General features: G+C 44.3%; 1 long non-coding RNA gene across 2 annotated transcripts; it reads left to right on the top strand.

The window, feature by feature from the left end:
• Positions 1-35,803: 35,803 nt before the first annotated feature.
• LOC124969538 (uncharacterized) lies at positions 35,804-137,498 on the top strand. 2 transcript variants are annotated; one of them, XR_007105979.1, is made up of 5 exons: positions 35,804-35,959; positions 40,001-40,059; positions 134,291-134,360; positions 136,625-136,782; positions 136,950-137,498. It is a non-coding gene; the product is annotated as an uncharacterized LOC124969538 (long non-coding RNA). The 2 variants fall into 2 exon arrangements; XR_007105978.1 differs by having other exon boundaries at positions 136,625-137,498.
• Positions 137,499-144,179: the final 6,681 nt, after the last annotated feature.

Below are 144,179 nucleotides of genomic sequence, written 5' to 3'. Positions count from 1 at the left end.
CTCCAGGCCTCCATTGCTTCCCCTATCAAATGGTAATATCAGTCCCAAAGGGGAGTTGCAGGTTTAACTATGGCTAATGTGGGAGAGGGTTGGCACCAGGTCAGGCCAACCCTGTAACTCAAGGGCAGGGTCAAAAGGAGGAACAACAGGGAAGAAGATGTGGGTGCCCAACGCATGTGCAAGGGATCTATTCTACACTGGGAGGGACTCTGAGCTAAAGAACTCTTGAGAAGATCCCCCTGTTCATAATAAAATGGTGTTTATTGAACTTTTCATTCCCTACAGTCAACCTTACAGCATTCTGAAGGATATGTGGTATGCAATGTCCCCATTTTACAGACAGAAAACTGAGTCACACAAGGTTTATGCAACACTTCCATGTTTGAACGTGAGGAGGTGACAGGGACTGTACCAGGTTTATATTAATGTCTGATCCTCCTTAAGAGAGCTGAACTGACTGACGTTCTCATTGTTTCCAATGAATTTATTTCCATGCTGCTTAAGGAGCCTAAGAAGGCATTCAATATGCTTTTTATTAAAATTAGTTTTAATTAGTTATACATGGCAATAGAATGCACTTTGATGTATCATAAATAAATGGAGCATAATTTCTCATTTTTCTGGTTGTACATGGTGTAGAATCACAACAATCATGTAGTCATATTAGCACATAGGGTAATAATGCCTGATTCATTCTACTATCCTTCCTACCCCACACCCTCTTCCCTTCCCTTCACTCCCCTCTGCCTATCTAAGGTGACTCTATTCTTCCCTAGCCCCCTCACCCTTATTGTGAGTTAGCATTCGCATATCAGAGAAAAGATTCAGCCTTTGGTTTTTCGGGATTGGTTTATTTCACTTAGCTTTATGTTCTCCAGATCCATCCATTTACCAGCAAATGCCATAATTTCCTTCTTCTTTAAGGCTGAGTAATATTCCATTGTGTATATATACCACATTTTCGTTACCCATTTGTCTGTTGAAGGGCACCTAGGTTGTTTCCATAGTTTAGCTATTGTGAATTGATCTGCTATAAACACTGATGTGGCTGTGTCACTGTAATATGCTGATTTTAAGTCCTTTGGGTATAAACTTCCCTAGTTGATTTCTGCTCCTCTCTGCAGTGGGTTTCCTGCCCACTGGGAGACTCTGTGGCTATGTCACCCTCACTTGGTCCATGCATAGAGCCCCCCCAGCAGACAAAAGGAGCCAACAATCTTGGTCACTGCTCCAGTGCCAAGCACACAGTCAACCCTCCGCAGAAGTCCCATGACTTACTTATCTAGTGTTTGCCAACACTCAGGAGGAGATACAAGCAAGAGGGGCACCTGCTCAGTCCCAGCACAGGAGAGCAAGAGACCATTGAGTTCATCCCCTGACAGAGACTGGAGACAGGGGTTCTCAGAGAAGTTCCCAGTTTCTCTTCTAGTTTTTTCCCCACCAATGTTATCTTCAAACATTTCAAATATAGAGAAAAATTCCAAGACTAGGACAAAGAACACCCAAATGGTCTCTATTTAGATTCATCAATTTTTAACATTGGGCACATATTTTCCCTGTTGTGTTTCTCTCTCTCTCTCCACTTGTATATGGAGCGCGCACGCGCGCGTGTGTGTGTGTGTGTGTGTGTGTGTGTGTGTGTGTGTTTGCAGACAGTTAAGAGAGTGGGTTGATTGGGAGGTAACACCTGCGATCAATAAAAGAGAAGAGCAACAGGACTGAGCAGGTTGCTTGCTGTGAGAGTCTGCCAGTTTGGGCCATCCCAAAGAGGCACTCCAGACCCAAAAAACGGTCCATTGGAAGAGCTCTGGGCTCCGCAAAAATGGTCAGGCCCTAGTGCCCTTGAACGCTCAAGTCATCCACGGGGCTGCCTGGAAAGCAGGAGGCTGTAGCTTGGAAGCTGAGGGAGACTTAGAGATTGACATCTGGGAGCCACCAGCTTACCCAACTCCTCACAGCTGAATGGCAAGTCTTTTTAGATGGGAGGGTCCCAAGTCAGACACCTCCACGGCTGCCACAGAGTTTCCATTTACCCTCTATAGTTCAAAGCTTCTGCTTTCTTGAGGTACGGCAGGAGAGGGCTACAGTCGTCCCCCTGCCCTGATGCCATATAAATGGGATAGAGACACAAAGGGAAAATCTACTGTTCCCTTCTATGTTCTGAGCATGGAAGGAGAGGCAAGGGGGCCATGGTGCTCCGCCATTCCAGCTTCAGAGAACATCCAGGTGATGTTCTCCCCCTTGCTCACTCTCACTGGACAAGTACAAATGCACCAGAATCTTGGCCACATCTGCACACAGCCCAAGTGTCCCTGACATGTGGCAGATGTGACAGGTGCCCATCATGCAACAAGGAGCTCACCTGGACTTGCCAACTCCCTGCTCACCTGGGAGCAACTCTACCTGAAGACCGCTTTCCAGGCCTGGGAGCATGCTCTGTGGTTGTCCACAGGAAGCTGGAAACCCTGGACAGTCCACAGCCCTGGGAGCAGCAGAGGGGCAGGTGGTGGGTGAATATCTAGATTCCATGTCAGCTTGAGCTGCACAGCTCACCATGTGCTCTGCAGTCTTCCAGAGGCCCCTGTTGCCCTCAGGGGTGACCTGCTCAAAAAAAGAATCCCCTGCATTGACTTCCCTCTGTGGCGGCTTCCTGGGATCTCCTGCCCACCCCTTAGCTTGAATTCTTGTCTCAGAGTCAGCCTTTGAAGGAACCTGATTTAAAACAACAGGAATGCATTTGCCTTTTTAATACCCTGCAAAAGTGGATTGTTGCCAAGCAGGTAAAGCTAGCAGACCGGAAGGTACCTTATCCTACTGAGGCCTCCTCACTCCTCTGTAAGTGTTCGAAGGAGGCACTTACCTTTGTCAGTTTTACTCTAATGACATCCTATAGGAACAATTATTAGCCACAATAGGAGATACAAATTTGGGGATTCTCAAACAACTGGGGGGTCATATTTCTCTCAAACATCACCTCTTCCACGATCGCCAATATTATTTTTCTCTACACCTTTCATTTTGTAAAAATCACTTAGTGAGCACCTACTGAGGGCAGGCTCTCCCCGGGGAACTGCAGACCTGTCAGTGAGCAAGATCTGGCTCTTGTCCTAGAGGAGATCCCCAGTCTAGTTCTACTTGCTTCTTGTTTTAAACAATGTCAACATTTATTTGCTTTTCTTCCTCTGGAAGATGGGGGTTGGGTGATTAGGATTTTAGATTGACACTGCTGGGAAGAAGATGCTGCCTGACTTGACTGGCACACAATTTTATGCCACCAGTTTGGCAAAACTTGCTTTGGCCCCGAGAATCCAGGAAATATAGACCGGCAGCTGCAGGGAAATCTGAAAGTTTGATCTTCATGCCAGGCCTGGGCCAGGAGACAAGGTCATGGGGCCATTGCCAGGTCCACCTGTTCCTGAGTGATGTAGATCTACAGGATTCAGCAGCCAGAGCCACCCTGCGTGGGGGAGAGTGGCTTGGTCTCATTTGGGAGCCCCTTCTGCATAGGCTCAGGGTCTGCAAGAGAGAAAGAGCCCCTGACCCTCAACTACCCACATTCCGCTCAATCACCTGCCATACATCTGCGTTATGTGGATGCAGCACTTGGTACACAGTTTCTCCAAGTCCATCTCTAAACGCCCCAGGAAATGGATCTGTGAGTATGTGCAGTCATAGAGAGCTTGGGCTCTGGAGCCGGGCAGCCCTGACTCAAATCCTTAACACCTACCCACGGAGCCACCCCAGACAAGTTACTTAACATCTCTGTCCTTGGCATCCTAAGCTCTAAAAGAGTAATGACGATCATCATCGCCATCATTGTACTGTTGCCACAGAAGGAGGATTAAGTGGATTAAACACCATGAAGGTAGAACCAGCAGAATTTTCTGGCAGGCTGGATGTAGAGAGGGAGAGGAACAGAGAACGAGAGGATCACGACGCTAGTGAGCCGAGATGCATCCACAGACGTCCCAGGCATTGTTACAAACCCTTCTGCCTGCTGTGTCTCTCTTAATCCTCACACTACCACTAGCTGGAAAGCACTCGGGTAACCTGAGTGGCAGGTACTGTCAGTGCCCTGCCCACATGCCTGCAGCCCACTCAAAGGCCACCTAGTCTCTGAATATGCAGACTAATGCCTGAGGACTTCTGGCACCAGGCCAGGTCCATGCACAGGGCAAGTCCCAGTGACCCTGATCAGTACAGGAGGGGAGTTTGCAGAAGACAACCCAGACTCGTCCTACTGATGGGCTAGTCGTCAGAATACATCCTGGAGTGTTGAGGTGTTTGACCCCACTCTCTCTCAGAGTCCCCAGTGGACTGACCCCAGTTGCCCATCAAAGTCTATTTTGGCCTTCTTTATAAGTGGAATCTAGAATGTCCTGCAGAGTCTCATGGGTCAAAGGCTTAGTCCTCAGTGCAGCAATATTCAGAGGTGGGGCTTTGGGGAAGTGATTGAATTTGAGGACCTCATCGATGGCTAAGATCCACTGGATGGACTACGAGGAGGTGGCAGAAACTATAGGAGCCAGGACTTAGTTGGAGGAAGTATGTCATTGGCAATGGGGGCATGCCAGAGAAGAATGTATCTTGTCCCCGGCTCCTTTCAATCCCCTTTCTCTCTCTCTCTGTGCTTCCTGACTGCTATGAGGTGAGCAGTTCTTCTCTGCCCTTATTGCTCTACATCACCTCCAGCCCACGGCAATAGGGCCAAACAACTCTGGACTGAAATCTCTGAAACCCTGAGCAAAATAAATCTTTCCTCCTTTCAGGTGTTTTTCTCAGGTATTTTGTCACAACAACAAAAAGTTAGCTAGTATAACCTCTTTCCCTATTTTACTCTCTCCCCTTACTCCCTCTTCCTGGGATTACCTCCCAAATAAAACAATTTTCCCCAGATCTTGGTCTCAGGGTTTGTATTTTGGGGAAAACCAAATTAAGACCTCCCCATTTTTCAGATGAGGATACTGAGGAACAGAGGCTTTAAGGAGACTCACTGAGGTCAATGAAGCCAATGATGTCTATGAGGCCTCGAGAATCATCAAGGTCGCATGGCTGTGATTGTAGCCCAAGCAGTGTGGCTCCAGAACCTGAGCTCTTAATGCAGAGGTCTCAAACTTAATGCATCCTAGCATCACCCAGAGGGCGTGTCTAAACCCAGATTGCTGGACCCCAGGCCCAGAGTTTCTGATTCAGCAGGGCTGGGTGGGGTCTTAGAATTTGCATTTTTACCACTTGCCAGTAATGATCTGCACCACATTTTTTGAGAACCACTGTCTAGTACTTAGTCAGAGCTCAGCAATTTGGATTCCTCTTATCAGAATGGCAGTTCCTGTCCTTGTGCAGGTTTTGTGTTCCAGGGGAGCTGGGCCCGGGCGTGCCTGCTATACTTTGCAGTATACTTACATGCCTGTAGTTTTCTGAACATCCACTGTGTTGGATATCATGCAAGGTACTGCAGGGGAACAAAAACTCTTCAGACCAAATGGCTCCTTAGAGAATGTGGGTCCAGACTATGGTGGAACATTAGGGTCAAGGCTCAAACCATGTTACCAGGCATCTGATTTTGAAAACAGTGCAGAGTTTGATGCTTGAATTAGTACTCAGAATGGAGGAGCCAATACCCAGAAACACTAACTCAATCATCGGCCGAAATGCAAAGCTAAGCCTCAGCAGGGTGGCCACAGGGCAGAGGTGAATTGTGGACAATGCCTTTGATGGTGTGATTCCTATTTTATCTGCAGTTAATACAACTCGTGGGGCTGCATCGAAATGAAACTCCCATCAGAAAGTCTGAGTCTACTGCAGTTTTGATTTCTGACATTGGAACTTGTTACTTTGCAGTCTTTATTGTGCTGGCAGAAAGAGATTAATGCATGAGATGAAAAGAAACCATATTAATGGAAGGGACAATATAAATTTGTATTCAGGGAGGCAAATCAGCTGCGCTCTGCAACTACAGGAACGAGAGGCAAAGAATGGCATGTTAAATTACCCCTGTCTTGGGCTGTCAATTTAAAACACCTTTTGTGCATTCTTTTCTTTGACCAAATACATGTGCATTTCACGCACTGTGTGAAGGCAATACATGCTAACCTGCAGCTTTAGCCCCTCCCCCACACATAAGGGTTCAATAGGAAAGGCTTGTAAGTTTAACTAGAGAAATGGCTTTTATTGGAAGCATTTTCCATGTATAAATATAATGTAATTGTGTGTGTGTGTGTGTGTGTGTGTGACTTAGTTGCAATTAAAAAAAAAATAAAGACTGCAGTGGTTTGAATCATAATGATTTGCAACCAAAAATCCATTAGCCCTGTCTATGGATGATGCTAAATATACCCAATGTCAGGATGTGGCGTACTGGAAGGACAGCCTTAAAATAGTTCCTTTGAAAATAGCCCCTCCGGATGGCTTTTCTCCACAGATCTATCTCCTTGACATATATTCCCGAGGAAATAACGTGAATGAGCAGGGTGCAGGGCAGATGGCATGGAAGGAGAACAGACCCGACTGTTCCACAGTGCAAAACCTCAGGGATCCCAGGTCAGGGGTCCCCACACCCCAATGGCAGCTTGCTCCCCAGTCCCTGCTTTCGGGACACCTGGATCGCATCCACCCTCAGCTCGATGGCAGGCAGTCTCACTTTCAGGTGTATACTTCTTGCCACCTGAAGCTGCTAATGTGCAGTGTTGGGGTGCACAGAGGGTCCAGGAGGAATGAACAGGCTTTGGACGCTGGTCTAAGTGTCCAAAGTGTCTGGAGGTGGTCTTGGACTCCGTCTCCTGCTCTACAGTTTTTCCTGCTCATGAGGCTGCCTGTGCAGCAGGCCCTGACTGTCAGGGAACTCACTCCCTCAGGAACAACCCGCGGCCAAGCAGTGGTATAAATACCCCAGCACCCTTGCACAGGCAGCACAGCTGAGGGGCATATTTTATGCATATTCCCAGAGTTGCTCAAAGGCTAAGTCCAGGCTCCCCGAGGAGCAGCTTGCTTTACTCCATATGGTCACTCCACGTGATTACTGTTGCCTTCCCTTCCTTTCCTCAGTTCATCACTCCACTCCCACTACCTAGGACCCCCCGCCCCAAATACACCACTCAGACCTCATTCCTACCCCCCAGGAGTGGCTTCTTGAGGAATCCAAAGTGAGACTAGTGTGTGACTAGTCTATTTTGTCTATTCAGAGTCCTTACTTATTTTTTCTAGAATGCAGCTGAAAATCATAGGGAGAGTGCCAGGTATTTGAATTTTTGATATGCTATAATTACATATTATGACCTTTTAGGAGGATCTGGGAACTAGAATGATGGGAAGGAAAGAGCTTTAGAGGATGCAGGTAGGAGTACTGGCACCTAAACAGCACTTCTGTTTTCCTTAAGTCATGGGGTAGCCTTGACGCTTATTCTGCATCTTGGAGCCTCTGGTAAGTCAAACCAGGCTACCAGGAAGTCTGTTATATTACTTCCTTTGCCAGAAATTGAGGAGCATGAATTAGACTTTGAGATTGTTGATCAAGATGGAAAATTAGGCTTCCTATTGGGCTAGACCCCTCCTTGGGTCTCACATTTCTTGTCTATATTCTGCCTCAGAAGCAAAGCCCATATGACAACAGGCACTGTGATAGAGACTCTAACACGACCCTATCCAAGTGGGTCCATGATCTAGCTGCATCAGCATCACCTGGGTATTTGTCAGAAATGCAGATTCTTAGCCTCATCTGCAGACCTGTTTACTCAGGGTTTACGTTTCAATACAGCATCTGGTCTTCCCCTGCACCTGGCATTTAGAAATGGTTGCCTCTGGGCAGGAGGATGCAAGTTCAAGGCCAACCTTGACAACTTAGCAAGACCCTGGCTAAAAACAAAAAATAAGGTTGGGGATGTAGCTCAGTGGTAGAGAGCCTCTGGGTTTGCTCCCTAGTACCAAAAACAAGGGGGAAAAATGTGTTGCCTCTGGAAAGAAGATGGAGCTGGGAGCTGAAGAGTCAAGGACTGGGCTATTGCTTTTTTAATTGGGTGGACATATGACTTCGATAAAAATACACTACCACTATAAAGAAAGAAAATAGATGTTTCAGAACATTATTTAGAGCTATAAAATGTAAAAAACAAAAGTAAAAAATTATAAAATCCTAATCAATGTGAAGGCAGAGTGAGAACAAAGGGTTAAAATACACTAACTAAACACTGAATCTTTCACAGAAAGAAACCAAAATATACGAGTGAAGAGACACATATAAGCTGTTATTTAGAAAAATATAGATAACTACCAGAATAAACAAAAACCAAAATCATTTTAAAGGCACTGACTCCAGGAAATGGGAAGGTTGTGGGCAGGAAAAAAAAAAAAAGCTTTTATTTTATATTTAAAATTTTGCTGATATGTACATTAATTTCTTTGTTATTTATAACATTAAGTTTTAAAAAAGAAAGAAGAGTTAAAGATAAACCAGGATGTAAAGGGAAAGAGGTATTTTTAGAATACAAAAATTTGGATATGTTTAAAAACAGAGAATAAAAGAAAAAGGATATGAAAATAGAAGGAAAAAAAAGTGGAAATTCAACTCTGGTCCTTCACTTGTGCTGTCTTGGCCTGACCCTCCAAAGAACCTTGACCATAAACTGTATTTTCAGATTTGGAAAATACCAGTAGGTGATTCTTCTTGGTGAAAATTTATTCTTTTCTTTTTAATCACAAAGCCTACCTTTCCTCTTTTAACCTCCTCAGAAGGAATCAGTGCTATCAGTTGGATGTGCTTCTTTTCTGTAATTATTAGCTAATGCCACAAAACAAAACCTCAGTGGCAAAAAATAGGCACTTCCTGCTGGCATGTCTGTTGTGGCCAGCTTGGTGGCTCTACTCATTTTGACTGGGTTCGCCCACATATCTGAAGGTTGCCTGACTCTCACCAATCTGAGTTAGCCTTGACCAGGACATCTGAAGAGCCTGGACTTCACTCTGTGAGTGTCACTGGACATGTTCTTGGAGGAACAGAGATACAAGAGCCAGCAAGCACCATTGCCTCAGTGTCTTTCAAGTCTCTGCTAGCATCACACAAAATTGAATCACACATCCTATTAATCCAAAGCAAATCACATGGTTAAGCCCAGAGTCGGAAGGAGAGATCAAAACAAAGATGCATAGTAGAGTGTAGAGACAGGAAGGGGCAAAGAACTGGGGCCTTCGCTGCAATCAATCACGACTGTGTCAGGGGTTGGCAAATTATAGACCACAGGCAGAATACAGCCTGCTATCTGATTTTATAAATTGAGTTTCCTTGGAACACAGCCATGTTCATTTATGTATTGTCTATGGGATGTATTCACACCACAATGTCAGAGCTGAGTAGTTATCACAGAAGTAATATGGCCTACAGAATCTGAAATAATTGCTCTCTGGACCTTTACCGAAAAACATGTGCAATTTCTCGTTCTAGGTCTTCTTCTAAGCATTTGTATGCATGCATATTTATACAGAAAGCCTGTCCAAATGTTGATTTTTAAAAAATAATTTTACATGAAGGAAATACACATTTACTTTTTCTGCTTTAAAATATATCTTAGAGATCTTTCTATAAAGAACTACCTCATTATTTTTTTTGTAACTTTTGCAGTTATCTATTGTATAAATAGATCATAGTATATTTAACCATGGGTATTTATGTGCCCACTCTGTTTTATCTTCTGCTACTAGAAACAATACTTCAATGACTACCCTTATAAATACATCATGGTACACATATAAAATGTATTTTTGTAGAATAAATAATTACATATAAATGGAATGGGTCAAAGTGTGTATCTGTTTTTTTTTTTTCCCCAACACTTCAATAAGAAACTTCCAAACAAACAGCAAAGATAAAATAAACTTAAGTGCCTACCAGTACATTGCTACTTAGATATTTCCATTTCCATTTTTGTACTTGTTTATCTCTTATCTGTTCATTCCTCTATCAATCCATTATTCACTCTAATTTTTTGATACATTCCTAATTTGAGAACTTAGTATATTTCCTCCTAAATATTTCCACTTGCATATAATTAACATCAGGTATTTTTTAAAGTTTTTATTTTTAAGTAAAATTTATATATAATAAAATGATCAGATATTAAAATGGACATTCAGAGAGGTTAGGCAAATTGTGTGCCTGCACCACACACAGCTCTATCAAAATATAGATCATTAACCTCACTCCAGAAAGCTCCCTCATGCCCTTTCCAGGCAATTTTTACCCATATCCCTAGAAGCAACTACTTTTCCAATTGTTTTCCATGCTTTTCTGTTCTGGAACTTGGTACAAATGGAATCAGGCAGTATATACTCTTTTTTTTTTTTTTCCCAGTGTTTGATATACTCTTTTTTTGTAAGGTTTTTTATTTCCCCACCAATATGGTTTGGCATTGTTAGTCTTTTTAATGTGCGCACATTTGAGAAATGCATGGTGCTGTCTTATTCAAGTTTTGAATTGTATTTCTCTGATGGTATTTGACATTGAGTGTTTTTGTGTGCTTATCGGAAAATCATATATTTTCTTTTGTAAGATATCTGTTTGAATATTTTGCCCATTTTTCTTTAGTTATTTGTCTTTTAATTGTTGTCAAAGTTCTTTATGTATGCTGAACACCAGGCCTCTAAGAGATATATGCTTTGCAAATATTTTCTCCCAGTCAATGGTTTGCCTATTTATTTCCTTAATCATCTTTTGATGAGTATGTTTTCAATTTTGATGAAGTCTAATTTGTCAATTTTTAAAGAGTAATTGCTTTCTGAGAACTACACAAACTTTTCCTACTCTCATTCACAAAGATAGTCTTCAATGTTTTCTTATAAATCATCCTTGGTTTTAGTTTTAAGTGTAGGTCTAGTAGCTAACTCAAATTAATTTGGGAGTATGAAGTGAGATAAAAATTAAATTCCTTTTTTTTTTTTTTTGCATCCTACTCCATTTGTTGAAAAGATGATCCTGTTTTTTGTTTTGTCTTGTTGGGGTTTTTTTCAGGGCTGAGGATGGAATCCAAGGTCTCACAAATGCTAAGAAGTACTCTACCACTAAGCTACACCCCCAGGCAAGATTTTTCTTTCTACAGAATTGAATTATTTTAGTACTGTCATTGAAAATTAAATGACCATTTAAGCTTTACCGTGTATCTGGGCTCACTTTTCTTTGCCATCCCACTTGCTGACCTTTATTCCAGCACCATTCTGTTCATGATTATTGTATCACTATAGTAAGTATCAGTGTAAGTTCTCTGACTTTATTATGCTTTTTCAGGATTTCTTTGGATATTCTAGGTTATATTTCCACATAAAATTTTAAAATCTAGCTATCAATTTCCTTTCTAAAAACATTCTTCTAGGATTAAGATTGGAATGGAGAAAAATCTATAGGTTAATTTGGGGGGATTAACATCCCAACAATATTGGATTTTCCAATTAATTAGCATGATATAATTTTTCATTTAGTTAGAGCTTCTTGAATTTATCTGAAAGTTTTAGAGTTTTCAGTATAACATTCTTATATATATTTTGTTAAAATTTGTCCTAAATATTTGTCTTATATAACTTTTGTTAAAATTTATTCTAAATATTTATAATAAACAACTAATTTTATTGTTTTTAAAAATATTTTCAATTATTTGGTGTTGGTACATAAAAATACAACTCATTCTAGAATATTAACCTTGCATCCTATGATTTTACTAAATTTACTCCTCAGTTCAATAGGTATTTTATAAATTCCAAACAACTCTCTACCTAAAAATCATGTCATTTGCAAATATAAAGCTTTACTTTTTTCTTCCTAATATTTATGCCTTTTATTTTTTTTCATGCCTTAAATCAATGGTTAGCATCTCTAGTACAAAACTGAATAGAAGGGGTGAAAGTAGGTATCTTTGCCTGATTCTCAGTCTTAGGAAGAAAATACTCAAAATGTTACTATTAAGCATGATGCTAGCTATTTGTTTTTAATAGATATAATTTATTGATATAGGAAATACCCTTCTATTCCTAGTTTGCTGAGAGTTGTTATTATGAATGGATGTTAACTATTGTCACATGCTCTACATTTTTCAGATGATCATATCAACTTTCTCCTTTATGATGATTGTTTGGTTTTTAAAACTGTTAAACTAATCTTGCATCCCTCAGAAAAATATTCGTTAGTATGATACATTATTATTTTAATACAGTCTTGGGTTCAATTTGCCAATATTTCATTAAAGGTATTTATTTTTATGAAGGATATTTTTCTATGATGTTTTGTATAATGTCTATGTCTTGTTTTGGTATTAGGGTTATATTAGCCTTGTAAAATTAGTTTACAAGTATTACCTCCTCCCTATTTTATGAAAGAGTTTGTATAAGATTGGTGTTATTTCTTACATGTTTGATAGAAATTGTTATTAAAACATCTAAGCTTGGGATTGTATGTGCCAGGAAGATTTTTATGATTAATTTGACTTAGTTATAGGACTACTCAGATTTTCTCATTCACCTTATGTCTATTTTGGTGACCTTCATTTGTCAAAGAATTTAAAGGAATTTATTTCATCTACTTTAGCAAATATGTTGTCATGTAATTGTTTATAATATTCTTTTGTTATGCTTGCCATGCCTGTAGGACCTATCACAATATCCTTTCTTTCATTCTTGTTATTGGTAAAGCGTTCTTTATCTCTTCTTTTTTCTCTAAATCTGTCTAATTGTTTGATATGCTCAAATAATAAACTTTGGTCCTATTCATTTATGCCATTCTTTGTAAGATTCTATTTCATTGATTTCTGGTCTTTTAAAATTTAAAACATACTACCCAACTGTAATGGTTAATTTGAATTATCAACTTGATTGGATTAAGAGATGCCAATGATTAAGAGGTTTCTGGGTGTGTCAATGAGGGCGTGTCTAGGAGTGACTAGAATGTGGGATAGGAACTGAAGTGGAGCCCCTCCCTAAGCATGGGAGCCATCACCTAATAGATGGAATAAAAGTTGCAAGAACAAGGAAGCAGATGCAGGTGCAAACTCAACTATTCTTGAATGGGTTCTTGATTGCTGTTTTGATCGTCTGAGAATATTGGACTCTCGCTTCTTCACTCTTCTAAAGTGGTCTCTGCCAGTGATTCTCCACATAGTTTCCAGAAGCCTTGGTCTCAGACTAGGGTAGCACTGTTGATCTTTCTTGTTCTGGGGCTTCTGCATCTTGGACTGTGCAGCTGCTGGTTCTTCCTGCTCTCCAACTACAGATGTTCATTGTGGACTATCCAGCTTCTGGTTGTGTAAGTCAATCTAATAAACCCCCTTTTTATAATCATACTTCCTGTTGCTCCTGTTCCTCTAGAGAATCCTGACTAATACACCACAGACATCATAAAAAACTACCAATATTCACTCCCAACATATATGAGTGCAAAATTCTGCCTTATTCTTCTAAATCCAGATAACATTAAATAATTGAAAGGGTTAAAACTGATTCCTCATTGCTTTAATTTTCATTTTCCTAATTATTGTCGAGATTAAACATTATATAATTATATTACATTAACTATAATTATATAATTATAATTATATTAAACTTTGCTGGCCATTTGTCTTTCCTTTTCTGTGAACTATCCATTCAGACCCCACTCCCCATTTTTTTTTCTTTTTGTATGTAGCTTAGAGACAGGGTCTTGTTATGTTGTCCAGGCTTATCTCAAACTTCTGGGCTCAGTGATCCTCCTGCCTCAATCTCCCAGGTAGTTGGGACTACAAGTGTGCATCATCGTACCTGGCTTTTCCCTATTTTAATCTATGTTCATTTTTTATTGGATTGGTAATTTTTATATATTCTCAATATCAATTCTTTGCTCTATGTTGCAATCTATTTCAGGTCCATAGCATATAATTTACTTTTCTTCATAACATCTTTTTTTTTATCATACTGTAGTTTTTTAATATGCACAATTTTTCAATACTTCGCATTTTGTGTTTTGCTTTACAATGCTAAATTTTCTCTCAAAGCTATAAATGTTCCATTTATAGCTCCTTATTTATCTAATAATTACTCCTTAATCCACCTGGAATAATTTGTTTGTGAACAAAAGAAAAATATCTAAGTTTATTTCTTCCAAATGGATACCAAATTATCTTAACCACATTTTCGTCTTCCTCACCAAGTTGAGCGTACTGTCTTTCTCTTATACAAAGTTCTCATTCAGGTGCATTTGCATCTGATTTCCCTTTTCTGTGCTCTTAATTCGTTCATTCCTGAGTCCATACCACACTTAATGACTAAACCTTTGGCTATGATTTGGATGTGATCTGTCCTCCCCAAAACTCATGTTGAAATTTGGTCCTCAAAGTAATAGTGTTGACAGGTCATGGAACCTTGAAGAAGTGTTTGGGAGCTGGGGATGTAGCTCAGTGGTAGAGTGCTTGACTTGCATGCATGAAGCCTTGGGTTCAATCCTTAGTACCACAAAAGAGAGAGAGAGAGAGAAAAAAAAGCGTTTTTGTCATGAGGACGCTGCCTGTCCTCCTGAAAAGGTTATTGCTGCTTTCCTGGGTTTGAATTAAGTACCATGGGGTGAGTGGGTCTTAGCTCTCTTGGGACTAGATGGGTTACCGTGAGGCCACCTCTCATGTTTTATCCCTTCCACACATTCCTGCTTGCCCTTCTGTTTCTCTGCCAATTTATGATGCAGTCCAAGACTCTCACCAGAAGCCACGAAGATGCTGGCATCATGCTCTTGAACTTTCCAGTTCCAGAAACATGAGTCAAAATAAGTGCCTTTCCTCCATGGATTATCCAATCTCAGATATTTTGTTATAGCAACAGAAAACAGACTTAGACAATTGAAAACTATACTTTGGTATTTGGATGCTTTGGTTTTTTTCTTTGTCAGATAGGTCTTCACTATCATTAATTTTTCATTCCTGATTTAACTTTAGAATCACTTTGTCAACTTCCAAGAAAAGTCTGTTGGGCTTTGCCAAAGGGCATTTGATCTCCTACTTACCCTCTGTTTGTCCCTGTTTCTTCTTGGGTGTTTTCTGTTTGTTTGTTTTGGGTGTTTTTTTCCCCTTGAATTTCACTATTTTCCTGCCCCTTTTTGTAAATTTTGGATTGCTCACCTTATTCTATCTCTTTACTGTCAAATTTCTCAAGTCATTTTGTCTTAGGTATTTTTCTTATAAATAGTGTCCATCTAGTTTTGATTTTTTTAAAGCCAATTAATCTGTAAACTAATAAATATCAGGTGAGTTTAAGTCATTCACCATTGTTTTGATTGCTGATGTGTTTGGACTTTTTCTCCATTATTTTCTTTCCTCCTTACTATACATTTTTCTGGTTGTTTCGGTTTCCTTATTCTTTTATTGACTTGTTTGTATTTTCTTTGTTCTATCTTTTCTCCTCTGTCTGGAAGAAAAAAGAAAAATGCTCTGTTTTTGTAGTTTGTATTCTTAAATCATGACAAGAACAGACACCTAAATTTGCTTTTGTCTACTAATTTTCAGAAAGAGTCACTATCTATAGCTTCACCTTGTGAAAACAAAACCTTGGCTCAGTTTCACTTTCTGACACTCATTCTCCTCCCTGACTTACTGACACCACCCAGGAATCCAGTCCCCCAGATAACTGTTAAATTTTGTTTTAACAACCAATTATTATATAGACCTGGTAATAAATTTTGCTCAGATATTTTATTCACTGTTGCTTTTTTAGATCCTACTTCTTTCTCTTTGATTTTTGTTTTGTTTTTGTTTGTTTGTTTTCTCATGCAAGGGTATTGCTTTCAGTACTTCTCGTAGAGCCTAGGAGACCAATAAACTGAACCTCTACCTTTCACAATGTCATCATTTCAGTCATTCGCTATGGAGAGCTTAGCAGTCTGTTTAGAACCCCACATACACACCACCACCTCAGCCCAGCCAACTAAAACTCAGTGAGTTTAACTGATGTTATTCTTGGTAGGTGTGTGTGTGTGTGTGTGTGTGTGTGTGTGTGTGTGTGTGTGTCTGTATGTGTGTGTGGTGCTGGGGATTGAACCCAGGGCCTTGTGCATGCAAGACAAACACTCTACCAACCGAGCTATATCCCCAGACCCTTGATGTTATTTTTCATGGTGTGTTTGCTAAAAAAGAACTCCTATTCTCAAATTAGTGTTGAACCCTTCAGAGAATCTGGTTCTATTGTCTTCCTTCACTTAGGAAAACACTTCTCATTTTAGTAGGAAGTAGATGATGAACATTGACAAAGAACGCAGATATCCTCCCACCCTTTCTACTTCTTACTTCTCTACCTGCACATCCCCAGGACTAAAAAGGAAGAGAAGGAGCCATTGTGCAGTCTAAATGGACTCCCATTTATACAGTCACAAAACTCTATGTGCTTACGTCTGAGTTTTCACATCAAGCAAATTAGGGGTAATTTTTTTTTGCTTTATGAAAAGTATTCTTTGTTGTACAAAAGGATTCCATTCAGGTTCCCTTTTAATATCCAAGTTCTCTAGTACATTTCAAATATGATTCCGTTCCTAACAATTCTGTTGACTATGTTTTTTTAAAGAAGCACATAGATTGTGTAAAACCGTACAACAAGTTTTCCCCAAAGTTCCTCTTTTAACAGTTTTTTGTGTGTTCAAAGTCCAGGAATGTAATTCTATAAATTCACACAAGACATTGGAGGAGTTTTTTTGTGGTTCCTATACATGGACTCTTTCACTGAGTTGTTCAGATGAAAGAAAGGAAAATCAGAAGCCACTCTGAGACCCTATAATCTACACTCCTTATCTATTTTTATGTCATTTTAACAGCTATTGTCATCGAAGTGTAGTAGAACCATATCTATAACAAGTCATTGAACTTGAACACCTGGAGCCATCTTACCTCCTAAAGGCGTTCAGGTGAGTAATACCAACAACCAGGGAATCAAGGTGTCAAAGACTGATGAGCCAACCAAGGTGGCAGATTCATTTGACTACTGTAGAACCCTTAGTACAGGACCCAGCACTTAGTTGGCACTCAGTATTTGTTAAATGAAGAATGTGCATCCTTTCTCCAGCCACTGTTATAAACTTATTCTTCCGTTTCGCTGCCCCCACCCCTAGCTCATCAGGGACTGTTCATGAATGCCTTCTCCTTGTGAAGGACCAAGTACATGGCAGGTTGGAAGGTTGACCTCCTGTTTGTGTTATTTGTGCCTAAAAAACGCAACACACAGGTCATAACTTCTCAGTGTTCCTAGTTAATTCCAATGCTGACCCAGCAGTGGGGTTGAGGTCACTTTTTACAGGGCTGTCATCAAGCTGGTGCAGCCTGTGCACTTGTGCTCAGGAGCGCCTTGTGCGTGGTTTAATGCTCTTTTTCTACTTTGAAATTCTTATTAATTTTTAAACAAGGAGTCCTGCATTTTCATTTTGCACCACGCCCTGTAAGTGTTGTGGAAAATTCTGTAGACAGACACACCAATCATGGGGAAGGAGGGAGATAAATGCTTAAGCCTTTTGTTATAAGTGATAAATGGGTGAAATGTTCAAATGTCATATAAAGAATATTTTTGTAGCCAGGTGTGGTGGGGCACACCTGTAATCCCAGTGGCTCGGGAGGCTGAGGCAGGAGGATTGGGAGTTCAAAGCCAGTCTCAGCAAAAGTAAGGCACCAACCAAGTCAGTGAGACACTGTCACTAAATAAAATACAAAATAGGACAGGGAATGTGGCTCAGTGGTCGAGTGTCCTGAGTTCAATCCCTGGTACCCCCTCCCCAAAATAAAAAAGAATATCTTTGTTGCTAAATATGATGCAGGTTGAGCACTCCTTATTCAAAATGATTGGGACCAGAAGTGTTTTGGATTTCAGATTTGGGAATATTTGCCTACACATAATGAGATATCTTGGAGATAGGACACAAGTTTAAAGGCAAAATTCATTTATGTTTCCCATATCCCTATACACAGAACCTGAAGATACGTTCATACAGTGTTTTTAGTCGTGCATCTACTAAACTTTGGTAATTATAACTCGTAATATGAAGTCAGGTGTGGGATTTTCCACTGTGACAGCATGTTGGTGTTCAGGAAGTTTCAAATTTTGAAGCATTTCAGATTTTAAATTTTTGGGTTAGGGATGCTCAGCCTGTATATTCCCAGTGGTAAGAGAGGAAAGTGAATACTTATCACGGATAGTGCAACATTCCAGAACTTTTTATCTTACCATGTTGAATGTGAAAGAATCTTTGGGGTCCTTTATCCCCACCTATTCAGATTTCAGACTAAACGTCCAGAAGTGGCTCAACATGCTCATGCCCATAAAACTGACTAGGGGTGAAGCCCAGGGCTTCTGGGTTGTAATGCTGCTCCCCTGCATCATGGTAGAAGAGTGGTAAGTCACAGAATACAGCATCTATATTTTTTTGGTCTTATCACGGGTATTTTTATTTAAAATACACTGCAAAAATTGCATTTTATTTTTGTGATGGCACAAAAATGAATAGTAAAGGATAAAAGTACCAAAGGAACCAAAGAAACTTGAAAGAAAAATAGAAGGCAGGCAATTTCCATTTAGTCCACATACTTTTCTTTGAAGAGGAAAAATCAATGAGGGACAAAGCATGTTGATTATTCTCCAAGGTTAGTATTGTCTTCAGTGACCACATAATTGCTGTACCATTTGGTAATTCTGTTCAATGTTATATCAGTTATATGTTACTGTGAGGAAAATAGCCAACAAGACCAACTTAGAGGATGAAACTTTATTTGGGGATCGTGGTTTCAGAGGTTCAATTCATGATCAGCTGACTCCATTGCTTTGGGTCCAAGTGAGAACATCATAATGGAAAAACATGTGGAGGATGTAAGCCACTGGGGGCATACCCTAGTGGATTGTATTTTTTTTTCTCTCTCCCTCCTCTCTATTCCTGGCTGCCATGAGGTGATCAAGTTTCCTCAAACATGCTCTTCTGCCATGATCCTCTGCCTTACCTTGGGTTCAGAGCAATGAAGTTGGTTGAACATAGACTGAACCTTTGATATAGTGAGTCCCCCCAAAACTTTTCCTCTTCTTAGTTCTTGTCAGGTATTTTGGTCACAGCAAGTAAAAGCTAAATAAGAAGGAAATTGGTACTGAGAAGTGGAGTTATTGCTGTGATTAACTTGGCCATGTGGTTCAGAAACCTTTGGAACTGGCTTTCAGGAAGCTTTTGGAAAAGATTAGAGATAGGGAAGCCTTATAATGTTGTAAGCAGAGTTTAATGGGCAATTTTGGTGGTACCTGAATACTGATAGGAATGTGGACAGTAAAGACTGTGTTCATGAGGTTTCAGAGAACAAGGACGCAATTGAAAGAGGACAAGAGGTCATACGTATTGCATTCTGGAAAAGAACTTGTCTACATTTTGCCCATGTCCTGACACTTTGTATGAAACTGAATTTAAAAGTGATAACTAATTAATCTGGTGCAGAAAATTTTAAGGCAGCACAGCATTCGGGAAGTAGCATAGATTTTGTTGACAGCTTTTAGTCAGGTTCACTGTGAGACCCAGCAGCAGAAAGCAGAGGTGAAATATTTTGAAACTTTCAGTTTGGCCAGAAAAGTGCATGTAAAATTGGCACCCAAAAAGTTGAAGAGATTTCCAAAAAGTTAAGAAAATTTCACAAAGACAATAGGAAAGATGCCTTGAGAAAATCTCAGGAATTTGTGAAGACCATGCCCATTGCAGGATCAAGGGTATAAAGAGAGTCACTGCTCTCTCAGGGATGCCTAGAAGTTTGCTTCCCCTGCATTCCTTTCATGGTGCTAAGTCACCCAGGCACTTAGAGGTAATTCCCTTTTGTGCCTTGTTTATTTCACTTAGGTTGAAACTTCCAGATTTATCCATGTTGTCACAAATGACAGAATTTCCTTATTGTAAAGGTCAAGTAATATTATATTGTGTATTTATACCAAAATATCATTATTTTTATCAAAACATCATTATTCACCTGTTGATGGACACTTAGGTTGATTACATAACTGAGCTATTGTGAATAATGCTGCAATAAACATGAGAGTGCAGATATCTCTTAGAGCTATTTATTTCAAATCCTTGGTTATATAACCAGAAGTGTTATTGCTGGATCATAGAGCAATCTTTTTTTAAGTTTTAGAGGGACATTCATACAATTTTCCATAATGACTGTACTAATTTACATTTCTACCAACAAGGGTTCCCTTTATACTACATTCTTCACAACACTAGTTTTCTGTTGTCATTTGGATAATAGCTATTCTGACCAGTGAAAGGTGGTATCTCATGGTTTTAATTTGCATTTCCTTAATGATTAGAGTTGTTGAGCATGATTTGCACATCTGTTGGCCTTCTGTACGTCTTCTTTGGAAATATCTAGTCAGGTCATTTGCCCATTTCTTAATTGAGTCATTTGTTTTCTTTTTATTGAATTGAGTTCCTTATATAATCTGGATATTAACCCCTTATCAGATATGTAGCTTACACATATTGTCTCCCAATCAGTAAAATGTCTCTTTACTCTGGTAATTGTTTCCTGTGCTGTGTAGGAGCTTTTAAGTTAAATGTAATCCCATTTGTCTATTTTTGGTTTAAGTGCTTGAGCTTTGGGGGCTCAAATTTTTAAAAAAATCATTTTTCAACCATTGTAATAATTTTTCCCATAATTTTTCTAATAGTAGTTTTAGAGTTTGGGGTCTTAAATTTACATTTAATCCATTGCAAGATATTTTTTGTATGTAGTATAGGATAGGGGTCCAATATCATTCTTATGCATGTGAATAGCCAGTTTTACCAATGTGAATATAGAAGAGACTGTCTTCTCCCTGTTGTGTGTCTTGGCACCTTTATTGTAAATAAATTGACTGCAAAACATGAATTAATATCTGTACTCTGTATTCTGTTGCATTTTTTTTTGTTTTATTCCTGTGAAAAGTGATACTGGAATTTTAATAATAATTGCTTTGAATCTGCAGATCACTTTGAGTAGTATGGATATTTTAACAATTCTAATTATTTCTATTCATGAACATGGAATATCTTTCCATCTTTTTGTGTCTTCATCAATTACATTCATCAAAGTTTTACAGTTTTCAATATACATATCGTTCATCCCCTGGATTAAATTTAATTCAAAGGGTTTTTTTTCTTTTGTAGCCATTGTAAATGGGATTGCTGTCTTAATTTCTCTTTTAGATAATTCAATGTTAGTATTTGGAAACATTACTTATTTTATTTTATTGATTTTTAATCCTGTTTCTTTTCTTTTTTTTTTTTTTTTTTGCGGTACTGGGGATCGAACTCAGGGCCTTGTGCTTGCGAGGCAAGCACTCTACTAGCTGAGCTATCTCCCCAGCCCTTTAATCCTGTTTCTTTACTTGAGTTATTTATTACCTCTATTTTTTAGTGGAGTGTTTATAAACTCATGTCATCAGTGAACCAACACAACTTCACCTTTTCCTTTCTGATTTGAATGCCTTTTATTTCTTTCTCTTGCCTAACTTCTTTGGCAAGAGAAAGTTACTATGTTGAATAAAAATGCTTGAAGTGGATACCCTCATCTTGTTCTGGATCTTAGAGGAAAACCTTTCATTTTTTCACCACTGAGTATAATGTTAGGTTTGGCCTTTCGTGTATTTAGGTACATTTCTTCTATAACTAATATCATAAAAAGATCTTGCATTTTATTAAATGCTTTCTCTATATCTAATGAGATGATCATATAGTTTTTGTCCTTCATTCTGTTAATATGGTTTATTATATTTATTGATTTATTCATCCCAAAGATAAATCTCACATGATCGAGTGAAGGATTCTTTTTATGGGCTGTTGAATTTTTGTCTATTAGTATTTTTGAGGATTTTTGCATTCATGTTCATCAGGGATATTTAATCATAATTATATTTTCTTGTAAAGTCTTTGTCTGGCTTTGTTATCAGGGTGATATTGGCTTCATAAAATAAGTCCACAAGTATTCCCTGCTCTTTGATTTTTAAAAAGCATTTGTGAAGACCCATTATTAATTTTACTTTAAATATTCAATAGAACTCACCTGTGAAGTCATCAGGTCCTGGGGTTTTCTTTGATGGAGATGTTTTACTATTGATTCCATTTTCTTACTTGTTAGTCTTTCTGATTTTCTATCACTCATGATTTGGTTTTAGTAGGTTTTATGTGTATGTTTTTCTAGGTTATTCAATACTTTGGCACATGATTATTCATAGTAATCTTTTATTATCCTTTGTGTTTCTGTGGTATCAGTTGTAATGTCTCCTCTTTCATTTCTGATATTATTTGTCTTCTATTTTCTTAGTCTAAGAATTTATTCCTTAACTTTAAAACAACAAAACTCTCAGTTATATTATTCTTTTCCATTGTTTTTATTGTCTCTCTTTCATTTATTTTTATTCCAATCTTTACTGTTTTTACCTTCTGCAATTTTGGGCATAGTTTGTTCTTTACTTGGTTCCTTGAAGTGTAACATCAGGTTTTTAATTTGAGATCTTTCTTCTCTTATGATGTGTTTATAGGCATAAACCTCCCTTTTAGAAGCAATTTTCTGCATCCCAGAACTTTTGGCATATTGTGTTTCTATGTTCATTTGTCTCAAGATATTTATTTGTTTTTATTTATTTAATTATTTATTTTATGAGGGATTGAACTCAGGGTTGCTTTACCACTGAGCCACATCCCCAGCCCTTGTTTATATTTCATTTAGAGACGGGGTCTTACTAACTTGCTTAGGCCTGGCTAAGTTGCTGAAGTTGGCTTTGAACTCACAATTCTCCTGCCTCAGCCTCCTGAGCCCCAGGGATTACAGGGGTGCACCAGAGCACCTGGCTTGATATCCCTTTGGGTTTCTTCTTTGATCCATTGGTTATTCAGGGGCATGTTGCTTAATTTCCACATATTTCTGAATTTGCATTATTTCTTTGATTGTTAATTTCTAGTTTCATACCATTGTGATCAGAAATGATACTTAACACAATTTCAACCCTCTTAAGTTTGTTCAGACTTGTTTTGTGAACTACTACATAATTTGTCCTGGAGGATGTTCCATGTGTGCTTGAGAAGAATGCTTAGTCTGCTATTTTTTTGAATGCACTGTTCTGCATATGTCTGTTAGGTCCATTTGGTCTGAAGTGTAGTTCAAGTTCAGTATTTCCTTGATTTTCTACCCAGATGGTCCGTTCACTGTTTAAAGTGGGATATTAAAGTCCCCAATGTCATTGTATTGAAATCTCTCTCTCCCTTCAGATTCTTTACTATTTGCTTTAGATATTTTATTATACATACTATTACTCTGATGTTGGATGTATATATATACTTATATTTGTTATATCCTTTTGATAATTTGATTGATTCCTTTTTCATTATATAATATTCTTTTTGTCTCTTTTTACAGTTTTCGATTTTTTTGGTGTGGTTTCCATTTACATGGAACATCCTGTTCCACCCCTTTGCTTTCAGTCTATGTGTATTTTTAAAAAGCAAGGTGAGTCTCTTGAAGACAGCATACAGTTGGATCTAGTTTATCCATTCAGCCATCCTAGGTCTTTTTATTGGAGAATTTAATCTATTTACATTCAAAGTAATTATTAATAATTAAGGACCTACTACTTCCATTTTATAACTTGTTTTCTGATTATTGTAAGATACTTCCTTTCTTGCTGTCTTTGTGGTTTGATGGACTTATATAGTTGTAAGCTTTGAATTCTTTCTATTCATATTTTGTCCACCTACTATAGATTTTCACTGTATGGTTTCCATGAGGCTTACAAAAGCTATCATAAAATAGGCTATTTCAAGTGATGACAATTTAATATTGATTTCACACAACTCTTTTTATCCCACCACATACATTTTATGCTTTTGATGTCAATATTTATATCACTTTGCAATTGATTTTAATAACTTATTTTAGCCATGGTTGTTTTAATAGTTTAATCTTTAAACCCCCTACTATAGATGAAATTGCTTTGTATGCCATAATTACAGTACTATTCTGAATATGACCCTGTATTGCCTATACCATTGAATTTTGTCCTTTCATATGTTTTATGTTATTAGTTAGCAGTTTTTCCTTTTAGCTTAAAATTTTATCTATAGCAATTTCTGTAAGTCAGGTCCACTGGCAATAAAATCCATGGCTTTTGTTTCTCTGGCAAAATTCTTATTTCTCCCTTTTCTCTGAAAGACAGCTTATTAGGTACAGTATTGTTCACTGACAGCCCCCCCTGCCCAACTCCACCCAGTACATTGAATATTTTATCCCTTTCTCTCCTGGTCTTCAGATTTCTGCTAAGAAATCTGCTGATAGCTGTATTAACACTCCTTTGTATGTAATATTTCTTATCACTTGCTGTTCTCAGAATTTTTTGTCTTTGATTTTTTTATAGTTTGATTATTATATGTCTTAGTGAACTCATTTTGGGTTGAATTTGATTAGGGACCACTGTGATTCCTATAACTGGATGTTGGCATCTTTCCCCAGATTTAGGAAGTTTTCAACCATTATTTCTTTAAATAAGCTTTCTAGATCTTTTTCTCTCTCATCTCCTTTTAATTCATAGTAAACAAGTTAGTTAGTTCTCTTAATGGTGTCCCATAATTCCTGTAGACTTTCTTCGTTAATTTTTATTATTTTTCTCCCCTCTCCATGATTGTATAATTTTCAAATGTTCTGTCTTCAAGCTCATTGATTATTTTTTTCTGCTTGGTCAAGTGTGCTGTCAAAGCTTTGTATTAGAAGTGTCGGTTTTGTCATTGCATTCTTCACCACTAGAATTTCTATTTGATTGTTCAATATTGTTTCTATTTCTTGGTCAAACTTCATCTTTTGTTTATGTATTGTTTTCCAAATTTCATTTAATTTTTTATCTTTATTTTCTTGTACTTCACTGAATTTCTTTAGTAAGATTATTGTGAATTCTTTTTCATTCATTTCATAGGTCTCCATTTCTTTAGGGTCTATTTTTGGAAGTTGGGGTTTTTTTTTGCTTATTTGTTTACTTGGTGGTATCATCATTCTTTGTCATCCTTTTGTCCTTGTATTGGTTTCTGTGCATTCAAGGAGACAGCAATCTCTTCTGGACTTTTTAGGTATTCTTTAGCAGGGATAGACTTTGACTGTTGAGTCTAGCTTGTGATTCTGAATAGACCAACTGGTAATGACCTGGGAAGGCAGAGTTCGCTGATGGGTTCTCCAGTTGGCGAGGCTGCTTTCTTTGCTCTGAGGTTGGATGGGGCATCTGGCTCGACTTCACGCTCCAGCAAATCACTGACTGACTTGACTGTGCAATCAGGCAGAGTGCCTAACTCAACACTCTGATCCCCTATGACTAGGTAGGGTTACAGAGTACATTCCCTGGCTGGGTTGTACCTGCAGTTGAGTAAGCTGAAGACTAAGCTTTCAGGTTAGGGGAAGTTGCTACTCCAGATGGAGGGGTACAGAGGCTATGCTCTACAGAAATGCACATTTGTGTAGTGCCTTGAGATAGACCCTGAGACTGGACAAAGCTACCATTTGTACTACTGAGTCAGACAGGTCTAGTACCTTTGCTTTGCAAGAATGCAATGCCATGGGTCTCTCTCTGCCTGGACAAGGCCTTCAGATGTGTGACTATTTTTGAATTTGAATTGTTTGTATTTTTGTTGTTGAATTGTAGAGATTGTTACATAATCTGGCTATATCTTTTATTATATATATAATTTGCAAATATATTCTTCTATTCTGTGAATTATCTTTTCATTCTCTTAATAATTTCCTAAGTTTTTAATTTTGATGAAGTACAGTTTATCTATTTTTTCTTTTGTTACCTGTACTTTTGGTTTTACACCCAAGAAATCATTGCCAAATCCAATGTCACATGATCATAAACCTTTTATTGAACAAAATAAATTTTTGAATTTCATCAATTTCTAGCAAAAAAAAAAAAAAAAAGAGAGAGAGAGAGAAAAAACTTTTTAAATATTCATGATGTTCAAACTCTACCATATAGGTCAGTTGAAGTTAACAGGATGGAAAAGACCTGCCATTTAATTTCTTTTTTCCAGTACTGAGGATTGAATCCAGGTAATGCTATGTAAGTGTTCTACTGCTGAGCTATATTCCTCACCCCCATTCGAATGTTAATTTTTTAAAGTAGGAATAACAATATTGACATTGGATAAAGTAGTCTTCAGAGCAAAGAAAATTACTAGCAACAAAAAGAACATTGTATAATGACATGAAGAATCAATCTACCAGGAAGATATAATAATATGAAGGGTATATACAACAAACCATAGAGTCTCCAAATACATGAAGAAAAACTGATAGAGCTGAAAGGAGAAATGGACAAGTCCATAATTGGTTGTCATGACCAGGGTGACAAACGCTTGTCAGGTCCAGCGAGAGGCGAAGGGGGATTGGAAAATAAAGATTCACAGACACAGATCTTGAAGATTAAGCTGGGATCAGGTGGACCTCTGATCTCTGATGGAGATGCAGGTCTAAAGAGTTATGCCAGCAATCTTTATTTATATAGGTCTCATTATGAGGTTAAAGACTATGCAACCATTATTCTTTGTATTCAGGAAAGTCACAGAAACTAGGACATCCTATGTAACTTTTCCATAGTTGCAATCCAGTTGCAAAGTGCAATGTTAGGAAATTTGTGTAGCTCTCAAGAAAGTCCATTGTTGAAAGTTACTATAAGGCAGGCAGGAACTGGAGAAGTGGAGCTGGTGAAACATTGTGGTTGTCTAGCATAAGATTTCCTTCCTTCCTGGGAGTTGTGTGCCTGAGATCAAGGTCGGAGCTGATAGGGCTTTTGCACACAGCCTCCTCATGCAGGGCATTGTCTCAGTAGCTAAGCATCCTGTGCCCTTGCACAGAAACATTCCCAGACACCGGGCATGCCACAGCCATGAGGTCATCAAAGACCCCCCCCCCATCTCAGTCACTGCTCTCCCATCCTCTGTCACTGCTCTCCACAATTGGTGACTTCAAAACTCTTCTCTCAGTCATCAGCAGAACTACTAGATAAAAAATAGGTAAGGATATAGAAGAACTCAACAAAACCATCAACCAACAGAATCTAACATATGTGAGATGCTCCATCCAACAACAGCAGAATATAAATTTTGTGAGGATCCCATGGAGACTTCACATATTTAGATTCTATTTCGTCTAATAAGACAAGCCTCAAGAAACTTAAAACAGTTTAATCATATAGAGTATATTCTTTGACTATAAATAGACAAACTAGAAATCAATAACAGAAAAGATAATACTTGAAATGTAAACACATTTATAGATAAATTATGGCTCAAAGAGGATGTCTCAGAAGAAAATTTAAATATAATAGAACTGAATGATAATGAAAACATGGGTCAAAACTTTTGAGGTCCAGTTAAAGATGTGCAAAGGGGAAATTTTACAGCACTAAGTGTTTACATAAGAAAGGAGAAAGATTGTCAAGGAAATAACGTAAGTTCCTACATCAAGAAGATTTGGGATATTTTTGTAAAACAAACCCAAAGCAACATAGGGAAGGAAAAATAAAGATAAGAGAAAAAAATTCATGACATTGAAAATAAGAGCACAATACAGGAAAACAAATGAAACAGAAATATGATTCTTCAATGAAACCAATAAAAATGGATAAGACCCTAGAAAGACTAACAAATATTAAGTGAGAAGATACAAATCACCAATATCAGAAATGAAACTGGGGATGTTACTCCAGATCCTGCCCTCACTAAAAGGAAAATAAGGGAATATTACAAAGAACTCCATGTTCAACTTATTGGAAATACAGAACTTAGAAAAGTAAAACAAATTATAAAATTATAAATAACTAAAACTCTACTAACATGAAACAGATCATCTGAATATTCTTATAATCATTAACTAAATTAAGTTTATCATTAAAAAACTTATTTTAAAAAATTCCAGGATTGGCAGTGGTGCATGCCTATAATCTCAGTGGCTGGGAGGCTAAGGCAGGAGGATCACAAGTTCAAAGCCAGCCTTAGCAAAAGTGAGGTGCTAAGCAACTCGGTGAGACCCTGTTTCTAAATAAAACACAAAATAGGGCTGGGGATGCGACTCAGTGACCAAGTGCCCCTAAGTTTAATCTCTGGCACCAAAAAGAACAACAACAACAACAACAACAACAAAAACCCAGGGTCAAAGGGTTTCATTAGAGAATTCTACCAAACATTTAAAGAATTTTATGGAAGAATATATTCCATAAAATATAGGAGGAGGGAACATTCCCAATTTACTTGAAAAGACTTCAGTAACAAAACCAGACATTAAAAAAGAAAACTAAAGCTCATGTCAACATCATTCATGGACTTAGATGCAAACATTCTCTACAAAATTGAATCCAAATATATATCTAAAAAGACAAATATACCATGACCAAGTGGAATTTATTCCAGGTGGGAAATTAGATTCAACATTTGAAAATCAACCAATATTATCGATTTGTCATATCATACGACCATATCAATTGATGTAGAAAAAGCACTGGACAAAGTTTAATCAGTTATTTACTTAACCAGTTATTATTTACCGTAAAAAATCTAACCAAGTTAGAAATAGAGGAAAATTATCTCAACTTGATAAAAAAACTATCTTCAAAAATCCCACAGCTGAAATAGTTCAAAGTAAAAGACTGAATGTTTTTCCCCAAAGGTCAGGAATAAGGCCAGGGTATCTGTCTCGCCACTTCTATTTAGTGTAGTACTAGAAGTCCTAGCCACTGAGATAAGACAAGAAAAAAAAATCACAACAACAATAGACAGCAAACAGATTGAAAAGGAAGAAATAAAACTGACCCTATTTTCAGATAACATGATTGTCTATACAGAATACTCCTAGAAGTGACAAGTAAATTCTGTTTGGTCCCACACTACAAGATCAATACATTGTAAATTTCAATTTCATTTCTATACATCAACAATGATCATGTAGAAACCAAAATTTAAAACACAATATCATTTATAACTGCTTCCAAAAAATGAAATCCTTAGCTATAAATCTGAAAAAATATGAGCCAGATCTTTGTGCTGAAAATTCTAAAATGCTGATAAGTCAATAAAGACCTAAATAACTGAAGAGATATACCATGTTCATAAAGACTTGACATAGAAAAGATATGTGCTTTTCCCCAGATTGATCTATAGATGATACAATTTCTAGCAAAATCCCAGAAGCCTTTTATTCTTTCCTTTCCTTTCCTTTTCTTCTCTTTTTTTTCTTTTTCTTTTTTTTTTTTTTTTTTTTTTTTTTTGATATAGAAAGGCCTTTTCTAAAATGTACGTGAGGTGACACAAGATCTAGAATACCTTTTAAAAAGAAGAAAACATTGGAAGGAATAATTCTACCTGATGTTAAGGCTTACCATATAGCTACAATAATGAAAATGGTGAGGTATTGGTGAAGGGATAGACACATAGATTGATGGAGCCCAATAGAGAATACAGAAATAGACCCATCGAAATATGCCAACAGAGTTAAAAAAAAATAATTCTGCAAAAGCAGTTCAATGGAGGAGAAACAATAGCCCTTTCAACAAATACTGGGACAACTAGATATTCACAGGCAAAAAATACACCTCAACCTAAACATATATTGTAGAAAGACCAACGCAAGATGGATCAGAGACTTAAATGTAAAATATAAAACTATAGAACTTATTTTTAAAATTGGAGAAAAGCTTCAGGATTTAGGGATAGTCAGAAGTTCTTAGACTGATATCAAACTGGATATATAAGATGAAAGATTGCTAAGTTTAAGCCCATCAAAACTCAAAACTTTTGCTCTGCAAAAGCCCATGTGAAGAGGGTGGGCAGACAAATTAGAGACGGGGATAAAATGTTTGCATATAGCAAATTTCACAAAGGACTTGTTCTAGAATATATGAAGACCTTTTCAAAATACAACAGTTAGAAAAAATAAAAAACAAACCAAAAAACAACAAAAAGTTCCAACCCTAATTAAAACATGGGCAAAAGACTTGAACAGACATTTTAGAAAAGTGTATACAGATGGCAGATCAGCACATATAAAAGATGTTCAACATCATTAGCCATCAGGGAAATGCAAATTTCCTTGAGATATTACAAAGCCTATCAGAATGACTAAAATAAAAAATTGTGACACTATTAAATGCTTCAAAGGATGAGGAGAATTAAAATGGTATAGGCATTCTGGAAGTGTATGGCAGTTTCTTATAAAATTAAACTTGTGCTTAGCATATAACCCAGCAATTGCCCTCATGGGCATTTATCCCAGAGAAATCTATGGTCCCATAAAAACCTGTATGCTAATGCTGGAAGCAGCTTTATTTGTAATAGCGGAAATCTAGAAGCAACCCTTGGAGGATTCCTTCACAATGTGGATGGTTAAACTATCTTTGTGGTACCTACATATTATGAGTACTTTCTAGTAATTTAAAAAAAAAAAATGAACTATTGATTACATACAATGACTTGGGTGAATTTCAAGGGAATTTTGCTGAGTTCAAAAAATAACCTCAAAAGACTACATTAATATATAATTCCATTTATTCAACATTCTTGAAAATGAAAAAATTAGAAGAAAGAGAAAAAAAGAGGAAAAGGAAAACAGATTAGGGGTGTTCAGGGGTTGCCACTTCTGCCAGGTAGGTGTAGTTATATATGGCACCAAAAGAATCCTGTGGTGAGTTGGGTTCTGTTGTATTGACAGTGGCGGTGGAGACATGAAATTTCACGCATGAAAATTATATAGAACTAATTACATATGCACACAAAGGGAGGTACAATATGCACACAAAGGGAGGTACAATAAAAGTGGGGAAATCTAAGTAAGATGGGTGGATTGTATTAATGCTAATATCCTGATTGTGATATTGTGCCAGTTTTGAGAATTGTTACCATTGAGGGAAACTGAGTAAAAGGTGCAAAGGATCTTTGTGTAGTATTTCTTTAAAAGAAATACAATTGTAACATCCGATTGTATTTCACATACAATTGTACAGTTATCTTAAATACTTCACTATTTTTAAACGTGTGAATGCTTTTTTAAAAATACAGTAGTCCTGGTAAGCATACAAAAGCGAGAGGCAGAAGGTTATTTCTTAAATTTTAGGAAACAACCTAGCTCCTAAGTGCCACCCCCATCCACTTGCTGTCAGCGACATGATGTGCGCTGCATAGTGTTGAATTTAGGAGTTCGAGACAGAGATTACTGGCCCTAGCGCTCAGGTGAACATGTAGGTGGGCGTTGGTGCGAGAGCGTGAGAGAGAGCAGAAGAAAGAGGGAGCAAGAGCTATACATCCCCTACTGTCAGGGAGGGTGGCCGGCTGAAGAAGGTGCTGTGCAGAAAGCCGGAGAAGGATTTGAGGAGGGTGCTGGCGCCTAGGGAACACCCTCCCGCTGCACCCTCCAGGAGACTGTGGGCGGCGAGTGAATAGCCCTGATGCAGTGACCGAACCCTTCCATTCACAAGGAAAGGTGAGTGCGGGACAGATCCAGAGGTGAGGCCTCCAGGCAGCGGCCCGCAGGCGTGTCGGGCAGTCCCGCTTGCAGAGCGCCGGGTCTTGGATGCTGCGGTGGAGACGCCAAGAAGGCTGCGAATGCAGTGAACCAGGCGTAGCGGCCGGGGAGGGTGGAGCCGCCTGGAAATCCTGGCGGCGCCAGCCCGGTAGCATCTGCAGGCCTGGGGCGCACACGAGGGGCACGTGGGTGTATAGGAGCCGGTGTTGCCGGGCCTCCTTCCTGCAGCGCCGTGGCAGCCGGTGCCGGTGCGGTGACTGCCTTGCTCAGGCGGCGCTCGCAGCTACAGCCCAGAACCCAGCAGGCAGGGCCAGGGACCGGGACCACACAGCGGCCCGGCGCCTGGAGGCGCTCTCAATGCGCGTTTCTTCCCCGATGCCAGGGCCTCCTTCGCTCTCGGGTGTGGAAAATCGGGAAGCGGACGGCTTTGTCCAGGGATGCTAGTGTGTAGGCTAGGAATGAAGGGGTTTCCCAGCTGGCCAAACCCCTGGCCTGGGAGAAAGTGTGGGCTGGACATTAACCAACAGGAGCTTCTTGGGGCTTCCAGGTTACTACACCGCAGCTTAGACCCAGAGACTGGCGCTAGGGACCTTCCGGAGCCGGCGGGTTCCAAGTGGGTGAACCCCTAGCTGGAGCATCGGTAGGGTTGCGGATCGCCGTCGTGTGCGCTCCCCAACACCTGCACAGGGACTTTTGCTTCCATAGACCCAGAAGCTCGCAGGGGAAAAAATAGGGGGCGGGGGAGAGGTGAGTATCTGAGGTGTGGCCGAGGGGGAGGGGGCGGAAAGTACTGGAATGTTGTGGCCCCACTGTAGCAGCCGCCTGGCAGGCTGCTGCTTGGTGCTGGGAGGAGGTGGTGCAAGGAGGAACTGGCAGGGGCAGCGAGGTACCCACCAGCCGCACTGCAGTTCCTACCGGTTTTAGCCTGGTCTAGAAAGGAAAGGGGTCCAAGAAAAGGATCGAGGGCCCAGACTCTTGCCGGTTCTAGCCAGTGTGGAAGAATTTTACCGTGGGGATTTGGAGGTTGGAGGACAACCTCCAGGTGTCATAATGCAAGGAGATGACCTCTGGTGCAGCGGCGCTTCCACTTGGATAGAATTCCGGAGAACGCGACCGGACAGGGGTAAATTGGGCATATCCCGGGTTGTCCTAAAGCTACTATTCACCCCTCCCCCACAGGTCCAAGGTCCTAGCAGAAAGTCATTTTTGTGCTCAGGACTACCAACTTCATTTTAGGTTAAAAACCAGGACAAATTCTCCATTTTGTTACCCTCCCTGTCCCCCAAGTCACCATGAGGCAGCTATTCACAACCCGAAGGCGTGGTCACTCCAAACCCACAGCGAGATGCTCCTGTCCTCAGTTTCTGCTCCTCAAACCCCGGACAATGCCACCGGAGGACGCTAAAGGCAAAGACTCAGCGGCGGCTCAGGCGTCAGCCTCTGCCGCGGAGGAGCGGAGAGACCAGGGGTCTCGAGACCCCCTCAATCACAAGCGACTCGGCCCTGAAGGGACACATGGTCAGTGTCACTCACTTCCTCTCGGGTGTCGTGCATTTTCTGAACAGAGCATGACCCTGTAGATAAATGAACTCGGAATCCAGAGAACCCGCCTGATCTTCTCCAGTCTTGCTGTCCCATGACATCTCTGCCCTTCACTGCATCCGCCGCTCTGCGTCCATCCGGACGCCCCGGCGCCTCTGCTAGCAGCTCCGCACTCCCGAAGCAGCCGGAGGAGGGCCTTTCCGAGTAACCTGCCACACGTCAGCAGCCACACTGAGGCTGTCCCCTTCCCACTGCTTCCCAAGGGCAGAGCTTGTAAAAGTCCGAGATCCGGCGCCACGCACCTCCCTCCACGTGGGACTTCAAGTGGGTGTGTATGTTAGATAGGGAGAGAGAGAGGAAGAAAAAGGAAGGGAGGGGGGGTGGAGAGAGAGAGAGAGAGAGAGAGAGAGAGAGAGAGAGAGAGAGAGAGAGAGAGAGAGAGAGATGCGTTCAACCCTGTAGAGTAATTCCCAGACGTGTAAGACAAAGCATTTCAAGAAAAAAATGATCCAGAGTTCAAGTTTAAAAAACACCTCTTTGAGATACTGAGACTGTGATAGCTGCCTGCCACGGCTTCTGGGGCGTCGCATCCCAGAGAATGGATTTTAAATTCGATTCCCATCAGATTTTTTCAGAAATTACCTCTTCTGGAGGTGCCACAGCAAGTGGCCCCGCCGACTCGCCAGCGCACCCGGAGTGCCTACATTCTCCCCCCATCTCGGTCCCCAGTTCATGCGGAAGTAGCTGTCAGCGAGGACAGGGGAGGAAGTTTATTTTTAATTGTGAAAATTCTTTGCATCCTGTGCTCTGGGATTCTCTTGTTATAACCAGCTTTCTATTTTAACGTGATGGTTGCATCAAAATGAACACCTGGAAATGCAAAACTTCCCTACCTTCCTAATTTTAAAAAGTTTTTTTTTAAATCAAGTACCCCCCACACACGGACTTCCTTAACCTTTGTGGTTTGAAGAAATGGGGCAAGGGGGAGGGGGAGGACTCCTTATTAATTTAATAGGGTCGTTTCTTTTTATTTTAGTTTTTCCCCTACTACTATCCCCAACTTAACAATGGATATTCTCAGCATCCTCAAAGGTTCCCTGTCTAGAGGGTAACCCCCTTTCCAAGTAAACCTGCTTGACACTTGTCCTATGCCCAGCGAAGCCCAGGTACGAATGGGTCCAAGTTTCCCCGCTTCAGTGTCTAAGAGTAATATTCCTGTTGGAAAGGTCTTCTGTGGACCAAGAACGAGTTGTTGCTTGACTAGTCGAAGTAGGGAGGGAAGGCAGAACACCCAAAGACCAAGTGCCTGTTGTCTTCTCCCTTGCTCTCCCCATCGGTGCCTAGGGCTCAGCAAAACGCAAGAGGGTCTGGGCTGGAAATCGCGTCCCCGCCCAAATCAGGAACAAAACTCCCTTGGACACAAGTTTGAGAGAAACCAGTGTAGAGACAGAGTCTCCTCCAATTTGGTTATAATAAATAATAAGTATTCCCATTTAACAATCCAAGCGGAGAGCAGACTCCGGATTCACAGTCCCCACGTGTTGCTGGGGTTGGCGCAGACGCGTCCGCCGGCTTACCGGCGGACGTGACACCGCATTTTCTCCGAATTCCTGCCATCAAGGATGGTGCAGCCGGGAGAGGGGGTCACGGGGAGATGGAATGCAAGGCTGCGGAATCCACTCGTGCAGGAGAACTAGAGCTTAGAACAGCGCGCAACTCCGGGGAGTGGGGTACTGTCGCACGACCCCATTCACCCACAGAAGAAAAGCGATGCTTGTTATGGATGATTAACAGCCGGGCTTCCCACGGCCATGTGGCGCGTCCCTGCCGCGCCACCAGCTTATGTGTTTTAATTTGACCTTTACTAGCAATATGCTCCCATAGGCTGCGAACTGGATTCGCACCCTGATGACCGCCCTGTCCCCTTGCATCCGGCCTGCATCCTGGAGGGGACAGAGACTCAGCTGCCACTACATTGCTGCATTCTTCCAAGGGAGCAGGCCCGAGTCCCTCAGAATCAAGACCTGGGAGGCCCCAGGCATCCTGGGGCGTGGTCGGGGTTGGGGGGGGGGGTCTCCCGCATCTTGGGACAGGGCGGTGTCTGCCAAGCATCGCAGTGAGTTTCTCTTAGGTGGAACATGCCAGTGTACAGGGGAGACGGTGGGGGAAGAGAGGAAGAAAAAAGAAGACTCTTAAGTGACACTGGCATCCATGGAGTGGCAGTGGTCTACACTGAGTGTCCGTGCCTGGAGGTGTGGGGGCGGGTACTGCAGCCGAGAAGGGAGGGTGCTGCGGCCAAGGGCAGGGCGGGAGGACAGTGAAGGCAGCCTGGCTTTACTGTGGGAGCCCTTCCTCCCTGGGTTCGGCGACCGGGATCGCCGGCACTGCGGCTAAAGGGGCTGGTAGGCTCGCCTGCACCGCGTGCTCCCCCGCCTTCTCTGTGTCCCCCGGCTTTTCCAAGAGGAAGATGGGGTGCCCATCGCGGGTGGGGTGAGCGGGGCTGCCCGGCAGGGCGGTCACGTGTCCCCCTCCCCCGCCACTGCGGCGGGAGTTCCAATCAGAGCGCGCCAGGGGGCTCCTCCCGGGCAGGAACCACCCGGCTCGCGGCGGAGGGTGGGCCGCCGTCACCTGACCGCCCGCCCCCGCCCCCCGCGAGTAAGGGGCGGTGGTAGCGTCTGCTCGGTTACAAATGGCCCCTCCCGCCCCGCTCGCCCGCTCGCTCGGGCTCGGCGCGGACCCGCCCGGGCGCGCTCTTCCTGCTGGCTCCCGGCTTCCCACCGCCCTGCTACCGCCGGCCGGTGCTCCCTGCCACCCCGGAGCATCCAGCGCATCCAGGGTAGAGGCTCGCCAGCCGAGGTCGGGTTGAAGTCTGGACCACCAAGCTGTGACTCGCTACTCGGCAGGTGAGTGCACAGCGCGGGCGTGGGATGCCGCGGGGACAGTGCAGGGAACATCAGGGTCCTCGAATGCGGACGCGGATTCGTGTGATGCCTAGGTCAAGCTTGCAGAGCGATTCCGAGGTCTCTCGCCCTTTTGGTCCTCCTACTGGCCTGGGGCTTGGGCGAAAGCTTTGATTTGGGGTGGGGGGTAGGGCTTCGGGAAATTTTTGTCTTGAGATACTTGACAAAGGTTGAAAAGACATCAGGTGGGAACGAACGTGTGGCTGCAGCTGTCAGGGGCTAGACAGGTGCATTTCAGTGTGCCTGTCAGTGTGTGTGTGTGGGGGGGGGGAACTGCCAGGGGAGGAGCAACTCGAGAAGGGGCAAAGCCTCTGCGGCGGGTCATTCTGTCCCCAAATGCCACTTACATGCCAGAGAGGGAAATTGAGCGACTCTGAGGTGGTCATTAGCCGTTGCGGCACAAACCGGTGGCCCTGAGTATTTCTGATCTACTCCTGTAGTAGCAGAAGTGCAGTTGGTTCAGTTTAAAAGAGTGTGTGAGATTTTAAGGCATCCAGAAAATATTATTTTATCTTTTAACTTTTTGGCAAAAATGAGTATTCAAAGTGCTGAATCATGCAAAAAGATGTGAAAAATAATTTACTTTGTGTTTTGGTAAAGTTTTTCCAAGCTAATATCAGCTTTTTTGACGAATTCTTTAAGGCATAGGTATTTAAGTTGTATTTTGGCTTTATGGCTATCCATTGCTTTCCTTTATTTATGGTGAGTTATATCTATCCATTATTTCTTACCACCCCGCCTCCCCCCTCCAAACAAACAAAAACATGAAGGGGAAAAAAAAAAAAAAAGATCTTTTTTGGTGTGCCTATGGTTGTAAGAGTGAAGGAAGCTGTCCTGGGGAACAGAAAACATCCTCCTTTGAGGAGTGCAAAATGATGGCCAATTTGATTTGTCATATGCCACTGAAGGGAATGTCAAGCTGATAACATGCAGACTGGAGAGAAAATGAAGCAGGAGTTGCCCATTTAGGAAGAAATAAGCTCTAATCCAATTGCACCCAGTAAAAGAACTGAAGGGTAGTGGGTCCACACCCGAGCCAGATTTTTCTTGATAGAGCTGGGAGGGTACAGTTTTTGATGCTAGTCTGTCAGACACCAAAGATGATTTAAAAAAAAAAAAAAAATCAGTCAGGGTTAGTAAAATGGGTGTGTCCAAAGACAGCTCTTGCCCATTTACTCTTTCTGTACCGACTGACTGCTTAGTGGCCTGCTGACTCATAAGGGAACCAGCATGGCTTAACATGGTGGGATTTTACTTGTAGACTTGAACTGTACTTGTAAAAAAAAAATTAATAATAAATAAATTAATATAAGTATCACCAGAGACATTCCCAGAAAAGCTAGTCTTCCCCTCACCTCTCTTCTCCAGGGAGGTATTTCCCAATCCCTTGACTTGTCACCTTCCTTTCGATACCTGTCATCCATGCTTGTGCACAGCACATTTGGTTTGACACAAAGGTTTAAAGCTGAATCCTAACATTAGAAACAGTGGCCCTCTTAACATCATGACTGTTTCAAAGGTATTTGTGAAGAATACTGGAAAACTGGAATATGAACGATTAATTGAGTTTTCTTTACAGCACAGATTCCCTTCCCCTTGCATTGCAAGACCAGGGCCCCACCCTGTTTCTGAGCATCTGCATGAAAGACCAGGAAAGGAATTCAACAATTGCAGTGGTGCAGGGAGGGGCAGTGTCTAGGTTTGGGTGTTACCTTTATTTAAATAATTACTAACATTTCGGAGGGTAGGCTTTAATCCATAGGTAGTTCTTGAAAGCACAGTGTAATTCCATTTCACCCGTCATCTTGTTAAAATGTACATTTAACTTTGAGAGGTTGATTTTGATGGGGAAAAAAAAAAAAGATGTAAAGCAAGAGCCGCTTCCCAATTTTTAAGATCCTGGGGCTTAAAGACCTGATCGGAAGAACAGATATCGAAGCGTATCATGAAGCCAAAAATAATAATTTTTGCTGTGTTATTCTTAATAAAATGTTTTTATAAAAGTAAGTTCTTTTAGAAAGAGGGGGCTCATTTTCAGGCAATGCATGGAATAAACCAGCTTGTGGGTAGACAAGCACCTGGCGTCTCAGTGAGAACAGAGATGCATAACTGGAGAAAGAAATAGATGAATGAATCTACCTTTCACTGCCTGGTCCTTCAAACAGAACCCAGTCATGTCACATCAGATTAGAAGAAGGCCATTTCTGCAACAAGGCAAGGAGATTTCAAATCTGTGAGAAAGAAAATGTTTCGAGCTACTCAGGAAAAAGAGAGATTATGAATTCACAATTCATTCTGATCATAGCGGTGCTTACCCGCATCGTCTACTGCAGACATCAGGGTTGACCAAGAAGAAAAGGGATATAAAGACTTTTTTTCCTTTTTCTTAAAAAAAAAAAAAAAAAGAAAAGAAAAGAAAAAAAAATTCAGAAAGATACCCACTTGGTTTATTTACCTTTTTTTTTTTAAAGGTAAATAAATCATTTAAAGAGAACATGATACTTTTCACCTGATGGCTAGAATGAATGAACGCATTTCCAAATCTGAATGTAGTGACCATTTGACAGCATCTCAGCAGTTATTGGAGTCTAATGTAATACTTCCCATGAAAATTGCATGTTCTGTTCTGAACTAATAATGTAATTTCAAAGCTGCTGAAACCATCTTCTGGGTGTGTTTTTTTTTTTCCCCCCCCTTAGGCTATTTTCTCACTCATTTAAATTCCCAAATGACACCTGCAAATCCTAGCACCTAGAAGGCTTTGAGAGTCACCAAGAACACACAATCAGATAAATTGCCTATGAATGCGGGTCATTCTAAAAATCAAAATAGATTTCATCAGAGGCTTCGTGAATCAAGTTGGAAAAAAAAAAATCAATTGAATCTGGTTCTTTGCTCAGATGCCAGCACCCTGGCAGCCCAGTTTCAAAGAGGGTCTTTTCCTAAGATATGTGGTGATTATCTTGGGGAAGTTGGCTCTGCCTACTTGCACAGTTAATTGCAGTGTGAGAAGGTTCCAGAACAGTACCTCCTTGAGTTCCGACAGTAAATATGCACATAGCATTGTATGAGGAGCATTCCAGAACACCCACCTCCTGGTGAAGTGAATGTGCTGGGTGAATAAATACCTGGGCTGCCGGAGCCCACCAACGGATTTCATTTTTTACCACAAGAGGACTTTCTAGGATGGGGAGAAACCGCTGATGTTTGACTGCTTTTAGGGTTGACCTACAAGAATCTACCCTTTTCTATGTGAGGATGTCATAGTATGTGTGTTTTATAAGGAATTTGAAAAAAACATGGTTTGCTAATCCGCTTAATTTAGGGGTTTGTAGCGTTGCTAACATCATTGATTTTAAGTATTTAAAAATGAATACTTTTTAAAAAATTAATAGATTTTAAAGTTTTGGGCGGTGTATGTTAGATTGAGGCAGTAGGGGATACGAAGCCTTTGGAAAAAACAATTTGAAAATTGCTGCTCCTTTAAATTTATATGACATTAAACACTCGCACATACATATCTCTGCAAAACTGAAGAATGTGCTTTGGTGAGCACATTTTGCCGCATACACATGCATCCTACACAAACTAGAATTGCTAGTTAGGATTATTCAATTCTTCATTTTGACAAGACTCAGAGTAGTGGGGAGGGATTTTATTTGTCTCTTTCCTAGTGGATGTTGGCCTCTCGATTCTGTTGTACTTGGGTGTCTTAACACTTAGGAGCATCCAGAAAAGGGAATGAATGAATGAATGAATACAGTTATTCTTGTAAGGAAGTGTATTCTTTTCCTCTGTCATCTTTCAGGTTGCTAGTTTAAAAACAGTCCAGCTCTCAGTTTTAGGACTCAAAATATTATGAGAAATAGCTTTTGTTCAGATGTAGCTTGGGAGGCATCTCAAATCACTGCAAATCATCTTTGCTATTCATGGAATTTGCAAACTACCCAGACTGCTAATCATCTAAATATTTTGGTCTTACAGGTATTCCTCTGATACAGTGGGTAATGACTCTGCTCTTCTGCCTGAAAGTGGTTCAAAATGTAAGTTCAGCAAGCTAAATAATTAAATATCGATAACTCTTGACGATCTATGCAGAACAGTTCTTCCCACTTATCCGTCCTTCGACCGAAGACTCTAGCTTCTTAAGAACCTGGAAGGGGGTGATATCTTCTCCTGGGGGGATGTGGAACCTAGATGAACATTTATTCACTGCACAGCATTGTGACTACATGTGTGCCACCACAGCCAATGATGGGTGTCCTTCTCTGCCTCTCTCCACCACATTATTTTTCAGGGTAAAAGAATATGAACCTTTGGTGTCTGGGTAATGCTGGAATTGGCATCTCCCCCAGATGTCACATCTTTCTGAGTGGCCCTGCCTGTTCTAATCTTCTCCTGGTTCAAGTTGATATTTTCCAATATGTAGGCACATCTAGGCTCAGGGGTAGTTATTTTGGGTCAGATGAAATCCTCACATATATTAACCAAGGTACCGTAGCCCAGCTGATGAAGGTCACATGTTGGGATCTGGCACACAAAAGGTATAAAGTGGAAAGTGTTAAAATTTGCAGGAGGTCCTTGCTGTGTCACAGGAACATGTTGGATAGTACAGGGCTTTACAGATTTTCTAGGGTTGGATCTGCCTTCTCCATTTTATGGATATTAAGTCCTTCCAAATCTGACGCTTTAAACAAGGAACTACTTGTTCTCTGAAAGGGACTAGTGCTGAGTTAGACCTCTCCCTTCCTTGCAAATCTCAATGTGTAATTTAAGATATTTTTGAAGAATTCTCAGGTATTTCATGCATTTCATTAGTGACCAGAAATCTAGAAATCTGAATTTTATTTAGGAAAACCTCTCTCCTTCCTTCTTTGTCCCTTGCTTTCCTGCCTTCCTGTCTTTACCCGCTTGCCCAAAACATGGATTTCTATGTAATTCAGTTCACTAAATATCACTTCCATTTTTGTTTCTCTGCAGAGCTTATTGCTAGAGCTGCTAATAGACTTTCAGCACAAATAGTATATTGATCACTTGAAATCTCCTTTGAGCTTGACTGAATATACATAATGGGGTGTCAATCGGGGAAAAATCTCATAATAAATGGCAGGCGACATATGCATGAGAAAAAATGTCTTGGGCAGCACACAGAATATCATGTTTACTGTAGCATGACAGACTGATTTCGCTGGTCTCCATCATATTCGTCGGGCGGATATTTAATAGCAAAGGCAAGGTTAGAATACCAAGATCCTGGAACCTTCCTTTCTTTGTTTATGTGGGAAGCATTCTTGTACACTCTTATAGAGTATAAACATCTTCTAGAACCACAGCCAGCAAGAGAGATCTTTTCTACCTGAGGAATTCAGAAATTGCAAACAAATCTGTTTAAGTTGGTGTATATTTAAAATCAGCTCCTGATTTATGCAGTCCATATTTTTTAAGTTTTTACCATGTGTGTATCAGCGCATACCCTCGCTGTATGCAAATATCATTTTCAATGTGTATATGGGAAAGCATGGTATATTTAGAGAAAAGCCTGCTTTACATAAATTATGTTTAAGAACGGCAGAGCAGAGGAGTAGCCATGCATTGGGAAAGCCAAGTCTTTAATTTTTTTCTTTGGAAGTTTCCCCTGAAATGATAAGTGAAGAAATTGCACTTTAAACTTTCATATGCAATTCTTTAAAATCAATTGTCCTGACAGAGCAGTGATTATGGATGGTGGGGCTTCTGGTCATTTTCTGGAGCTGACTTGAGTGCTGACTCCATTGCTGCTGGTTATGTGTGGAATTGGGCCATAGAGGGAACAAGGAGTAGCTATTGCATTATCTGGACCCCTGCTTTACCCCAGGATAGTGTGAGGTGTATTGTATTTTTCCCAGTCTACTGGGTAGCTTGCAACCCAAATTTCATCAGGAATTCTTTGTCTCCTTTAAGTGAATGAAGTCAATCGACTCTTTGCTAATCAAATTTAATTTGCTTTTTTTTATGGCAAAAAAGTTTAATTACACACACACATACACACACACCACTGGACAAATGTCTCTTCCAGCTCCTGCGCAGTATTCAAGATGTTTTAAAGTGCAGTTGGCCAGGGTTTTTACTTTTTTAGCCTCAGGTGACATGCAATAGCCAGAAGAATCTACTTATCACAACGAGTATACAAAACAGGACAAGTGAGTCTATGAAGATATAAAAGATGACATGGTGCCCTGATCATGCTGCTCTTTTTCCATAGCAAAAATTTCTTTGTGCCTGTATTCATCTGCTTCCCTAAAATGCTTCTGGTGTGTTTTTTAAGGTTTCTGATTAGCAGGAATGCAAAGTTTGCAAACAAAATGTATTATCTGAGAACTCATCAGTTACAGAGGTTTAACTCTATGTAGTTATAGGAAAGCTGCACATTTAGTAATGTATTGTATAAGTAAAATCTTACATCTGTATATTCCCTTACATATACACACACAGTTTTGTACCAGTCAGAAGCTATTTGTAGTATGTAGCTTTTTACAGAGGCAGTCAATTTAATAGCTTATGCTTGGGAAATTCCACTGTCGAGGTTTTTAAGTAAAAGCTAGGTTATACAGGGACTTTAAACTCCGCTATTTGAATCAGCTTCATTAATTTTAACCTACTGAGAAATGTATATCTGCAAGTGTTAAAACAGGGACTTATTGGATGTTACCAATAAAAGGAAAAAAATTAAATCACAGAAAAAAAGAAAACTGGAAAGAAAAAAAAAAAAATCCCAAAGAATTTGAGTTTGAAACCTACCTTCACAGGCCTTACTTGTAGTCTTAAATTTTGGATAGTGTTACTAGTTTATCTTAATAAAGTCTTATAAACCAAGTAGAGGTTAATGAAATATTTTCTTTGTGAAGTGCTGGATGTCAAACCCCAAGCCTTATGCATGCTGGGGATACCTCTGCCACTAACCTATACCCACCCTGCTTACGTAAATTATTTTCTGATTAAAAAGTATTAAACATTATCCTTGGTCACATAACACCCAGTTTGGTAATGTAAACACTTGGTTTTAATAGATTGCTTTATCGCCAGTTTTCAAGTTCTTACAAGCAAAATATTTAAAGACAAATAGAACAAACTTAAGTACCTATCTTTTCTAGAACTTAGTGATAGAATTTTTAAAAATATCAGTATACTCACCAGGTTCTTGGTAAAACTTTTAAGTCATTTAAAAAGGTATTCAAAGTGAATTTTGAAAAACAGTGTGATTTATAGCTGTTTCACAGACATAGATATTACAATTCCCAGGGTTTGAATTTTTTTTTTTTTTTTTTTTTTTTGGTGGGGGTGAAGGGATAGAGCTGGTAATGGAACCCAGGGCTTCGTACATGGCGGGCAAGAGCTACATCTGAGCCACATCCACAGTCCCTAGGGTTTGATTTTTATGTATGCCAAAGTGAGGTTAGGAAATAACTGGGCCCTTATAGTTTCATTTCCTCACAACAGCAGCACTTTCAGAAACCCGAGTCCGAGTTCTCTGCCTTTAGATGCAGCGTATTTAGAATTATGTTCATTTAATTGAAGAACAGTAGTGGTACTAGTTTTTCTTCCACAGTGATTTAAATAAGAATGAGGTTGATGCAGTGGATTAAAGATAATATGCTTTTTAAAAATGGGTGGTTTTTTTCACTTTAATAAAAAACACATTTGGGTAAAGAAAAATTGCAGTGTACGTACTAATTCAATTATCATCGAAGTAGCAGTTTGGGATAAATGACTTTTAATAAATTTAGCTTTACGTTTAATAAAAAGTTTTTCAGGTTTAATTGCTTACTAGGAGAAGATCAACAAGACAATTTGTTTAGGTTGTGTAACTGCTAAGCTTTATGTAAGTTAGTTTCACTAAGGGAAATAATGTAACAGAAAAAACCTTTAGCGCTTTTCCATGTGTCTTTTAGAATCTGTGTCGCCTGTATAAGGAGGAATAATTTGTGATCACAGTCAGTTGGTGACATTATTATTATGCTTATTGATGTATTAATATATGTATATCCTGTAAGTATATTATATAATTAAGGATATTTTCATACTTATACTAATCGATAGCTGTGTCTGTACCATTACAGATGAAACAAAACCATTTCTGTTTAACTAGAAACCTTATACTTAGACATGACCAAATATGCTATAACATTAAAGAAAACAGACTTGACTGTTTCTCCTGCTTAGTTTTTGTTTGAGATGCATGCTGGGGTCAGTTTATTTTCTTACTGATAGCAGATCTCTCGTGGTTATGTCAGAATTTGGTGGTGATTTTTTGTTGTCGTTTGGTTTGGATGTATGGGGGTAGTTAAGGAATGAAATTCTCATTTTTAGAAATAAAAAAATCCAGTGAAAAAAGGCCCACTTTCAGATTCAGTTACCTCCTCCATCTTGCTGTGCCTCAGCCTGCTTAGGTCACAGTGATGTGAAAGATGGACATGCAAAACCCAGTCTTTGAGGGACTTGGTTTGTCTCCTCCAAGCAGACTGCCCAGCCTGTGACTCCTTTCTCCAAGGACCTGAAAGTCCGGTGTCACAGCCAGTTCTGTTCTCCATCAACGTGGCCACACCCTCTGCGTGCTATTTGTTTTGTTGGTGTGTTCCTTTTATACCTCTGCTGACACCTGTGCTTGTCCAAAAGTCCTTCAAAAGTGTTTTTCTCTCTTGTTAAAAATGTTAGAGTTCACAATAAGACTTAAAATATGAAACCTGCTAGAGACCCCCATAATCAGGCTTTTCCATTTTTACATAATCCCTGGAAATAATGGTGGGGACCAGAATTTTCAGCTCACATGAGACTCTTGCTATACCACCAAGGCTGCAGCCTCCGTGAATTCTCTCAGATGCCCCTCAGCCCAGTATTTACAGAGTTGGGATATTACAGTACAGCAGACTCCCTTCCAGGCCACGATCAAAATCGACAGTAAAATAAAGAACAAAATAGCACAAGGTGAACATTTATAGAGATAACAGCTGCTGCTATTTTTTGTTGTTGTTGAGATGTTAGTAGATACAGGAAAATCAGCCAAATTACAGGGTTTTCTTCCTTTCTGGTAGTACCCCAGGGATACACTAACAGTGACCACAGTGACTAAACATTTTCTGTTTTTCTAGACCTAAACATGAAGCTGACTGGTTTCTGTATGGAGCCAGTGTCTCAAAGAGCATCCTCCCATGGAATGTTCTGTGGTGATGGTCACGTTCTCTATCTGCTCACACAGCGTCCCTAACCACAAGTGCTGAGCACTTGAAATGGGGCCATTGCAAATGAGAAACTGAATTTTTTATCTTATTTAATTTTGATTAAAACTTCAAGTGTCGCATGTGACTATTTCATATTGGTCAGCTTAGCCTTAGAGAATGGGGGACGTGAGTTGACTCTGTAAAGTTCTCTTTGTGGACTACGTGAGTGAAGGCCGTGCGTATTCTCAGAAGCTGGGACCGCTCTGTGTGCTCAGCATGATGAGCATTGTACCAGCAAGTCAGGCTTGCTCTTGTTGGTTTTGCTTCACATTTTAAAACCCTCCTAGTCAGGATGTGATGCAGGATAATGTTGCTGCTCCTGAGACTCTGTCCCCTATTGGACAGTCTAGTTGTTCCAGAATCTCTCTGGGTCTTGGCCGGTTTGTTTGGCTTTGAATGTGTGTCCGAGATGCTGACCCAAGAGTTCTGGCTTCCAGACAAGGGTTTAGAAGATTTTCCCTTCCAAAGGTCCTTCTGCTGCTCTGTCTTCCTTCTTTTTGTCACCACACATCAGAATTGCTCATGGTGAGCCTTATCATCTAACTTTCATTATGACCCCTGGGTCTAAAAGAATATCACCTTGTGCTTGTGCTTCAAAGAAGGCTTAGCCAGGACAAGACCAATGAAGAGCTTTCAATAATTAACTCACCTGCAGACACAGACCTCTTACTGAAGCTGCTGAATCTTTCCCTATCAACGTACAGTCTCCTGACTTTGAATTGACCGTGAAGCTTCCAGAGCTTTCAGGGACTCAAGCATCCTCAGGCGAGTGAACTTATTCCTGGTGGAACTTGGTTTCTTCTGCCCACCCCACATCCTAAGATTTTAAAAATAGATTGGAAGGGAGGGAAAGGGGAGGTGGGGAAGGATGCTGTGTAGCATAACCACACCCTTTTCCTGCCCATGCTGCCCAGCGTGCATAGGGGCCTTAGGTCTATGTGAGGAGATGCAGACACTGAGTGTAGAAGATGGAGCTGGCTAAGGCAGGCCACTGTCCTCAGGAAGTACACAGCCAATACCTCCCCATTTCCGGGGAACCAAGGCCTTCCAGACTAACCATGCCTCAAAGTCACCCCAGAGAGCCTTTAGAATAAATTAGTCATAAACTAATTCCTCACCCCCACCTCTCATTTGTAGAATTAGAACATTTCTCTTAGATCTCTCAACTCTGCCTTCACAGTGACAGCCATTTGCAGGCTTTCTAAGCACGCTTGCTGATGCCAGGGTCCCACTCCAGCCTGGAATCAAAATTTCCAGGAAGTGCCTGGGTCTCCCTGGGCATGGCTTCAGTGCGGGCACACCTGAACCAATGCCCTGCCTATGCCATGCTTCTCCCTGGAAGATGGGTTCAAGCCTTAGGTGTTCTTCCTCCCACAGTCCAAATTGGTCGCCAGGTCCTACTGCCTCCACCCCAGGGTCCCCTGTTTCCCTAGTCACTGTGCTGCTGCCTCTTTTAGGCCAATATGTGCCTGGGCTGTTTTAAAATGGTCTGAAGTGGGCTCTGCCTCTTCTGTCACTTCTCTTTCTGGTCATCCTTCCCCAGCTGCCAGAGTGTCCCACTGAAAGCTCAGAGGGCTGTCTGCAGAGGTCAGGGTGGTGCCTGTCTCTCATCATCTGCTCAGACCTGCAGCCCGGACCTGGATACCTGGCCCAGCTGTGCCTGCCTCCTTTCTGTACATCTGCCGATCTGTACCTCAAGTCTGGTTTGCTGGTCACCCCACAAAAGCTTCTCTGATGACTTTGCCCCCACCCCCATTGCCAAGGCCCCACACCCTCTCCCGCACCTCTCCCTTGGGCCTCTTTCCTCACTTCTCCCGGCTCACACAAAGGTACTGCCAGGGACTCATTCTCAGTCTCCAACTCCACCCTGCAGGCAGGAGTCAAGTTTGGTCCCCCTACCCCTTCAGCTCTTAGGGCAGGGCCTTTGCAGAGGCTCTCTGGGCATCACTGTCCCACCCAGGCAGCCTATGGCATTGTATTCCTTGACTGGATGCTCTTAGTAGTGACAGAGGCCTTTGGTTTCCTCCTGAGCTGGATATGCGTGGCCTTCACCTTGGGCCCCAGCCTGCTGCTGCTTCCTCCTCACTCCCCGCTGTCCAGTGTACACACGCACAGGTGCACACACGCATGCCCGAGCACAGTTCCCGTGGTGAAGCCTGCCCTTCCGGCTGTCATCTCCTCCTTCTGCCATTCAGGCCGCTCCCCCACACCTGGTGCTTGCATTCACGCAGCAACCTCACCTTGCTTTGGTGGTACTTTTGGAAAAATGTTTTCCTCTTCCCCCTTGTATGCAGAAATGAGGACTTGGAGACACAGCTGCTGAGTACTCATGCTGGAGAGGGAAGGGGGCCGGTACCCTCTTGCCATTGCCCTCTCCCCTTCTAGTCTCAGCATGGCTGCCCTGCCTTGACAAGTCATGACGAACAGTGCGGCTGGCCCAGTGCCTCCTTTCTGAGCCATCCTGGCTGTACCCAGGAGCCCTCTGTCTTGAGCTACTGCTGCTTTGAGGGGGCCTCAGGCTGCTGGGCCAGAACCTCAAAGCCATCCCCCTCCCTCCCCAGGAGATCCCCTAGGGAATGTGGAGAGGACCCAGCCCCTGCCCTGGACTAGGGCATGGAGATGAAGGTCACCGGCTCAGCTCCTGTTACCCCTGGAGGGAAGGGTAGAAGCTGGTTGGTAGAGGGGGTTGATCCGGGTGCCGAGGGCCTCATCCTGCCAGCCAGGTTGGAGCAGCTTGCAGAGCTCAGTGGAGGTGGTGGAGGAGGAGGAGGTGGCAGCAGCATTGGAAGCTGTTTATGCAGAGGGAGGGAGGGGGAGAGGGCAGCGCTTATGCAGGAACCGCAAGTATGTCAAGTATTTCAGTGTGGGGTGGAGATGGAGGTGGGGCGGGCAGGGACCTTAGTGCCCCTTCTTGGGCCTGCCTTGCCCTGTGCAGATCCATACATTCCTTCCTGGGCACTGCACTCATCAGGTGGGGCACCTACGGCTGCTTTCCTTTCTGCCTTGGTCTGGGAGCCTTCTCCAGGCTGGCAGGGCCTGGACAGGGATCCTGGGCAGTGTCATCTGAGAGCCCTGTTACAGTGCCTGTGGTCTGGGGCCCCAGGACTGGGGCTTGTCGTCAGCATGCTGACAGGTTTTGCCGTCTCCAGTGGGAAAGGAGCACTCATCCCAGAGGGTAGGCAACTATAGAGGCCGGATGCTGTGGCTGTGAAGGAGACAGGGACTGTACATTCCAGACTTGTCCCTCAGCCAAGAGGCCCTTTGGCAACTTTGAGGGGCAGGGCCAATCTCCCTCCTCAGCTCAGGTGTCCCCACTGCCGTGGCCTCTCCCAGAACCAGGAGCACAGGGACCTTTGTATACCACCTTCCCAGTCCCAGAGCCTGAGAGGAAGTGGACAGCACTGGGTGGCCCTCATGTGACCACCTCCTCACAAACACGGACAGCACCTTCTGGTAGAAGAATGGCTCTTCGCCGCTTTGCTCTTAGTCTCGGGTCTGACAATTAAGCCACTGAAAAAGAACAATTCACAACAGGCTCACACAGAGAAGGCCTTTCATGCACAAGAATGGCCGAACCGTCCACATTAGCACCATTTATATCTTATTTATAGAAGGTACTGTACTTGAGGATGGTCGAGAAGCAATGCTCTAAGAAGGGTGTTTGGTCACTGGATTTAAAGCACACTGAGGATTCATTGTCCCCAGGCAGCACTGTGGTTCGGGGTTTGCTGAGTGGGCGGTGGAGTGCACGCTGACATGGGCGGGTGGCAGGGTCGCTCTGGCTGGCAGAGCCTCTGTCATTGAGTCAGTGGGTTGGGGGAGGTGAGAAAGCTTCCTCATGGTTGCAGGCCAGTGACAGGCCCAGCCTAGCCCAAGAACCCTCTGCAGAAGGTCAGCATGGACAGTGGGAATCTAAGGTTTGCCTGGGTTCATTAATGATTTAAAGTTACCTACCATATTGGAATGGAGAGTCCCACATGGAAGGATGATGGTTATTTTTAACCCCAGTTGTTGGCGCAAATGCTCCATCAGCTCAGGAGGAGCAATTGCGTACTTTTCGTGCGGACACCTTGGCCTAATGGAGTTGTGGGCACAGACCCAGTGCAGTTTTTAGACAGTCCAACCGGTAGGAGGATGCAAAGCAACCAGGAAGCCACCCCTGTGCCCATCCTCTGCTCTACCAAGCCAGGTCACACCTCTGGTCTCCCAGGTCTGCAGTACCTGTTCTGTCCCAAGGGACCAGTGGGTGGGGCAGGGGTGATTAGGGTCTGAGTCTCTAGGCAGGTCAGGGTCACGCCCTATAGCTGGTCAGGCTTAGGGACATTGTTTGAAATGGAAATGTCCAGGAGTGTACTCTGTATCCTTTAGGCTGGTCCCAAATTGACCACCTCGTCCTCAAGCATCATGATCTAAGACAAAGGGAATTGCTGGCATCTCCCACCACCACCGTTCATTATTGCTGCTGCTCTTAACCATCACTCTGTAGCATTGCCTGAGCTTTGCCCTTAATGTGAATGTTTTTATTTTATCTTCAAAACCACCCATGCAGTAAGTACTATTATTGCCACTTTGCAAATGAAGAAACTGGTTCAGAGAGAGCAACCTGATGGCTCAAGGTCACATAGCTAGAAAGAGGGAGAGCCAGGTCTTTTACTATCCTGCCCTCAGAGGCCTAGGCTTCAAGATGCCTCAGTCCAGGCTTCTGGCCCCTCTCATCCCACCTCCCCAGGTGTTTCTGAGTCATGAGCTATGGAAGAAAAAAAAGAAGGAGCACATCAGAGGCCTGGTGTGCTCTGCGTTTCATTTCCTAGCTGCCTCCTCCCAGCAGAGCCTCCAGGCCTCCATATCTGTCCATGTGGTTCCTGGGGCCCACTGCCTTATCAGTGAGTCACTTCCTTAGCTTTTTTCCCTTAAGGTTTTATTCCCATTAAAAGAAAAAACTTCCTCCACAGTGGCATATGTCTGCCTCTGCAGATCATTTTTTAAAAAGTATTTTAGAGACTTTCGGAATTATTTTTGTTTGAATATCAGGCATATCTCTGTAAAATGGGAAGCCATGTGCTGTCACCTCTGGAGATGGGCCTCATGGAGTCTGCATCATGAATTTTTTCTTTTACCCCAGACAATAATCAAGCATTCCTCCCAGGACAACCCATACCTTTGCTGGAGAAGGACCCAGGGAATAGGGAGCAGGCTCACACTTACAGGGACACAACACCTGTCATCCCTGAATCCCTGACACCTTGTGCCCATGTTAGCAAGATCAGAAATAGGGAAGCTAGACACAGGTTTGGAAAGGGAGAGGAGGGTGAGATGAGTGGGTGAAACCTTCCGTACAGGGCTGAGCTCCCAAGCCTGCTCTTGAGCACTGTGGAGCATGCACTTGAATTTAGATGTCCTGGGTTTGAATCCGGACTCTGGCACTTGCTTGCTGCTTTGTGCCTTTGTGAAATTTACTTAACCTCACTGTGCATAGTGTTTGAATCTGCAAAATAATGATGCTGGGTAGTTGCGAGGACCCAATGAGCATGTGTATAAATGAACTTGGCACACAGTAGGTGCTCAGTATTGTCAGTGCCACATGACAGACTGGTTTCTGGAAAGGGCTATTCGGAACAAATGGCTGGGAATATTTTCCATCCAACAAATAATGGTAGTAATCCCTGTTTTATGTAGACAGAGATGGTTGACAGTTCTAGTGAGGTGCCCATCTAAAATCAGAAGAAGTCCCTGCCAGCCCCATTACAGGATTCAGGGAGATGATGTGACTGATTGTTTATTTAATTTATTGATGTCATGCTGAGCTCCACACAGGGTCTGAGCTGTCTTCCGTTTGCTTTTTCTCAATGTGCTGTTGCTTCCTGATGAATGAGATTAGGACAGGAATCAGCCCTGGTTCTGGCAGCTGGACTGGTCCTCTCAGAGCAATTCCATTCTTGTGTGCCTGCTCTTCCTGCGTTGCTTTTGCCTTTGATTGCATGCCTGGCAGGTGTGGGGGAGGCCTTTGTCCACCTGGTATTGTGTGCACCCCTGTCCTTTTGAATGGCACCTGATGACATGACTCTCATCCCTTTGAAGAAAGCTCCTCTGGTGTTCACACTGGCCTGGGCCTCTCTGTGGCCAGCTGGGTAGTGGAGTTTCCCTCCTATCCAGAGTCCATGAAGCAGAGACAGCTTCAGGGCTCAGTACATACAACAGGGGGAGTTGTTTAGGGACCCACCCAACCCTGCCTGTCCCAACTGTGCTCCCCTGTGGGACATTCTTAACCTCGTGTATTTAAGGGGATTGGAATTCTCTCCTGGATGCCAGGAACCAGGAGTCCCAGGCAGGCAGTTGTGTAAGCCCCAGCCCTGCTGTCTCCTCTGTATCTAGCATTTAGCACCCCATTACAGCCGTGCCTCAGGGATGGGGAGAGAGAAACCCAACAGGATTGAAACAGAAGAGGTCTGAGGACCCATCTGCTGGAGCACCTGTTGGGGCTTACTGGGCAGGTGCAGGGGGTTAAGGAAAGAACTGTCCCCAGGCCCCACCCACCTGCCATTTCTGCCTCTGAGGACCAGCCAGGAGGTCACCAGAAAAAGGACAAGTCCCTGGTGAGTGAAATGCTGGGTAAGGAACGGAGAAATAACAACAATTTCACGGAGGAACTTTGGTGCCAGGAGATTTCTGACATATCATCTCAGTTCATCTCTGTCATAACTTTGTGGGGTTAGTCGCACACTAACAGCTAGCTGATGAGGACACGGAGACTCAGAGAAGCTGATCACTGTCCTCTCCTCTGCTGTGTGGCTCTGTTAGCCAAGCCCATGCTGACAAACCACCTGGGAAGCAGCAAGTGCCCAAGCCCTGTGTCCCTTAATATGACACTCCTTCCCCCCAGGTCACAGGCACGACAGGGTCCCACAGCCAGGACAGTTCAGAGATTATGATTGTCTGATATGCTTGGTTGACAGTTTTTACCCAAAGAATCTGGGAACTGTCGAGAAGGGGGTTTCTCAGATAAGGGCTCACTGGATCTGAGCCCTAGGCTGGGTGTTGTTCACAACAATGGTGCAGGTGGGAGGGACAACAGCCCCACTGGGATGGCCCCTGACAGTGTCAGCCTCAGTATCTGGGGGCTTTGAGATTCCAATTGTACAGCTGAGGCCAAGGGCATGGAATGGAGTTTGCATGGGGACATCCATGATAGGCAGGCAGGATAGAAATATGGTGGTGGAAAGTGAGATGCAGTCCAAGGATAAAGGCCACAGAACTCAGAAAACGACTTAGAATTGGCTCAGTGTCAGGATTCTAGCTGTACCACTCAGTGGCCCAGTAGCCTGAGCTGGTTCCCTAACCTCTCTGAGCTTCAGCTTCTCATCCATCGAGTGATGCTCAGACCATCCACTTCCCAGAGTTGACCGTGAGGCTGCCATAATATGTGCTGCACCCACACAGGAGAGCACACCATGGGTGGCAGTGGCTCTGGTGAATGTTCTCACACAGGCAGCAGCACCTGGTACAGCTGTGGCTGGAGCTGAGCTAGCCAACCCTCTAGCCACAGTGTCTGGGAAACTTACAGGTAGCAGAGATGCCCAGGATCTGCTCTTACAGCTGACAGGTGCTGCGGGGGTGCATGGTCAGTCACAGTGAGCTTCAGTGTTCCCCAGCCCCGGCTCACCCCTCCCGCCTCCTTCCCCTCTGCTGTCTGCCAGCTTGCCTCCCTGTTCCCAGCAGACTGGCAAATGCATTGATGCTCCTCCCGCCCCAGCAGAGCCCTGCAGTCTGAGCCAAGTTCCCTCCCCTCATACCTCCAGGGGCAGACCAGAGAGAAAACCCCAGGACCAGGAAAGTATCCCCACTTTTGTCGCAGGCATGCAACTGCACAAGCCCTTGCATTCTCCTCAAGTTTTCCATTTCAACCTCTGTCTCCAAGCCAAGTCAAGCCCTTGACCTTGTAGTGCTAACACTAATCAGGAGAGATTCTGAGTCCTGTCTCTGGAAAAAGAAAGGTGGATATGGGGTACACCTGCAGTCCCAGCTACTCTAGAAGCTGAGGCGAAGGATCACTTGAACCCAAGAGTTCAAGGCCATTTGGGGCAGCACAGTGAGAATCCCCCCCATGTCAATAAATGAAAAATAGAAAATGAAAAGAGAGACGGTTCCACCGTCTAATCCTCCCCCAGACCCACATGCTGTAGGAGCCGTGGGTGGGAAGGTGGTTCCTAAGCCTGTTCCTCCTCTTGAGACCAGTCATAGCCTGTGTCTTAATTCTTGCTCCTGAGCAGGCCCAGTTCTAGATGCTAGTGTGTCACACAGATTTGGGTTCTGTTCTCTCCACACAGATGACCTGCCAGGGGAGGAACAGTGCGCAGGTCACCTTAACCAGTTCTTGGGGGAAAGAGTCTCTGAGCAACAATCCTCAAGCAGACAGTGCCAGCCCAAGCAAGGGACAGTGGTGGCTTTTAGGGTAGATTAGGGTTGAAGGATGGGAGAGTGTGGCAAGGGGCCCCACAGAGGTCCATCTTTGCTTTCTGGAGGGAGCCATAGAATAAACTCATTTGAACTTCAAATGCTCAAAAGAGAACACCCTGAAATCAGCAGAGCTAATCCTGGATGGGGACAGTAGCTCACTGGGTCACCTCCCTCTTGTCATTTTGTCTTTTCTGCAAAATGGTCCCGTCACCTACCCTCACTTGCTACAGAGCCACAGACGTCAACCACATCCGATCTGTTGTGTATGTGTTCTTTCTTTATTTTTTCAAACACCAATACTTCAAGGGCTTAAACCACACTGACTATAACCCCGTAGTGTTGGTTTTATAATAATTTTGTTGTGTGACTCCTCGTGAGACCCTCACAGAGCACTCCTGGTCCAACTGGTCTGCCTCCATGGCAACGGGGATCACACCCAGCCAGTAAGCGTCTACACCAGGACCAGAGAAATAAGCATCCAAGGACATCGAGGGTGGCAGTAGGGAGCACAGGGCATTGGACGGGCAGAGAGGTCCCAAGTGTCCCACTCTACCCCAGGACGCACCCAGATGACAGTCACAGCACCCCCTTCCCCACCATAGTCAACTGCCCTGTCTCATCATCCCTAATTCCCTAGCCAAGTTGATCAGAAAGTGGACCCAGGGACTCTCCCCTGCCAGGTGATTCTGCCTAGTCTATTTGTTCTAGGGTTACAGACCAATGCTCCAATAATTTTGTATCTTGACCTGCTTTACAAAAAGAAAGAGGGGAGCCCTAGCTTAGGGACTGTTAAGCCCAGGAAGGAACACACAGAGCCTGTCCTGTGTTCAGGTGGACACAGCAGAGGTTTTGGTCTGAATAAAGGCAGGCACAGGAGAGACGGAAAGCTCAAAATGTGTACACAGCTGCAAATCCGATGAGCAGTGAAACATCCCCAACATCCTAAGAGGTTCTTTTTTCTTTCTTTCTTTTGTAAAACCATAATCACTACAATAAACATTTTCTCACAGGGGATGAAAAAATTCTGAATTTGAGAACTGTTGCCCATCACGTGTCTAATGGCTCTAAGAACGGTAAGATCTTCATCTCCCCAAAGAAATGGGAAGTTCCTCTCCATTCTACCTAACTTTCAGAAATATCAAGGAGGAAATTATATCGGTCCTGCCAATGAATATTAATTTAATATGAATTCTGTTTTTTCCTGTCAAGCAGTTTGCTAACATACATGAGATGTAGTAAGGGTCTTTTTTTATATTTTCCTCCTACCAAAATGAATTTCTCCATATTTTAAATGGCATCACCAGACAGATGGGCAGTGTTTTTTTATATACTGGAAATAGGCGGTGACCCCATAGCCTCACCTAATAAAATTTATACCCTCTTCAAAATTCTATTTAAATTCTTCTGTTGATACTTTGGTGGAAAATGGGAAATGCCCCTGTCATTTCCAGTTAAGAAGCTTGATAGAGACTTGGCAAATCCATAGTAGTTACTTCCTAAATAATGAATTTATTGAACCCTTCCCTTGTAGACGCCACGATACGGATGCCAACATTTCATGAGAGAAATTTGATGAATATGTTGCCAATGCCGGTCGCACTCGAAGGAAATACTTTGTTTAGATATTGAATGCAGGAATAAAATTCCACAGCCTCTCAAGCTCAATGTTAGATTGTCAGTTGCCCCAAAAAGAGGGATTTTTAGAAAGGGAAATTTGTTTTAAAAATCAGCACACTAATCAACAAGGACAGATTTAGAATTCCAGTCCCAACTGGGAGGCAGGAAAGAGAATTCTCAAATGTACTATTAAGAGGTGGCTGTATATGTAGAGAATACAAATTGATTTTAATGTTAGAATAAGCACAGCATAATCGGAAATGCCAGCTAAAAATACACACATTGTCTCTGCATACCTATGGGTGAACCCTGTCATTGCTAGTAGCTGTATGCATACCCCACCAACACATTCACCACAGATCCCCGCCGGCTGCCAGGTCGGTCGCCATGTTCATTTGTTTCTGAGTGTTGAGAAATAAAGGAATCTGAAGGTGATTTGTCCCATTCTGGGCCCGATAAATAAAAAATTTGCATTTGTGTGACAGTAGTTTTGCAGTCCTAGGAAAGCAAATAAGAAAGTGAAAAGCATTTAAATGAAGCATTGCCTCCAGTAAAGCTCTTAAAAATAGACAAATCTAAATGATATTGATTGATTTAAATTGATTTTTCTGAATGTTTTATTCCATAGGGTTCGGGGTGACTTCAAGCTTTGGGGGAGCTTGTAAGCTGACGGTGCTGGTGGCTTTGTTTTTGTAGGAGCTCCTGCAAATTTGAATGTGTTTCCTGAACATTCTAGGTTTTCAAGAGACCCACATGAGAAAACAGCACCCATACGTGGGGACAATGAAGCAATCTGCTTTATTTGCATATAGGGACTGTAAACGGATGCTCTAGCTATAAAATACCAACAATCTCAGCACGCTTCCTTTCTTCATTTCACAAAATTAATTTTAAGCACAGTGTCTTCTAGGGGCTCAATCTATGTGTGTTCTCTGAAGCTCAGGTATTCTCTTCTTGCCTAATTTTCTTAAACTGGCTGATGCTTGCCTGGGAATGAATGAGGAAAATGGTGTGGTCCTGGGTATTTATTTCAGACACTGCCCACGAGGGCTCACTGGCCTGCAGGCTAGATGCCAGCCACCAGCCCATCATTTCTCAGTGAAAAGAACCTTTCAGCTCGGTTACCTCCTGGAGAGAGCTGATTTTCCAGCAGTCAGGCTGATCTGGGTAAATAATTAGAGAGCTGGAGAGCGGAGACATCACCCTGGTGCTGTCTGTGATTCTGCTAATGTAGCCAGACCCTGTGATTCCATCGCTGCTACAGTCTCACCGCTGCCTTTCTCTAAAGCTGTGGAGGGAGGGAGGGAAGGAGGGAGGGAGAAACAGCAACAAAGCCAGTTGCTTGTATTTGTCTTGAAAGAATTAATGACATTTTTCATTCTTTCGGTAAATGCAAGAAAACAGCTGCAGCTCTTTAGCTACATAGAAGGTGAATCTTGATCTGCTTTGCTCTCCCCACCACCTCACCTTCCAGCACTTACGTGCCCCAGTGCAATTACCTAGGCATATTGATTTATTTTTAAAACTGTTTTACCCCTAGTTTACTGGAATTTGCAGGGCTCTGATCTGTGCAGGCAGATCACATTTCTCATAAAGCAGACCCTGAAGTGGTTAATAGCTTGTTGTTGAACTTTTGCAGCTGCTCATTAAAAGCCAATTTTTTAAAAAGCCCATTAGCTATTGTAAAGTATATGTGTGTCTCTCTACAAATATCCTTTATTCTGAAACTTCATCACATTTTATCCCGTCCTCCTGTGTGGTATTTATTCATGGGTAGAGAAAAGCAAATGCATGAAGAATTGGGCACATGAAATTCTAAGGTTCTAGTAAAATTCTCAATTTTTCTCTTGTGTTTTCAATAGCAATGGTTATTGATTCTTACTGATTGGGAATCATGGCAAGAAAGTCAATCTGATTTATTGAAAAATAATAATTGTACTAATATCGTTTTATTAATTCTGAGAAAGATACATTGTTAGGAATGAATAATAAAAAATAGAAAGGTAATTTAAACAATAAACATTCACAACAGGCATGTTGGATGGGGACATATTAACTACGAAGGCTCCTTAAGGATCAATTCCTAGATCTATAACTAGAAGACAAATTGAAGAAACAAAGGCAGTTAGCTCAGGGTGGGGGGGTCTGTCCTTGATAAGGGTAGAAGACCCCCAGTGGCAAGAAAGTTGGAAGTCAGCTGTTCACCCACCAGGGTGGAGCTCAGATTCATTCATCACAGATTCCAGAATTAGTGTGCTCTTCATGGATAGAGTTGAATATATACTTTTCCAGCAAATCCCAGAGTTTTCCATAAAACTCTGTGACATGGCAGGCCTTGCTGGGTGTTTTTGGTTTATGACAAATCTAGACAGTCTGGGTCCATCCAGAGAGTTAAATGACTGATTAGCAGGAAAAATACAGTGTAGCTGCTTGGCTGAAGTATGTTCAGACCAAATCTCCTGGCTCAAGACTCCCTGCCCTCCCCCGCCCCCTTCAGTGAAAGTTTGTCTCACACTGAAAGCAGTGGGTTGATATTAACCATGGCACCTTGGATGAACCAAACCTAGTCACTTCTGCCTACTCTTGCTTTCCTCCTCTTTTCCTTCTTTCCTTACCCCTCCCTCCTTCCCATTCTCCCTCCCTCCCTCCTTCCTTCCCTCCTTCCCAAACACAAGGGGCTTGTGAAGGCTGTTCTGTGGCAACACAGTAGAAAGGTCTTTGGGGACTGGTTCCCCGGAGACTGGATTTGTCAGGAAAGACGGGGTGTGGGTGAGGTAGGAGACGGCCAGGTGCTTCCTGGCCTCTCACAGGGTTTAGGATTGTTTTCTGGAGAATCCTGGGGCATGCCTATCCCACTGTCATGGGACAGGGTCAGGATTAAACTGTCATAGGTATCATCAAAGAAATCTCTAAAGGAAACAACGTGCAGGACCCCTTTCTCTTCATGCCATCGTAGGTTACCGCTTTCAAAGCAAAGCCCGACTCGGCCCTGCCCGGGGTAGGAAGTCTTTGTCTGCCTGCGCGCCCGAGCGCTCCCGGCTTCGGATTGATTTTGGCCCCCGCTGCCGCAAGTTGGGGGCTGGCGAGGAGCGAGCTGTGGCTAGGGGCGGTGCGGACTGGCATCCCGGTACCAGGGAGCACACGGCTGCTTCGGGATTTTTTTTTTGAACTTGGAATTTCCACATGGCAAAAAAAGAAAGAGGTTTCTCCTCGATCTAACGGAGCCATTAACATCTATTAATAACGCGGACAGGGTAAGTAGCGGAGTGCAGTAGCACTCCCCGGGGTGCCTTGGCTGGCCTGTGGCAGCCGCAGCTCAGCCCAGTGCGCACCAGGCCGGGGGACTGAGCCTGCTGCCCGCTGCCTGCTCCTCCCCTTCCCCAAGGTGAGGGGTCGCGCGCGCACGGGAGCTCCTGCGCCCTCCCCTGACTTCTTTGCAGGACATTTTCTCCTGCGGGCAAATGACTTGTCGTTTCTTCCCGGGCATTGCCGGCTGCCTTCCTGAAACTGTCCTTTCGGATTTTGTGATACGGCCCAGGCAGAGGCTGGGTGAGGAGGTGGTGCCCATGCATATTCATTTTGTCTAGTAGCCGGCTGCCCTTCTTGCCATTACAGGCTGATTTATTGATTTATATATAAAGTGTGTTTTATTTTAGTAATTAGGCAATCCTGAATTCATGGGAGCCGTCTGCACTTCCCAGGCACGTTCACTGCTAGGGATGAAAGACAAAGGTTGTTTGTACCACCCCCACCCCTTCCTTTTCAAGCCTAGTGACCACTTACTTTTGTTTTATGGAGAGCTCATTAGGAATGGCATATCTTTCTTCCAGAGAAATCACGAAACTAAAAAAAGCATATATATATATATATGTATTTTAATAAACCAACATTTGACAGCAGCTAATGGGATGTGGGGTAAAGATTGGACAGTGGTGTTTCAGTTTAGGGGTGATTCTAGGATGGATGTGTCTGTGGAACAGTCACTAATTTATTTCCATCAAACTACATGAACATAAATGTTGCTTTCTTTTCATTATAAAGAATACAACGTGTGGTGACCGGGAAACATCACTTCAATTTTCTTTTCTTTACTCTTATTTTATTCTTCAATTTGATTTTCATTTTCCTATGCCCCCACCCCTCTACTCATCCACCCATCATTTCAAGAAAAATTATTTCACAGTCTCATAGTTTCAAGAAATCTATCATGCCTATAAACTTGACCTGGATTGTGTTACTAATCTGGTAGGATATTCTGTGGTGCAAGAAATCACAGCCTGTGGGTCAGTACGTGTTTATGAACCCCTCAGCCAAATTATCTGAATTGTTTTTTTTTAAAAAAGACATTTTTAGGCCAGGGAATAGTTAGCAGAAATATCTTAACAGATCCTGATAAACCTATTTTTGGTCTTGATACTTTAAAAGCTTGCTCAGCCCTACCAATTCTAATTGGTATAAAATGTGCTTCTAACAAAAGATGTTTTTGTCAACAAATTAAATCATTATGAATTTCCTTTATGGAAATAACTGATCTAACAAAAGTAGAAATTTCACTACATAAAGTACTACTTTGATTTTAAACTCTCCAGAAAGTATATATTTCATATGTTAACAGGAAGGGCCTTGTAAGAATGAAATAAACACAATAGCATCTGCTGGGCTTATGTTTTCTGTAAACTTATTGTATATCCTATTTGATACATTTCCATCACTTTTTAAAAACAATCCACTGAATTTTTAATATACTCTCAATTTATATTGCATATGAAATAGATGAACATAATATACATATGTGCACGTGTGATTTGCTCTGTGGGTAGAAATGACGGCCATTAGGGTGGGAATAATGAAGCGTCTGCTTCTATGAGAAGGAGAGAGAGAGAGAGAGAGAGAGAGAGAGAGAGAGAAAACACCCCAGATCGATAACTTATAAGTAACCAGCGTGAAAAAAGACCAAAAAGCTTTTCTTTTGCTTCGGTTCTGCAAGCAAGCTTTTCCCGGTGGTCCCACACTCACCGTTTCATGATTGAGTAAAAACAAGAAGGCAGAACATTTACTAGGCAACGTGTGTTCTTTTTTTTTTTTTTTTTAATGTGGTGTATTTACTACAAACATTTCTGAAATGCCTTTATTGTCAGCTGAAAAGTCATCGCAGAATTGATCCGATGCATATAGTGAGAGGATAGATTTTTTTCAAAAACAAAAAGAGTCAGTACCAGGGCAGCGTGATTGTCAAGCTTGTGGGGAGAAGCCGGGCGCATAGCTGTGGAGTGTTTTGTGTCTTTGTGCCTGTGTGACGGAAGGCACGTTACCTTTGTCTGGCAACCGCACTGATGTATCACATGTGGGAAAACCGAGTGGTGACTTCTCGCAGGGGCAATACCTTGAATGTGGTAAACAGTGCTACGTAGATCTTTGGGAGGTCTCGAGGATAGCAGGAACTCCACACAGTCTCTAAGGAACAGGGGATCAGAGTGAGACCTGGTTCACACCCCCCTATGCAGAGATTCTGTGCTTGAAATGAGGATGTACAGTGAGCAGATAGAACCCTCCCACCCCCACCCATGGCACTGTCTCTGTGTGGCCTTTTGTTTATTGTAGGTGGTGTCCCTGAGGCGGATTATGGTGTGTATGAGTTTTTCCTGATGGTCTGACTTCTATTGTGTTCCTACAAAATACATACACACAAACACACATTCATTAAACAGCAACCCCCAAGAGTATGTTTTCCTGCCGTCCTCTTGAAATTCACTTAAGAGGAATTTTTAAAATCACCACTCGAAACCCTTACCCTTCAGATCACTAGTTGTGATTTTTTTTTTCCATCTAGAAAGTGACCTTTTCTCTTTCAATCATTAAAAAGGGACTTTTGGGTTTGTTAGTTTGATTGATAGTTTAGGCTTGAATAAAGTGGAATATTCCTCAGTATCAGAAATATTTGAGGCAAACATTCTATTCCTATTTGATGTTAAACTATTCACAAAAATTCCTCATTTTTATGAATAATTAAAAGGGAACTGTTTAATATAAATGCCTATACATCGTATTGTAGGCTGTCATGGTTGAGTCAAGAAGCAGGGGGAAAGTCATTTCCACTTTCAGATCCTATTGATCTTCTCTCGTTTATCAGGGGTGATGTAGAGAATGGAAATACTACCAGGGAGTATTGGAAATTGCTTGTGTAGGTCTCTACTGGAACCTGTTCATTGTATTTTTTTTAATGTGATGGAATTAAAACTATGATGGAATTCTTCCAGTGGCTACTGGTGTTGTCCTCCCATGCCCTAGGGACTGGGGTACTCGCTGAAGAGAGTGTATCTTATGTTCGTTCTCCTTTGAAAGCAGGTGGAGTGGAAAGACCTGGCCACGCTGGTAGAACTGGCCTCCATTGGTAATCAGTGTTTGACTTTTCACCACATTTTAAAGTTGCCTCTTGGTTTACTTTAACATGATTATTTGGGGGTTGGAATGATTTTTCCCTCAAAAAAAAAAAAAAAAAAGGAAAAAGAAAAACAATCCACAGCTTGGATGTACTTCAATAGGACTTGCTTTTGGTTTAGTTTTGCAGGACTCAGCTCCAGGGAGACAGTGAAATACTTTAGGGGTTTCTTCTTTATAGAATTTACATATTTTAAGCACTTTATTTCAGGTCGGTGGCCTATTTTACTACTCAAGATGATTGACCAATGTTAATATACCCGACATATCTTAGAAAGAATAAATTAAGAATGGCTCTGAAAAACCCCAAAGGCTCTCAGTAACTAGTTTCTAATAGATTCAAAGACAAAAGCTTTTATTTATTTATTTTTTTCAAAAATTTCATCCCAAATACAGTACTCTGCTGGCTTATAATCAATAATGACTCATGTGGGATCTGATTTGCAATGAAGCCTCCGTCTCTCCTCAATAGGATTTCTCCATAAATTTCCCCATGTGGCTCAGGAGCAGAACAGGTGCTGTCTCTTTGTACTTCAAGGATAATAGCATAAAATCAGAATTGTATGATCACATCAAGGTATCGTTTAATTACTAGTTTGCGGTGTTTGAATTTAAGAGTGGTAGTCTCTTGAAATGTCTAAAAATGCGTGAGGAACACTGGACACTAGATACAGTTACGCAGCCCAAAGATAAACTTGTGACATATTCTTACACTTATTTTAAAGCATAACCTTCACACCATTGCAAAACTATCACAGGCACCTAAGTAAAATGTGGCTGAGTAGGAATAGGAATGTGTGCAAATCTGGTCTAAGGGCTAAATTAAGCTTAGGGATTGACCAGTCTGCGTTTCCCTTAAATCCTAAGACTGTCACAGTGCAGATGGAGGCTTATCTCTCTATGGAACAGATACACCCATCACAGCCCATGGTCACCTCTTACGCAGACCTCTCTCTTTACTCTGAAGAGTTCCCTTCTTCTAGGCAAGCGAGAGGCAGGAGGAAGGAACACTTCTGAGGCCCATTCTCCACCATGTCATGTCATCTGTAAAGCAGTCTGTCCCCCTCAGCAGGGTCATGCACAGGGGGGTTGCTGTGTGTCAGTAGAGTGTGAGTAATGCATTAGCTAGAGAAGTCATCTCTGACATGCTGGTGGGTCACAGGGGCGTGGTGGGACTCCTGCCGTGACTCTGCCACCAGCCACCTGGAAAGTCTGATTCCTCGCCTTGGTTCAGCGACCACGTCCATGGATCTCTCTGGAAGACCCCATGGTGATTAGAGGCTTCAGACATTGCCCTCATTCTCAATGGCAGTCCAACAGGACTGGAATCAGGCAGAGCTGCATGAAATTGCCAATGTTTGGTCATTCCTGACCTACAAAAACAGCAATTCTTGCTTCTTCCTATTTCAAATCTTGGTCCACGTCTTCACACGGCAACCAGATCATGTCATCCCCATACCTGAAAATGTTCCACTGGCTTCTCAGTGCACGCAGAATAAAACCCAGGCTCTAAACCGTGGCCTCCTCCACAGTCCTCCAGGACCCAGCCCCTGCCTGCACCACTTCCTGTCTCCCTGCTTTCCTGTACCTCCCTCTTTGCATCCCAAGCTGACTTCCCAGCTGTTCCTAGAACTTGCCATCCATTTTGTGCCTCAGGATCTTTGCACACGCCCCTTGCATTCCATGGCTGACTTCTTTCAAACCTCAGTACGAATTTCGCCTTCTCCGAAAGGCCATTCCTGGTCCTTATATCTGAAGGAAGCCTTCCAACAAATCCCACTAACCCATTCCATTTTTTTCCAAGTATATTGTCCCTAACTAAAATCTCCCTTTTTACTTGCTTACCAAAATCTTGTCATTTCCTTCATGATAATGGAGGAAGTAGCAAGCACCTTGCCTGTCTTGTTCTCTGTCATGTTCTGCTACACCTGGAACCCCACAGGTGCTTAGCCGGTATTGATGGAGTGAACATATTGGACAGCTTGCATCCCACTGCAGGTCCTCTTAGCTGCAGCCACGGCAGAGCCTAGCAATGAGCAGCTTCCTGCAGGTGTAACTAGGAGTGCCCTGCCTCCTCCTGCTCCATGCCAGCCACTGAGGACCCCTCAGTGGAGAATGGTGGGGGCTGGCAGAGATCTGCTTTTTCCCCCTCAACCTCCACTGACAGTTCTGAAGCCCAGTTGTCCTTAAAGATTCAGCTCCAGTCACTCACAGCAACAGTCAGTGACTGGATGCATCTTCTACTTCCTCGGTCTCCCCTAATCCATTGTCCCTACTCCTTATAAACTGTCTTCCCAGGACTCCCTGTCTTAGGCAGGGCTCTTGAGGAAACCCAGCTGAATGAGCAAGAGGTCAAGAAGATACAATAGTTCACATATTTTTTTTTCTAAAAGACTCTCATTCCTCGTTCAATAAGTTGCTGCACTACCTGTCAATCTGGTAATAGCTAATAGCTCATAAGGACCCCCCAGTTTTAAGTCAAAACATTTACCTCTCACAGCAACCCTGTAGGTATCATCCCATTATGATCTGGATCTGAAATGTTTCCTCCAAGACTCATGTGTTAAAGGTTGGTCCACAATGCAGCAGTGTTCAGAGATGGGGCTCTTGGGACTGGATTAGATCTTAGGGGCTGTGACCCCATTGGTGGATCAATAATTTGATGGCATTATTGGGAGGTAGTGGAACTATAGGAAGTGGGGCCTACCTGGAGGAAGTATGTCCCTGTGGACTTGCCCTCTTAAGTATATATCTTGTCCTTGCCCCTTTCTCCCTTCTTTCTTTCTGCTTCCTACCTGCCGTGAGCTGAGCAGTTTTTCTCCACTATGCCTGTCCACCATGATATTCCACCTTATCTCAAACCTAAAGCAAGGAAGCTAGCCAACCTTGGACTGAACCTTTGAAATGAAAAGCTGGCTAACCCCATTGGATAGACAAGGAAACTGGAACACAGTGACATTGAGTAACTGATTCCAGGTCACCCCGTAGTTAGCAGCAGAGCTCAGTGCAGGTGGCCCACGTCCAGGACTGGTTCTCTCAATCTCCCCATAGGACCACACTGTCCTATCTCTTGACTTGGCCTTTACCAGTAGCCAAGTCTTTCCTTCTCAGTTCCCCTGACCCTACTTTTCCTCTTTGCCTGATTCCTTAAGTCTCCCAAAGTGTCAGGGGAACCCAGAGAGACCATGCTGTAGTGCTGATAGCTCACTTTACCCTACTGATCACAGGTGTGAACCTCTGAAGGGACCGGGCAGGAGCCCACTCTGCTGCCCCAGCATTCAGACCAGTTGTGTGGACTCTGTCACCCTAAGGATTCTACTTCTGCATTCTGTGTGGCAGTAGGCCTTGGGTGGATGGAGTTTCTGTGCCGCCCCGTCCAGTCCTGGCAGCTGGAGCGAGTATCGCTGCCCCTTCCTCTTCTGTCCCCAGAGTGCCCCTCCAAGGGTTGTGCTAGGGATTGAAAAGGACCATGTTTTAAAGAGCTGATGACACCTGGCTCCTGGGGCACCTGGTAGAGAGGGGCCGTGATGGTTCTTTTCACAGTCATCGTGCTGTGTCACAGGACTTGTGATGGCTGGACCCAGGAAGAGGTCCGTCCCCTCAGTTGTATCTTTGAGAACACTATTTTGCTTTTTCCCTGCCTCTGAGTCAGAGAAGATGGAAGTGCAAGAAGGAAGGAGACCAGCCATCGTCTTTCCTTTCCTCCCCTTCGCAAATCCCTACTGCTCTGCGGAAGCCTACCCTGGGTTTGCTTTCATTGTTGACATCTCAAACTCTAGGCATGAGCCTCTCTTTTTGCAGCCCAAGGCATTTCTGCAGGACAGTTGGACTCACAGGGGAAGCACAGACCCTGTGCCAGGCCCTGACCTGCACGGGGAGGCGGCCCCTGTGCGCACGCTGCCCTGCAGCCGGTGGGTCGTCCGTGCCCTGGGATACAGAGCCTCGGGAAGCACATCCAGAGGTAGTCTGGGACCAGACTCGGGTTCTCCATGTCATCTGATTTCTCCCAGGGAGCCCTTCCAACTGTGGGCATTGCCGTCCCCCATCTGCGCAGGGGTGAAAATCAGCGCAAATTGGTGACAAACGCACTTAAAGGTTTCTTTCCCAGTCTGTGCGCACGCAGGTGGATGTGCTGTCCGCCCACTTGCTCATCAGAGTGATGCGGTATTGGAATTTTTAGTTGAGGTTTAGTGGGAGTTTGTAGTTGCCGAGAGTGTTGCCCTGCCAGGGACATAGTAGGTACCGGAGGGTGTGTATTAGCTTCTAGAGGTACGGAGATAGCTTGGGGCCAGTGGTTGGGGCAGGTTGGCACACCTCAGGCTTCCCACTTCAGCATTCATTTAGGGGGACTGCCAGTTTCCTCTGGTGCATCGGATGCTGAACTTGACAGTTAATGCTTTAGGCCCTGCTGCATCAGAAAAACAAACAGCATTTGAGATACAACTGTAAATTCTATGCCGATCATGGTATTTACAAAGACCAGGAATAACAAATCAGGCAAGTTGACTAATATGAAAAATAAGGGATCTTTCCTTGTTAGTCCTTTCCTTTGGAAAAAAAAAATAGAAACTTTGAATAAGCAATAGATAAATTGTCTTGATATCTGTTATTACTTTGGCTTTCTGATGTAAAACAAAGTCATACTTTGAGAAACTCATCTTCCAACTTTTGCCCTCGATTCGAATGGAAGATACTGGAGTCTTTTTTGAACCTAAGTGAGGAGCACAGTCTGTCTTCTAGGACTTCTACCATCATGCTCAGAAAAGAATATTCCAAAAGAGTGTATCATTTTTCTACTCGGGCCCCTTTAAATCCTGTAGATTCAAATAGTCTCTTCCCTTGTAGAGGAATTTGTTGACTATTTTCTGAGTGTTTTTTTTTTTTTCTTTCTTTAATGTTATCTTTAAATCTTGCTCATGACCATGATTCTCATTAGCACATCAAGTCAGGTTTTTTAAAAGCAAGTCTTTTTCTCTTCCTCTTCCTTCTGCCAGGGCGTGTTCATCAATTGTACAGTGCTGTGTGTGTTTCTGCTCACAGCTAGTGGGCAAAGCCATCAACATCTTCTGAGCAAAAATCTGCATGTAGTCTAAGGTTTATGTAGATCAGTTCAATCCCTGATCTTTTCTGGGCTTTATAGTTCCAATTTATTCCATCCTCCCTCTTATTTGAGGAAATGTCTCTGCTTTCAAGCCCTACAGGAGAACTAGGTCAAGTGTTTTAGATCTTTTGCTTTGTTTTTTGTTTAACCAGATTTTTATGTTTCTAAAAACCTAAAAAACGAAAAGGAGAAGCAGGAATGTGAAAGGTGAAACCATTAACTGGTCATCAGATTAGAAGTGCAAAATTACCAATAACTTAACACGCCAGTGTAAATATGGGGAAGTACAACCGCCATACATAATTTATTCAAATGCTTTCTCCATTATTCCCTGTTCACTTTCAACAGGAGGTGAATTGGTCCTGTGCACCATGGAGAGGCACTTTGCATATGAAATACTTGACTTTCTCACCCTCCTTCCATCAGATTCTTTGTTCCTGCACAGGACCATTCTAAAATGTATCAATTCCTCTTGGTTATCATTTTAAAATCTTATTGATATTAATGTAATGTGAATGAGATGTCTACAGATTTGGGTTGTGTTGGGAAGAAACAAAGCAGGGTAGCTTAGGTCACCCTATACAGACACCATGAGCACGTCTGTTGGCTTAGTTTCTGAAAAAACTAAGTGGTTTAAATCTGACCTGAGATGAAAGTTCATGGTCAGCCAAGGAACAGGTCACTTGGAGAGGAATGGATAAGTGGGAAGACAGAGGAGTTGAGTATCAGGGGTGACTCCCAACCCTGGTACACCCTCCCCGCCACAGGGACCCACTGGTTCCTATGAGATCTCCTGGGGGGAGAGTCATGTAAATTCAGATCCCCTGGCCACCCCTCCCCAAATCTGAGGTTTTCTTTTAGTAGACCTGCAGGTAGGCTTAGGATTCTGCATTTAAAGCACTCTAGTGACTGTGACTAGCAGCCTGGTTTCTTAGCTTCAGTTTTCACATCCCTAAAAAGAGGGTAATAACATCTATTTCACAGAGTTGTTGGCAGGAACTGAAAGAATGTGTGGGAAAGGGCCGTGGGAACCGTGAAGCGAGACAGTCTAGGACTTGCTGAATTAGTGGGTTTGATTCTCAGCCTCCTCCTAAAGGAGTTTCTGCTCCCTGCCCAGATTGAGGTAGACCCCGCGTTGGGTCCAGGATGCTGAAAAACATTTTGTTTCCAGAAGCATCCCATTCTCAATCTTCCTCTTTCTTCATTAAAATGCCAAGAAAGGCCTTCCAGCCCCTACCTCATTTCTTGCTTCCTTCTTTCCTTTCTCTCTCCCTCCCTTCCTCCTTCCCTTTCTCAAATATATATTGAGTACCATTGTACTAGGGACAGAGATGGTTCTCCATATCACTTTGAGACCCAGGTGGAAAAGCATTGTGATTTGATCCAAGGAAAGAACAATGTTGGTCAAGATTTCTACTACTTTTCAAATAACCCTTAAGAGAGTATTGGCCATATATGTCTAAAATTAGTCCTGAGGACTTCCTAAGATAGCTGGCAGCTCAGAGCCTGTCAAACCCACAAGGACAGGCTTTCCCAGGTGTCATTGTACAGCACCTGCCTGTTGCTGGCTCCCATATGACCCAAGAGAGACTCCTGCCATGGACTACCCACAACTGTGTTCCTAGTTGGCGACACCATCATGCTGTGTCACCCAGAGTCCCAGGACACTTTAAGATTACCATCGCTCCCTTGAAAACATATCCCAAATTATTTTAACTTATTAGATCATGAGAACTACAAACTAAAGAGGCAAGTTAATGAAATTGCTTCTCAACCACTGTGGCAGGGGAGTCCATTCTCAAAATACTATTTGATACCAATAATATGGTGGTATACGCTCAACTATGGAAGAAAACATATGCCATACTGCTTACGTGAATTCTCTCCTAGGGATTGTTGGAAGAAGTAATTGAGGGAGTCTGGAGGTTAGGTAGCCTAAGGTTATCCAGCTGGTGAACTGGCATTTTAACCCAAATGCCTAACCCCTGAGCTACTCTGCCTCCCCCAGCATGGAGAGTGACTCTTAAGCAGCTTCAGCCTTTAGAGTCCTTGAATGAGGGATTTAGTCACTAAAATAACAGAAGGAGCTTGCTGAAATAGTCTGACTCAGCCTGTCTCAGTCATTTCCGTGAAGTGTTCAACCCCTAGACATTTGTCATACAGGGAGCCAGCTGCTCCCAGTGCATCGGGTTGGTCCCAGGTATGTATGAGCCATCTTAGAGGATTGAGGAAACAGCCTCTCCAGAGCTTTCCAGTACCTTTAAAAGAAAGACCCAGATCCTTTGCACCGTCCTCAGAGCCTTGCCTGCCCACCAGTCATTCACAAGCCACAGCGACCTCCTTTCATTCCCCCCCAGCACGAGGTTCTTGCCTTGAAATCCAGCCCCCTTCTCTATTCCTGCTCTTCACATCTCAACTCAAAAGGCAATTCTTCAAGAGAGCCTTCTTTGTGTTACGATTTAAATAGTCCAGTGGGAGATAAAGTCCCATGGGGCCGAGAGCCGTCTGCTGGCTCTTGTACCTCCAAAACCCTGACAGTGCCTGGCCCACAGTAACATGTGCTGTGCGCTTAATATAGGAAGGGAGGGAGGGAGCAATCGGGAGCCCTAAATAGGACTTGGATTTTGGGACTTGTCAATCATCCCAAAATAAGGGGCTGGGGAGGTCCAGCCACGCATTTCTCTCTATATTTCCTACCAATGCTTTAGCATTCTAATGCTGGACTCAGGGCCTTCTCCCTGGGTCCGCTCCTTGCCTCCTCATGTCAGCTAACAGCACAGCCACCACCAGGCTGTCCAAGCCACAGGGCTTGGCATCACCCTTGACTTCTTCCTCTCCCCCACTGCCCAGGGCCCACCGATTCTGCTTCTATCCCTTCTCCAGCTTCTCCCTCCCAGGCTGTCCCCATAGCCCCACCCAGGTCCAGTGCTGGTCACCTCATTCCTGGCCTCAGCTTCCTACCTGCTGTCCTCGCCTGTACCCTTTGAATCCTAATTCAGTTTGCACAGGACAAGGAGTAGGAACTTGGCCTTGAGAATTATGACTTGTAGGTGACTTGTAGGATGGGACTGTTCCTGGTCCCATTTCTTTCAGGAAAACTGCAAATGCTTTCATTATTCATCTTATACGAATAATGGTGGGGGTGGGGAAGCTGGGTAGTTTGAAGTAGAAGTTTTAATACTGTCATTTTATATTTGGAAATAGGAGAGAAGCATGGGGGGAGCCGAATCAGAGCTTGGCTGGTGGCCTCATGTGGCGTATTCCAAAGGACACCACTCCAACTCCCCTGGTATGATTGAAAGAGGGCATTTCAGAGTCTCTCAAAGGGAAGAGTGAAGGTTTTTGTTATAAAGGAGGCAAGGATTACTGGGCGTGGTGACGCACCCCTGTAATCCCAGTGGCTGAATAGGCTGAGACAGGAGGTTCGAGACAGTTCAAAGCCAGCCGCAGCAACAGTGAGGCGCTAAGCAAGTCAGTGAGACCCCGTCTCTAAATAAAATACAAAATAGGGCTGAGGATGTGGCTCAGTGGTCATGTGCCCCTGAATTCAATCCCCAGTACCCCCCCCCCGCAAAAAAAAGGAGGCAAGGATTAAAAGGGACTAAGTAATATGGCATTCATGACCTTGAGTTGCCCCCAGGGTTTGTCCTTTCTATGGGAAGGAAAAGGAACATTGCACAGCCCCAAACCTGCAGCCCAGCACACCTCCACTGCACCCTGGGATCAAACTGCTCCTTCTGGACATGCATCCCTGATAAGGCTGAGTCTCCAGCAGGCAAGGTGTCCCCAGTGCTCCCAGCATGGTGACCTGGTTCTGCAGCATGGCGCTCCTCGCTTGGTCCAGTTCTGTCCCCCACCCCATCTGCCTTGGCTGCTGAACCTCCCTCTGCTCACTGGGATTTGCCAGGAGTGGGAGGGAGGCACCCAAGTGTGAAATCTGCTGGCCTGCTGCAGTCCACGCCTGTGGCCAAGGTCCTCAGATCCCCATCAGCACTGTGGATTCTTCCCCTCCACCATCACTAAACCGGTAATTTTGTATCATTGGATATTACGGGTCTCACTTTACAGCTAATTTCTGTTTTACATCCCTACCTTCCTCACCAGAGTCAGATCTTCTTAAGACCAGGAATTGATACATTCTGCTGTGTTTCTTTAGCATCCAGCAGAGTGAGTGGTACCCTAAAGATTGGATGGATGGACGGATGGATGGATGGAAGGAAGGGTGGATGGAAGGAAGTGTGGATGGATAGAGGAAAGCATTCCTGACTTTTATAAGATGAATAATGAAAGCATTTGCAGTTTTCCTGAAAGACAGAGACCAGGAATAGTCCCATCCTCCAAAACTTCTTATGAATGTGAATATCACCATTGCAGTCCCGATTGTTCATTGTGAAAGGATCAAAAACCTTTGACTAAAACTCGGGTTTTGTTAGCAGCACGGTTACTCTTTGTGGGAAATCAGCTTACCCTCTTTGGGTTGGGGCCCCTTTCCTGCCCTGTCCTCAGAATTCCAAGGTACCCTTCTTGCCTGGTTGTTCTGCTTGCCCAGCCTCTTCTTGAGGTCACTGCCCTTTTCCTGGAGGTATGTGAAGTTCATACCCTGAGCCCATGGTGGCTCCTGGGTCTGGCTGGGCCTCGGTTTGCCCTGACATCCTAGCAAGGGCAGAACCAGAACCGCCTTGTCAGTGCCCTCCGAGGACAGCAGACTAGCACGGGATAGCTGCAGGCTGCAGGGTGAGCCTTTGTATGGGTTTTGGAGACTGTGGGGTCCCGGAGCTCCCTGCTTCCCTGACACTGGCTTCAACCACTCTGCCTTAATAATTAAATAGTCCCTCCTCCTCCAGTGTCTTATGGTGAAGTTGCTGGGATAAGAGAGAATTCACTTTTCGGCTTTCTTTAATGTGATCCCTTCAGGAACATTAGACATTTTGATATAAAGACCGAAAATCAAAGATGACATTCTATTTCAGATCTTTCTTAAAAGAAGAAGGTTATAAGTATAAAATCCCACGCAGTAAAAGTACTCAGAGCTATCGGGATTTAATATTCTTTTTATTGGGAGATAAATTCCAATTTCCCATCGTTTAAATTCAGGCACCTAAGGCCCTCCTCCACATTCCAGACAACTCACTGTTTTACAAGATAATATTAAAGATGATAATAATAAGCAATAAGGCGATCCCTGATTGAGTCCGTGCTATGTAAAAATAATTGTTTAGAAACCAGGTCTTTCTCACTGAGAAATTACTTCTGTGAAATTCTAAAATAATTCTTCTCTGTCTTTCCCCCTGTTCATCATTTCCCAATCAGATGGCTGAAACGATTCCTTTTGGCTTTGAGTCAGTGATTTTTTATATTCTTAAAACCCAGTCTCCAGCTTTCCTGTCTTGGGGTTGGAGCTGAAGGCTGCATTTTCTCTGGTGATAAGCTGCCAGCAGGTTTTCTGTCCCGCTGCCACCCCCACGCCCTTTTGGGAGTACAGTACCTTTGCTTGTGCCTCATTTCCATAATATCACCGCGTCTCCCAAGTGCTATGTAGCACACATTTATTTTTTACTATGTGTTTTTCCTATGAACCTAAAAGTAAGATATGTTCATTTTAGACAATTTGGAAAATACAGAAAAGCATAAGGGAAAAATAAGTACCACCCACAGTGGTACCCCCAGGGATGGCAAGCGCTAGCACCTGCATCGAATTCCTCTCGTCTCGGTCTGTGCAGATAGGAGCTGTAAGGTGAAGTTCCACTCCACAGCCATTTCATATCCTGTCTTCCTCCCACTTTCCATTTTCTGTTAAGCATGTTCTCATGGTATGAAATGTTCTCTGAAGACAGCATTTTTCAATACATGAGCCATATCCTACCTTGTGGAAGTACCTGAATTTATTTCATTGTTCACCTCCTGCAGGATGTTTTGGCTGTTTCTGTTTTTCTCTAGAATGAATAGTGGCTGTTCATTGTTCATAAACCTTCATGCATGTCTCTGACCAGGTGCTTCTCCTCCTGTCCCTTTTTAAAATTGAGGCCTATTGTGCACACAGTAAAACACAGACCTTTCACGTCGATTTTTACATTTAAATGCACCATTTGTCATGTCACATTTAGGACTCCTTTTATGCTTCCCTAGAAATTAATTTTGTGCTTGGTTGTCTGTTTGCCAGTATTCAAACACAAGCCAACGATTACCGGGGACTGCTCATAGATGGTCTCATTTCATGTGTGCGGGCACCCTGTGATAGGGATGCTGCTGTTCCAGTTTTGTAATTGAGAAAATTGAGGGTCCAAGCCCCTGAGTGGGTTTCCCAAGGCCAGCAAGCCAGTAGGGTGTTAGCATGGGATCCCAGTGTCGCCTGCATCCAGAGCTTGAGCTCTGTGTGATGTTTTCTCTGAGACAACCAGAAGTGAAAGCTGTCGCCATCCTTTGACCAGGAAGCCAGTGGGTTTCATTTCATTAGTTTTTTCCCTTGGAAACTAAGGTTGGGGATCAGTAGTTGACTGTACCCACTCTCCTGGCTGTGGCTAACACTTGAAATCAGCAGAGAACTGACTCTGCTGCTTTCTGGGTTAGGTGGTGTTTGGCTCATATATTTTTGCTCAGGGTTGCAAAGCAATGTCGCTGTCATCCAGTTGCAAGCTTTAGGCACCCCTCCCACAGATTCAGGCTTTCCCCAGTTCTGTTACCAAGAAGAGGAGTGCTTCTGAGCCCAGAACCTGATGACAACCAGTTCACAAGTTGTCTCAGGCACGGTTGCCAAGGCACAGAGAGAGGCGGCCTTAGTTAGGTGCACAGTTTAGATTGGGGACATGAGAGAAACTTCCAGTCCATTTTATCCAGCCTGCCCCTTGTTTTGTACATGAGCCCAGAGTTGACTGCCTGGGAAGATGGCCTTTGAAAGGCAGCTCTGGGACTTGAACCCAGGACATCTTCCTCCCAGCACAGGTACATCCTTTGGTGGACAGCCTGGGCGCATCAGAGGTCGCTGCTGCTGCTTTGAGGACACGGCTAGATGAAAGGCAGTCAAGTTACACGGTGTCCCAAGTGCATTCCCACTGTTTGTTGAGAAATTTAACAAGGTGGAAAAAATTGTCTCTCCCAGAATGCCTCAGTGTCTATGGTTAGAATTTGGGGTAGGATGAAATAGAGTTGGGGGGCCCTCACCCCAAGGAGCAGGCTAGATTAACAATAGCTAGTTGGGGAAGTGAAGTCAGTTGATTCCAGGGAGCTGGTTTGCTTGGTTGGGCCACAGCTGCCTTGCAGTGGGGCTGTCTACACCGAGAGGCTCAGATGAGCAGGGGGGTTGGGTCCTGGTTGTGAGTCTATGCAAGCCACCCTCCTTGCAGCTCAGCCCACTCCCCCTGTGTACCTGGGAGGATGTCACTGTCTTAGGGAAGGAGGCCTGAAGGTTAGGAGGCTGGTCACTGGATCCTGGGCCTCTATCAGCTAGCCAGTGCGGATAATAATAAAACCACCTCAGGGGGTTGTGAGAATTAAATGAGCCCCTAGGTACACAGTGGGTACAATGGTGCCAGACTCCATGGGTGACAACTGTTGGCTTTTATTTTCCTCTTCTTGATTCTGACCCTTAATTCTTCCACATTCCACTCTTTCCTTCTTTCTGCAACACCTTCCACGCTATTAGACTTCTATGTCCATGTTCTTGACAAAAGACTTAAACCATGCCACTCTGTAAAATTCATATTGCTTCTTGTAGAGCTAAGCCTCCTCCCTCTGGTGTGTGTGTTTTCCCCTAACACTGTGCACGTTGTTAGAAAACTTGAAAGCTGAGTTTGAAACGCTGGAGCCCGTCCCTCTACTGGGCCCCTAGAAAGCAGGAGCTGCGGGGACCCCAGTGTGTGGCCACGATGCTGGCCCAGAGTAGGTGCTAGCAATAGTCAGTGATTTTCCTTAAAAAGGACCCATAGAGAGACCAGGTCACTGGGGCCAGTGGATGTCCTCAGGTAATCTTTAGAGACACACTGGCAGCAACTTGTTCTCTCCCCGAGTGGCCGCCCTGCCTTCTCTCCCTGGATGGCATTATTTCCCAGGTCCTTTCCTTCCAAGGAGTGATTTTCCTCTGCTGCAGATGAAAAAAATACTGTGTTTTTACCTTGTTCTTCTTCCATGCCCTCTGTTCCTTTGTTGGAAGAACAAGGAGAGAGCCAGATGCCATGACACCTGTCTGTAATCCCAGTGACTCAAGAGGCAGAGGCTGGAGGATGGCAAGTTCAAGGCCATCCTGGACAACTTAGCAAGATCCTGTCCTATAAAATTAAAAAATAAGAAGATGGTGGTGGTCTGGGGATGTAGCTCAGTGGTAGCATGCTCCTGGGTTTAAAACTCAGCATGAGAGAGAGACAGAGAGAGAGAGAGAGAGAGAGAAGAGAAGATTCCAGGAGCAAACACTCCACTAAGAACGTCTGTCTTCTCTTTCCTGCAGTGGGGGTTGCAGATGCTGAAAAACAGCTCCAGGGTGTGTGTTTGTTTGCTTGTTTTCTTTTTCCTTTTGGTTTGTGGCATCTCTGTGAAGTGAATACAATGTCAGCATTTCCAGCTTGTTGTACTGATTGCTAGGATAAAGGATCTGGGTGCTAAGAGGTCAGTGTGGAAGGTGCCCACCTAAGCGCCATCAGTCTCCTGCCAGCTTATCTCCTCTCTCCATTCAGGTGCAAGCAATCCATCTGGGAAATTCTGATATTGTACCTTGGGCTAAATATAGCTCCAGAGTTCAGCTATGGTAGGTTCTGAGATGCAAATGAAATTTTCTGACAAAAATCAAATAAATACATCCTGCTACAGTGCCTTTTATAAAACTGTACTATGAAAATAATTTTCTAACTTTTTCTCATTATGTAATTAAAACTTAGAAATTTTTGGCTCTACAGGAAAGTGTAAGAAAGTGTTATGTAAGGGGCTGGGTGTGTAGCTCAGTGGTAGAGCACTTGCCTAGTATGTGTGAGACCCTCAGGTTTGATCCCTAGCCATTGGGGGGGGGAAAAAAAAAGCACAATATTACATAAAGGGGATCATATCCTACATGCTATATTATTTTTTTACTGTGGACCTGTTCTCTTTAAAAACAAATCCTATATCTCTACTTCTCCCACTATGGCCACCACCAGTATAATAGCTGCTGGTCTCTTTCCATACCCTTCTCCATGGATGTAAATTCACATATCTATGTAACATAGGTAAAATATGATCTGGTCCTTGCTTTGTACAAATGAAGTCAGATATGGCTCTCTGCATTTTTACTTTTGTCACTTAATAAATTGGGTGGATTCCCCCAAGTCTACACAGCCAGGCTGAACCTGTCCTCTTCAGTGACCACAGAGTCTGTAACGTGGATGTGCAACACCGGTCAGCATGCTTCGTGGACTGCATTTCTTGCATTTTCCACCTTACTGCCGGAGCAGACTGCTGTTGTGGGCACACGTGTGGGTACAGGTATGCCCACTCACTACTTTCAGTAATTTATGCTGGCTGGGATCCTCTCTGCTGGAAGGAAGAAAGACCTAACTCAAACCTGCCTAAAAAGTCAGGGCTTAATTAATAATCACAATAAAAGAGGTACACAAGTCCCAAGTAACATGTAAATAAAATGCATCCAGCAACTTAAGGACTCTATCATGACTTGGAATTGCAAAGGTGGCTTTTCATTGGAAATCTATTGGTGGAACTGACCATAATCCCAGATTAAAAGAGAAAAGGCATTCAGTCATCTCAGTAAATGCATAAAAAGCTTTGGGAAAAAAATTTATATTTATTCCCAATTTTTAAAAAATTGTTGACTAACCTGAATAGAGGGTCTGCTAGAGGACATTTACCAGAAAGCTACAGTAAACATCCTGAATGGTAAAGTGTCACACTCAGGAAACTAAGCAAAGACGCCCAGTTCCACCACTTCTCTTTAACTTGTGTTCTGGTGACCCTAGCCATGACAGTACAACAGCAGAAAGAAATACCATTGAAAAGGGAAGAGATTTCACTTTTTGAAACCTATATGGTAGTCTACTTAGAAAATCCAAGATGATTTATGGAATTAGAAGTATTCGGAGAACGTGTGCCAGGTTCAGTGGGGCACGCCTATAATCCCAGCACCTCCAGAGGCTGAGGCAAGAAGATTGCAAGTTCAAGATCAGCCTCAGTCTCAGCCACTTAGTAAGACCTTGAAATAAAAGGGCTGGGGATGTAGCTCAGCGGTGGAACGCTCCTGGTTCAATCCCCAGCACTGCAAAAAAAAAAAAAAAAAAAAAAAAAACTAAGTGAATTCAGAAATTTTGGTCGATACCAGTTCAATGATATTCCTAGCACTTCTAAGAAGAAAATGAAATTTGAAACATTTCATTAACTATAAAAACTAAACTCAGAAATAAATCTATAACCAAAACGTGAGATGCACATGGAGATGATGTTAAAATCTCATTGAAAGACAAAGCATATCTAAATAGAAGCAAATGAACACTGCAGAAAACGACAGGTTTCCCCAAATTAATAGATTAATTTGATGCCATTTCAGGAAAAGCTTGGATAAAGTTTTCCACAGAATTTAATAAGCTGACCTAGAAATTCATGAGGAAGACTGAAGGGCCAACTAAACCCAAGAAAAAGAATAGAGAAGCCAGCCTTACACAGTGAGGTTGTCTTTCATGAAGATACGCTTCTTAAAGGAAGGTAGTGTTTGCAGAGATTGATGTGTTATATTTGGGTTCCATCCCTTCAGCGTGGGGCACGTCTGAGTTATTTTTCAGGGGCGGCATTATCAATCAGTGGGAGAGGGGAGCCAGCTCAGAACACTGTGCTAGGATGACTGGTTTTTTCATACAGAGAAATATAAACTTAGAGAGCTTTCTCACATCTCACACAAAAATAAATTCCAGATGGATCTGAGACCTAAATGTAAAACAAAGTTTTAAAATGTTTAGAAGAAAAACAGGCAAATATCTTTATGACCTCAGGGAGGGAAGAATTTCTTCAACATGACCAAAAATATCATCAGGCATAAAGGGAAAGATTGATACATTTCATGATATTAAAGTTCAAACTTTTAATGGCCATAGGAACAGGTTTTTTTGGCGGGGGGGTTTTGTTTGTTTTGGGGTGGTACTGGGGATTGAACTCAGGGGCACTCAACCACTGAGCCACATCCCCAGCCCTGTTTTTTTCATATTTTATTTAGAGACAGGGCCTCACTGAGTTGCTTAGTACCTCGCTTTTACTGAGGCTGGCTTTGAACTCACAACTTTCCTGCCTCAGCCTCCTGAGAGGCTGGGATTACAGGCGCGCACCACCATGCCCGGCCATAAGAACCATTTGTAAAAGGTGAGGAAACAGGCTGGGAACGTGGCTCAATGATAGAGCACTTGCCTAGCATGTGTGAGGCACTGGGTTCAATCCTCAGCAATAAATAAAATAAAGGTCCATTGACAACTTAAAAAGAATTAAAAAAAAAAAAAAGATGGGGAACAAGCCCCTCATTGGGAGAAGCTGTCTATCTGTAGCTTGTGACCAACAACTAATTCAGATTCCCCAAGAACTCCCAGGATTCAATGAAAAAACCACTAAGAAGCCAGCAGAGAGGTGGCCAAAGTATAGGTAGGAGTGGAAAACTGAGTAATCCTCAAACAGATGAAGAGCATCTCAATTAGTAAGTGGGAAAATGTATCTCCAAAGCCACCATTCAGCCACCGACAAGTAGCTAAAACATCAAAATCTGATAAAACAAAACCCTGGGGAGGAGACAGGAAGTGAAACCCCCCACCCCTGGTGAGCGGCACTGTCAGTTCAGCAGTGTGGCCCCGTCTGGTTGAGTAGACAGCAGTCACTCCACGTGGATTTCTACTGCAGAGGAACTCCTCCGTGGGTGCAAGGAGGTGCTCCGAGATGTCAATCACCAGAATAGAAAGAAATACAAAAACAACCCAAAGGTCCATCTACAGGCGAAGGAAACATACTAGATGTAATGTCTAGTCATTGAAATTCTGAGTAGCAATTAAAATGGCAGGGATCAACGTGGCTGAACCTCAGAAGCGCAAGGGTGACTAGACTTGGTGAATTATGTGTGTACGATCATTTATTTTTTAAAAGTGTATGAGTCAAACTATACAAAATAGGCATATGTAGGTTAAAAACAGTCAATATTGGCTAATTCATGTAGTTCAACTTAATGCACATATAATGTAAACATTAGAAGCTGAGGGGAAGGGTACTTCCCAACTTCAGAGTAGTGGTTGTGTTTAGAAAGGGAGAGTGAGGTGCAGATGTAGGAGAACCTACCAGGGGAGCTTCTAAGGTGACTGTCAATTTGATCTAACATGTGGAACTGAAGTACAACATGAACATTTGTGGGCATCTGCATATTTTATTCTCTGTACGTTTCTCTGTATTTAAAAGGAATCTATATTACATAGAAAACAAAAGGAATTCATTGTCAAGAATGATCAATGGCAGGGTGTGCGCTGATGTGACTCCAAGAGGCCCTTGTTTTTCATATTGGTGCTTCATTCTCACACTGAAGGTAAGAAGGATGCAGTCATTTCTGGCCTGCTCACCAAAAGCAACAACAGTCAAAGGAAGAGAGAGGCTTCTGGTATGAACAGACTCTTCCAGAAGCCCCTAGAAAACTTCTGCTTCAGTCTCATAGGTCTGGAGTAGGTGACTTGTCCAATCCCGAGCCAAGCCATTGGCCCAGGAGAATGCCAAGAACTGATTGGGCCTCACTCTTAGACCTTAAAAGGAGCAACAGGAGGTGGGATGGATTGTGTAGGGGCAGGTGAACTCATGAAGAAGCCTAGCATTGTGTTAAAAAAAGAAGGGGAAGTAGATGCAGAGTAAGAAACCACCCCAGCAGTGTCTTCCAAAGAAAAGATGGCTGGGACTGAGACTGAAATGTAATGTGTACTTTAAGTTGAAATTTGTGTTGTTGATTGCTTCCTTAAAAATTTGAATTAGGGGCTGGGGTTGTGGCTCAGTGGTACAGTGCTTGCCTAATGTGTGTGAGACACTGGGTTTGGTTCTCAGCACCACATATAAATAAATGAAATAAAAGTCCATTGACAACTAAAGAAAAATATTTTTTTTAAAAAATGAATTAATTTTCATTTCCACTAATGGTGTTAAGATATACCTTGCCTGACCCACCAGCAGTGGGATTTCTCACCTATCAGATTGGTAAAGATTCAAAAGAGATTGCTAAGTGATAGCACATTGATCCTGTGATGTGCCTTCTCTGTAATCCCTAGGGCCAGGCATCTTTCCTTGTGTTTACTAGCCATTTGAATGTGCTCTTCTATGAACTGTCCATTCCTATTTCTTGCCAGAATAAGAGTTCTTGCCATCAGGCTGTTTAACTATGTAAGATTTGGATATGTTTTCAAGACTTCTCTGAGTTGGAAGGTGCAAAGAAATGATCATCCATCATCAGTGGGTTGATAATAAGAATCACTCAGCAAGCAGGACACCCAGAATTATTGTCCCTGCTAACCACTTATTTGTGGTGTCATATTAGGGAACTGAGAGAAGGGAGGCAGCTTGCCTATGTATAAAATCAAAGAGCTGCACAGCTGTTTGTAAGGGGTTTTCCAGTTGTGCTACTTTGTACCGCTGCTTTGCACAGGATTGCAGAAGCTTTGGGTGCCTTTGGATCACCAGAAGTTCAAGTTTCGCCTCCTCCTCGTAGTGACCCCTCTCACTAAACAGGGCTATCTCTTGACCAGAGTCGGTGGTTCTGGGCACATCGAAAATCTGGGTTCATCCTGTGTTGGGTCTTTGTCTCATCTTGAATGCCTCAGTCAGGAGGCAGAGCCCCTGTCTATGTCCCTGCTCCTGGTACGTGTGGGAGATTCTGGTTCTGGAAGTAGACTGCGTCTTTATTCTCTTCCAAGCAGCCCTGTAACAGTAAAGCCTGACATCAAGGACAGTGTTTGAGGTCCAGCCTGCAAGGCAACACACACTCATTAGGTTAGCTCCAGATTTTGGAAGAAATCTGTTGGTGTGTGAGGATTCTTAAGAATCTACTTGACACCCTCCTCATTAACATCTGGACAGACAAGATGCAAACTATGAAAGTCAACTGGCTGGCAGGTGGAGTGGGGGTGGTGAGAGGAGCTGGGAAGCCAGCGACGATGCTCCTGAGCATTCAGAGCCCACTTCCCCCTTCCCTCTGTGGCCCTGTGCCCACAGCATGGTAAATGATGGGGTAACACCTGCCAAAAATGACTCCTACTTCTTGCCTCCCCACATAGATGCTGACCACCTTATAGTGTAGTAACTTCCTGAAGCTAAGCTCTTTCTTAGCTTGGAGAACATCTTCTTCAGAGTTCTTCCTTGCTTCCTACAGACTAGAGCAGGTAGAGCATTCCAGTGATGCTCAAATTGTGAACCTCACCTGTCCTGCAGGCAACACAGGAACTTGTCTTCCTAGTCTCCAAGGCATGCCGTGCGGAATGGCAGATGGCCGTCCATTCCAGCAACAGGCTGCAGCGTTTCTGTGCCTGGCCCTCCTCTGAGGAACTTGCTGACTTTTCCTTGGTGACTGTGAAGGACAGAGGGAACCAGAGAAGTCATCTTTGTGGCATTTCAACATGGATGGTGTTCTTTCTTTCTTTCCTGGATTTTAACATAATAAGACTTGTCGCATTGTTTAAGCAAAGTAAGTCATTATTTGCATATAGTTGTTTCCATTGAAATACCATCCAGTCAGCACCCATGGTGGGGTTTAGTTACAAGACCTATAAAAAGTGGGACCCCTTTAACCTGGTTCTCTCAGAACCTTAAAATCATATTGTCAATATAACAGAAGTCCATGGAGGGAACACCATATCCAACTGGGTGCCCTCGGCACTGGACTGATTCTGATCAATCAAAAGGTGACTCTGCCATGCCATTATTAATGATTTAGAATTGAGACTCTTCTATAGAAGAAAAAATGATATTTTAATCTATCTTAGCAGATAAATTATTTTTGGATATTTCCTATTTTCACATTATTATCTATGTTTTCACATTTGAGTTATCTTTTTTCCCCCCCAAGTCCAGTCAGGTTTTCAAAAAGTAAGGAAGGAGAAGTCTGTGTCCTACTTAAAGTCAACTTCTGTTAACTCGTTGCCTGCAGGGATGGAATGAAATGCCTTCGCCTCTAAGGCAGCCAGCCTGCTCCAGGCCCAAGCATTTTGAATTTGTCAGTGTGTGTACCCCACTAGCTGCTCCTGTGCTGGGCATGTGCATCCACCCCAAGCCACACAGGCTGACCAGCTCCCCCTGCCCAGCACATCCTGCCCCAGGGTGACTCCTGCCAAAGCCTTTCTGCTCATGCGGGCCAACGGCTCTTTGTACCTCCCTGTATCTTGTTCAGCCCTCATAAGAACACCCTGAATTGACACACTCTGCTCATCTTCTTTCTTCCACGCTGTCTGTGAGCTCTTTGGAAGTCAGGAGTCTTTACTTTGGTGTTTTTAGCATCAAGTTAAAATATATACAGACAGACTCTTGAAGGCCACAGGTATCTATAAAACAGATCACTAGAACAACCTATACTTCAGTAATGTGATTAGAATATCCAGTGATCGTTCACGCATTCATATTCCTTCTTCCTCCTAACACTTGGGTGTTAGATCAGGTTCTAGGAATCTCAGTCACTCTTGAAGCCTTCAGCTGGCAAAGGTGAATTGGGGACTGACAAATATTTTATGAGGCTTGGTCTTGGGTTCACAGTAGTTTGGGTTTGGATTTTTTTAACTTTTGATCTCTATCATCTCTCAGATGTGACCTTTTCCCCCTGTCACTCAGAACTTATTTGGCAGAATTTCTAATTGACTGTTTCCAATCTGGATGCAGCTTTATGCCAAGGTATTTCGACTTTCCTTGATGTCCTAATTGACATCAAATTTATATGAAAGCATTCAGAAACCTATGAGATTACTACTCTGACAACTGTCGATTTACATTTATAGATTTCTGAACAGAAAAAGAGTCACTAAAACTTCCCTATTTAACCATCTTCTAGTAAAACCAACTGAAAAAAAAAATTGGAAGTGCTTCATTCTTGAAGGTTGTTTGACTCTATGCATCAGGGTTGAGGTCCCCAGTCCCATCTGCTCTGAGATCCTCACTGTGGGAAGGGACTCATGGCCCAGGGTAAAATGAGTTCCTGCTGGTAACCTGTGAGGTGCAGGTACTCAAGTCCTTGCCACATGTCCAGTTGGAGGTTTCTGAGGTGCTGGCTGATGGAACCTTTATGCCAGTTAGTGGGATGAGTGAAAGGTGTTTCTAAAGCCCTTGCTTTGGAAGCCTTCCAGGTGGCAAATCAACATCAGCCATATTGTATCAGACACTTCACTCTCTTCACTGTTGAAATTCAAAATAACCCATGGTGGTACAGGAAACATACAGCTCATCAGACAAGAATGTTTCTATTCTCATGTATTTGATAATGTGTTAGTGTGGTAGCACATGCATCTACTTTATAAATAAATATGCAGGTTTCTGTGGTATGGTCAGTTTTTCTTTTACCGTTAGGGTTGTGTGCTCAAAAAAGTTTGGGGACTGCTGCATTAGCCAGTTGCCATTAATCTAGAGATGCAAGGATCACTTTTCAGTTGAATGGATACAAATGCTAAGAGGCTTCAAACGGGCCCTCAATTATGTAAGTCAAATATGGTAATTTTCCTCACGGCCTCATGTAATATGTTGGTGTTGACTTAATAGCACTTGGGTTACTTCCTGCTGAATCCAAGGGTGTGAGACATCATATTTGACACGTATCGTTAACCTGTATGTGTGCACAGTAGTGAAGAATCTTCTAGAGGGGGTGCAGTATAGCGAGTGCTATTTTATATAAAAGAAAAGCAGGATAGGTAGGTGATAGAGAGGACCATAATTCATATTTTGCTGCCTGTTTCAATCATTTTCTTTACATGCATACATTTGGGGTTTACTAAATTAGAATGTGTTGATGAGATTTTATAACCTCAGTTTTCACCAATATGTAACTTTCTTTGTCAAAAGGGTGAGAACAAGGTAATGGAGATAGGTTAATGATTCCAAAGGTCATTTTTGGTGGTTTAGTTTCTCGAATCTGAGGATCAGACCCTGGAAAGTTGGTCCTTGTTTTTTTTATACTTTCTTTGTAAATCCCTGAACCCAGGTGTCTTTCAATGAGAACCAACTCCACATGCACCATGGTTCAGGTAGACCGGGGAGCATCTTCTCACACTTTAGAAAACCATATCAAGATAATAAGCCTGTGGAAGATGTATAGACTTGATCTGAACCTGGAAATCCTCTCAGCCAGGTGGGAACCTCAGCCTCCCCTGGCTGAGCCATAACCAGCTGCTCCAAGCAGTGACCTACTTCTTCTAGTTTCAAGTTCTCCATCAAAAGAATTCTGACTGCTTCAGAGAAAATCCTGCTCCTCCACACCCACCCCAGACATAGGCATTAGGTAATATCGACACGTGGAATGCATTTCCACGGGTAGCCTTAGATTCCGGCAAAACCAACGACAAAAAATCCTCCGCCCGGGGAGGAGAAAAGCATAAAGCCACTTAGTAATTGCCACCACTATTAACAGGACAAGATTAATGGGCACTCCCTGAGGACCATGGCATAGACAAAGCAAACTGCCAGCTACAAGCAGCTCCCTGGCAGTCACCGAGAGTCACCCCCTCTCTCCCTCTCCAGCAGGCTCATCAGAATGCAAGGGATATGATTATATGGAGAGACCTGACAAAGCCAGTTTTAAAAGCAAATCATATTCTTCAATTTTTAACACTTTATTAACTCCGATTAGATTCAAGTTACTGTGTGATCCAGCCACGTGCCTCAAAGATGTGGATATGGATAATCCCCTTCCGATTATTAGTCTCACTGCTGATGATCTCTTATCAACAGAACCCGCTCCATCCCCTCGGGTGAGGGCAGAGGAACTGAAAGAACCTCGCTAGATTCTTACAACCCAGTCAGGGTCCAAGAACGTCATCAGCCCCCATGTTTCTTATACACCTTTCAATTAATAGTACAGGTGTGTTTGTGGAAAGCCATGGATTCCACATGTCAAGCGTAAAGTGCAAGGTGGAGGTGACAGGAGGGTTTGAGACAGTCTCTGAGTGGTCCCAGGGTTCCACCTTCTTAACTGACGAAACCTGGGATAGAGGTTTCAGAGGTGAGCCAACCAGCACGTAAGCAGCGTTAGGCCCTGTGTGACTTTCTTCATTATCTTTGGAATGCAGTTTAGCAGGGAGGTTCTGGCTTCCAGATAATTTGAGTTTTATCAGTCCTCTCTAGTGGCCGGGCCCTCTGTTGCTAATCATTTCGGAGCAACCCAAGAGGTCTTTGGTGAATGGTCATTTCAGCCCTTTGTAAATACTTCTGAATTGGGACATTTCTCTATGAACAGCCCAGATAAACAAAGGGCCCAGTGTTTTGGGTTTAGCTGGTATTTTGACCAAGTTCCTTGAGCCAGCTTTCTTCATACCAATCCACTCTTACAATTTGGAACATGGTTGTTGGTAGACATCTGACGGCTACCTTCTAGCACACACTTTTATAATCCATGGCCACACCCTAGTCTTGTGGTCCAAAAGCTATTTTTGTGTTTAGACTAGGAGATTTTCATTGTCACTGTAGGTACCTTTTACTGAGGTATGCAGAAGTGAGCTGTTGCCTGCGGTCAGTGTTGGGAGATGGGGTTGCTCCTGATTAGTAATGTCTTCCACAGGCACAGATTGGGAGTGACCTGCTGTCAGTCTGTCATCCCAGAGCCAACCTTCTAATATAAGGTCCTCCCTCGCCCAAAGCAGCCACTGGGGGTTTCGCAACACCTTGGTTGAGGGGTCCTATTAGTGAGCACTAACCTGAGGTTACTAAGAGGCAGCCCCTGAACTCAGAACAATCAATGTCTGCTCTCCCAAGTGAAAGGTGACTTTTCTACCCTGGAGTCTGTTCATCCCGTGTTTTCAAGGTCTTTTCAGTAGCACAGAGATTGTGTGGTTCTGGGAAGTATTTTCCCCATGCAAGCATCTGAGCTGATTGCTGTTCTGTAGGCAGAACTGTCAAGTTTGATCAGGGCTTCTCCCACAAATCTCTTCCCATCAGAGATAACAACTTTTAAAACAGATTAAATCCCCCAGCAGCAAACTACCGGAGCCTCTCTAGGTTCATCGCATATATAGGACATGATGACGTCAGAGTATTGACGGGGGCTCAGAGATACTAATGGAGATCTTCTGGTAATAGTTTTTATAAGAGGATTTGATTTGGGGATAGAATTTTGCTTACAATTTTGGCTCACTTGTGCCTTTGCATAACATCCTTAAAAACTAGAGTAAATAAGTAGATATATTTTTATTCTTCTTCTTTGCCATGGATATATTTATACATCATTATATAAAGGCCCTTTTGGCTCACATCAGAAAGACTTTTCCTACTTTGAAAGGAACTTTATCGACAAATTCATTAGATAGTTTTCAGTCTTCACAATTTAAAGATAGCTTAATACTTGGGTTGAAATACTGAATCCAATTTTAAAAATTCAACTTTAGTTCCACTCAGAAATCAGCATGTTGTTAAACTACTGAGATTTACACGTGGAAGATACAAGGACTGATATGGAAGGGTGTCTGTCCCATGGTGTGCTCTGTGAACTGTGCTAAGTGGAGAGTACTGGAGTGTAGAGAAAGGAGTGTTTGGCGGGGTTGCTGGAACCCTCTGGGCATCTTTGCGTTTATTTCTGTGACAGCCACATTGCTGCCTGTCAGGAGCAGTCGGCCACCGCAAGATGCTGCAGAATGGGCCATCCTGAGCCGAGGACAGCAGTTTGTCCATTGTTCCTGGGTGCCTGTCAAAGGGCACAGCCTTCTGGACTCTGGAGTGAGTGGTTGACTTGTGGGATCGATGGTATGCAAGGAGCCCCACTGTTCAGTCCGTGCAGCACGATGCCAGGGGCTCCACTGACTTGGACACTGTTGAGCTACAGCCCTGGCATGACTATCCTCTGTCCCCAAGCTGAGTGCAGGCCCTGCACCTGGTGGGACCTCAATACATTTTTTGTTTAATTGAAATGAGTCCTTCATCCCTGGTCCTTATCACAGTCCCAGGGGATGAGACCATCACAAAGGGCTTTCCATTGAGCTGTTGGTGGCTCTGAATCAGTCTTTGGGACATCCCCAGACATCTCCAGTATTGATGGGGCTGCTCAGCCACCCTCCCAGTCAGCACATCTGCCCCGTCACTGGCACAAAGGACAGAGCCAAGGAGGCCCTGGTCAGAGTCTGGTATAATGTTCCCCAACAAGCCCTCACTGTCCACACTGCTGCTGGCGCAGCAAGCCCCGCGCACCTGCAGCCCTGGAGGTGCAATGAGTCTTGAGCTTTAGGTCCTTTTTCTTATGTTTTTATTAATAAGTCTCTGTAGCCTGTGGGCATAAAATCGGCTTTCCAACTGTAAGCAATCCCATAGCCTCGTCTGGCTGATCCCTACACTCACTTTACAGAGAAGCCCATAGAAGCATGATCCAATATGAAATTCCATTTTTTTAAAGAACCAAGACCACGTCTTTTCTGAGTTTCAAAGACACTAAGTTAATACACACTGGACCCTGTTGATAACATCTTTAAAATCATGAATTGGTCTTTTCATTGCCTCTGAGAATAAGAGGAGGAGGGGAAGCTTCACGTGGGGGGGGGTGCCAGGTCACATCAAGGATCAGAGAGGTGCAGGGTCTTGAGTCTCAGCCCAGGTCTACGAGGAGGCCTCGTGGGGTGAAGAGAGGAAGGACAGGAGCTGGAGAGGGGTTGTGCAGGAAGATAGCCTGGCTCCCATGCCCGGAGACTTCTTGCTGAGCTTTACTGCTGGGAATCCCTGGGGATCCCTAATCCCACCCCCCCATCCCCCACCCAGAGCAAAGGAAGTGGTGACCGTGGAGTGCCCAGAGAGGGAGAAACTGAAGACCTTTGCTTATCTAGATGAGTTTAGTCCACGATTGAGTGCTTTCAGGCCAAGACTCTTGCCTTTGCAGTCAGAGCGGGGACAGTGGGGGCTCCCCTTTTAGAGTGGCTCACCCTTCATCACCTGCCCCGTGGTCCTGCATCCGCACACCCAGACCAGTATCCACCTGCCAGGAGAAGACTTGCCGTGCCCGAGTGCTCTGCAGACAGACATGGACTGCACTGAGTATCCGCTGGCAGCCCTGCCAACCTGGGGAAAGCCATAATCACATTTCCTCAGAGACCATCTACCCCTCCCCACGTGAATAACCCCCCAGCAACAAGGCTCTCTGCCACACCAGGGGATGTTTAGATGTTTTGCAGGCCCATCCTGCTTGGGTTCCATACCAGCTCTCTGCCCTGACCCCTGCCTGCCCCAGGGTCCCTGCTAGTCCCCAGCTCAGCCCCCTGCAGAGCCAGGACCACAGTCTCCCTGGCCCTGATGCTGCTATCGGTGTGCAGCCTGGGCCCTCTACTCAGACCCTGTGCCCCACCACGGAGAAGACCAACCCACCACAACTGGACCAGGCCAGCAATGCTGCTGTTAAAAAGAAGCATCTGGTAACAGAAATGGAAAGGAGACACCTGATACAGGACCCAACCCTCCAGAGACCACCCTTTGTACACTTCAGCCCAGCTCCTGCTCTTGCGAGGGGTGAAGGATGTCTGTCTGCCTTCCTGTCCCGTCTGGAGAGATGTCCAGCTCTGGCACCGCCAGCCTTGAAAGACCCACCCTTCAGTGCTCATACTGCAGAGCCAGCTATGGCTATGTGAAGGCCTACTTCCCTCAGGAAATACCCTGCTGGCCTCGTCCTCTTGCCCTGACCAGGACAGTGTCTCCAGTGCACATCATATTGCTGTCTAAAGAACCCAGAGCCCAGGTATCCTGCAAGGAGCTTCAGCCACACAGGGCTTGGTTTCCCCTCTTTCCCAGGACCCTCAGGGTGTCCATTGTCACCCCTGCAGGGAGCTTCCTGAACAAGGAAACACATCCATCCACCCAGATCTGCACGCCTGACCAGGTGGTGTATAATATAGCCCTGGCCAGCTCTGTGTCCATAAAGTAAGCAGAAATGCAACTTCACTTACAGCTCGGAGATCTACATCAATTTTTTTCTTAAAGGCACCTTCTGAACTTCCTGTGTCTGCCCACCACCCTCTCCTATTATTTTAGTCACATCAATAAAAATATTCCTAATTCCAACAGCCTTTTCTTTAGGAGTAGTGACCTTATTCTAGAACAAGGCTCCTCTGGGTCCCCACCACACTGGAGGGGAGCAGTCTCCCAGCTTCATTGATGAGAAGTGAGCTCAGAGAAGCCAGGCTTCTCACTACACGTGAACAAGAGGCAATGTCGGGATGGAACCCAAGGCACTGATTCCATACACTAACACTTCCACAGCTGGACTGATGTTTTTCAAAATAAGGAAATTGCTGCCCCACAGATCCTTCCAGTGACATCCAACCTTGGAACCATTTAGAACCGGAAAAGAACCATTTGACACCTCTATGCAGGGATCATGGCACTAGGAGACAGTCCTTGCAAGGCTCTGGACACCCAAGGGCACCTAGCAGGTGCTCACCATGGTAGCCACCTCCCCCCATGCCCATATTTTAATACCAGGACTTGGACTTAAAAAATGTTTTAATTTAACTTAAAGCAGATAAGAAGCCCTTTCCTAGATAAAATGGGCCAAAGGTGGGTCTGTGAACACCAGGATTCCTCTTCCCACCGAAGCTTTTCTGCCCCAACTCTCCACCTCAGGATTTGGCCCTTGCGCCCCCACCCCGACCCCCACCTGCACTAGAGCCCAGGGACCTAGTGGTTTGTTGTTTGCCTGCCTTGAACGAGCTCACATCCGCTCCATGGCGAGAAATTCATTATATTGTTTCTCTAAATTAAACATATGGTGTCTGCTTCTTATTAAATAATATAACAAAGAGGGCCTCTAGTGAGAGGGCCCACAAAAAACTGTGACTGAGCCCATTAAAAGAAATTCTGATTTCATGCCTGTTATGGTTTAGATAAGAGGTGTCCCCCAAAAGCTCATGTGCAAGAACGTTCAGAGGTGACACGATCAGGTTATTAGAGGTACAACCTAATCAGTGGATTCATCCATTAACTGGATGGTAACTGCAGGCAGGTAGGGTGGGCTGGAGGAGGTGGGTCACTGGGGGTGCCTTTGGGATTTACATTTTGTCCCTGAGGAGCACAGCTGGCTCTCTGCTTCCTGGTCACCAGGTCCTGAGCTGCCTTCTGCCATGATGTTCTGCCTCACCTTGCACCCAGAGCTATGGAGTCAGCTACCTGTGGACTGAGACCATGAGCCAAATAAACTTTTCCTCCTCTAATTGTTCTTGTAGATCTTTTGGTCACAGTGATGACACAGCTAACTAGAATATGTCCCTGTTGACATACGATTACAAGGGGAGGGTCTCCCCCTTACCTCATTATGCAAGGTCTGGAGGGCAGACTGGAACCTCTAGGAGAGGCTGACACAGTCTCCACTGATGGATGTCTCAGGGTGTTGACCCAGAGAGGCACATGCCTTCTCCCTACATGCCTGATGAAGCCCGGGACCTTCCTAGGAGCTTTGTGGCCATGGCCTATAGCATTTAGTCTCCTCCCGCAAGGCTTCTCCGCTGCCAGGAAGCAGAGCCCAGGTCCCTGCCAGCTACAGATGCCTCCTTTCAGGCTCCACCTTGCCTGCTCAAGCCATAGAGGTGCCTGCTGCTCTCCCCTATCTGGCTTTTTCCCTTTGGATTTTGAAAACTTGACCATCAAAACCTCATCTCTCTCTAGTTGCCAAAAGGCCTCAAGCTTTCTGCTTTGCAGTTTGCCCCCAGAGAGAGGGGGCAAGATAAGGCGGCCGAGTCAACGTTCCAGTCCAGCCGCCCTGCCGCGTGGAGTTGCTTTATCTGCCCTATGAGGTTAGAATCCTCCAGGGGACGGGGGCTTATCACCACACCTTATTGGGGGTCTCACAAGCATCACTGACTGACAGTCCCCTCATCTGCATCCACCTCACGCACAGGAAGCTCCAGGTTGTGTCCCTGTAGGAACACAGTTGCCCTCCAAGGCCTCACATCCTTAGGAGAAAGGCAGCAGACAGGGAGCAACATTAGAGGAGACGGTGGCAAGGGTCCAGGGGGAGCCATGTGACTCTCACATGAGTGAAGGGGATGCTCACTGCCGAGGACTAAGCCTGAGGTGCTGCTAGAAAGCCAGAAGGGCAAGTGGAGCTTTGGTAGATTGAGACTGTTGACAGGGAACCGAAGAGAATGTTCTGGTGTTTCTTGCTGTAATGTCCAGCCCTCTGCTGTCGGGTCTGCCAGCCGTAGGAGGTGGTGAACATGGGAATTGAGCACCACGTCGAGGAAGATCTGGGCACCACGCAGGATCTAAGAGCATCACAAGGAAAGTCAAGCTAGATTATCAGACACAGAAAGTCAGTGCAGGAATGAAGAGAGATCTAAAGAGAGAGATGACACCCAAACCAGAAAAATAACCCTGCATTCTTTTTTTTTATTTTTTATTTTTTTTTCAGTAGTGTTGCTTTGAAAAATCTGGATCTAACACACAGGAGATGAATGGATCCTTCTTTACATAGCACATAGAGCAGCCATAGCAGATTGATTGAACTTGGCATCTGAGATCCAATCAACACCCAGCAAGAGTCCTGTAATTGATTATTAATGTCTGCCAAGGGCATGGGAAGGAGGAGGGTGGGCTCAAGTGCCATGCACCTGCCATCTTCCTTCTTCAGTCTTCTCCAAATCTTCCCTTCCATACCCCACCCCCACAAGATTTTTATTAAAGTAAAAAAGGGAAAGCCTAGTTGGTCCTGCTGTGATCGCAGTAAACCAGCCTGGCCATTCACTCATTCCAAAAGTTATTGCTTGTGACTATGCAGAGGCACTTGGCAGAGTATGTTGGAGAATACTGAAAAGATTCACTGGCTGCTTCAAATATCTTCCCATCAAATTCATCAGATAGAATGTGAAATATAACTAGTTGCAATCCAAGGCAATCTAAGATAAAATAAGCAGGAGATTGAGTCTCTGGAATGTTGTGGCTGTTCAGTACCTCATGAGCACTTTTAAAATCTTTGTGCTGTTTTGTTTTGTTTTGTAAAATTTTGAAAGCGGCTAGACTTTTCCCCTCCAAAGGCAAAAAAAAAAGGTAATGTTCCTGGTAAAGAAACAGGTAGAGAAAATTCCCGAGTCAATTAACAATTAAGTTAAATATGTAAACTGACTCATATATTGCTGATGGGAATGCAAAGTGGTACAACCACTATGGAAAGCTGTATGGAGATTCCTCAGAAAACTTAGAATAGAACCACTATTTGACCCAGCTGTCCCACTCCTCAGTTTATACCCAAAGGACTTAAAAATTGTCATTCTACAGTGATGCAATCACATCAATGTTTAGAGCAGCTCAATTCACAATAGATAAACTATGGAACTAATGTAGGTGCCCTTCAACAGATGAATGGATAAAGAAAATGTGGTATATATACACAATGGAATATTACTCAGCCTTAAAGAAGAAGGACATTATGGCATTTACTGGTAAATGGATGGAGTTGGAGAATATCATGCAAAGTGAAATAAGCCAATCCCCCCCAAAAACAAAGGCCAAATGTTTTCTCTGATATGCAGATGCTAATTCATGATAATGGGGGGGTGCTATGGAAGAATATTCTAGATTAGGTAGAAGGGAGTGAAGGGAGGGGAAAGGGTTTGGGGGAAGGAAGGGTAGGAGAGTGAAACAGACATTATTATCTCATGTACATGTATGACTGCATGACTTATGTGATTCTACAATATATACAATCAGAAAAATGAGAGATTACACTCCATTTATATGATTTATCAAAATGTATACATGCCTTCTACTGTCATGTACAACTAATAAGAATGAAAAATTTAAAAAATAAATATGTAAACTTGACAGAGATTTCAAATAGGCCTATAGAATGCTTTTTTTAAAAAAAAATTCAGTGATGCCTTAATTCTCATTTTTAACACTCTTTTTTTCTTTCTGAAACTACTGGGTTGTTTTGGGACATCAGTATCCTATGAACTGTAACCTTGGATAGAATCTCGGCATTCTTTCAGCTAATCATTTCGTTTCTTCTGACCAGCAGTATTTACCTGACTGCAGCAAGCTGAGATGGACTATACCACAGTTGTGGAATTGAGGAGCTGGGCTGAGCAGGCCACTGAAAAAGTATGTGTTCGTGGAAGAGAGCCGAGTTGCTCTGTGAAGTGAAATGGTGGTCTTTTATCACTTTCCCTCCCTCCACTCTCTGGAAAAGAGGACAAGCAGACTGAGTCAGTCAGAGCTCACCCGGTGCCAGGAATAGCATATTTGGAATATTTCTTGCATTCTCCCCTTTGTCAGTGAGACCTATAGTGGGAAGCAAAACGTTTGGTGGTTTTCTTTTGTGTTGCCCACCTAACCGTGTGACCAGGAATGCTCGCCAGAGGGTTGTGTCTGCAGAGGTCTCCGTGGAGCGTAGAGGGGACCAGCAGGCCTCAAGGCCCAGGGCTGGCCTCAGGAGCCTTGCAGGCAGGATCTTCATGGAGCTGTGGCTTCAGTGGAGGACGTGGGGCCGTCTTGGGAGGCAGCGAGGGGCAGGGGATGTCTGGCAGAAGTGAAAACCAGACGCGAGCATGCCTGATTTCTAGAGCCTCTTTCTTGCTGGGAATCTGGTGATATTAATAGCATCCTCATATTAATCTAAAAATAAGGTCTCTAAAGTGTTTGGTGCTCCCTGAAGACAGACTCTTGTTTCCTTAAGCCTCCCTGGACCAGCATGGCTGCTCCCTTCCTCCCTGGAAAAGAGCATGGTCCAGTATGGTCCTCCCATGGGATGTGGGCCTCTGGGTCATGATGCCGACAGGCCTCTCAGCTCTCTTTGACTTTTACAGTTGTCCCCTGTGCCCCCTTTCGTGTTTGACCCCTTATGCATCCTTGATTCAAGCTCATTCTTGGACTGTTTTTAAGCCTCTTGGCCTTTGCTGGCACTGTGCAGTTTGTAATGGCGGACTTGGGCCTCACTCAGTACTGCGGTGACAGGGCTGTGTGGTGACACAGAAGAAGCCAGCTGCCCCGAAGCCCCTGGGCCTCAGCAGGGGGAACCACAATCTGCACCCAGGTGCCTGTGTTTCCTCTGTGTATTTCCTGCCCTGGTTCCACCCCTCCCCTCCACAGTCCATCACATCCACCATGAATCCCAGCCCCCTGCCCTCGGTCTCTGACTGGAAGACTCACCTTTTGGCTGCCTTTCTTCAGCCCCATCCTGTCAATTTCTGCCTCCGTAAAAGTCTGTCCGCTCTGACATTTCCCTTCCCCCATCACTCACCCCAGTCCTCCTCTCTTTACCACCAACACCACCATCAACCTCTTACTCTAGGGCCAGTCCCCTTCCCCGCTAAAAATCATTTGATGACTGGTTCCTTCAAAGAGGGGCTTAGGGAAGTGTGCCAGCCCCTCTTACTGCGGCCCCCAGCTCCCTTCCCAGCCTGTGGTGACCACCCATCCAGCAGCTGGTGGTCCTTGGATATGCTGTTTGCCTGCCTCTCCTGAGTGCCCCCTGTCCATCCCCTTAATACTCTCCTCCCCGCCTCCCAGGGTTCACCCTGGTTCCTCGGTGCAGAAGTGCTCCCCTGTCTGCGTTACTCCCCTGCCCACGCTAACTCGGTTACCTTGTTCTGCATTTCCCATGCATGCTCCGTCCCAAGATCCTTAGCTTCGTGAAGGAAGCAGCCATCCCTTGTTCTCCAAACGTTGGTGGAGTGGAGTTGGATCTGTTGTAGGGGGTTGGATTTCCACTTCTGTCCGGGGAAAGTGGAAGGCTTCGGTCTTCTTAGATCTTCTTAGGGTGACTTCCTGGAGAATTTTTAAATGGGAAACATTATATTATTCATTATTTAAAAGGAATAAAAACTAGTTGTCTTTAGTCACCTTTTGCTCTAATATTCTCCCCTTCTTCCTTCAGCATTTTGGAAGAGAGCTCCATTTTATCCACCCCAAGTGGCCCAGCATCAGGCACCGTCCCAGCACACCATACCTGACGCCCAGGGCTTGAGGTGGGCCAGCATCAGCAGCCCCTGAGCTCAGCCCAGCCTCTCCTCACTTCTGTCTGTTCCTTGCTTGCTTCTTCCTGCCAGCAAGCCCACCCCTGTGGGTTGTGGATCCAGTTCTCAGGGGTTGTGTCCTGAAAGGCTAGGGATGGAGCCCAGGGCCTCACACCTGCCGGTGTTCTTGCAGTAGCTGCACCCCCAGCCTGGGGCCACCTTCTGAGGAGCTCCTCCTTCACCTCCGGGTAGGGAGGTGGGAGCTGTGAAGTCAGAGGAAGGCTCTTTTTCCCCAGGGAAGTGCTTTAAGGCAGGCAGGTGTGTTGTTTTTATTGTTTTTAAGTGAGACAAATGTGCTTTTCCAAAGACTCTGTGTGTGTGCTTACACCCCTGAGTCTGCTTGAACATCTAACACCTACCAGCTCCCTGACAAGAACATTTGTGGCAGATAAAAGGCATTAAAAAGTCCTGAGAGTGAAGCGGGATGAGTCACAGGGAGAGTGAGCCTGCCAGAGCCTTTGAGAGCAGCGGGTTCCTCTTCACTCAGTTCTCTCTTCACTGAGGCCTCTGCCGGGCGGTGGCTCACAGGTGGGTGAGAGCTTCCCCACTCCTCGGCTCCCAGCCACCTGCACACCTTCCAGGACGTGCACCTCCCTCCCAGCCCAGGCCCACTGCATGGCTCTGCTGGGCTCACCTGGCTCCCTGAGGGGTTTATTTGCCAGCCATGGCTGTGGGAACCAGCTGTGGGCTGCCTTTGCCCCAAATGACAGTTCTGAGCTGTGAGTCGCTGTGTGTCACCCTGCAGTATTCATCACAGTAGGGTGAAACAGCAGGGCACCGAGGCCCCGTGAGGCCAGAGAGATTAGATAAGTGCCAGTAAAACGGCTGAGATCTGCAGCTGGGGATCGCAGGGACCTATGGCTCAAAGTGCCAAATGCAGCAAAGCTCAAGAACTCGGTGGTAAAAGCCAGATATTTTTGCCGGGCCTGATGCTTTTTGAGGTCTTTCTGTGTTGCTCAGAGCTGATCTAAGAAATGCTAGGTTCACCAATGAGGTTGGAAGGAGACGGGGAGATTCATCAGTGAGAGGGGAGAATGCTGAGCCTTCGGTGGGAGATGCGTTTGGGATGGGAAGTAAGGAAGATGGGGAAGTGAGGGTTGGAGCCATCTAGGACCCTGCTCTTGCCCCAGGGGACCTAGGATTGCTACTGACCAAGCCCATTGTCTCTGCAGTGTCTGCCTCTCTTTGTGACCCATTGCCAGTTCTTCCAGGGGGCTTAAGGGAAAGGAGATTCTGAGTCACAGGCTTATCTTTCCCCAGAGTCTATGGAGAACCCAGGGGTTAGAGCAACATGGACATAAAGTCCATCAGAATAGAAACTTAACAGACCTTCCATTAAGCATGCCCTGTTCATCACTGAAACAGCAGCCCTTGCGTGCAGGTCATAGAGTAGGCAATGCCTCAGTCTCACACTGCCGTGGGGTGTGTCCGGCCCTATGTTCTAGAGCACACCTGGGCACGTCAGGTGTAACCAAGCTCCATGTGCTATTTTGTAGTCTGAGATCAAACTCTTCTGGAAAACCAGTGAGTGGCTTTGGGCAGGTTTTGAAATTCAGTCGCAGGTCAGATGGCTGAGCTTCCTGGGGTTATGGAAATACCGGGGTTCCAGGTTGGGCCCTGCACCATGAAGGTGAGCAGGTCCCTCACCCTCCAGAGTCACAATGATGACTGTTGTAAAGAAAGGTGTCAACAAAAATGCATTTTCATTTCTGTTTATGCAGAGGCAGGAGAAGGCAAATTTTAATCAAACCTGGACAAAAGTTAGGTTGAATCACGAGTTGGAATCTTGCCTGTCTTCTTTTGTTTCTAGATAGGTCTGTTTTTCCTAATTACTGGACTCAATAACAGAACACAGTGTTTATTTAGTGCACGGAGTTCAAATTATTTGTGGCTCTGCTGGAAGTTCAGAAGTGGAACGTGCTTTCTTAGAAAGCCTGAGAGAAGGTAAGAAAAAATAGGGAAGAAAAGAAAGAAAAACAAAGAAACTAGCCACAGATCTGCCTATCTAACCACCAGTGAGCGTGCCCTGAAGCATAAGAACAGCACATCCCCGCAGCCAGCTGGCAGCCGAGGGGACACAAGCTCCTCTACCTGGCTGTTCATTTGACAGGCGCCTCAGGAACAGCATTCATCATTTTGGTCTTAAAAAGGGGCGTCGTTTGTAGGAACAGTTTAACTTCTTAACCACTTTTTCAGGTATGTTTTTTTTTTCTTTTCTAAACCACCATATTGCAATTTACGAAGGAAGTTAATTGCTTTATTCTTTTACATTGACCTTGAGAGTATTTCATATCTGAGAAAAGTGACTTTTTGGTTTTCTAATTTAGAAGCACAAAGGGAGTTGAGAGAGATGGTATAGGAGCCTGATTCACACACTGGGGAAAAGGGCTCCGGTTTAAATTATAGGCTCTTGGAACTGGGAGCAAAGATAACATTATTAGACTTATGCATTAAATATGATTAATGGCACAGCAGGGATAACATCAATGTCCCCGCGTGTGTGCAAGTGTGGCTTGCGTTTGAAACCTGTGCAGGTTGAAGGATGAAGGTCTGCACCGTGGACTCACTGATTCTAACTTCCCCGGCAGCACCAAGCACTGGAAACCCTTAGCCTATGGATTCGTAGGATGCCAACCACAAAGAAGACACTAATAGAAATGCCAACCCTGGGGGGTTGGGTCACTGTGAGACAAATTAATGGAAAGAAGAGAATACCAAAAATCAGTAGCCTGGGGGTGGGGAGCTTAAACTCACCTCAGTCAGTTGCCATTCCACAATGTGTACATTTATCACATCGCCATTTTGTACACCATATAGATGTTTTACTTGTGGATTAAAAATAAATAAGGAAAAATTTATTCTTAAAGGAGAGCCAGTTTGATTTTACATGTGAAGTGAGTGGGCCATTCTCTATTAGAGCCCACTCTTCCCCCAGGGTTGGTAATTTCCGAAGCCAGCACATGTTTCTAGAATACATTTTGAGGATGCTTTGGGGGCAGCCTCTTCTCTCAGTGGGAAGAAGGAGAGTGCTTACTCAGCTGACAAAGCTGTATTTAAAACGTCGTCATTTTGGAAGGATGGTGGAGGGGCAGGAGTAAAATGTAGCTGTCACTTTCTCCTCCTCTGGGAAACATGTGATGTCTTAGTTTCCACAAAGAATAAAAGGTCAGGGTGGGATTTTTCCTAGGGGTTTAGCAAGGTGGGAGATGCCACCCTATAAATTACTTTAGGATTTATGCTACAATCTAAGAGGCAAATCAAACTTGAAAATAACTTATCTTCTTTTCCACATCAATATCAGAGTAATGAGTGTGAGTGTGTGTATGTGTGTGTGTGTGTTTGTACTCTTGAAAAAAAATTAGAATTGTTAACCCTACTGGAAAATTTTTATGCTTCCATTAACAAATAGTTTTTCTTCTTCTTTTTTTTTTAAGAGTACCTTCATTTACTGCTTACTTTTAGATTCTCTCCTACATTTTAACTCACCTTCTAGCCATTAAAGTAGAAATATAGCTACTATTCATCTGACTGTTAGAGATCAAATTTACAAGTTAACCTTTACTCTTTTTTATTATTACTATTGTTATTGCTATCATTGCCAGCATCCATTGTTCATTCATGGTGGTGTGAAGAACAAAACTGATGAAAATTAATTTTTCTCCCCATATCCAAACCTGTCCTGTTTGCCAGTTTCATCAGCAAAAACACGTTTGGGGTAGGTCCCGTATTTTTTTTTTTAATCCTTTCAAAGTGTTTGTTCCTGCCCAGTGACTCCTGAGCTGGTTCTCAGGCTCTTGTCTGCCAAAATATGCTGATGGTATTCCTGACAATTGATCACATATCATAAACTGCCAGAGAGCTCAGTCCAGGCTGGAGCCAGGTCCTCACCGTCCCCATCACAGTGAAAGGGAGCCATCTGTCCCCACAGGCAGCTCTGCACTGACCCAGGGCCTGGCTGTTGTGCTAGGTGAGAACAGGGGCCTGTGATAGGGGAAATGTGTGTGGGAGGCAGGGAGAGAATTGGAGAGGGCAACCAGGGCACCTGGGAGCAGTGGGGACAAAGTCCCTGATGCAGAGCAGATGAGCAGTTACAAGAAGCAAAGTAGCCACACTGGCGGCTGATAGGATGCTGACATACAGGAATGTTTTTGAAGGCCCATGTTCCAAATCTAATGTGGGGACAAGTTCAAAGTGGAGATAACAGACCCGTCCTACCTGAGGATGACAGTCACTGGGGTCTGGGGGCAGAGGGAGGAGAGAGTGCAGTTCTGCCATCTCTAGGAAGCTAAGTGGGAGAAGGTGAGTGGGATGTAACACCTGGATTGGGGGCAACAGCCCAGAGAGGACTGGCCATCTGTAGAGCCAAATCTGCTTTTCGATCTGACCTGTGAACTCCTTAATGCCCTGTGTCCACGCTGTCACCGTGGATACTTGCATGTTCTCTTTGGCCCCTTTTGCAGTGGTGCCACCCACTGCCTCTTTCCTCTGGGGTACAGGTGGGGAGGAAGCAGTTAAAATTCTGTATTGTAAGTGATGGGGACCCTGGGCTGCAGGAACCCTAGGGAGATAAGCCTCTGACCTTCCAGATGAGGTGGAAACAGAGCTCAGAGCAGCCGAACACTGAAGGGGGTGGGTGGAGGAGGCTGTAGAATCTCAGAATCTAGGAGAATTTGAAGGCGGGTAGCAGCCCATCTCTCCCAGGAGGCATGGTCTGGTTTAAAAAAAAATTAATTGCAACTTTTTTTTTAGCCTAGACTGGGCTTATTGTACCTTCCTAGACCAAGAAGCAGCCTGTCAGAGTTAAGAGGACTCAGGAAACCAGTTTCATTCCAGTGACTCTTGGTCTGTAGCTAAGGTCAGCCTCTACTCCCTGAGACCAAGAGGCGTTCACCGAAGTCATGCTCCCCTGAGCTCCTGTGCACACCCTGTGACCCCTCAGGCAGACCATGGTGTCTCTATGCAACTGTATCTTTTAACTCTGAGGTGGGACCTGTGCAGTCTCACATGTTATAGGATGAAATGAAAGCCCTGGAGAGTGGAAAGCCGTCTCCACCGTTGAGGGAGCTCCAGGCCGCCGTGTGCTCTTGGTACCTCGCTCAGAGAGTAGCTCCAGCAGACAGTCACCATTATTATCACGACTGTTGCACATCGGCAGTGACTCATGGACTCCAAATGCCTGCACACCTGGCCCTCACTCACACCCACCTGATGATGTAGGTCATTCAATAAGCTCGCTGCTATCGAGATGGAGGAGCGAGTGCGTTCTCCCGGCTGCCCCATACAATGAAAAAAGAGAGGCTGGGGTGGAAGGAGATGGAGTAAAAGGGTGCATATAAGAAAAGATGGAAGGAGGGGACAAAACATTCCTTTTCCTCTCCCCATCCTATCTTTTCCAGCTGGAGCCCTGTAAATTAGACTGTCAAAAGGTAGATTAACAAGAGAAAAGCATTGGGTGCATCCAGTGCTACCTAGGGGAAGCTTATGTGACATCCTAGACTGAGCAACAGAAAAGGGTTGGCGCTTCTGGACTAGGAAGGAAAAATATGGTAAATCGGGGTGGTTGGGACCTCCATGGATCAGAGTTGAGAGTCTTCCTCCTCTTGGCTGGGGAAAAGAGACACCTTTTACAAATAGAAACTTCTCTTATAAATTTTCCTTTACAAAAGGAAAACTTGTGTTTTGCTTTTAGAGCTTTTTCTGCATCTTCTGGTTCTCATGGCCTTCTGCTTAAAATAATCCATGTCAAAGAGGTATATTTGGGGGTGGCATGCTCTGGCACTTTTCAGATGGTAGGAGGGAAAATGTTGGAGCCATGGTCCATTTTCTTCCAGTTAGCTTTTGCTCTTTGCCCTCCCCAGTAGAGAATCAGGAAGACTTAGTTGCTTTTTTTTTTTTTAATTCATTGAAAATTTATTGAGCACTTGCCATATCCCTGGTACACACTCCTATAGAGGAGCTTACAACTAAAAAAGGAAGGTAAGCTAATTTGTTAACTACTCTAATGCACAGTGGAAATAGTAAAGTCCCTACACAGGAGCATAGGGAGGAGACTAAAAGTCCTGAGGAAGCATTAGTGACTGCTCGCTGGGACTCCTGCTGCAGAATCCTGCATGAAAGTCGCTGCTCCCTGGTGGGGATGGCCTATTGCTCCTTATGGTTTGCATATAGTGTCCTTGGAAATGGAGGGGAACTGGCAGAAATAAAGTAGAAAGTGTAGGTTAGGACTGTATTATGAACAGCCCTAAATATCAGCCTAGGAAACATGGGCATCTTTTTTTTCTGGTGAACATGGAGCGTCTGTGTCCATATTTTGGAATACCATGCTGTAGTTAGCATATGTACCAGCAAGAATCAATTTCTGAGACCTGTTGTTCAACGAAAAATGCGAGTTGCAGAAAAATATGCCCAGTGTGATTTCACCAGTGGGAAAAGACTACGATTCTCTGTGTTTGTGTGTTCTCTGGGTCTGGAAGGACCCACACCAGACTCCTCACAGTAGTTACCTTTAGGGCAAAAACAAAGAACTAGGGTTTGGGGTGGGGAGTCTTGAAGGGGGTTGTTGGCATTTTGGGTAATCTTTTAGTTTTATTTTAACAAGGAAAATGTTATCTTGACATTAAAATGTAATTTTAAAATTCAAAAGACATTGGAGTCATTGGCTTACTTCCTAGCTCTGAAATTTTCAATTAGCGCTTGCACATTCTGAGAATTGGGAAGATAGTCTCTGAAACCAAACAAAAATCCATGGAATTAAAAAATAGAAAAGCCCCTGTTCACTCCCCTGAGACCTGCACAGAGGAGAAAACTTGGGGCCACTTTCCCCATAGGCCTGAACGGCCTTATAAGTTTGGCCTATCACTGGTCACATGGTGAAGGATGCTCTTGCCCCACGGTGACCTTGCAGAATCCTTCCTGGCCCTGCCTCTCACCCTGTGGCGGTGGCTGGCTCCGGGCAGCAGTGGTGAGTATGTTTTTCTCTATCCTGGCACCAGGATCATTTTCTTGGAGAGTCTCTGTGGACGTTGGCAAATAGTTTTGGCCTTCTTCCAAGAGACTGGGTTTATACCAGTCTAAATGAGGCAGGCATTTAATCAGTCACCCAGGGAACAGGCTGGAGGCCCTCTGGTGTCTTCTTTATAATTAATTTTTAACATTTGTTTTCAGTATAAAATTTGGGCCTTTATCTTCTTTGAAATAAAAACATAGCATGCATATTAGACTGTATTGGCACTAACCCTCACACACCATTCTTTTATTCCCGTCCAACTATTAACTCCTATTAAGCAAGACAGAGGGATAATCAGATCCCCCTGTACTCCCCCGACTCACTGGCTTGTGCGTGTCCCATCCTCCCTAATTGCCTTCGGTGGCCGAGTTCTTTCCTGTCATTACTGTGCATCAGGGGCTGCTTGTGGGGACACAGCTACCTCCCAAACTGCCCCCTTTGCCATGTATCCCCTTTTTTGCCCGGACCTCTTCCCCACCCCACCACTGGGAGGCCCTGGCCAACTAAAACTCTTGTTAATAAGGAGGGAGGCGTGGGTATTTCTGGATTTTAACCCTCAGATTTGAACTTGAACTGTTCTATTTTGTTCATTCATGTTGTTGACCTGCTCTTGGCTGCTGAGAGCCTAGGACTGGGGCAAGGAGACCAGAAACATCACAGTTCTTAAGCCTGGAAGTACACAAGTGACACCCGGGGTGTGGACCTCAAGTCCAGGTTGGGAGACCTCTCCCCAGACCTGCTGAGTTAGCTCTCCAGGATGAAGGGAGAGCCCACCGGCCTTTCTTTCTTCCTAAGCTGTGTAATGATTTGCAAACCAACAAGTGAAGTGATTATATTTCACTTCTTTCACAGAAGTTTCAGCTCAAACCTATCTTTAACCTTCAGTATCCTGGGCTTGCCCTCATTTCTGCCACATCCCCTTTGTGCAAGTTAGAACGAGGAACCCTTGTTCCTGGGCAGTCACAGGCCTCACTGAGATCATAGCTTGGCCTGTGGAGCTCAGGATGGATTCCAGCACCTTTTACCTCCCTGGCCAGGTGTCTCTGTGGAGATGCCAACCCACACTGTTACACGTGGCAACCCTGCTCTCTTTGTTCTCTTGTAAACCCAACAACTACCCCTTGGTATTGCTCGAGTTTGGATGGAATGTCCTTTGAAGGCACATGTGTTGAAGGCTTGGTCCCCAGCTTATACAACTGTTGGTAGGAGGTGGAATTTTTAAGAGCTGTGGCATAGCGAGAGATCAGTCATCGACAGTGTGCCCTCAAAGGGGATGGGGGACCCCAGCTCCTCCCTCTTGCTCTCTTTGCTTCCTGGGTGTCATCACGTGAGCAGTTTTGGCCCTGCACACTCTCTTACCATGATGTGCTGCCACAGTCACACAGCAGCGGGGCCGACTGAACACGGAACTCAGAACCAAATTAAACCCCTCTCTCCCAAGCTAATTATCTCAGGTATTCGTTACAGTAATGAACAGCTGACTTAACACACTACTCTATATGTGTAAGCATAGGTCAGACTTTTTATGGCATAGATATTATCTATAATCCTGACAGCAACCCTCGAGATTTTATATGGAGGAATCTGAGGCTCTGAAAATGTGATTTCCCTAAGATAACACAATCAGAAAGAAGCTGAGCCAGATTGGGACCTAAGCCAGGCTCTGACGGGGCAAGAAATTGGATTGATAGGAAATTATTTACAGTTAGTGCCTTGCTTCCTCAACAAGGCCCTGGGTAATTCCTTGTCCTTCTTCCCTCTGAGAAAATCATTAACTCAAGAGGCTGGGAAAGGTCCCGCAGGCCAGCACGTAGCTGCCTCTCTTTGCTGCAGTGTGAGCAGAAGCCTCAGGCTCCCAAATGATGAATGAGTGTTTATAAGACACCAGGAGACCTCGAGGGGAGGCACATGATGCATTACAATGTAGATGATCGCTTTTTCTTTTATTAGCAAAAAAGTGTCACTTTTCCTAGCCAGACACCATGATTAGAAGTTGAGTTTCTCTTTGCATTCTGTGTAGGAGTGTGAGCACAGGGCTGAAATGTAGCAGAGATCCCTTACCCAGGTTGTCCTGCCCTCTCTATCCATGGCCCAGTGATCTGTCCTCTGGAGTAAGCAGCTGTCCTGAGCAGAGCCAACTTGGCAACCTGGGAGGGGCCAGTGCTAGTTGCCCCTTCTCCGAGGCCCCTGTACCAGTTAGCCATGGCCACATTGGGGACCACCCTAGAACTTGGTGGCCTCAACAACTGGGCCTGACTGTGCCAGGCCCCAGTGCTTCAGGTGTGGTAGCTGGGTGACTCTATCACCCACCCCACAGGGGTTGGCTGGGTAGCTCTGCTCCTCACATCTGTCATCCTCTGTGAACTGATAACTAGAGAGCTCTTTCTCTGCTCATGGTGACACCAAAGAAGGAAGAGGGCGAGTGAACACCTATCAGTCCTCTTGAGACTGGGCTTGGACTGGCACACCCTGACCCTGACCCTAAGTTATGTGAGCAGCATGAAGTCAAGGGGCAGAGGATGTTCCTCCTCCCCCCCCCCCCCGTTAGTGGGAGGAGCTGCACAATCACATGACAGACGTCTGGGATGTGATAAGACCTGGGGCTCTCAGTACCCCTGGCCCCTCATCTCCAGAGGTGCATTTGGGGGCACGTTCCTCCTCTGCCCTCTTCTTCTGCAGACAAGGGGAGAGATCTGAGCCCCCTCCATACACTCTCCTCCTGTTCATCCACACAATACAGACTTCCCCCAGCCAAACTGCCCACGCTTTTAGGAAAAGTCGGTCCCACATCAAATGTTTTTCATTCAATTCTCAAAAACTCTTATAAGGAACTTTTTTTTTCCCCTAGAAATACTTCCCTACACACTTTGAGATGGCAAATCACTCCCTTTTTTCACATCTGATATATTCTGAATATCCAGATTGTCTTTCCCATACCAATGGTAGCTCCTTGTTGGCCTCACCTCGGCTTGAGTGGTGTTGGCCCTTCTCAGAGGATGGAAGTTCCCAGCCGCCTTGGTTGCCTCCTTCAGTTAGCTCTGGGAAGATCCTTTGACTCTACCCTCTGATGTGTCCTTAACCCCCTGGCCAGCAGAGGGCACAGGAGAGACACCATCTCCATGATGGTACCCTCCACGGTACCCTCCCAGGCTGAATGATAGTGGAGGGGTCAGCTAATCTGTTGGTGTCTGAAACTGGCTGTGGGCATTAAAATGACTGGGACCTAGACACAGATCAGATTCCTGGGTCTGGGCCATGGGGTGGAGCTGTAGAGCAAGCCCATCCCATAACTCTCAAGTCACTTCACTTGCTGTTTGTCTCCAGACTGGGAATGATACTCAGACTATTCTAGAAGCAGATTCTTGCTAATCTTCATATTATTCATCACCCAGATCAGTCAGACACGGTCCTGAAGAGTGCTACGCAAATGTATTCTTACTAAAGCAGGAACTTCATTTTCCTGCAGAATCTGGATCCTTTTTGTGTGGACAGTAGGTAGTAAGAGAAACCTCACTTTCTTTGACCCTAGAACTTCTCTTTGATTCAAGAGGCCCAGTTTTAAAAATCACTTCAGCTGGCATGGTGGCACCTACCCATAATCCCAGCAACTCATAAGGCTAAGACAGGAGGGTCCCAAATTCAAGGCCAGCAACTTAGTGAGATCCTGTGTCACAAAAAATAAAAAGGGCTGGGGATGTAGCTCAGCATTACAGTACCCTGGGTTCAATCCCCAGTACAAAAAAAAGTTAAGAAAAAATAAAAATTAGGTTCAGCACAGAGAAATGAGTCACTCATTGGCTCAAAATTGGCAATATCACCCAGTGACATCCTACCCAAGACTGACTGTGGGGTGTACCCTCACCCCACCATTTGTGTCCATTTCAGGATTCTTGAAAGGACACTGTTACCAGGAATTACAGATCCAGCTCCCAGACTCAGCCATTACTCACTCTGATCTTCTTTCTCCATCATTTTCCCAGTAGGGCCCACATTGTCTTCATCTGAAAAAACAAAGTTATCTGGAATCTTGCCACTCAAAGTAAAGTCCAAGGGGTTTGTCAGAGACACAAGAATCTGGGGCACCACCCAGAGGTGCTGAACCGGAATCTGTAGGGGATCTCTGTGCACACGTTTTGAGAAGCGCTGTTCTATAAGGTGCCTTCTAAGAGCCTCTAATTCTGTGCCTTTGAAATCACTCTTATCTTCCTGTACTCTTCCTTTTATTCTCCCAATTCCCTAGGAGTACCTATTTTTTTTGGTACTGGGGATTGAACCCAAGGGCACCTAACCACTGAGTCACATGCCCAGCCCCCCCCCCCCTTTTTTTTGTACTTTGAGACAGGATCTTGCTAAGTTGCTGAGACTGGCTTTAAACTTGTAATCCTCCTACCTCAGACTCCTGAGCCACTGGGATTGAACACCTGTCCTGAAAGCTGTCAAGTCCCTGGCCCCTCCAAAGTCATTATTCTACTGTCTTCTAGTATATTCTACTGTCTTCTAGTATAGCAGTCATGTGCTCCTTCATGTCAAGGCTGAGGGGCCAGGAAATCTGGAGAAACTCCTAAGCAATGAAGAATCAAGAAGAGACCTTCTAAGAATTAAGCAAGAAGAAATTCCAAGCAAGCCTCCTGCAAGTCTGGGTCATTGGACATGTCAGAGATCACAAAACAGATCGGATATTACGGGACAGGGAGGAGTGGAAATCAAGTCGGAGCACCAACAGCAAGGAAAATAAGAAGCATTGCAGGAAACTTATTTTCCATTACAGCTTGTCAAAAAAATAGGCTGATATATGCCCGGGAAAAAGAGATTATAAATTTTCCTGTTCCTTTGCTGTTTTGAGGAGGAATTTGACACGGAGCTGGAGCTGTGTTGATTGGCAATTTATTTGTGAATTGTTTTCTGAAATTGGGGCTTCTTTTCTCAGCTCTGTGCGGTTCACTACAAATAACTGTAGGTTTGGTGGAAACTTCCTTTTCCCCGGAGCCAAGCTCCCCATCCCGCCCCTGCTGTACCTACTTCAAAGGCTAGGACCATTCAAATAACAGGCCCTTTAAGCTAGTGGGAGATGTGCTTTTCCTTTGGTCTCAGAGCCCTCTGATTTTTTTTTTTCCTGCATCTTTAGGGTAGCATGTCAGCTACTATTTATTCTTATCTATTATCCTGTCAGGAAAGGACAGTTCATACATTAAAAACCAAAGAGTTATCCTCCACTTTTGGTCTCAAGGCCTACTTCCAGAGCCCAGGGGCCTACAGAACTGAGACACTGAATTAGGAACACTTCCCAGTCTTCTCCAGGCCAAACTGACCTAGTCCTGGTAGCAAATTAGCTAATCACCTGCTCTGTCCATAAATCATTTTAATAAGCTGTATGTTGGACAAGAACTGGGTGGACCAGGTTCTTCACAGTGCGATTAAATGTGAGTGTGCGCAGCCACCTCCATATAGAATAGGAGCCGAAGGTTCACCGAAGGTCCCGTGCTTGGCAAGTGGAGTGGCCATGGTCCAATTCTAGGCCTTCTAACTCCAAACATACCCCCACTTCCCTGTTTCCACTAGAAAATGGTCCTCCCTCACTCACCTGGTTCCTTGTGTTACTTTTTTTTTCTTCCCAACTATAAATTATTCCTCCATGTGTTTACATTAAGAAGTCTTCTCTCAGGCACCGCCCCCCCCCCCCCCCCACTCCTGCAGGGTCAGGAGCCTCTTTCTCTGTGAAACTGGTGCTCCTCTCCTAGCCTTGAATTAAGTCTATGGTGGTCATTAAACTTTCCTCACCAGACTCTGAGAACCTCAAGTTCCAGACCAGTCCTGACTCTCCACTGGCATCCTTCCAGGTGACTGGCAAGAATGTCCGTATTTTTTCCTCCCTAAGATGAGGGATGTGAAAATGCTTTGTGTTCAAATAATCCAAATGGAAGGCCTGGTTGTGTGTGTGTGTGTGTGTGTGTGTGTGTGTGTGTGTGTGCATGTACACCTGGGTGTTTCTTTACACACATGCCACATTCTATTGTGATCATCATACTTTAAGACACTCGGGGTTTCACAAAGGAGTTGGGGCTCAGGCTATTTCAGGGACTCAGGAAGACAAAATGAGGGGGCCTCAACAAGGGCACCCCTGTGTGGTACAGAAAGCCTCTGTCAAAACTCAGAGCCATTGTATGTTTTTGGCCCCTTTGTCTAGTATGAGATAACTGTATTTATGTGGGTTTGTCTCTGCGTCCTCTATTCTGTACCATTGGTCTACCTATTTTGGTGCCAATACCATGCTGTTTTTGTTACTGTTCCTCTGTAGTATAGTTTAAGGTCTGGTATTGTGATACCTTCTGCTTCACTTTTCCTGCTAAGGTTTGCTTTAGCTATTCTGGATCTCTTACTCTTCCAAATGAATTTCATGATTGCTTTCTCTATTTCTATGAGGTACATCATTAGAATTTTAATTGGAAGTGCATTGAATTTGTATGGCACTTTTGGTAGTATGGCTATCTTGACAATATTAATTCTGCCTATCCAAGAACTTGGGAGATCTTTCCATCTTCTAAGTTTTTCTTTAATTTCTTTCTTTCGTGTTCTGTAGTTCTCATTGTAGAGGTCTTTCACCTCTTTTGTTAGATTGATTCCCAAGTATTTTAGGGGTTTTTTTGAGGCTATTATGAACGGGGTAGTTTTCCTAATTTCTTTTTCAGAGGATTCATCACTTATGATTAAAAATGCATTAGTTGATTTTTATATCCTGCTACTTTACTGAATTCATTTATGAGTTCTATAAGTGTTCTGGTGGAATTTTTTGGCTCCTCTAAATATAGAATCACTTTGTGTACAATGAGAGAAACAAAAGTTGTAACCCATTTGGGTACAATGAATCAAAATCAAAATAAAAAAAACAACTTGGAGCCCTCTATCACCCTCATTAAGGTTGCATAAGATGTCCCTGGTGTTTCTCTCCATCATTGCCCTGTCTTTAGCCGTTATTCATGCAAAACTGCTCTGAACAGGGGTCAGCAGAGCATGGCATGTTCACAAAGGTGAGCTGATGTCCATTTTTCTGCGTGACTTCCTTGTGACAGACAACAGAAGCAAACCGCAGAGACCACGTGAGATGCAGAGATCATCCCTGGTTGGCATTCGGGGCAGTGCATGTGGCATTACAGCTAAGAAGGTGGGTGTTGGGGCTGCCTGCCATCCAGGGGGAGCCTGACTTGCCACTGGGTAGTCACGTGACTCTGGGTGAATGGAGACCGTAGACTCCATTGTCTCCTCATTCTGTGATGTGAAAGCAATGATATCTTCCTCGAAGTGCTGATGAGAGGGTTAAAGGAGCTAAGTGAGGCCAGGTGTTGGGGACTTTGCTGGCACTTTGTTAGTGCTGGATGTGCCTGGGTGGCTGCCTGTCTGCTTCTTACTAGTGGAGGCTTTGAGGCAGGCCCCTCCCGCTCTTCAGCACCTTTATACTGTCCCCCTACCCCTCCATGCAACCCATCAGATGGAAAGTGGGTATTCTAGTAATGTTTGTTGAACAAGCAGGTATTACTCCTGGCTTGGTGGGTAGCATAGAATGTTATGAGGTGATGAAGAAATGGAGGTCCAGTCACCTCCCCTTATCTTGGGTTCCAGGAGCAAGGATTCGATCCACTGTGAATTGAACCTATCTGGAGGAAAATGGCATCCATACTGACCATGTGCATACCGCTATTTTTTCTTATCACTGTTTCCTAAACAATACCATGTAACAACTGTTGACAAGACCAGTGTCCAGTGCCCAGCCTGTGGAGATGTGTCTGGGGCCACTAGCAGGTGCTGGGGTCCCTCCCTAGGTCTTGTTCTGTCCTCACCAGTGAAGACTCCACAGAGGGATAGGGCATGATTTTCTGGGTATGATAGCTCAGGTTAATTGGAAATAAGAATGAAGTTTTCTAGTATGTCATGGAGCCTGCCCTTCAGGTGACTTACCTCACTCTGAATTCTGTCTCAGTTTTATTGCCAAGAAATCGAAACTGGCACTTCAAGGACCTGCTTTGTGCAGGAATTATGCTCTGCACCAGCTGCAGGGAGCTCAGTCCAAAATCTCTGCCTCTTAGCTTGAGTCTTACAGGCTGGAGGAGGTGGAGATGGGTATTAAGTGACTTTTAGGCAAAAACCTGCAGGAAAGGTTAATGAGGCTATTGGGTTAATGAGGCTGACGGAATGGCAGGGAGATGGCTTGGAAGGCCCAAGAGGTTGGGGTAGAGAAGAATGATGATCAGCTCTTCTTTTTTTCAGTCTTTTCTTGCTATAAGGAAGAGTGGATTAGGCAGGGTGAGGGGAAGGAAAGGTGGCAGTTGGGAAGTGACTGAGAACTTGGAGGTGAGATGTATGACAGGGTGGCTTGACCTCTGAGCAGAGATGGTGTTACCATCTCACACAAAGGGTCAGAGTCAGGATGAGGAAACACTTTAGTATCTTTTTAGAAAAATATCTGTACACCATAACCTATATTCAAGTAGAATTTGCAATATATCCAATCAGTTGTAATGAGGCCAGATTTATATAGAAAACAGGAACTAGAAATCGGGCAGTTGAAGGACAGTGGAGGTTGGGGTGACTTCCTGTGCACCTTCACTGGTGCACAGGACATTGCGACACTCACAAAGGACTTTGGCATCTTGTATCCATTTATGCTGCTGTTGTAAGATGGAAAGGTTTAAAGCACCTTCTGTTTGCATCACGTTCTTCTCGCTGCAGAGAAAGAGAGACAGACAGACAGACAGATAGACAGACAGACAGACAAACAGACAGACACACAAGATTAGGAGTCACACCTCCAGGGAGCTTCTAGTCTGATTCGGGCCTTCAGGTTGGTGCTGCTAAAGAGTTAAACATGTGTCTTTCCTGCTTGTTCGAGGCAACCAAAAAAAAAAAAAAAAAAAGTAGGACATGATTAATTGTTTAATGATAAATGGGACAGAAAATAAGGGACTGTAGGAAATGAGACGAAGGGAGAGCCCTCTAGGGTTTTCCCACACAGATCTGGACTGCAGATCTGTGATGTGTGCCAGGGTGAGGGGCTGTGCCACCTGGGGCAGTTTCCAGCCGGTGGCCGAATGTTCTACCAGTGCCTTCAAGATGAGCTTCAGGGGGCAGAATGACTAAGTGCGAGAGACCAGTCAGAGAACCCACCTGGGAGGCTGTTGCGGGAATTGAGGCTGTGAGTCGGGGAGTGGGCAGAGGGCACAGGAGGGCAGGCGTGCCCCACCAGCCAGGTCAGCTCAGCCCTGTTCATGAGGCCTCTGCGCCTGCACTGGGTTGCAGTAGGAAGCATGAGGCCTCCCCTGGCTGGACGGCCCTGTTGTTCCATGACAAGGGCTGGGGTGTGAGGAGGTGGCAGGTGGAAGCCTGGGTGGGGTCAAAGTGGCGTTGTCCCTGAAGGACTGGGAGGGAGCAACATGACTTACTTGGGACATTCTGAATGTGCTGTTGGGACATCAGATGCAACAGGAAGAGGATAAAGGGGGAAATCATAGCCACTGGGACCTTCAAGAATGCCAGGTCTGGAAGGAGACAGGTGGCATACTGGAGTTGGGTAATTCGAGGAGAGTTTAATAAAGGGATTGTGTATAGAGGCATGGGATGCCAGAGAGATGGACCAGACTGGGAACCGTGGCAGCCAAGCTGCAGGGACCAGAGGAGGGAGCTGTCACTAGAATCTGAGACAGAGGGGCCTGTGTGAAGAGGGTCCTGCAGAGAGCGCCCCAGGAATCTGTCTCTTGACCTCACACTCCTCTCAACTAGTAGGAAAGGGAGCCACTGATGAAGTCCCCACCACGTGTCAGCCTCCAGGAGCCAGAGCTGGGTGGCCAAGGAGGAGGGAGGATCTGCAGAGGCAGAAGAAGACATTGCAGCCAAGCCTAAGGGTGAGAGACAAGCACCATGCAACCCGGATGGCACAGGGGCAGGTTGAGAGAAACGGTGAAAGCAAAGGCAGTGGCTCTGGTCAGCCTCAGGCAGGTGACTAGTAGAGGTTCAGAGCCCAACCATGATACCGATGTTCAGGGGTCAGGAGGTGGGTTATGGAGGATGGAAGAAGGGGCATGTGACTAACGAGCACTCAAGATAGAGTTCCGGAAGAATAGAGTTGCTTTATATTAGGTAGAGGGGAGTGAAGGGAGAGGAAGGGGTGTGGGGGAAGGAATGAGAGTGGAGCGAAACAGACATTATTACCTCATGTACATGTATGACTGCATGACCCATGTGATCCTGCAATATGTATAATCAAGAATGAGAGATTACACTGCATTTATGTATGATCTACCAAATGTGTAAATCCATGTACAACTAATTAGAACAAATTTTTAAAAACAATAGAAACAAATGATGTTGGTGAAATTTTCCATTCCCATTTATTCTTCTCATCCTTAAATAAAGTACTAACTATAAAAAAATTAAAAAGTTAGGAAAGATTCAGATTGAGTTTAGTAACCAAGCACAGGACATAGTCTGTCCTCCCTCCAGAAAAATAGAGGTAGATAGGTTAAAAGATTCGACTAACCCATGCAACCCGAGTAACAGTGGTGAAGAATACAATTCTGCTCTCAGCCATTGATGAACTTTCATATCCTATGATTTGCTTTTGTGAAATTAATAGGAACCAGAATTTCTAAACTCTACTTCCCCTTATGTACTTTTCCCTAAAAATGTAACCCAACTGGTGTTTGAGAACAGTTTCTTTAATCTAGAAGTCTCAATAAAAGAAAACAGAAACAAACAAGACACCTCCTAGGCAGCAGCCCCTGTGTCACTCAGGAGCCTGCAGGTTCACACCTTTGCCCTGAACAGGGTTCCTCCTTCTTGGAGTTATGCCCATGGACATATTAGTAAACACACCTTCCCATCCAGCAGGTCTGCGGTGGGAGCTCAGGTCTGCATTTCTAACCAGGAGGTACTGTTGGTCTCTGGAGCTACTGTGCGTAGCTAGGTCCTGGGAGATTTTTTTTCTGATGATTAGGATTGAAAAAAAAAAAAAAAATAACCACTTATGGCTAAGCGATCACAGGTATGAGAACCAGATGGTAAACCATCTATGCGGAAAAAATGGGTTCCATACCCATAAGCTGCTGCTACGTCACTGCATGGCCCTGGGCCACCCTTCTGAATAAATAAAATCCTGCATCTCCAGGAGATGTGCTCCCCTGGGACACACTTGAAAGCAGGTGCTGCTGCCGGCAGAAGCCTTTCATGCACCTTGTAAATTACCTGTGAATGGCGGCACTGAATAGCTTGGCCTTGTGGTTTGCCGATTTCCTTCTTGAAATGGTTCTCCAGTTCACAGCCACATCATTTTTTTCACCCTCTTCCCCTGCCTGCCGCTCACACTGAAAGTGGTTTCCTTCAACTTCTTGGGGCTGACGTGAGACCATGAATGGAGGTGGATATTTCACGAGCTCCTTTAAATGCCCTCTAACACCGCTGACTACAAGGCTGGCCTCCCAGGCCCTCTGTTACCAATAAATTTCAAGAAAGGCAGGTCTCCGGCGCCCATTGCACTTATTAACTGAAGAGGGCTGTTAGAGTTTTGCTGCATTTGAAAAGCACAGAGTGTTCAAGGATGGTGGTTTCACAGCCCCTGGCTTTGGGCCCTCCATCCCATGTGGACCCAGAGCTCTGGTCTCTCGACTCTGGGGTCATAAGCTGGGACCTGCCTTTCAGTTGTTCCCTATTATGATTTGGGTCTATTCCTGGAGAGATGAGCAGAAAGGGGTTGTAGTTATTGTCATGAGATAGTTCGTATTGAAAATGAAGGTCTAAGGGCTGGGAAGACCTGTTCAGCCTCTTCGCATCCACACCCTGACCCCATTACAACCTTCTGAAAAGCAGGTAATGCAGTTGTCAGCCCATGGGGGTCTCTATGTACCTGGGTTCTGTTGTCATTCTCTCCTTTTCCTGACTGTGTTCTTTGAACCCACTTAAACTCACCAAGCAGGACAAGTTCACCTGTCATCTCTGGCTCATGCTAGATTAGAGAGACTTGATTTACTGCAAGTGGAATCACAGTCCAGAAATCCCAAAGGGACAGCACCCACAGCTGCATTTGAGTAACAGAGTTTCTGAGCATTTACTGTATACCAGGAACTGTAACAAACACTCTGCATGCAATAGCTTATTGCTGGGTCAGACGTCCCTGTGAGGCGAGGGTATGGTCACTTTCCCATGTGCGTGGAGAAGGCACCAGGGACATGCCTGGATGCATGCCTTCCACTAGGGGCACTCTGCAGAGAGTAGGCGTTAGACCTGCCCGGCTCCAGAACCCAAGCTCCCAATGCTGCTTTCTAGGGTTAGACCAGCTTGAACGGCTTGCACCCTAATCAGATATGCTGAAAACCTCAATCACTGGGGGAACTTGAAAGTTCAGACACAGCCCTTTAATTAAAACATTGCACTCTAAAAAAATGTCAAGGTCCCAAAATAGAACTAGGTTTTGTGTGTCCTCTTTCACTGTCCTCACAAACGTCTGTATCCAGGGCTTCTGAGTACATTCCTTCAATGAAAAGCCTCATTCCCCACTGCAGGCCTTTTCAGGGACCGTGAGGGACAAGTAGCAGGGCTGTCCTTGGTGACTCAGCAGCAGGACTGTGTCTCAGGTTTCAGAAGGGTCTGGATCCAGCATTCGTTTATGTCCGACTGAGTTGGGTACCTGCTACATAAAAGTATGAGACCCTGACTTGGGATCGCTGAAAGCTGGGCTCAGCAGATTTACACTTTGGCTGAACAATGTTGTGTGGCTGTTCAGTGCAAGCCGTCGATAAGACAGGGGCCACCTAAGTAAAGAGACCAGACAGAGGGACACGGAAGACACAAGCGTTGTGCCTGGGGCCTCAAGGACATTGGCAGTGGTGACAGGTCGGTCCATAATGCATGCCTTGGTGACTTTACAACATGCACTGTGAGGCCAGGGAAGGAGAGAGAGACAGCTGCCAGAAGGGAACGAGGAGGAGGTGGCGTTTAAGATGAGACTAGAATGAAGCAACAGGACTCAAAGACTTGAGGGGGCGGCACATTGCAGGGGAGGCAGGAAGGCCCCCTTTAGGACTCTGAAGCACGTCAGTCGGGAGTGCTTAAAGTCCTGGGCTTGGGGAGAGCCAGACACCTAAATCCTCCAAAACCAGAGCCGACACCTAGCACTACAGGACCTTCCCCTTTAATTCTTCCCCAGACCCTCAGTGGTAGGTTTTATCATCTCTATTTCACAGGTGGCAAAACTGAGGCCAGAGAGGCTGAGGGACTCAGGCCAGGCCACACAACTAAGAAGTGGCAGAGGAAGAGGTGAAACCACAGCAGGCGCTCTCAAGGGTCTGTGCTCCTCACCTGGCTCTCTGCCTCTGACATGGAGCATCGTCTGCTTTACTCTCCCTCCCCTCCCCCAGGTGTGAACTCCAGCATCTTCAGGCCAGATCAGCCTCTGAACCCACAGCCTACATGCTAGTGGAGGCAGGGGTGCTGAACCGGCTCTACCTCTAGTCGCTGGCTCCCTGGCCACCGCATACACAAGTCTGCAGAGCCCCAGCAGAGCACAGCACACCGGGAGCTCCTGTCCCTTCCGAGCAGCCTAAGGCAAGGGATGACGAGGCACAGCAAATTAAAACAATTGAAGTCACATCACTTGTGCCTCTTGGAGGCAAACCATAAATACATAAATTCTCGAACCTGCTATTCCGATTCCAGCTAATATGTTTTCACCGCAGTCTGTGGGCCCTGGAAAGCAGCTGTGAGGAGCAGGGCAATAAATTGGATTGTAAAAGCTCAGGATAGAAAAATGATTGCAGCATTTTTACAATTACCTGGTTTTCCCCGCTCTGTGGAGGGAAGAGTGCTCTCTTTGTACTTCTGTGGTAAAAATGTATCCAGGTTAAGTCCATGTCATTATTATATCATCATAATCTAGCAGGTATTGATTGCTCACCACTCCCAAGGCACACAGCCTCGTGGTTAACCCCCACACCCCCTGCCAGGGGGCTCCCCTGGCTCTTCTGCTCTTCAGGTGAGTCAGCTGAGACAAGTCTCAAAGCCACGGGGGCTGGCGACTACAGGCAAGCGACCCCAGAGCCCACTCATCCCACGTGAAAGTTTTGCTTTTTGTTCCATTACTGGGAGAAGGAAAATAGGTCAATTTTCCTTTTTCAGATCACATTTCCTTTCCACACCTAAGGGATTCCAGCAGTCTCTGGGTCCCCCCAAAACTCAAGCACTTGCTCCCTATAACTGGAGCAATCTTTGTACCTGGCGCCAGCAGCCCCAGGCCTGGTGTTCCATTGTCTCCCAGCACGTTACTAAGAATCTCACAAAAGTGAACTTCTATCCATCGTACAAGCTATTTTTTTCCCTCTTCTACTTAAATTTTCAAAGAATCTAAAATAGTTGCCATTTTTTACCACCTTTCCTGAAATATTTAATTCTTCCTTGGGCAGTTTAACATTGTGTCGCCCGAGGATTAACTTCCTTTTCTGAAGAGAGTCTATTAGCTGAGCGAGGCAGAAAATGCATTTCACCAAGTGGCAGAGACAGGGCTGTCTGTGCAGGTGAAGAGAAAGGAGGAGGCTGGGGCTTTGCCTTTAGGAGGCCTCTTGCCCATCAGCAAAGCGGAAGCCCATGGCCTTTTATTAAATGCACACTGATTTTTAGAAAGCAAAGTTTCCCTGCAAAGACCAATTTTAAGGGGATTAATACTGGATGAATAATGCATCGAGGAAGAACTACAATGGTAATACTTAATTGGAGAAGTACACAAGTCATCTTCCAGATGCAGAGCAAGACTGAGGGGCTGATGGGAATGGGGGGCCAGCTCCCGAGTGGAGCCTCCAGCCGGCAGAGTGACAGCGACGATGCTGGTACTGCCGTTTCTCAAGAACACCAAGAAATGGGAGGGGAAGGAAGTACGTAAGAGATGAAAACTTGAGTGATTTTTTTGGGGGGATCGGGGGAAGGTCCTAATCAAACGCCTTATTTCTCCCTCTTAGATAATTGAGTGAGTGGTGTTGATCTCAGGTGATTTGGCAGATTTTCTGATCGCCTCTATTTCCTGCTTTCCTTGGGTCAGTCCTAAAGAGTTTGAAGTTTATCTCCCTCCAGGGGAGCTTTCCCCACCAGCCTTATGTGGGTGACTGTGACGATTTTACTACCTGCCTTTGTATCTTGTGTCCTGGTGAGCTCTTGGTCAGTGGTGTGTGCAGTTTTTTTTGGTTTGGGATTTTATTGGTTTTTTTTTTTTTTTTTCTTTTTTTGCTTCTTTTTTTGCTTCTTTTGTGTCAGAAGTCACAGTAGTAGTGGAAGAAAGGGATCATTTCCTTCCTTCATCCTAACTCGATTTTTCAAGAGGTTTCTGAGCCATGACATCAGAAATCTTCCCACTAGGTCAAGGTAGGGAAGTGTAATTCTTGATGAACCACAAGGCTGATTTTCCCCAAGTCCAGATCGGGTGGGGGTAAATGACTGACCCTTGCCACCTATTATTCTCTTTTCTTGAAGAATAAAATGAAAGGGGGCCTGTTGAAATTTTAAGAGTAACCATTAGGATGCCACTTTGGGCACCTTTCCACCCTGCAGCTGGCCCTGAGGAGTAGAGGACACCTCCTGTTCTCCATGTCACCTCGGGATCCGAAATTCATAATGCAGAGGTACAGGAAGCACCTGGACCTGGGGAGCCATGAGGATCAGGGCTTCTCAAAATGTTTCACAGCAGGATCCTCCTGTAAAGGTGGGCGCCCCTCCCAGGGAAAGCTGGTCCCCTGGGCTCCTCCGCTCTCTCCACCATCCCAGTTGGCAGGGGCAGGCGCAGGTAAGGAGGATGTGTGGAGAAAATCTGTAATATTTAGGGCTTGGGCATGCTCCAACCTTGCCACCACTAGAATTGCCTGGGGAAAGAGAATCCTTGCCTTTAGAAAGCATCTTCTATCCAGACATGGTGGTATGCACCTGTAGTCCCAGCTACTCAGGGAGGCTGAAAGCAGGAGGATCACTTGGCAGGAGAATCCCTGAGCCAGGAGTTTGAGGCTAGTGTGATCTACATAGCAAGATACCCTCTTCCAGACTCACCCAAGATTGAAGGAAGGGAATCTCTGGGGGAGGGACACAGCCTCAATGCTTCCTCAAAGGGCCCAGGTGCATCTCTTGGGCAACCATGTTTGAGAAGCACCACCTCTGAAGGGACCTCCCACGGCCACCCTGGGAAAGGTTCATGCACAGCCTCATCTGCCTGCATCCTGGTCCCTTTTCTTAAGCAGGCTCCCTGGGTCACTATTTTCCATATCTCGCTGTTGCTTTTTTTTTTTTTTTTGTGGTGCTGGGGATTGAACCCAGGGCCTTGTGCATGTCAGTCAGGCACATATCCCCAGCCCCCGCCCTGTTGCTTTTGATTCCATTCTTGCCACATTTCACTATGCAGCTCATTTCCCTCTGCAGTTTTTCAGGCACAACCTCTAATAGTCACGTTTCTCACCAAGAAGGAGTTTACAACTTTAAACGACACACGAGCTTACACTCTTTGTCCAACTTAGTACATCGATGTCTTTTAACACCGGCAACAAAGACTTCACACTTCCATGGCAATTATTTTGTTGTACTTCACCACTTTTACTAAATTTCCAAAAGCAAGGATGCGTTTCAACTTTTGCTATTACCAAGTTGGTTTTTTTTTTTTTTCTTTCTTTCTTTCTTTTCTTTTTTTTTTTTTTTTTTTTTTTTTTTTTTGGTAAATTAAAGATGCCTGGGTCATAGGGGCCAGAAGATTCCTTTATTCTAGAATTCTTTTCCCACCACTGTTTCTTTAGAAATTAAGCTAGGCCCTTCCAAAACTAGAATGTTGGGATCTTTAAATTATTAGAGTTGGGGTCTTTAATGAATATCTACCAATTTTTTAAAAATTTCTGCATTTCAGGAGAACAGGTGTAAAGTCATATTACCTGAAGGAAGAACAATAGTGACCATTGCTATCAGCCATTCCTGTTTTTGTAACACTATAACAAATGACGTGATCATCCCCCTCATCCCCAGAATACTTTTTTGGGACACCAAAGTATGGGGGTAACAGAAGGCACAAATCTCTGGTTCCGTTTCTGACTCACCCGCCATCAGAACATGAAGTGTGGGGTATAATTCTTCACTTCTTGAGATCCTTTCTGTCCAGCCCACCTCACGGGATTATCACGTGATTTCAGAGACGTAGGTGAAGGCTCCTTGCAAAGCATCAAGCACTGTGTGATGTGCTGTCCTGCAAATTTAAAATGTTATCTGTGAGGTTTCGGGGTCCGCTGTGTCCTCTCTGTACAAGGCCACCCTAAAGTAGACACCTTCAAGACACGATCCAGCAGAACAGGGGTTGAAAGGGAAGTTGGTACCATTAGCCAGCACCTCATCAGCACCGATTTCCTAGCGGCAAGAAAATTTCTATTCTGCTCATCCAGTTGTCAAATATTAATTGAGCACCTGCTATGGACCAGACACCATTGAGGTGCTAAGGATACAACACCAAGGACAGGTAGCACAGATTCTAATGTTTAGTAGTTCAGAAACTCATTTTGAAACAATTGCAGATTCACAGAGAGTTACAAGGTTAGTAGAGAGAGGCCTTAAGGTCCTGCAAGGCCTTTATTCAGCTCCCTACCATGGTTACAGTTTAGGTAACTATACTTCCACCTCAAAACCAGGAAATTGACATTAGGACAATGAGTCTGCAGACCTGTGTTGCTTTAACGCATAGATTTATGTAACCGGCAACACGATCAAGATTCAGAACTGTCTACCAAAGATGTCCCTTGTGCTACCCAGTAGTCACAGCTGCCTCACTCCTGCTTACCACCACACCCCTGGCAACCACTAACTTGTTCTCCAGCTCCGTGATTTTGTCTTTTGAAATATGCCACATAAATGGAATCCTACAGTATATGACCTTTTTCAGTTTTTTGTAACTCAGTATAATACCCTTTTGGCTCATCCAAGTTGTTGTATCAGTAGTGTGTTCCTTTTCAGTGCTGACTAGTCTGTGGAATGGATGTACCGCAGATTGTTTAACTATTTACTTATCAAGGGTCATTTTGGGGGCTATTACAAGCAAAGCTGCTATGGACAATTATATACAGGTTTTCATATGAATGTAAGTTTTACTTTTTCTGGGACAGATGCCCAGAAGTACAATTGCTGGGTCATATAGCAAATGTATGTTTGGTTTTTAAAGAAACTTCCAGACTTTTCCAGAGCAGCAGTACCATTTTACAGTCCACATACAATGCATGAGAGGGGCAGTTTCTCCACATCCTCTCCAGCATTTTGTGTTGTCGCTTCCATTTTTATCTGTACTGAGAAGTGTGAAATGATCTCATTGTGGTATTAATTTGTATTTTCATAGTAGGTGATTCTGTCTAATACTTTTCCAGGTACCTATTTGCTATCTGCCCTTTTCTGTGAAATGTCTATTCATGTCCTTTGCCTATTTTCTAATTGGGTTGGTTGATATTTTAATATTGAGCTCAGAGAGCTTCTTGCATATTATAGGACTTGTGGTTTCCAAATATTTTCTTCCAGTCTGTGTATTAGTTTATTAATTCTCTTAGTAGAATCTTTTGCAGAGCCAAAGTATTACTTCGTTATCATTTTTTTTATATTGTGGTATGATGTCATATCTAAGGATTCTTTACCTGACCCAGATCCTAAAGAATTTCTCTTTTCCCCATGTTTTATTGTTTTTTGCATTTTTTATTTGTTCTTTAGAGTTCTACATGACAGTAGAGTGTATTTTGACATATTATACATACACAGAGTGTAACTTCCCATTCTTGTGTTTGAACATGATGTGGAGTTACGCTGGTGGTGTATTCACATATGAATGTGAGAAAGTCACATCCGATTCACTCTATTGTCTTTCCTATTCCCAACCTCCCTCTTTTCCCTTCATTCCCCTCTAATTCAATGAACTTCTATTCTTTCCCCATATGTTTTATAGTATTACCTTTTACATTTGATCTGTCATCCATATAAGGTTTAAGGTCGAACTTTGAGGTTCATTTGTTTGTCCGTGAATTTCCAGTTGCTCCAGCAGCAGCTGTTGAAATGCTGTCCCTTCCCCTGAATTGCTTCTGCACCTTCATCAAGTCCGTTGAGCAATAATGAATGATTTCAGGACTCTCTCTTTTCCCTTTGCTCTGCATCTGACCCGCCACCAGCACTCTACACTCTGGATGACCACAGCTACCTAGTAGGTCTTGGAGTCAGGGAGACTGCTCTGCCTCACTTCATTCTTTCTCAGACCTGTTTTGGCTATTGCAGTTCCTTTGGCTTTGCATATAAATTTTGGAATGATCTCCTCTGCACTTACAAAACCGTTATTTTGCTAAGCACTGTATCATTTTGGGCAGACTTGACATTTCTACTACTGAGTTTTTCAATCTGTGAACATAACATGGCTCTCCATTTAGATCTTTGATTTCTTCATTAGCAACGTGCCATGTCATTTTTCAGGACTCACTGTCCCTAGTCAGTTTTCCTCCTCCTCTCCCACTTTCTGTATCTGTGTCTCTAGATCATGGAAGTACAGATAGCCTGTGTCTAGGCATCCTACAGAACCATTTAGTAGTTCTAACCATTTTAAGGCTGAAGGTCTTAGATCTTGAAGGATAATTGTAACAGTGCATTGGTCCACAATGAACTGCAGAGAAGACGTAGTTCCCTAAGATCAAAGGGCCTGTGACATCCTGGCCATCTCAGCATGGAACACCATAGAAGTCCATTCTACCATGTTCACATAACTAAGCTGCCTCATGAAGCATTTCTCAGGACATATCCCCATCATTAAGTGACACATGACTGCTTTGCAAAGAACTATGCTTTCTCCCCATTCCCAGCACTTACACCTACCATCATCTTCCCCCTTTCCCAAGACCAACATGGAACAGCAATGGTGATGATGATGATGATGACGATGATGGGCATCCCATGCTTCTCACCTTTCTGTAGGTTTCTGTAGGAGCGGATATGCAGTTTTATCAGATGTCTTTCCTGAATTAAACAAGATGATCCCAGGGCGTTTCTCCCTCCATCCATTAATGAGTTGAATGAGATCACTCCAACGCTGATGCATCCTAGGATAAACCCTCCCAGGTCATGTTGTGCTGCTCTCTTAAGACATTAACTTTGGTTCAGGAACTTGCATTAGGATGTGGGTCTGTGTATGCATTAATAAGCTGGTGCTTCTAACCCCTGCTGTCCATCACACTACTGGCTTCTGTCAAACAGCCGAACGTTCTCCCTGTGGAGGTTCTGTTTAATGGATATTAAATTTCCTGTTTAATTTCTTCCTGTTAAATGTCCTACCTGGCCTTGTAGGCATTTCGAGTTGTTGAACTGTGATCTGTGCTTGGCTATTTTCATGTCATCTAGCCACTTTGGATATCCAGATTATACTACCTTTTCATAGAAATTTGAGAAGCTTTACCGAGTTTCTACACTCTTTCAGTCTAGCACAGGAATATGCACTTTAGAGTAGTAAAACCAGGTGGGTGTGAGACCTGGTTGGCGGGACAGGCTTTTAGACCACCTCTTCCATTTTTTTCCCCCTCTGGTCTCTGATATTTTTAGGTTTTCTCTTATGGAGTCATTTTAATAATTTGTTTCTAGAAAATTATTTGTCTTTTCAAATGTATCAATATTTGTATATGTAAGCTCTAATAATTTTGAAATCAAATCTGTGTCTTTATTATTCCTAATTGTGTGGCGTTTAACTTTTTGAGAGACTGGTTTCTTTTGAGGTTTAAATGATCAAACCAACCTGTTTCTCTTTCATCATCCTAGTTTTTCTTTATTGGATCCCTTCTACTTTGTTTGGCTCTCTTCTCTAAAATTTCTTGAGATGATTTAGTGAATTTTCTTGTTGTCCAAAAGCACTTGACCCTGGAATTCCTCTTTGATGCACCCTGTAGGTTCAAAGCAGAGTGTTGTCGTTGTCGTTCATTTCCATTTAGTCTCTAATTTCAGCTTTGATTTTCTTTTGTAAATTGCTCTTGGGTTAGAAGCCTGGGGAATTTCTCTTTTGAGGATTTCATTGAGATTTTTATCTGTAGCCTATACTTGGTCAGTTTTTTAAAGCACTTCAGGGAAACGTAACCCCTAATGTATTCTGTTAGTCGGGAACTGAGTTTAGATTGTGAAAGTCGGCTCCGTGGCTATGGATGCCAGTCATCTGTAAGTTTAAGCTACTTGATCCATCATCCCTTTCTGAGAAAGATGTGCTGGGGTCCCCACAATGAGCATGCATTGAGTGGTGGCTGTGCACGTTCTGAGCTCTTGAGACAGTTCCATGGTGTGTGTTCTTCGGTGACAAAAGGTTTTTTGTGGCTGTTATTAGACTGTATCTTCCATCCATATAAAACAGTTACTTGGTTTGGTCTTGAATTCTATTGTGACCTGATAGTGCATTTTTTGTTTTTTGTTTTTTTTCTTTTGCTTTCTTTGTAAAAATGCTTACTAGGTTTATCTTGATTACATCATTTTGTCTTTTGAAAGTAACATATAGCCTGGTTCTTTACACTCCCATCTGAAAGTCTTTGAATAGGAAAATTTAAACTACTTGTATTATAATACTGGTACCTTCGGACCCATCCCCGTCATTTATTTTCATTTTCTACTTAATATGCCTCCCTTTATTGCGAGGCTCCATGTTTTGTTTTTATTTTTTATCCTTTGGTGCTTTGAAAGGTGTACATTCTATTCCTTAGAGCAGAAGATTTGATCCTTGTCATCAATAGGAAGATGGCATTTATTCAGAATCTATAATTTGCCCTCCTCCCCACAGGACAAAATCCTAAACATGTTTTCACATTTTTTTTTTTTAACTCCAAGGACTCTCTCTTGCTCTGATGGTTCTCTTTTCACAACAGCCTATTTTTATTTCACTGGGGCAGTGCATCTCTGAAGACTTTTATTTTCTTTCTTGGTGAGGGAAAAGAAAACATATGTGCTTGGTCTACCATGTTGAACCGGAAGTCTAGAAGAGGATTTAGGATGCTACAAACATGTAGTTTTCTGAGCAAGAAAAACAAATCGCTAGACTATTCCTACTACAAATAATCTTCAGAGACACATAAGTCAAATAAATAAAACATAAGAAGTAGGGTCTGCACTGAATATGAGGTAGTGAGCATCCCTGCCCAACGAGGCGGGTGTGAGGCCGGGTCTATTGTGGCCGTGGTGGCCATGTACACCTGCTGCTGCCTTTCACATGTCACTATTAGCAAATGAAATTAAATACTTCAGTTGCTTAGTAACTAATCCAATCTGAGAAAGAAGCAAAAATAGAATACATAAATTTAGAACTTTTAGGCCATGTGCCAAGCAAAATATTCTTGCTCGTATCCTTTCAATCAGCTGCAATTTGAATGGAGGAAAGAGTATTTTAGTGTCAGAGAGGCGACATTAATGTTGACACTTCTTGCTCAGAGTGAATTCCCCTCGATGGCTGAACATAGATGAGACAGTCTGGGTCCCAGGAAACTCTAGCCCCCACGTCACCAAATGGGGAAAAAAAAAACCAATTACTATTAATTTATCTTCCTGTCTTAATTAAAAAGGCAAAGGGCGTTATGTGATTTCGGCCACATTATACTGTTAAAGGAAAAATATAAGCCATCTGGTTTACCCCTTTTCCTGCAAAATAAAAATATCATTTTGCCTCCCAAGCAGCTTTTCAACAAGACACAGAAAATTAAGAAACAGAAGTTGAAGGTTTTGTGATCCGTGAAGTGATTTACTGGGATAAAGTTTAAAGAAATATCATGATAAATAAATTGACATTAAATGTGATGTCGGCTACTTTGCATATTACTTCTTTGCCTCCTTAAAATGAAAGAAGCACACTTACATGTACTTATGGGTGACAGATTTAGGAATAGAAAGTCAAAAAGAAAATGAAAGATGATTGCCCACAAATAAAAGTAATTTAAAACTTAAAGACTAGTACAGTGAAATCCCATACATTCTGGACCCAGATTAAGCACTTTATTATTTTTCTCTTTCATAAATGCACACACTTTTCTAAACCATTGCAGATTTAGTTTATCTATTTCAGCATGTAATTCCTGAGAACGTGGCCTAGTACAATTACACAATTTAGGAAATTTAACGATGTAATGTTGCATTGGTATTGTTTTCGATTGTGTTGATATAGTATCAGAATCCCGATTTACATTTCCCCACTTGCCCCAATAATGCCTTTTATAGAAATCTTTTCCCCCTGATCCAGGCAGTAATATGTATGGTCTCTCTGACCTTCTGCCATCTGAAGCTGCCTTCACCCTTTCTCGTCTTTCATGACATTGGCTTTTTTGTGTGGTGCTGGGGATCATACCCAGGTCTCCTCACATGCTAGACAAGGACTGTACCGCTGAGCCACAGCCCCAGCACGACACTAACCTTCTTTATGAGAAAAGAGAATGGGCTTCATTTAGAGTTTTCTGATGTTTCTTTGTGATTAAAGGGAAGACACATCTTCAGGCATTAATTATGGCATTCTTTGGAATGATCTAAGTCCTTAAGAGGATCTTCAAGTACAAGACAGAGCCATGTGACTCTTGGAAGTTTCCAGCAACACTGCCAACCCAGGCTCCATGTACCCAGGACTCTGGCCCCCAGGTCCCTAGGCTTTCTATTCAGCACACAGTAGGCATTTCCTGGATAGTATGCAGGAAATGATCCCAAAATAGGAAAAGCAGTCACGGGAGCATGAGACCTATTTCTCTCACCCCATTTTAGAGATGTAAAAGCTCATCAAAGAAGAGTCCACATATATGGGCAAAAAATATTTAGACTCAATATTCCTCTGATTTTACTGTTAGCAAGCTGTTTTTAACTTGATGCCATTTCAACTGCTGAAAGAAAGGTTGGCTGATAAATCAAAGGGCTGAGAATTATGATCAGAGGTCACCAGAAAAGAGTCAAAAACCAGACTTGAAAGGGTCTTTCACGTTCAGGTCCGTGACGGTGTTTGGGGGTGAGTGTGTGTACATGCAAGTTTATGCTTACGCATGGCTGGATTTAGAAGAAACATGCCTAGAACTGCTTTTCATCCTTGAAACTGAAGGATTTTATGAAGTCCCAACCATCCCAAGCCATGGGTTTCCCACTAGCACAGGTCATTGTCACCCACATGCACACGGTAAATTCTGGAAAGCATCAGACACTTCTCCTTGGCCTCTCTATGTGAGTTCTTTGCTTGGCATCCACCCCTGTTCCCTTCTGTAGCACCTTCCTGCTCCTCCCTCCCCTTCCCATTTCTCTGCTATTATTTCCAATGTTAACAATGCAGACCCGGAACATAGCAATTGTCTGTAGGCTGTGATGCCAGATTCTTGGAGATTTTCACCTATGCATCCTTGGGACGCTCTGGTTTTGTGCAAAACCAGGGGTATTGCGCAGACCACAGGAGAACTGAGCAACTCTGTCGAACAAAAGATACTCCTTCCCATTTTTTCTTTCATTCAGCAAGCATTTACTGAGCATCTACTACATGCCAGGCACTGTCCTTGGCACTAGAGGGACAGAGTTGAACAGCTTGGATGAGTTCCCACCCTCACAGGTAGCTTCTGTTCCAGGGATCAGGGGAGCATTTGATACACTAGTAAAGAAATATAAGAAGAACATAGTTCCAGATGGAAGAAAGTGCTTTGATAGGAATCAAATGGGCTAACCAGACAGCCAGTAGGAGATGACTGGGGCACTCACCCTGGTCTCCCCAGTCTGTCATCTGAACTGAATGCCCTGGCTGTGGGTTTTGCTCTGGTGCTTCTCTGCACAGGCTGCCTGCTCCTTTCCCTTTTCCCCTTGGACTGGACCCAGGGTGAGTATGTGGGACTGAGGGTCTCATCAATGGCAGAGCACTTGCCTAGCATGTCTGAACCCTTGGGTTCCAAAACAGCTCCTCGAAACAAACACAGTGAGTATGTGGAGAGATGCCAGTAGAGCCCCCAGGGAGCTCCTTATCAATAGTCTGTAGAGGTGCTAAGTTATTTGACATTTCTTAGAGACAAGACAAGGTGTACATCTCTCAATTAGTGCCTGGGTCAGGGAACAGAATGAGTTCATTTAATAACGTGAGAAATTCCAGAAGATGACGACTTCGATTTGTTCTAGGGGAAGTTAATAGAGCATTATTTGTTTAACTATTATATGGAAGAGAATCAGATCTATGGTACCAATCTAGAATAGACATTACCTTACTTCTGCTTTCTAGACATGATGTGACTACTCTGTAGTTAATTCAGATGATTTTCTCCAACTCTTACTAATTATTATTCCAGTCACATCTGTCCCTAAAATTGGGCCATATGCAAGACTCTCTTCTATTATTTATCTTTCCAAATCAAAAGGCAACAGACTGAAATCAGGACTTCAAACAGTGTGCTACTTTTCCACATCTTTTCAAAGGGGCATGTCTTTAGGCTAAGGTGTGAATTTTCAGAATGCATGCAGGTAGCCAGGATCGGGTTGTGAGAGGAGGGAACAGCTGTATCTGTCAGGGTTTCATTGGTAACAAGCCTCTAAGCCATGGAATTGGATTCTTTAGTGTCAACTAGGGATGGAAGCATTACCCATTTAGCTGTGAGCAATTTTATATCTGTAGCATAGAAAGGTACACACACCCCTTCCATATATATATTCTTTCACCAAAACTTCACCTAAGGCACCCATTTGGGGAGTGGGGAGCAAAGCAGGTGTCATGCCTCTGGTGGGACAGAACCCTGCATGGAGTCTGGCCCCCAGGCCATAAGCTTTCCTTTGGCTTGTCTACCTTCTGAGATTTAGAGTCCATGGTGGGCTCCCCAAGGCCCTTCCCCTCATAGAGCTCAGGATTCCCTGTGCTTTAGTCAGGAAATGAAAACATCCAACAAGAACAACTTAGAGGAGGAAAAATTTATTTGGGGCTCACAGTTTCAGAGGTTTCAGTCTCCATGGCTCTGGACCCAAGGTGAGGCAGCACATCATGGGGGAAGGTCCCAGTGGAGGAAAGCTGCTCGGCTCGTGGCGGGGTCAGGAAGCAGAGAGAGGGGGCAAGAGGCTGCAAGAGTAACTACCCTTCCAGGACACACCCCAGTGACCCACCTCCCTTGGCCACTCCCCACCTGTCCACAGTTACCATCCCATCAGGCCATTCAAACTAGGATGGACTAATTAGGTTACAGCTCTCATAATTTAATCATTTCACCTCTGAACACTCCTGCATAACAGGAGCTTTTGTAGGACACCTCACATCCAAACTGAAACACCCTGTGACCTTCCCTTGTCACAAGAACCATGGGCTACATGGACAGCCCCAAACAGGACCCCCTGTGGCTTACAGTTTGCAGGGGTGGAAAGCCCCCTCCGAGGGAGCACCAGCCAGAGGACTGGTTTGCCCGAGTCTCGCCTGGAAGGGGACACGAAGCACCTCTCTTCTTCCTTTCCTCTACACCCACCTCCTGATTCCAAAAGTCCTGGAAATAGCAGAGGCTCAATGGAAAACTAAAATGAACACCTCTTTTCTATTCCAGCCGAGGAGATAGCCCCTGGAACACGACAGAGGCTCACATAAGGCTCCTTAAGATTAACAAAGCCAGGCCAGAAGGACAAACTTCCTGCCTCCAGGGACCTGTGGTGCTTAAAAGTTTGGAGAGAGAAAGTTCCAGAAGCAGAACCCTGGGACTAGGGTTGTGGCTTAGTGGCAGAGCACTTGCCTAGCACGTGTGAGGCACTGTGTTAGATCCTCAGCATCACAAAAAAAAATGTCCATCTACCACTAAAATAAATATATATATATATAAATATTACACACACACACACACACACACACACACACACACTCGCAGGAGGTCCACCACTTCGGCTTCTCTTGAATCCCTACTCTCCACTAACTAGGCAGCCAGGCACAGACCCCAAGAACAGCCTCCCCATTCAGAAAGAGACCGAAAGGAGGAGTAAAAATAAAACAGTCTCCCATCTGGGAGAGTCTTGAGTTTTCTAACACAATGTAAAAGTCACCTGAAAGGTGACTTGAGGAACCAAAGAAAATAAAACTTGTACCAGGCAGGCACGTCCCACACACCATCCCACTCCATGACTGTCAGCCCAGCAGGGAGAATCCTGGTCCCTCCGTAACCAGGCGCATCCATTAGCTTGGCATCGGCCTTTGTCGGAAGCACAAGCATGCGGTGATAGTCTCTCTCCAGAGAAGCGCCCCACACCCGCAGCCTGCAGTTAGATGGCCACAGTGCAGCCCCCTGGGAAATGCTGATCACACCATATTAAAGGCAGAGTTTGTGTGTGTGTGTGTGTGTGTGTGTGTGTGTGTGTGTGTGTGTTTAATCTCAGACGCTGGTGCAGGGGCACAAGATGTTTATTCTCATCTTCTAGACACCGCCAACAAAAGCTTTACTCACGAAAGAAAATTAAATGTTAAGGTTTCATGCATGGGGGAGGGTGAGCTGCAGAAGATGGGGAAGGACAGGGGGAAGTGTCATTTCCTTTAGGAAGGAAAAATATGGGGCAGCCCATAAACATAGCTTCATTCCCAAGCTGGCAATTCTTACACTTAATATGTTTTGTCAGGCAAGTCTTCAATACAGATTAAAATGAAATGCCAAGTAATTTCCACCTCTCGGCCGCTGGTGTCTGGGAACAATGGAGAGTGTTTTGATGAATGTCACTTAATGGCACTTACGCTCTCAGATTCAGTCCTACCAGCGGAGGACTAAGGAAGTGGGGGAGGGGACATCTGTGTGTGGAGGAGGGGTGCGTTATGGGGCAGAGTGCCTCATAATCCCTTTCTGACTGACTTGGTCCATAATAACCTAAATTGAAAGTGAATCAGAAACGAAATCACGATAGCCAAGATAAAATGACCCTTTGTTGATAATTAGGCTCAAAGCACAAAACATTTCTAAGAACTGGGTCCCCCAAGAGGAGGGATGTCCATCAGGCAGATTCTATTTTAGTGCTAAGAGAGGAGACGGCTGCCTTGCTAGGGCCTAAGCCCCTGGTTCCCTGAATGTTCACAGCCAGGCTCTCAGTAGTCGCACTGTTGAATCTGTCCCCTTCCCACTGGGTTCCATCCTGACAGAAGCCGGATGCTGCAAACCCTGCAGGCCGCTGTGTTATCTCATTTCTCTGCCCTGCCTTGGCAATTTGGCCTTCTAAACTCCCAGAGTGAGTTAATTTTGAAGAAAAGGATCAAAACCGAAGCACCAGTAGAATTCTGTCACCTGAGAATTTAAATCCTCACCTTCCACAAGCCTGGCAGGTGGGGTGCCCTCATTTCTCTCATCCTGTTCTTAAGCTTGATTGGGAGAATCTGGTTTTCACTTGCTCTCTTCCCATTTGGAGTAGGAGCCTTCAGTAGGAATCGCTCATTTTACACTTGTGTAGGTGACAATCTACCCTTCTATGCAGGAATCATGGTGAACCAAGTCTTTGTGCTCAGACTCCTGTAGGTTATGTTGGTCTTTCCCTCATGATCACAGCGGCCCTAGACTTGACACTGGTTCTTCCATGTTTTGTGTTGGTTGTTTTTGAAACGTTCTTTGCCAGATTCTGCAGTATCAAACCCTGCTTTCTTAGACATTGAATCAGAAAGAAATTCCTGCAGAAATTCTTGGAACATGTGGAAAAATTCTCTTCCTGTGACCGAACTAGAAGTCCCCAAGGCCAGGGGAATAAGACTGAGGTGTCCCCAGAGCCACTGTTCTCATTTGTACCCTTTGCTGGTTCTCCTCCCCCACTTCATCTGGTGTGATCTGCACAAGCACCCTCCACGGGACTTACTGTCCCCATTCTACCCACAAGGAGACAGTTCACTGGCTTGCTCGAGACACCATACAGCTAGGAATGGCAGAGCAAGGACACCGGCTCCTGCGTCCTTCTGATCCAAAGTCCCAACTCTCTCACTGAAGCTTATTCAGAAAGTTTCCAGCTATCACAGGAACTGAGTCTTCTTGCAAAAAATAAATATAAATCCACCATTTAGAAAGCATTATTATGCTTATATACTGATGCTGAATTGTTGGGGGGTTTTTTGTTTGTTTTTTTTTTAACCTTGCACACTCAGGTCAATTAGTCTCCAAGCACCAAACATGATTTCTGTGAACTCAGCCTGCCCATCAGAGTAGTGCTTTATATTTAGGAATTATACCTTGTCCCACGTACATTTTCCAAGGCCACGTGGGTTTTAAAATTCTTAAGTGACTGGAACGGTCCAGTTTGCTGCCAATTCTAGACTCTTCTAAATTATACAATTTGGAGATGCTTCTAAAGCAGGGGTGGTGGAAATGGAATGACACAAGGTGGTCTACCCTCTGCATCTAGGGAACTTAGAAAAGCAGGATGCCAGCTGGAGAAGAAAGGAAGGGCAACAGTTCCCCAAAATTTGGGGGCCAGAGCTGTGACCAGAGCACAAGTCAACTCCTGCAGCTGAACTAGAAGCTTCTACCACTGTCACCCCACCATGATCAGAGGCACAGTGTCCCCTCATTATCCAAGGAGTACAGTGCCAACCTCCCAGTCTTGCTGTCACCACTGGGCACAGTGGACATGGAACAAACATGTGGGTGAGGCCGAGTCTCCTTGTCCTCACCCCTTAGATGAGGCGATGTTCCCTGCCTCCCCAGGTAATTGCGGGGCTTGGAGAGAGGGTGAGGGCTGTAGGCAGTCAGGATCGGTGAAAGGTGGTTCCAGAAGCTTTCGGCTCAGCCAGGTATCCATCTCCCTCCTCAGCAGACCTGCCCTCTGTCATTGTTGATTTTCCTATCTGTCTTGATCACAATCTGCCTTTTGACCTTTGGAGAGAATATAAAGGTGAGGTTGAGGTGCCATGGAGGTGACCATTGAGTCTTCATCCTCAGCCTGCAAAGACTAATTCAGAAAAGCAGTTTTGTCAGGTCAGAGAAAACTGTGGGTCATTTCCTCAGGCTCATTTTCTCTAGGGCCCTCTCGTGATCAGAAGGATTCTTCGATTTCAAAATCAAAGTCAAATCTCTGGCGAAACACCAAGGTAGAGCTGAACGTCTGTGTCAGCAGATTCTGCTTCCTGAAGTGCTGTTTTACTGGAAGAAATACCAGTGATAACTGAGGGAGCAGGAAGATCGGGGGCCCCTCTGCCGAGGGGAGACGGGGTGGTGGCTGCACCTAGGGAACCATCTCCAGGACACAGGTGTGGAGAGAGGCCAGGAAGTACCCAAGAGGATTACAAGATTTTTTTAATTAGTGCAAACCTAAGAAATACGTGTAAGAATGGATTCTAAAGATATTAGCTGAAGGAAGGAGGAATAAAGAGTTTCTGAATTTAATGTGGTAGCTCTAGCAACCGGAAGTGGCCTAAAGAGACCGCTTGGATGGTTGACTGAAATTAGTCCTCGGGGATTCTGCAAAGTTGTTTCCAAAATTTCAGCATAATGGAAAAGGAAGGAACTGAAGGCTTGGCATGGCCGAGATGTTGGGATGGATTTATCCTATGCAACTGCACGCCCGCTTCCTCATCCTTTCCCCAGGGCAAGCTCAGGGACACTTTCTGAGTACAGTGTCAGTGAGGGACGCACCCATCTCCTTGAAGAGCATTGGTGGCTGAACCCTGAAGGCTGGGCATGGGGACTGTCATTGAGGTAGGCACTCTGATTTCAGTGGGCATGAAAAGATGACCACAGGACAGAGGCCACAGACCAGCACTTAACTGTCGGGACAAGCCAGGCACAGTTACATAATGAGCACCAAAATTTTTTTCTCAATATCTCCATCCAGGTCATCTGCCAACATTAGTTGTATAACGTTTTCCTTCACCGTCATTTTTCTTTGCTTTTGCTCTGGTACCTAAATATTACGTAGCTTGTCTTGGCTATGACTCCAATGATGTTTTTACCCTGATCCTTATCTTCCTTTCTGAACTTTGTTATTGGAGAAAACCATTTCTTTTCTTGTAATTTTTTTCTTTTTTTTTCTATTTGTTCTAATTAGTTTATACGTGACAGCAGAATGTATTGCAATTCATTGTACACGAATGGAGCACAGCTTTTCATTTCTTTGTTTGTACATGATGTAGAAATACCATTTGTGCAATCATACTAGTACCTAGGGTAATGATGTCAATCTCATTCCACTATCTTTCCCATCCCCTCTGCTCAAATCCAAAGGTCCTCCATTCTTCCCTTGCCCCTCCCAATTATGGATCAGCATCCATGTATCAGAGAAAACATTTGGCCTTTGATGTTTAGGGATTGGCTTAGCCTGATATTCTCCAACTCCATCGATTTACCTGCAGATACCATAATTTTATGGAGAAAACCATTTCTAAGATCATAATAGTCCCACCAACACTGCATCACCTGGCATAATGAACCCTGAGCCCAGGGGTACTGCTTAGAGTGGACACATCAAGTGCTCTGCCCCTGCAAGGCTGTGACAGAGCTGGCTTGGGAACTCTCCCCACTGTGATCTCTGAACTCATTTCTGTGGTTTTAAGCACCTGTTCCTGAGTGACCAACTACATTGAGTATGAAAAGAATGATAGCTATAAATATATGGTGAACCTGAGGATTATTTTATTGCCTCTGTTGGTCAAGGAGGGCGAGTACTGTTACCATCCCATTTTACAGAGAAGGAAATTGCCTTCCTGACAGGGTCAGGATCAAGGGCGTATGTCTTTAACTGGGAAGAACTTTGCTGAGGAGTTTCTTGTTTAATCCCTTTCTCTTCAGCCTCCCCTGAAAGTCCCCCTTTCTCCTGATCCTCTGAGTCTGCAGCTATCACCTGAGCCTCCAGGAGTAAGGGGACAAAAGAATGCCATCATCTAGGACATGCTCTCAGGGATTTTTCTAAACAGTATTGCACCTTTTTTTCTCTCTAGCAATGTGGAAAGGGGAGGCGGGGGTGGGGGGTGGCGTCATGAACACAGCCTGAGCACGCCTCGGCCCTAAAACAGGAAACTCTTCATCCTCTCACCACCTATGCTTAAAAGATCCATTAAAACACGTCACCAGAAGCATCACATCAAATAGGAGCCAAGAGGCACTTGAGGGCACTATGATAATGTTAGCTGCACCGTGTCACTTTGTGAGTGAATGTGCAAGTGACAGGGAGAACTCAGCACCAAGCACCCTGGCTGGCAGAGTTTCCAGCACCAGGCTCATGGCCCATCTGTGGGCCATGAAATTCAGCTGAATTCTGAAGTTGATTTTGCTGAGCCTAAGAGGACTTGTCCTGAAGTTAGGGTAACGATGACAGTGACTAATTTCTGGAAATTTCTTGCAGAATGAAGGATGAAGCTGGACATCCCATTTTGTATCCAGACAAGGACGAAGAGGCTGAGCAGAACCAACAGGTCAGTCGGTTTTTTCCATGCCAGCTGACAGGGTTTGAGTTAGCTGCAGCCATGGCCCTCAGCCAGGCACATGATGGCTTCTTTTGAGGCTCAAAGGTGTTTTAGCAACCGGGAAAGAGACACAGTGGGGTAGATTGTGAACTGCATTACAAGGCTGTAGGATGAAGTCAGATGAGGTGGGCATCAGCTTTGGGCATAGACACGCCTCTTAACATCCTGCTGCTCCTCAGCATCCACATCCCCAGAGGAAAGGTCCTGAATCTTCTCTGTGCCACAGACCCTTCTCAGAATATGGTCTTTGCCCAAATTCAGATACCTATGATTATAAAAGTGCTTTACTTTGAGCAAAGTGTCAGGGGTATTTGTGTAACAATTCTTTAGTCAATTATGTCAATAAATAATTGCACAAAGATCTTTTAAATGCAGAGTTTCCAGGAAAGCTCCATGGACCCCTGGAATACCATCTCCTACCTTGGTGCATCTCATCTTTCTGTTCTTCCCGGGTGTATTTCTGAATAAACCCATACCCTGGGCCTGTGAGCACCTCCATTTGCTGCCCTCTGCCCCTCACCAGGCCTGGAAGGCACTTTAAAAGTATAGAACTTAAGCCAGGATTCCAAAGGAATTCCCTAGCTCCTACGTCTCCTTTAGGTGCCCACAGAGGTGGAATCCCAAGCTGCTCCATGTCAATATCTGTGCCTGGGCCTAGGGTCTAGAGAGCTAGAGAGAGGACCCTACACTGCTCCCGGTCCCCAGGAGTGCTGGTTAAGCACCACAGAACAATTTGGACTTGTGAAGTGTCTTTTGATTTTGCTAGTGATTTCTCTAAATAATGCCCAGGCTCCCTCCTGGCAGGTCTGAAGGTGAGTCTAAAATGAGTCATAGGTGTGAACATGTGTGTGCAGTATCTCCCTGCTCATGGCTACAGATAGGAGAGGTGGTGACTCATTCGTTCATTCATTCAAGAAGCCTGTCCCCCTTTTCCTTTCCCTGGGTGTTTGTGGTGGAGGAGAGGGAACGTGTTCTGTTCCAGAGCAGGCTGCTTCTTGCTTTTCTGTGAAACTGCATTTCATTCAAGAGGATTCACCCTCCAAGACTATATTAGTTGCTGCATTTTTAAAAAGAGAATTTCTTGGGAGAAATACTGGTGAGAAGAGAAAGGAACGCCTCATGACAGAGGCCTTAGTACCTTGCCTGGGAAATGTCCCAGAGCTCTAAGGCCAGGAATTGTGGGGAGGAAGCAGGACTTTTGAAAAGAAAAATTAGGTCTCTACTGATCTCCAGAAATGCCCCACCAAGCAGCTGAGGTCTCCATGTCAGTCTGGGTTACCAAACAGTGACCTCTGGAGTTTGGAGCCTTCTGGAGAATCTCAGGTTGCCCAGAAGGTCTTCACCCTGAGTCCTGGCAGGACAGGTGAAGTTAGTAACCCCATGGGTGCGGACCCCAAGGTCAGTGTGTTCGGAAGAAAATGGGGGTAGGATTGTCTTGTTTATTTTTTTAAAGTTGTTAATGGACACAGTATATTTTATTTATTCATTTTATGCGGTACTGAGGGTCAAATCCAGTGCTTCACACTGGGTAGAGGCAAGCGCTCTACCACTGAGCCATGATCCCCAGCCCTTGTGTACTTATTAATAGGTGTTGATCACATACCAGGTTGGGAAATAATCCTTCCACTGTCCATGACTTAATCTTAGTGTTGCCAGGATGTCTCCCTGGGCTTTCAGGGGAGGGAGAAATCCCTTTCCAGAGATAAATGCTGATGTGCCTCTCTTTGCACAGTAGCATATCCCTACATCAAAGTGCATCTCACATGTGACATTCAGGTGGCAGGAAACTTACTTTTTAACCAAGTCCTATGAGAGCTCTCAAGGAAGTTACTGTTCATGGGATTTTGTGTCAAGGGAGGCATCTGGGTATTGCACTTCTTTAAAGTAAGGTTTTCCTGCAGGTTGCTTAGGTCTTAAAATAGTAACAAACAACATCATTCAGGAAAGGCAAGGAGCTGACAACCCTGTTGGAAGCTCTTAATGCCTCGAGTCCTTGTCAAGGCTGATGAATGAGGAGGATTCTCACACCCCTGTGATCACCCCCACTCAGCCCCGCTCAACAAACCTAGTACCAAGATGGAAAAAAAAAATTCAACCACCTTCAAGCATTTTTAAATTCAATGAAGAATTTTTAAAATCTAGCATTCCGAGAGCAAAGTCGAAGATAAGTCTCTTTCCCTTGTATAAAAATGGCACATTTAAATCTTTTTCAGCAGAGAAATACAAGCACATCCATCCCTGGGACAGATCATGGTGCTGAACACATCCTTAAAACCAGAGACAGGATTTAGGCAACTTTGATTCAGCTAAAAAAGGAACGGGGCAGAGAAGGGAGCACACAACTGAGCCACCAAATTCACATTGTGGAAAAGTAAGTATCGCAAACTCCCTCCCCAGTGCTAAGTAAAAGTGAATTTTCTGACAGTGAATCAACCATTTAAAAAGAAAAAAACAAAAATCCTGCTTTGCTCCACATGGCATGAGCAGCCGTCTCCATCCTCAGTGCTTATTACCATCTTCTCCCACCCCTCCCCCCAGAAGGCGATGCTCTGATACAGCAATCCATCACAGAGAAGCTATGCCTCCCCAAGATTAATTACAGCCAAGGGCCACATGTCTGGCTTGGCGCGTGATTGATCCTGCAGGAGGAAATGTAAGGGATGCCAATGGAAGCTAATGCTGCCTTTTATCTGGTAAGCAAAGTTCAGGGATGTTTGCATTTTTTCGAGGTAAGCATGCCCCTCTCCAAAGACCCAGGATGGATGGACTGTCCTCTCAGCAGGAATTCTTGCCAAGGCAACACAGAGGTGGGCCTCAGTGGGCCCCACCAGGGCCACAGAGGCCAGCCAGTCAGAACTGCTAATTTTGCAAATAGCCTGATCCCATCATGTTTTAATTAGCATGAAGTATTGCAAGCCGATTCTGTTCAAGAGGTTGGCAAGTGAGAACTGGATTAAGATCAGTGCAATAGACTTGGGATATATATAGGAGTTTTCTAATCACCGAAATGTACTAAAGAAGACTTTTTTGCCCTATGTCCCTCCCAAAAACCAACTTTAGTGCAGGATTCATCAAAGAAAAAAAAAAAAAAAAAGCAAATATTGCAGGCAGCAAAGCTATAACTTGAAACAAAAAATAAATGCTAAAGGGAATTGATCATTCAGGAGCTCTACTCTTATCTCAGATGTCCTCCAGAAGAAATGGCATCATACCAAAACTGTGTAGCCTACTGTCCTAGAGACTGGCATCTCTGGGCTCAAACAATAGCTCTGTGCCTGCCTTTTAGCTACAACTTAGGGTAAGCCGATTATCATTTCCAAGCCTCCATTTCCTTAAATGGAAAATTGGTAGAACAGTACTATCTCATTCCAATTAGAATTATGTGAGATAACAAATGTGAAGTGTTGGGTCTGATAATGGGGACATAAGTGCTCAACTAATGGTAGGACTTCATTTAAGAAGATCCAGCAGGAAACAGGAGGGAGAAGGAAGTAGTGAGGAATGGCTGGGTTGCCAAGGGAGGCATGCAGCAAGATACTCTTGTAGCAAAATACTGTTTGCACATCAAGGACCGAAATCTTTTCCTGACACATCTGATACCAAATAGGTTTAATTTTCTGCACTCGAAGTCATCATAAAGATGTCCATATGTGGGACAGTTTCAAATCCACATATGTACATCAGCATTTCAGAACCACTCACAAGTGTCAGCAGGGTTCAGACTAGAGTGACCCAAGAGGGGCAGAATGGAACTGAGGTCATTTAGAGTAAAAATACAAACCAGGCTGAGCTACAGCGAGTGCCACTTCTCCTAGGACTGTGTTGGAAGCAGGCTCTGTACTGGCAGCTCTCCTTCCATGTCTTGAATAAGTCTCTCGTCTCCACGAAGGCTACAAGGAGATTGAGGGGATGGAGGATTGCAGGGAGAAGACCTGGTACCTTGCAGGGGAGCCAGGTCTGTCATAGCCATTTTTTAGGGGACATTTACTGTGTTGCCAGAAGCAGACCAGGTACTCATATGAACCTTTTCTATGAATCAGCACAGGAATCCTGGAACGTAGCACCAAGTCCCCCATTCATAATGCAAAGATCATAAGAGTCAGAGAGGTTAAAATTTGCCCCCAAAGTCACACAGCAGTAGGCCCAGGACAGTCTCTGGGGATGTGATTGCAGACCCTGGGCTTATCCACCCTGGAATGCCTCCTCACATGCACCACTGTCCAGGGTAACGCAGAGACCAGTGGCAAGTAGGGAGACCTCCAGCAGGTCCTTGGAGCTGGAGTTTCATATTTAGCAGGTAGGAGAGTGCAGTTCACATCTGAAGACCCTCAAAGATAGGCCCATGTGCTCTATATCCATATTACAGGAAGCCGCAAATGGCAGTGTTTTGACAAATTTCCCAGTCTGTGCAAATGTGAACCTGCTTTTACCCCATGCCTGCTATGTGCATGCCTGCACTGTTTTGACTAGTCAGCATATATGAATACACCGAGTTCTTGCAGCAATCCTATGTCACAGGTACTGTGGTTATACTGGTGTTACAGATGAGCAAACTGAGGTCAGGGAGATAGAGCAATGTGCTTGAAGTCATAGAAAGTAGTCCCTCTGGGATTTGACCAGATGTGGACAATTCTGACTGCAAGGTCCACCCTCGCCCACACCAGGCTGTGAGACCTGGAGATGCTCCACCCCAGTGCATGCATCACCAGGTGACCGCAGGAAGGTGGACACCTCTCCTAACAATTCACATTAATGGTTCCACTGACCCTTTAAGCAGATGCCAGCAGAGATCACAAGCAATTGTGTGCCTTCCATTCAGTCATCCTCAAGCCCTTCTGGTGTGCTGAGCCTTCAAAGCACTGTGTCTGGGGCTTCCTATTTAACCCTTCTTGGTTAGCATAGGTAGCTGATGGCTAGGTGGGGCTGCCAGAAAAAGTTGGGGGCCCCCTGAACACCTCAACATCCTTGTCTGAAAGATGTGGGTATTGGCAGGTGTCTGAACACTGTGATTGACTGTAAGATCATTCCATTGAAACCGTATGAGTAATTTTTAAATGGGAGAGGTGGGTGCTAGAGTAAGTGAAAGATCTTGGCAAAATCCTTATATGTACTTTTCCACTATTGGGTTGACCAGACAGGGCCACAAAGCTGATTCAACAGGATTAGCAAAATTACTTTGTTAGACATAGGCACAGCGTGACATGTGCTACAGCAAAGGCATTTGGCAGGATTAACCTGCCAAGGATAAAGATGTAGCAGACAAGGGGCTGAATTAATGGACTGGCATGACCAAAGCGAGGAAATCTATTTGCATGCGATATTAACTGTGCTAATAAACTCTGGGCTGGGCTGGGCAGCCTCTTGGAATCAGGAGTTTTTTATTTCAAAGCCCACCTGGAAAACTTCTACCAAGATGGGCTAAAGCAAGCAGGCTTTATAGTTTACCTTCTGGTTTCTTTTTGCCATCGTCTTAAAGACATGCCATCGTCGATGCATGTGTGTCTTACTGACCATGCAGAATGACCCTGATGCCTCAAAACTTGAGTGCCAAGAACAGCCTACTTAGAGGGTTAGTGCCTATGAAATAAGCAGTGAAGAACATAAGTACAGTACACTCCAGAAAACACCAAGTCGGACTGGGTTGTTTTGCCCGATTTGTGTGATCCGATTCCCTGGAAGCCAGGGTGGGAGTAGGTAAGCCAGCAAGATACCCAGGATGGGACTGTGGTGCACACCTGTAATCCCAGCAACTCGTGAGGCTAAGAACAGATTGTGAGTTCAGAGCCAGCCTCAGTAACATAGTGAGGCCCTAAGCAACTCGTGAGACCCTATCTCTAAATAAAATGTGAGAAAGGGCTGGGGATGTGGCTCTGTGATTGAGTGCCCCTGGGATCAATTCCTGGTGCAAAAAATTAATAATAATACCACCCAGGATGGGAAATCTCAGGAAGCACCCATTGTCTGGCTCATGAGAAATAAAAATCAAGGTTAGTACCTGAGAGTAGTGAGTACCTCATTCCCCTAACCCTGACCCCACCCTGCCACAGGTTACCATGGGAACAGTGTAAGCTCCACCTTTTCAAAAACAAGAGTGTATTTAAATACATTTAACACAGACACCGACTACACAGCTGAGTATGGGAGATGGTCCCAGGAAGCACTGGTATAGACCAGAAGTTAAGCCAATAAAGATCGTGTTACCCGTCAGTTACTGCTATGGACAAGTGGAGACCTCTGTAAGCCCAAGTAGAGCATCACTCAGGTTATCCCACCCGAGGGGCCAGAGAGCCCGGTGTTTATCCAACAATTCCTGATGGTCACTGATGTTAACTCCCTGCAGCGTCGACTAGACATACCCCGCGAGGAAGCCGCCGAGTGGTGAATCACACCCTGTATACAAACACTGATGCTGGGCATATACAGGGCCTGCCATGCGGGCACAATCTAACTTTCCTCTGAAGACATTGAGGCCACATCAGGCTCCCACTGTGCTGAGGCTCATTAGGAATGTGAGTTTTTAAAGAGCCCTAGATTTATAGCTGTAGATCCTATATCTAGTTTATCAGAATCCCTGGGGTGAGGGATGGATTCCTACCCTTCACTCTCAAATGGGCTAAATCAGGATCTTGGTGTTAGGGTAGAGTCCCAAATCCCCCCCCCCCCAGCCCTCCTGAGCCAGCCCGATTTGATGGCAGATGTCAAACACAAATCTGTTGACCCAAGATAAACCTGGAGGTGGATAAGGACACACATTCCAACTTTGTCACAGGCATATTTTTTCAGCACTAACAAGCAGAAAAGTGTTTCCCTGATTTGAGACCTCTGATGTTGAAGCCTAGATACGTGTAATGTCCTTGGTGTGGCCTATACCAAGTGATCCTTATGTAGTGTCCAAAAAATAAAAACAAAAAAACAGAATGAGCTGGCTTGACCCTGTAAAATTACTGGCAAAGAAGAACCAACAGGGCTGGGGGTGTAGCTCAGTGGTAGAGAACTTGCCCAGCACATGTGAGGCCCTGGGTTCGATCCTCCGCACCACATAAAAATAAAGGTATTGTGTCCATCTACCTCTAAAAAAAACAAGACAAAACAAAATAAAAAAACCAAACATAAGTAAGTCCAAGTGGAAAGTGAAGAAGTAAAGGCTTTGGTTAAATTGATGCATAATTTCAGAACCCTAGATGTCTTGCTTTCTCTTAAAATGCTCCTGAGGTACCTGCAGATCCTTAAAGAAGCAACAGTAAAAAGGTAAAAAGGCCCTGAGGTGGGAGGGGTCAGGGTATGTTCCAGCAGAGTCACTCCCTGTGGGTTGTATGACACAGGGCCTGCAGGGTAGGTGGGTGCTGAGGTCCAGCCCAGGCACCACTGGGCAGGTGGCCCACCCTGTCAAGGGGCACCTCTTGTTCTGACAGAAGGCGATGTTCACAGGAAAGGCCTGACTTCTCACATTGCAGAAGGCACCATATGGTCCAGCCCTGTGCTTCAAGATATGAAAGAAAGATGGTGCAGCCAGCATCCAGGAGGAGGGGGTGGCAGTGGGTGGGCAGGTGGGGCTGGACCACCAGGGGCATGTGGCTTTTTACAGGGTGTTTAGAATTTATTCTGGGGTGGTGGGAAGCAAGAGATTGGAAGCCAGAGAGTGATGTGCTCTGATTCATGTTTTAAAAGGGTCGCCCAGGCTGCTGGGCAAAGAATGAATCAGAGGGACAAGTTCAGCGCTTATGCTGCCGTCCAGACTAGAGGTGGAGGGAGAGTTCTGGACTGGGGGTGTGAAGCGGCCACGGACATAAAGAAATGCACTCAGCATACAAATAATTGGACTTCCCAGACATTTCGATGATTCATGGAGGACACGAAGAACTAATTTTTACCATCATGGTGCCCACGCACCTCCAACTTGGCAAGACTTCCTCTGTGAGCTAGAGGCTCCTGTGCTCCAGGTGCCGCATGGGTGATGACCTACCCAGTGACTCCATGAAGGCTGCATCCTCAGAGTCACCACCTGCCAACACACACAGGAGGGTCAACAGTAAGGGAAGGGCACAAAAAGCACAAGTCATGGAGGCCAGACCAAGTGCTCAGCTGAGCAAAGGACAAGGAAGGCCAGGCATCCTGGCCCCAGAACCCAGACTGTAGCAGGAGTTTGCTACTTAGAAGGGGACATGCAGCATTGCAGCTGGATGCAGATCTGGAGAAGCATGTGTGCATAGAATATGGTAGGCACTACTGCACTGTGCAGAGGGGGACAGACAGAAGAGAGGCTAGAGATGAAGGAAGGGCTTTGGAATCTGGGGCTCCTTCCTGGGAATGATGGGCAATCCCAGGGAGGTTAGGCCAGATCAGGTTGACCCTCTGGAAGAGTTGACCTGATTGCTGTGGATCAGAGTGGGTTAGCCTAGAGTTATGGAGATGGATTTGGAAGATCTATATACAAAATAATACTGTATAGATCCTTAAAATGCATGGTACTTTAAAAAAATTTGTTCTAATTAGTTATACATGCCAGCAGAATGCATTTTGACATATTATACCCAAATGGAGCACAACTTCTCATTCCTCTGCCTGTACACAATGCAGAATCACACCAGCCATACAATCATACATGTACGTCCGGTAATAATATCCAACTCATTCCACCATCTTTTCTACCCCCACATCCCCTCCCCTCCCCCCTTCCCCTCTGCCCTATCCAAAGTTCCTCCATTCTTCCCTAGCCCCCCACCCCATTATGGATCAGCATCCACATATCAGAGAAAACATTTGACCTTTGTTTTTTGGGGATTGGCTTATTTCACTTAGCATTATAGTCTCCAGTTCTATCCACTTACCAGTAAATGCCATCATTTCATTCTTTTGAAGATTAAGTAATATTCCACTATATATGTATACCACATTTTCTTTATCCATTCATCTGTTGAAGGGCATCTAGGTTGGTTCCATAGTTTAGCTATTGTGAATTGGGCTGCTATAAACATTGATGTGACTGTGTCACTGTAGAATGCCAATTTTAAGTCCTTTGGGTATAAACCAAGGAGTGGGATAACTGGGTCAAATGATGGTTCCATTCCAAGTTTTCTGAGGAATCTCCATACTGCTTTCCAGAGTGGTTACACCAATTTCGTCTTACCAGCAATAATGTATGATTGTACCTTTCCCCCCCACATCCTTGTTAACACTTATTGTTGCTCGTATGCTTGACAATTGCCATTATGACTGGAGTGAGATGGAATCTTAGAGTTGTTTTGATTTGCATTTCTCTAACCGCTAGAAATGTTGAACATTTTTTCTCATATTTGTTGGTCAATTGTATTTCTGCTTCTGTGGAGTGTCTGCTCAGTTCCTTAGCTCATTTACTGTATGGTATCATTTTGATTCTCCTGATATGTTCATCCAAGCACTCAGAAAAGAGTAAGCAAGCTACAAGGATCTTGGTTTAGATCTTTCGTTCATTTTACCAGGATTCATCCAGCGTCTCCCAGGTGGCCAGTGCTGGAGAGCCACTGGTGAGATTGGGAGACCACTCTTCCCATGATGAGTGCTTTGAGGACTGCCAAATGCCTGAAGAGCACATTACAAAGGAGTGAGAGCTGGTTGGTGGGTTGGAAGTCCAGGAAGTGACTTTGGAGCTGAATTCTGAAGGAGGTGAATTCAACTATGCAATATAGGAAGGGAGGCATCCCAGGTGGAGGAAGCAACTGTGGACAAGCCCTGAGGTAGGAGAGAAATTTAAATATGGAGAGCAAGAACAGTGAGGGATGAGGGGAAGAA

Source organism: Sciurus carolinensis, chromosome 17 (assembly GCF_902686445.1).
Source record: "Sciurus carolinensis chromosome 17, mSciCar1.2, whole genome shotgun sequence".
NCBI classification, from domain to species: Eukaryota; Metazoa; Chordata; class Mammalia; order Rodentia; family Sciuridae; genus Sciurus; species Sciurus carolinensis.
The sequence above is the reverse complement of the archived record's forward strand: the minus strand, read 5'-3'. Positions and strand labels throughout refer to the sequence as shown.